We start from the raw sequence: 144,179 nt of genomic DNA, 5'->3' as shown, positions 1-144,179 counted from the left end.
TTTTCAACTCCTACCAGAGTTAATTTGATATATGTCCCAAATTTGAGACATTCTCTTCCATGTGTTGGGTAGCATTTATATGATTTCATTAGGTCACATGATAGTGGGTACCATGTGGCTTCACACTAAGCTTTTTTGAAAGGTGATTTTCCCCAAGTATAAGGCCAAGTTCTGGGGTGAATTTAAGCCATAGAGTAAATTGTATACTCTATTCTCATCATCTTTCATATTTTCTGAAGAAATTGGTTATAGAAGAGCAACGGATTTCAAATCCACTTTTCACCTCTATCCCCAGTTCTGGGCTCTTGTTGACCTGTATGGATGGTATGAATGGATTCCCTTGATCCCTGGATTCTGGTTAGGTTCTAAGAAGAAGATGCATCAGCAGATAGAGAGCAGTAGTAACAGGAGGCTGGGTTACATAATGACCCCTTTGGCTCTTTCTCCACAGGATTACTTCAAGTTAGCTGCATGCCTCTGGTGAAGGCCACAGTTACTGCCATACAGCACTCTAAACTGCTGTGTCCCTGTAGTACTCTCTCCTTTTGTTCCCAGGACAGTGCAAGATGCTTGCCAGTTTCCTTCCTCCCTGCTGATGCTTTTGTAGGTAGCCTGTCTGTCAAACCCTCCCAGCTACACAGTTTGAATGCATTGTCTGTCCAGGCAAGACCATAACTGTCAGAGCATAAATAAATAGTCCTTAAATAATTTGACTAATTAATTTAAATATTTACTTTAGCACAAAGATGGGTATGTTAAAAAGTACAGTGGAAATATGAATTTGTTGTTCTCTGCTAAAGGACATCTCTATGGAAAATTGCAGAGCACATTGGAAAATGTAATTCTTTTTCCTTAGGGAAGATTTATGATCACCATAACTCCATCAGAACTTCTGCATTACCACTTTTTCTAGTCTTTGACTTATAGTAAAAGAGAAAAAGGCAAGAAAAATGAAAAGAATTTCATAGTAGGAATTCACCTTTAAAAAAATATTTTCAAATTATGCCCTGAGCTTGAGGCCTGGGCAATCTAAGGGACCTATGAAAGTGGAACCAGGATGTATCCCTGGTGCACAAAAGGACTTTTGGAGCACATTCCCCATGGAGGGATACTCCCTTAACCTAGAGGCAGGAGGGAGGGCCTGGTCCCTACTCCAAATGACTTGACAGATTTTGTTGACCCCTCCTGTGGAGTGGGTGGGGGAAGGGATGGGAGGGGAGTCAGGGGGCATGGAAGGGAGGGAGAGGGAACTGGGATGGATATGTAAAATAAGGAAAAATAATAAATAAATGAAAAAGACTTAGAGTTCTTTTTAAAAGTCTGATATTCCCATCTATTATTTTATTTTATACATTTCTACCCAATAGAACAATTTTATAAATGTGATTATGTCCTTTTACATTCAGATTTTTGGTGCAGTCTTCTTTCTTCTTTTCCTGCTCAGTTTGGCCTCTCTTCCCCTTTCTTTCCATCCACTCTCCTATATCTATTCCCTTGCCAAATAAACCATAATAGCAATTTAGTTTCTATCTATCCATATTTTCTCCAAGCTAATATATGTATATGCATATATTGGTCATTGTTTAGGAAAGGTAAGATTATGTTATACATACTTTCTACATCTTGAAGTTCTTATTCTAAAACACCATCTGGAAGTTTCAAGCACACTAGTATACCTATCATTCATTTTTTTTAGCTGACTAAACATTATTCCAATTTGGGGTATGTGTTGTAATTTATTCACCCACCCTACCTTTGGTAACCATGTTCTATCAATACAAGCTCTCTCTTTTTGTCTCTGTCTATCTGTCTCTGTCTCTCTCAGTGCATGTGTGCATGTGTGTGTGCATGTGCGCATGTGTGTGTATGTGGGTCAGTGGCATGGGTATTTTTAGTTTTAATAGATGTTGCCAAATTGTCTTGCAAAAGGCTATAGTAGATCAAATTTCCTCCAGCAATGAATGAGAATGCCCCTTTCTCTGTATCTGATCAGCAACAACTGTAATAGAGCCTTTTAAATTTTAGGGAGGGAGGGAGGCAAAAGGAACTGGGATCAGCATGTAAAATAATAAATTAAATAAAAAAAATGCTTTGACTCCAAAATTTAAGTTCAAGGACAAGTTACTGGGGAAAAGGATTTCTATTTTTGTTTCCATAGAAAATGAAAAGCTGTGGATTCCTTCCAGACTAATGTGGTTTGATCAAGCCAGACTGCCTGAAACAGAGTACCAGGTGATCCTACATTCAAAACAGCTGGACAAAGCAGCCTTACAGACTACAGCCAGGATTTCTGCATCTTCTTAGAATCCCCCATGACAGCGCCCCTTACCACAAGGAAGTAGTTTGGAAAGAACGATGCCCAAATTCCCAAATATTATCCATAAATGTTTGTTTTCATTTAAATGGACTTGGTTATATAAAATAAATAAATAAAAATAAATAAATTAATTAAAAATAAATAAATAAAAATTAAAACTTAAAAAAATTAGACCTATTTTGTGGACAATATCTTATTTTATTTTCTATTTCCCTTTGCATCTGGATTTCCTATTTGGCCCATTTTTCTGTTTGCAGAAAAATTACATGTATAAAATAAAACACAGAAAGCTTAGGACATGTGAATGCATGGTTTTTCATATTTATTTTCTAAACACCTATTCTACAAAGAGTATTGTTGAAACACACAATTTATACGCTGATCTAGATTTTAAAATGGTTTCCATCTGTCCAATAAAAGCATCTGTCCCTTCAAATTTTAGGTTAATAAACTTTTTTCAAGAGTGAGTTTTAAAATGATTGACTCTTTAAATTCTTTGCCCATTTTTAGACTGAGTTATAAAGGTATTTCCAGATATCTTATTTATCTACTGTTGCCAATATATTCCAAATATACTGTTTGCCCATTAACTTTATAGACTTTCATGTTTTTATAAATAAAGTTATCTCAGCCCAGTTTTGGTCAAGAATGTCTAATCTATTTAGGCTTCTAACATGATGTTTTGTTGTGTTTATTATATTTAAGCATTTAATCCATCTTAAAGTTATTTTTATCTACAATAAACAAGACATGACGATAACATTTTTATTTTCTTTGAGGTGGGAACTTAGGAGATTTTAAAAACATTTTGCATTTAATTGATTAAATTTATTCTTTAACAATTTCACGTATCTCGTGTATTCTGTTTTACTCCCCCCCACACACTACACACTTTCATTTACCTTCCACATTTGTCTTTGCCCTGTCTTCCCCACAGACCCCTTCTCCACATTCATGCTGGTTTTGTTTTGTTGTGTTGTGCTTTGCTTTGCTTTGCTTTGCTTTGTGACCCATGGGTTTTAACCAGGACTGTCTGTGTGGCCATGGGATGGAGTCTTTTGATAAACTCACAGTTTAGTATACAACTGACTGTCCCTCCCTCAAACTGACTGCTAATGGTTCACCAGGGAGAGCAAGTGTGCCATTAGCCCCTCCCGATACATGATTGGCTGTTGACAGGTCAAGTGTTGTGCAGGGATAATGCAAGCAACTGCAGTTGCTATAAGATCATGTTTGCAATGGCTGTGTCATGTCCTGAATATAGCATTTCCCAGCCCTCTCCCTATCTTCTGGCTCTTACATTCTTTCCATTCCCTTTTCCACAATGTCCTCTGAGCCTTAGAGGATATTATGTAAATGTTACTCTAACCATCTTGAGTAGCCATGAATTTCTACATTCACTGCCATTCACTGCAAAGGGAAACTTCTCTGATTAAGTATGAAAGTTGCATCCTTACTGGATATAAACATTCTTATTAAACTACAGTTTGTTGCTTAGTCGGTTAGCTAAACAACAATATTGAGTTCCTCCTATGGCCTTATGTTCTTCCCAGCCATGGGTTTTTGACGCGTTTACAATTCCAAGCTTATATATGGAGTCCTCAAATTCAGTCAGAGTGCAGTTAGCAATCCTAGTAACAGTTGTGCCATTACTGCACATCTTGCCTGGAATTTTCAAATTATAGTTCACAGGATTCAGCTGGGTAACAATACTGGTGCACTGGTGCTTTGTCTCCCCGGGCAATCTGCACAGCACTCTTAGCATCATGAAAGCTACCCACTTAAGGAGAACGCTTCCAACTGAGTTCCACCTTGCTTACTCTATCTTGCAATCAAGATTTGTGCTGTCTTCAGCAACGTGGTTTTACCATTTATTTCCTTTGGGCAACTAAAAGCAATAACACTAGTCTATATTATATTGGGGGCCTCTGAGGATCCCTTATCAACCACTTATAACATGGTATCCTACTCTTGGCAGTAGGATTTCTCTTTTATAAACAATGGCTTATAGAAACAGCATTTTCCAGCTATGTGATATATCTGCCAACTATTTTTAGCACATTATATTTTTTCATATGGTATTTCCATAGGTCTTTCACTTTGGTTTATATCCCTGCCCCCATTCCCTCACTTCACCATCCCATTTGAAGTTTTCCATCCCATTTTCTTTTTCTCTGCCTTCATATTATCTCTGCATTCTCCTTCTCTATTTTCCTAACAAATATGTTCTACTAGTTCCCTTCCCTTGAAACATTCCCCTACTAATCCCTATCTGGTTCCCTGGCTTCTATAGGTACTGAAAGTTAAGCACTTAACATTAAGATTTGAAGCTAAGATCCACCTGTGAAAGAAAATAGTATTGCCACATGTTAAATGTAAATATTAATGTAATTCTGTTCAATATTTCCACATAAAGCCTACTGAGTAGACTGATCATATCCAGCCACCTGTACCCTTTCCAGTGCCTAGTATACTTCCAAATCAACTGTTTTTCTTGTTTCCACATGTGAAAACCAAGTGATATTAGACTTCCTGTGTCTGATCTATTTTTCTTAACATGATATCCATTTCCACCTATTTTCCCATAAATGTCATGATTTCATTCTAATTTATGGCTGAATAATGTTCCACTATGACTGTAAAACACATTTATTTTCTTTATCCATTCTTCCTCTGACAAGCACCTAAACTGATCTTAGCTATTGTGAATAGCACTGAAATAAACATGGATCCTCCGGGATCTCTTTTTAAAGCTAATTTTGTTTCCTACACACATACACACACACTCGCAAATATGAACACACACACAGAGACACACACAGGAGTCGTATAGCTAGATAATGTGTTAGTTTTATTTTTAGTTTTTGTAAGCATAGATACTGTACTAGTTTGTATTCCTACCAATATACAATTTACCCACATGCTCACTAGCTTTTGTTTTTGTTACTTGGGGTAATAGCTACTCTAACTCAAATGAGATAATACCTCCTTACAGTTTGGATTTGCTAATATTAATTGAGCACTTTTTCAAATTTTTATTGGGCAGTTGTATTTCTGCTTTTGAAGAATGTCTATTCAGGTCATTTGACAATTTTAATTGGCTTGCTTGCATGCTTTATTGCTAAATTCTATAGTTCTTTATAGATTCTGAACATTAACCCTCTGCCATATGTATCTTTACTCAGTTGATTGTTTCCTTTGTTATGAAGGTGATTTTTATCTAATTTCAAATGCACAGGCCACTGAAGTCAGACCCATATATCTAATAACCTGTCTTTCTCTCACACATCTGTTTTATTTTCTAATACTATTCTCAAAGATCCATGCCCCTCCCAGAATCCCTTGTCATGTATTAAATTCTTAAATATATTTTAGTCTTTATCCAAACTCTCTATTCTGTTCTGTTGACCTATTAGCCTATTTTTGTTTAATCACCCCATTATTGGGCTTTATAATTTGTTCGTTAATACGATAAAATACATTGTCCAGGCAGGTGTGGTATTACACACCTATAATACCTACACTCAGGAGGCAGAGGCAGGTACATTTATGTGAGTTCAAGGCCAACCTGATCTGCCTACAAAAGGCATTCCAGGACAGCCAGGGCTACCCAGAAAAACACATTGTCCTTCTGATATGAGTGTGGCAGAACAGGCCTATAATCCCAATCACTTGGAGAACTAGGGTAGAAAAATTGTCATGAATCAGGGGCAGTCTGGGTTATAAAGGGAGACCTTGCCTTCAAAAAATAAGTTAATAGCACAGACATTGGCTGTTCTATTTCCTTTTTTAATTTGATTTTTTCTTGGACAGTTTACCTCCCAAGGAAAAGTATAACTTACATTCGGTTTCTTTAAAAAAGATATATCAACTACTGGCATTACAAATAGAATTAATTGAATCAATATATACTAATATATTAATTAGAAAGACTCACAGTTTTTAAATTGCCTTCCTTCCCAAGATTTAGAGTGTCTTTCTATTTGGTCAGATCACATTTTTGAAACCTTTACACTTTCTTTCTTACTGTCCTCCAAATCATATGTATATTGTTGTATTTCATCCTCCTTTATAAATGTGTGAATGCCCAAAGACACACATCAAGACTTTAGAAATGTTCATGGGCTGATATTTCTAGCCAAGGTTTGACATTTATATAGGCTCATATAAAAAAAAACTCTCTCAAAATTAATTTAATATTGAAGGAAACACAGTCAAAGTGGCTTTTGAACATACTACAAGGTTTAACTGCAAACATTATGTAGAAACTGGCCTCGGATATGTATAGTGTACATAGCAGTGTTCTTATGAAGAAACTATCCTAGGAGACGGTCCTTTAGCCCAAGTGAAGTCTTCAGATGATAGCTGCTCTAGCTGATTTCTTGATACCAAGCTCAGATCAAGAGGCAGATCTTCCCTAACAGACTGAAAATTGCTGATCCACAGACAAAGATAACAGACATTTTGTTTGTTGTTGTTGTTGTTGCTACAAAGTGCTAATTTTGAGGTAATTTGTTATGCATCAAGAGATGACTGATGAATAAGAAACTATATAAATCTTGTCCATGATGCTTCTCTGGCTATATATTTTATTTTGTTTCTCAGACCACACTGCTTTCTACCACTATTCCTATTGTCTGCTAACTCTTGCCACAGTGGCAGTTTTATTTAAAGAAAAGGTTAATAAAACACAGGAAGCAGAAAAGGTAGCCAGGAAACAAATGTCAATTTAATGAGAATATCTAGAACTTTCCCACTCACAATCATGTCTTCCAAAACAGTAGTGGATCGGGCTCTTTCATAGCTCAATACTGTATTGCTTAACAAAAGTCAATTTCTGTTCTGTGTAATTTTATTCTCATCAGCATGATCTCCTGATAAACAGAATAGTTTCTAGGTATACCGGGAAGGGAGTGCCTTGGAGAGAAGACTTTCCGATTCACTAGAAAAGTCTATACCCCTCTATAAATAAATAAAAGTTTCATTCTGCTTCACAAGCAGGACACCTATAAATTTTATTTTATGGTTTTCTGAGACTTGATTGCTTCCCAGAGCAGGAGGAAATAAACTAATTTGTTGTTTCTTTTCTCTCTCATGGCATATTCAAAAGGAAAATCAATACACTAACGTTAAAAGCACTTTAAATATCTTGACAAATATTACAGGGAAGCCTGAATTGCAGAACACTGGTAGTAAAACAGTTTGTTTAATATTATATATACAAGAATCCAACCAGATAACAGACCTTTCATAAATAGGAAACTGAACTTGCTTCAGTTAGAAGACAATATATACTGAATCAGCTAAACCCACTTGATGAGAACTTTTTCTTTTAGTGCTGGAGACTGAACCCAGGGCTTCTCACAAAACAGACATACAGTTCTATCACTGAACGACATCCTATCCCAATAATGAACCACTACACTAATACAAGAAATTCTTAGCCCATGGTAAACTAACTTACATTGCAAGGACAGTCTCACATATAACCTGCTATAGCATTCTTTCTATTTCTTTCCAGAAATACTGGGTTTTAACTTGATCAGGATAACAAGATAGATTTCAACAACAATAACAACAAAGCTCTCATATGCATGACTGGTTTAGTCAATAAAAACTACTACACCAGCAAGCTTTCATCTGTGGCTACATTCCCACCTACTCAGAATGCTGAAGCATGAGGATCACTTGATCTCATAAGTTCAAGACCAGACTGGGTGACATAAATATACCTTATCTCAAAAAAGGAACAAGATACTAGAATAGAAGATGGAATAGTAAGTTGGCACCCTTTCCTCCCTGGCTTTTTTCTTTCTACTGCAACTGGCTTCCCACATGTGACAGAAAATACAAATAATGATAGGGTTGAAGACACAACTGCTCCAAAATAAGGCACCTTGGCATTCAAGCAAACCACAGAAGCAGGAAGGACACTTTCTGACCTTATTATGCCTCTCTCTTCTTAAACAGGTCACAAAAATCTAAGAAGTATTCAGTTACCTTCCTCTGAAGTAAGTCATAAATCCTCATTTAAAGAGGTACCCTCAGCCAAGTGTAGTGGTGAACATCTTTAATCCCTGTATTCAGGACACAGAGGCAGGTGGATCTCCGTGAGTTCAAGGACAGCCTGGTCTATAGCATGAGTTCCAGAATAGCCAAGACTGTTACACAGAGAAACCCTGTCTCAAAAATATAAACAAAAAAAAAAGAATAAGAGGTGTCCCCCACGTACCTATAAGGAGCTTTTATCCCTTAAAAGACAAGTATAGAGACAGGGAGCATATAATCCCATACTCAGGAGGCAGAAGCAAGAGAATAGAGTCTACCCTGGGCTGCATGGTGAGATCCAGGCCAGCCTGGGTTATGTAGAAAGACCTTGTCCCCACCATCAACCAATAAACACAAGGACATGAACCTTGGAAAACAGGCCTTGTTAAGACTCTCCCTCAAGATTATTATTATTGGATGATAGTTTTTTCATCCAATAATCTTCTTCAGGATAACCCACTTGTTCCTCAAACCTAGCATGAAAATACACATGTTTATCCATATCTTTGGTTTCATGTACTTATGGATGTTCCTGTATCACATAAAACTTATATTAAATATATGTGTATACTTTCCTCTAGTCAGTCCATCTTGTGTCATAGGGTGCTCAACCATGAACCCAGCAATAGGTAAAGGAGAACTTTCTTTCTCTACACTAACAACTGCTTCTGGATTTTATGCTGTACTTTTCGAGCCTCTGGGGAAAAATGGCCCTAGCTTTTCTTCCCAGTTCTAAATATCAAGTCTAGTCTCTCAATGGCCTGACTTGGGTCAAGTGACCATGTATCTGCTAACTGACCTGACACAGCAGGAATGGCTGTGCAAACATTGTCATATTCATGATTTTACCAAGTGTCTGAAAAGGCAGTTATATGATATAAAACAGTAAGCAGACAATCCAAAGTCTTTGTGCTGTCTTTTGTATGGTTAGTTTATTATAAATTCCATCAAATGCTCATGGGAAATTTTAGAAACCCATAAAATAGACCTCAGTGTTTATAAACATCTGTCTTACTGTAGCTTATGTTCTTAAACACTCTCTCAACCCAGATGAGATAAGATATACTCTCTTCAATATATCCTGATTTTTTTTTTTGAGACAGGGTATTGCTATGGATTGCAAGCTAGCTTTAAATTGCCAATGTTCTTCTCAAGTACTGGGATTACAATCATGTGTCACAATGCCTCAATTCTTCTCATACCTTACTTTTCCTAAATATTTTATGGCATAAATACAAAGAAGATTCCCACAAGTTATAAGATAATTGAGTCTAAACCAACAGCTTTGTCATACCAGAGAGCTCATAGTCAATCTCCCTATAGAGTGTAATTGTTATCCTAGTTTTACATTACCATCCTTTTTACTATAATTGGAGTCATCAATTCATGCTTAGAAAAGCATCATTACTTGTATGATGGTTCTGGAGTCAGGAGCTGATACAGAGACCATGGAGGGATACTGCTTACTGGCATGCTCCTCGTGGCTTGCTCAGCCTGATTTCTTATAGAACCCAGGACTGCCTAGGGATGGCACCACCCACATGGGATGGGCCCTCACCCATCAATCACTAATTAAGAAAATACCCTAGAGGCTTGCCTGCAGCTGGATCTTATGGAGACATTTGCTTAATTGAGGTTTCCTCCTCTCAGATGACTTTAGCTCATGTCAAATTATCATAAAACTGTCTAGCACATTACCTGTGTGATCTTTAATGAATATCTGACCATGATAGTCCCAAGAATCGAGTCACATGAAGAAAATGCCAAAAAGACCTCTCAACCTACCAAAGTTGTACACTGATGTATCTCTATATTCAGGGCCTACTACTCCCTTGCCCTGGTACCACCATGCCAAAAAGAAAGGCTGGAGGGTATGCTAAAGGAGATAAAGCCAAGGTGAAGGACAAGCCACAGAGGGTTTTCTTTACCAGATCCTCAAAGTCAGAGTCTAAAGCTGAACAATGCCCCTGCAAACAAGTGAGAGAAGGTGCCCAAAGGGCAAAAGGGAGATTATATTATTAAGGATGGGAATAATCCTAAAGAAAGTAGAGACACCCAAATAACCAGGCACAGAGAGCTGCCAAGTGCATGCATTTTTTATAACTGTGTACTTCTATTGACTACATAATTTAAAATACCATTTTATCAATTTTAGGAAATGTAGAATTTTGTTTTACTTATGAAAACAGAACACTTCACTGTTTGGGGTATAGGGGCATGTGTCACTAACAAAATGTTTCTGGAGCTGAATTAACGGGAAAACACCTTCCATGCTAATCACGAATGGTTCATCTTTTCTTCAGGAGGGATTCCTGATATTCTCACACATGGGGCCCTTGGCACCAAATACCTATGGCATAGGAAAACTTTAAGTTCATTTTTAAATTCTCCTCCCTCTCAACATAGACTTAACTCACTTAAAACCAGAGACCTGTTGGGATCTAATCCCCTACAATTGGTTTGACCAGTATGTTGAGTGATCTGTACCTTACAGTGACATCACCAAGATGGTGTTCCTCAAAAGAGCAGTGGATTCTTTTCTAAAAGACTTCGGCTCGATATGCAGTGGCGGTGTATACCTTAGCACTCGGGAGGCAGAGACAGGTGGACCTCTGTGTGTTCAAGACTAGCCTGGTCTACAAGACTAGTTCCAGGAAGACTTTGACTTTGGCACTTCAGACTGATAATTCTACCATTTTTTTTTCCTAAAAGCCAGGGTTGGCTTGTGGGAGTTATTAAACAACATCCTTAGGTGAAAGGTCAACTCTCACTCCAAAACTGGATTTCTTAATGGCTTTCTAACCTTGGTAGCCCATGTAAGAAGGAACTTGGAAACTCTTGCATACCATTAATGACTATTGCCCTTCCTTAAACACCTGATGGTTTATAAAAAGTATCATTAGTAAAGCTGGATAGGTTCAGCTTGAAAATCAAAATGAGATAAAATGTAACAAGTTTGAGGCAACCTAGGCTACATAACAAGGTCCTATCTCAAAATATCTTTAAAAAGATTGAAAGAAATGAAATATAAACGATTGGAGACTAAGAAAGTTCATAAGAGAAGCTCCTTCCCTCATGCTTACTATTAATATATTTAATAGCTGATGTTTTTCCTAATATCTTCTCCCTAGATTTTTTTTATGAGGTAACAAATTTCAAAAACCACAATTATGGCCACCCTATCTATCCAGTAGTATGCAGCTCACATGAGTAATTAATAAACTTGGCTCACAGGAAAAAGCTACTTTTGTTTGTATCAACCTATATCTATGACTAAAGAACTTTCAAATTATATTAATTCATATCATATATGCCTTCAGCAACTGATGAAGGATTACCTTACAATCCAGATGGATTTGTTCAATTTAATGTTCTTTTTTCTTTTTTTTTCCTTTTTTTAAATTTAAATTTGAAACAAGTTTGTTTTACATGTCAATCCCAGTTCCCTCACCCTCCCATCCTCCCCTATCACTACCACCAAACCCCAGCAGGGTGAGGCCTTCCATGGGGAGTCTTCAAATTCTGTAATATCATTTGGAGCAGGGCCTACTACCCCTCCCATGTGTCTAGGCTGAGAAAGTATCCCACTATATGGGGGATGGGCTCCAAAAGTCCATTCATATACTAGGGATAAACACTGCCCAGTCTGCCTAATTAACACCCACATTCAGGGATCTGGGTCAGTCCTATGCTGGTTTCCCAGCTATCAGACTGGGGTCCATGAGCTCCCCACTTGTTCAGGTCAGCTGTTTATGTGGGTTTCTCCAGCCTGGTCTTGACCCCTTTGCTCATCACTCCTCCCTGTCTGCAACTGGATTCCAGGAGTTCGGCTCAGAGCTTAACTGTGGGTGTCTGCTTCTGCTTCCATAAGCTACTGGATGGAGGCTCAATGATGGCATATAAGCTAGTCATCAATTTCATTGTAGAGGAAGGACATGTAAAGTAGCCTCTCCACTATTACTTAAGATTGTTAGTTGGGGTCATCCTTGTAGATCTCAGGGCATTTTCCTAGTACCAGATTTCTCCTTAACTATATAATGGCTCCAGCTATTACAGTATCTCTTTTCTTGTTCGCCTCTATTCTTTCCCTGTCTCGATCTTCCTGTTCCCTCATTTCTCCCCTCCTCTTCTCCCCTTCTCTTTTTCCCAATTCTCTCTCCCCTCACTCCATGCTCCCTGTTTGGGAGATCTTGTCCATTTCCCCTTCTCCAAGGGACCATGTATGTCTCTCTTAGGGTCTTCCTTGTTTCCTAGCTTTTCTGGTGGTGTGAATTGTAGGCTGGTGATCCTTTGCTCTATGTCTAAAATCCATAAAATCCATATGAGTGAGTACATACCATGTTCCTCTTTTTTGTGACTGTGTTACCTCACTCAGGATGATTTCTTCTAGTTCCATCCATTTCCCTGCGAATTTCAGGATTCCACTGTGTTTTTCTGCTGAGTACTACTCCATTGTGTAAATGTCCCACATTTTCTCTACCCATTCTTCAGTTGAGAGGCATCTAGTTTGCTTCCAGGTTCTTGCTATTACAAATAATGCTGCTATGAACATAGTTGAACAGATATCCTTGTATGGATGTGCATCTTTTGGGTATATGCCTAAGAGTGGAATTGCTGTATCTTGAGGCAGATTGATTTCCATTTTTCTGAAGAACCACTGTACTGATTTCCAAAATGGCTAACAAGTTTGCACTCCCACCATCAGTGGAGGAGTGTTCCCCTTTCTCCACATCCTCTCCAGCATAAGTTGTCATTGGTGTTTCTTATTTTAGCCATTCTGACAAGAGTTGTTTTGATTTTCATTTCCCTGATGACTAAGGATGTTGAGCACTAAGTGTCTTTCAGCCATTTTAGATTCCTCTATTGAGAATTCTCTATTTATTTCTGCTCCCCACTTTTTAATTAGATTGTCTGGTACTTTGGTGACTAGTTTATTGAGTTCTTTGCATATTCTGGAAATCCGCCCTCAGTCAGATGTGGGGTTGGTGAATATATTTTCCCAATCTGTGGGCTGCCATTTTGTCTTGTTGACTGTGTCCTTTGCCTTACAGAAGCTTCTCAGTTTCAGGAGGTCCCATTTATAAATTGTTATTCTCAGTGTCTGTGCTACTGGAGTTATGTTCAGAAAGTGGTCTCCTGTACCAATTCATTCAAGGGTACCTCCCACTTTCTCTTCTAAGTTCAGGGTGGCTGGGTTTATGTTGAGGTCTTTGATCCATTTGGACTTAAGTTTTGTGCATGTCAACAGATATGAAAATTCAATGTTCTAATTACATCTCAAAAATGGGGAGCTTTAAGCATGTGTTTAAACAATCAAGATATATTTAAAAAACAAAAACTCTCATCAAGGAGTTGAGTCTACTCACTAAAACATTATCAACTTGTTAATCCTATAATAATGTAAACAAAGTGAATATGAAAACAGGAATCCAGTTCCAAACTACACACACACAGAAAGAGAGAGAGAGAGAGAGAGCAAGAGAGAGAGAGAGAAAGATAACAAATGCATATATACATACATAGAGTATAGAGTAGGAAAAGGGTATTAAGCAAACTGTATTTTGGACCTGGCTTTATCCACATTCTATTTTTGTACCCTTGGTTTATGACCTCTGCACATGACCTGAGCCAACCTTCAATTATAACATTCTAAAATGTTATTTCTATCTGTTAGAATTAGAAGTATTTGGTAGCAAATAAAATGGACCCAAGTAATAGTAGTTTAACAAGATAAAAATTACCTCTGCCTGTGGGTGACAGTAGTGTGGCATGGCCTGTTTGTGGGGCCCTGGCAGTGGGACCAGGATCTAATCCTGGTGAGTGAGCTGACTTTTTGGATCCCATTCCCTATGGTGGAATTCAATGCAGGGCAGAGGGGCATGATCCTGCCTCAATTTGATGTGCCAGGCTTTGTTGACTACCCATAGGAGGCTTTGCCCTTTCTAAAGAATGGATGGGAAAGAAGTAGGGGGAAGTTGGAGAAAGTGAGAGGAAGGGAGGAAGGAGAACTGTGGTTGTTATATAAAATGAATAAAAATTTAAAATAAGAAAATAAAAAATGAGAAGTAAGCAATGTAGCCTTTATCTTTATAATCTAAAATAGTGGTTAGAGAACCACTCATCACTTCCATGCTTTAGACAAGAAATGCAAAAAAACCAAATAATATAAGAACTAAAATGTACACACCAATTATCTTATAGCAAAATCCTGAAGATTGACATCCATGATTTCTTTCAATATCCTGTTGACCACACAGTTTCAATTGAAAATACAAAGTATAGACTTCATTTGTGTTGGTCATTTTTTCCAACTGAAGATGGAATGAATGGTTATTGGGAACACCCTGATGTATACTGGGAGGCTAGTGAAATGTCACAGTGGGTAAAGGCTTTTGCTGCCAATTCTAACAAATTGAGTTTAATTCCCAGAATCCTCATGATAGAAAGAGAGACCCAACTGCTGCAAGTTGTCTTCAAGTCTATTGTGGCACATGTACACGTACACACTCACACACACACACACACACACACACACGTACACATGTGCATACACATGCATGTATACACACTGGTGTTAAGTGCTATACATAATTAAAACAAGGGAAGGGATAAGAATAATGGATGATGCCAGGTATGGAAACAAATGCCTATAATCCCAGCACTCTGGGGGTAGGGGGAGTGTAAGACAGGAAGATCATAAGTTCAAAGCCAGCCTAGAATACATAATGAGATCCTATATCAATAAAAGAAAACAAAGTAACAAAATCCAATGGATGTGATAGTTATTATTTTTAATAAAGTAGTCTTTGCTCTCCTGTAGGAAATGGAGTCTATTATATCCGATGGACAAACTGCCAAGCGCTGCAAATTATGTATGCAAAGCTCCTAAAAACAAAGAATAGGCCTATGAGGAGAAAGGTCTCTATTCCCACTCAAGCCACTACTTTGTTTATATATAAATGCTGATATTTTATGAACATCTCGAAACCATAGCAGATAAGCCAGAAGTACAAACCAATTCTCTGAGAATTGTGGGTCAAATCTATGGGATCTGAGTTCAATCCTCCCCCGAATCCATGTGGTGGAAGGGACATGCTGACTCCCACAGGAGGTCCTCTGACTTCCATGTGCATGTGAGTGTGTGCACCTGCAAACCCACACAAATAAAAAATCAGATGTAAAGTGGGATCTCAATGACAATGTCATCAACTAATTAATCTTTCGAACTCCTTATTCCCTTGTGCTCTTGTATTTAAAAGAAAAATGAATGCTCCTAATTCTTAAGCTACTTCTAGATAGGTATTCAGCTCTCTGCAGTTCAGAAAAAAAAGAACAGTTGAGAAACCTTACTTGGTATAATACAAAAGAGTGATACTTTTGCTTGATTTTACATTAGCTTTTTTGCACTTCTCTAAAAGCTTAACCTCCAAGATAAAACGATGAATAGAAATGGAGAATTTTTTTCTACAAAATAACTGAGAGAGAGAAAGGTTATTCCTCTTCAGTCAAATGTATTTGGGCAGATAACAATGACATCAATGGTCTTGAATTATTTAATACATTCTTCCACAATGTCACTTATGAGTAATGTCTTTTTCAGGTCAAGATAATAAGAAACTTTGCTTTGCACTAAATTTGTTTTTTTTTAATCATATATTTTTGCCTTGGTACTTGTGCTTTTCAATTAATTAAATTCAAAACACCACAAGATATATACAAAAGCAGAGAATATCAGTTAAGTAAGCAATCACTCCATATAAATAATCTCCAATCTAAATTACTAAGCTGGCTATACAGAATTTAAAAAGTTCAAAGAACCAAAAATGACCAGCAAAGTATAGCATTAAAATGTAGAAAAGTTCTATTACATGAAAAAAGTATTTAAAGAGTATTTCTAAGGTAAAGCTGTTGTGACATTAATGGACTTGGGGAGTAAGTTTAGATTCTAAGTTGAAATGAGCTTGAAAAGGTACCAGGAAAGAACATAGTTCAATAGCAAGAGAAATATAGGAAGAAAAATGGAAAAATAAGAAGAATAAATAAAAAGAAGCTAAGGAAGAGGATAAGATTATTAGGAAAGCAGCCTACTTAAGGCTAAGATCTCAGTTCTGTGTAATTAAATGAAAACTTTCCATTGTATTTACATAGATCCAAACTTTGTACGTATGTTCCCCAAATTGCTACCTGGCCATTATATAGAAGATAGCTCAGGGACTCTTATTGAATTAATGAGAATTCATTAACATATATATATATATATATATATATATATATTAGCTATATGTGTTGCATGAACATTTTAGGCAGTGTTATTTAAATTCACCTCAGTAGTTTCCAACATTTCTAATTAAGCACTAAAAATTTAATAACCACTTAAAGAACATTTTATAATATAGGCTTAAGTGAATGAATTATGTTGCATTACTTCCAAAGGAACTTAGCAATGACCTATCTAAAACCATTGTTGGTACTGTTTTAATGTTAGTTTTAATTCCCTTAAATGGAAATAAATATTGACCTGGTTACTTATTCATTCACTCAACATCTATCAGCATGGTTTTCAGTGAAGTCCTGTAACAGGTCATGTAAAAAATATTCAAGTGAATCAGGCAGCAACTATATCCCTTCTGATTCCATAGTTAGTTTGGAAAGATAAAATATACACACAAGACTATAAAATGAAGCCAACATGAAGTCAGGAGTGGTAAATGCTACAAGAGACAATGTATTAGTCACTTTCACATAGCTATTCCAAATGCATAAAAAGAGGAAATCTTTGTTTCAGTTTAATTTCAGAGGTCTCAGTCCACTATGATGACAGGAAAGCAGTTAGATTGTAGAGCCAAGCAATTGATGTCACAGCAGACAGAAAGCAGAATAAAAATGACTACAGGATGAGGCCAACTGTGGTGATATTTAGTTTATGATCTAATAAAGCTTGCCTTAAGATTGGAGTGCAAAGCTAGCCACACTAGCCATAGAGGCCAGGCACCTTTTTATTTTCTTATTTTACATATCGATCCCAGGTCCCTCTCTCTCTCCCTCCTAACCTCCCTCCCTCCCTCCCATCCCCCCTCGACAACCCTCCCATCCCATTCCCCCCACACTCCACAGGGAGGGTGAAGCCTTCCAGGAGGGATCAACAAAATCTGTCAAGTCATTTGGAGTAGAGACTAGGCCCTCTCTCCTGCATCTAGGTTAAGGGAGTATCCCTCCATGGGGAATGTGCTCCAAAAGTCCTTTCGTGCACCAGGGATACATCCTGGTTCCACTGTCACAGGTCCCTTAGACTACCCAGGCCTTCTAACTGAGACCCATGTTCAGGGGGTCTGAGTCAGTCCAATGCTGGTTTCCCAGCTATCTTTCTGGGGATCCATTAGCTCCCACTTGTTCAGGTCAGCTGTCTCTGTGGGTTTCAATAGCCTGGTCTTGTCCCCATTTTCTTATCATTCCTCCCTCTCTGCATCAGGGAAGTGCAAATCAAAATGACTCTGAGATACCTATCAGAATGGCTAAGATCAAAAATACTGAGGACAGCTTATGTTGGAGAGGATATGGAGTAAGGGGAACACTCATCCACTGCTAGTGGGAATGCAAACTTTGAACATCTGTATGGCAGTTTCTAAGAAAATTGGGAATCAATGTACCTCAAGACCCAGCAATAGCATTCTTGGACATATACCCAAAGGATGCTCAATCATACCACAAGGGCATTTGCTCAACAATGTTCATAGCAGCATTATTCATAATAGCCAAAACCTAGAAACAGCCTAGATGCCCCTCAACTGAAGAATAGATAAGGAAAATGTGGTACATTTACACAATGGAGTGCTACTCAGTTGGGAAAAAATTATGACCTCGAGTAATTTGCAGGCAAATAGATGGAACTAGAAAAAAAAAATCCTGAGTGAGGTATGAGGTAACCCAGACTCGGAAAGACAAACACAGCCTGTATCCCCTCATAAGTAGATAATAAGATTATAATCCACACCTCCAGAGAAGCTAGTTAACAAGGAAGACCCTGAGAGAGACACATGGATTGCCCTGAGAAGGAAAATTAGATGAGATCTAATGGGTAAACTGGGAGGGGTGGTAAGGGGAAGGGGAGGAGGAGTGATAACTTGAGGGAATGGAAGGGTCAAGGTAGGGAGGGATGCAGTGGAAGAGCAATAATAGGGATATCTTAATAGAGAGAGCCACTATGGGGTAGGATGAAACCTGGTGCTAGGGTAACTCCCAAGAATCCACAAGGAAGACCCCAGTTAAGACTCCTAGCAATAGTGGAGAGGGTGCCTGAATTGATCTACACTTTTAATCAGATTGGTGAATACCCCAACTATCATCATAGATCCTTCATCCTGCAATTGATGGAACCAGACACAGAGATCCACAACCAAGAACCAGGCCTAGCTCTGGGAATCCAGTTAAAGAGAGGGAGTAGGAAACATATGAGTAAGGGAGATGAAGAACATGTTGGAGAAATCTACAGAAAAAGCTGAACCAAGCTTGTGGAAACTCATGAACTCTAGACCAACAGCTGTGAGGATCCAGGGGACCAAATTAGGCCCTCTGTATATGGTTGACAATTGTGAAGCTTGGATTATCAGAGGGGCCTCTGGCAGTAGGACTATGATACAAACCTGGTACATGAGCTAGTTTGTTAGAGCCCACTCCCCATGGTGGGATGCCATGCTCAGATTTACTGCATGGAAGAGGGGCCTGGCCCTGCCCCAACCTATACTACCAGACTATGTTGACTCTTCATGGGAGCCCTTACCCGTGAGGAGGTGTGGACTGGGGTTTGTCTAGGGGGAAGGAGAGACAGAGGGTAGGAGGGACAGGAGGAGGGGTGGGAGGGAGAACTGTGGTTGGAATGTAAAATGAAAGAAAAAAAATTTTAAAAATGGAAAAATCATGTATTTGGCCTAAAATATCATAAAATGGAAATTTGGGCTGAATTCAGCTGGAAATTTATTTGGCTCTTTTGTAGATCCACTGATGCCTCTGCAATTAGCTGTCCAGACATTGGCTGGACACTCTCACTATCTCTATTTCATGTGCTCTTTCTTCCCTGAATATTTCTGTGTGTTCATGTAGATTTTGAGAAAGAATGCAAAGGTGTACAATATTAATGTGGCTCAAACTTAAACCAGTACATATTGCATCCCCTGATAAATTGGCTAAAGGTAGTCATCAGATTGTCCTGGGTTCAAATAGCAGAAAATTAACTCTGCCTTGATGGGACAAACTGAAGTCATGCAGCAAAGTGGCATGGTGTTGTGTGGCAAAACTTCCTGGGGAGATTAAACACACACATCTATTCACCCCAAATAGGTACCCATGACAGACCAAACTATGAATACCACCAAAGTCCAACTTGGCGAACCAATGAGATTAATTGGAGTTACTTAAAAGAATATAGGTGAGGAGTTACTTATGGAAACATAAATGACTCAAAGAGAGCTGCATCACCAAAGCCCATGCATGACAGCTCACTAAAGCAGGGAAACTGGAGCACACTGCACAGCCTGTAGGCAGCTAACAGTACTTTTCAAGGAACCTCAGTGGTCCAAACCTCTTCCAGGCAGCTGGTCTGGTCTCAGAAATTTCTTTGTAACTATTCTCCTCTGAGAGTCTTCTTTGAAACTGTGCTTTTTATTGTTCATTCTGGAAGGGAGGGGCCTAGTGAATCTGGTCAGTTTCAGGGAGTTCTTAAAACTGTTTTTTAATTGTCTACCTCCCGGCTTAAGGAGCTCCTGCAGGATGGAATGTCTTAATGTCAGAGGAGACTGTTATACAACACATGAATATAAGCTTAATTTGTGATTTGCAATCTACCATATGATCCAGGATATAACCATGGATCTGCATACTCATGTTTGTAAAACATTATTCATGATAACCAAAAGAAGCAACCCATTTCCCATTGATGAGTGAATTAATAAAATAAACAGCCTGTGTATTATAAACAATATTAAAAATCACAACTGGTCAAAGTTCAGAGAAAAACCATCTAGAATGCCCAGGCACCAATGGGACATTTCTATTACATCCCCCCTAAGTGGGGAGCTATTGACAAGTTGATGACTCTGAGGGAAGGGGAGTTCATTTTCTTTAAGGGTATGGCCTCTAATAGTCAACCATGTTCCGATGTATGGCCTCAGACCCATGAGTATATAAGCAGCACAAATTGAAATCAGTAGGCTGTAAAACACACACAAACACACAAAGTCAAGAGAGAATGGGGTGGGTATTAGAAGAGTCATAGGAAGGAGTAGGGGTGAATAATATCAAAGCACATTGCCTGTGTATTAAATATCACAAGTTAATAAGATAATATATCTTAAAAGAATATTACAAAGGATATGGACAAATATTCAAATTTAAAAGTCCATAGGAAAAGATTCAGAGGGGCCTTGATTGTGGGGAGCTTATATCCCTGTAAAATCTGGATGCATTAGCCTCCTGGCACAGGAATGTGTTCGTCAACCTGGAAACTCTCCAAACCCCACAGCTTAGGAAATTTTAATGCCTGCTTCATCATATAGGCATGATTAGTTATTAACTCAGTCTCCCATCCTTTCTTCTCACTGGAGCATGATAGGGATGAAAGCTCCAAGCTTCTAATCATATTCAGAGTCCACCAAAGTCACCTTATCACCACTCACAAAATTACAAGTTTTAGGATCTCTGTGAGGAATTAGTGGCAGAAACCTTGTGTGTGTGTGTGTGTGTGTGTGTGTGTGTGTGTGTTTGTGTGTGTGAGAGAGAGTGTGTGTGGGTGTGCGCAGGTGTGCGTGCATGTGTTGTTGTTGTTGTATATCATACAATGGAATATTATTCAGCCTTAAAAGAAGGAAATTCTATTATATGCTGCAGCATGGATAAACCTCGAGGGCATGGTGCTAAGTGAAACAAGCCAATCATAAAAGAAAAGGCAAATAATATATTTGTTACCTAATTTGTCTAAAGTAGACAAATTTTCAGAGACAGAGGGTTGCATGATAGCAACAGGGGCCCAAGGTAAGGGGAAAATAGGGAGTTGTTGTCTACTGGGTATAGAGTTTCGAGCTTTACAAGATAAAAAAAAAATATTCTGGAGATTATTTGTGCAGCAATGTGAATGACTTAAGGTTACTGACTGAACTGTGAACTTAAAATGAATAAGGTTGTAAATTTTGTATGACATATTTTTGCCACAAAAATAAAATATTACAAAGATATACTTTGTGAAAGACTTAAATTTGGGGGAAAAAGGAAAGAAATGAAAAAAGAAAAGAAAGGAAATAAATATTTTTTGCTATGTCTGAAACTAATGGAGAAGCCATCACTGTGAGATAAAGGGCTTAAAATTTATCCTTTGCCCACAGGAGTTAAATGGATGCCAGGTCATCTGGCCCTCATCTCTCCAGGCTAGGGTTCACACCATCTATCCTATTTTCCAGATTTATAATATCTGGTGGAAACTCCCAACCCAGATACACATTTTTTCTCCTTTCTCTTAAATCCATGTATGTGAAAATGCCAAATATTTTTAAATCTTGATTTATGGAAAAGCATTGTGGATTTTAAGGAATTAGATGGGGTTTTCATTAAGAATGCATCCTTTGGCCATAGGTCAGAGCTAGTGAGAAATGCTTTAACAGGCAGGCCAAAGATAGTGAGGGCCGAGCCTTCAGAAGCAGTGGCAGAGAGAGAAGGTAAGAGTGAGGGAGGCAGAGGGGGGGGAGGGAGGGAGAGAGTAAGGAAGGGAGGGACAGAAAGAAAGAAGAGAGAACACATAGATCAGAATGTAGAGTTACAGTCTAGGTGTGTAATGATACTGGGAGTGGAAGATGAATGAAAGAAGAACACACCCCTTCCTTTCTTTCCCCACACAACCTAAACACACATACTCACCCTGACCTATCATTTCTAACTTGTTAAACTAAGTAAATAGTGATACCACAAACCACTAGAAATTGAGGAAGAGAAGAAAATTATTTTTAAATGAAAAATTAAACCTATCCAAAGATGGACCTCACCTATAGAAGGAAAGATTTAATTTTAGATTGGTCTAATAATAGTGCTATATCATATGAGAGAAAATATTTTCTCTTAACATTTTCCAGATTTCAGCGATCTATAAAGAAAAGTCAGGATTATGTTGCCTTTAACCTGAAAAAATCAAATTGAGGCTATATTTCTGATCCATTTAAAAATGTATTGCAAATTCCTCTTTATTGTTATTTTCTGTTGTTACTTGAAGACATAAACATGCTATTTGAGAAAATCTTAAGTTGTACATGTAATGCTTTCCGAAGTAAAGATGTTTTGCAAGTACATGAGCAAAAATTGTCTCCATGCTTTTATTAATCAACTAGGGCTACTATAACGAAGTACCACTACCTGGATAGCTTTAATGGTCAATTTTTAAAACACACATACAAGTAACATTAAGCAGACTGAGAATTTTGCATATATGTATATAACAACAGTTAATGAAAAAGGAGGCCATGAATTTGAAAGAGCAAGGAGAGATATATGTGAGGGTTTGGAGGGAAGAAAGGGAAGGAGGAACTGATGTAATTATATTATAATGTCAAAAAGAAAAAAAAAAGAATTCCAGCCCCTGCCCACCCTCCATTCAGGAGACTGAGGCTAAATGATAATGAGCCTAAGGCCAGTGAAGGCTAGCTATTGAGCTTTAGTATAGCCTTGGCTAAGCACAAATGCTCTGTCTAAAAAAGGAAAGGAGGAGAGAAAAGAAAGGGAGGAAGGGAGGGGAGGACGGGAGGAGGAAGGTAGGGAGGGGGCAAGGGATCATCGTACAGTTGTAAAGCCTAGAACTGTGAGATTAGGGCAGCCCAAATAACTCCCTCTGAAACCTGTAGGTAACCCTTCTAAGCCCCCACCCCCTTAGCTTCTGATGATTTGTTAACCACCTTTGACATTCCTTGGCTGGCAGGTGTACCACTTCAATCTTCCTTTGTTACAAAGCATTCCCCCTGTGTCTCTGTTCATAGAGCAAATTCTGTTTAAGGACATCAGTTATACTGGATTAGGGGCCCACCCTATTAAAGTATTGGCTCATTTTTTTATTCATTACACCTGTAAAGACAGTATTACCAAATAAAGTCACATTCTAAAGTAATAGGGACTACGAATTCAGTATCTTTCCATAGGGTAGCATAATTCAACCCTTAACAACTGTCTAAAGACCTATAGGACAGTTTTTTCATTATTATGCTTTCAAAATTCCTGTTTTTTCCCTTCCTTCCTTCCTCCCCTCCCTCCTTCCTTCCTTTCTTCCTTTTATTGTACTGGAAATGAAACAAAGGACCTCTCACATACCAGGAAAATATTTCACCACTAATCTGTATTATATATATATATATATATATATATATATATATATATATATATATATATTTGGTTTTTAGAGACAGGGTTCTCTGTGTAGCTTTGGAGCCTATCCTGGAACTAGCTCTTGTAGACCAGCCTGGTGTCAAATTCACAGAGATCTGCCTGCCTCTGCCTCCCAAGTGCTGGGATTAAAGGCATGTGCTACCACCACCAGGCCATCAAAAATATTATATTGCTCTTTGGAAATAGTAAAATATTTTCTGTTTTTTTAAATAGCATTTCACAAAAACTCTTGCACAAACAATTTAAATGTGGGATTTAAACAGTTTTATTAAGTGGGATTAATTACATTTTCAAATAAAGGTATTTAATCTATAGTTTTGCTCCTTACTTGGTAAGCCATTTTAAGTTATGTTCCGGTTTCGTAAAGAACTTTTTTGGGGGATCTATACTCCCAAGATATTTTTTTTCTTAGCCCTTATCCTTTTAAATAAATTACTGAAATCATAGTCAATTTGTTATGTGATGAAACTATACTTAATTCAAAAATGGCATAATTAAATCAATCACCAGTTTTTCCAGCAGCAGTACTGCCTCACATACACAGTTTTTGTGATTTAAATTGCATTTTCCCAAGTATAGAGATTTGGAATTTGGTAAGTAACCACAGAGTAGAGTTCCATTTAATTCCATGGTGTCACTTCCTGTTGAGCACAAAAAAAAAAAAAGTTTCTTAGTTATCTTTCTAATTTGCAAACTCAAATCCACATTCCAGAGAGCAAACACAAACTTTAAAATAACTACAGTAACAGCCACATTCTAAAACAATAGTTTCATAATGTTTAGGCATTTTGTTTTCTTTTCATTTTTTATTTCCTTTTTTTTTTTTTTATTTTATTTTTTTCATGATGATGAATAGGAACCGGTGGTCCTTGGGGTTTTGCTTCAAAATGGTTTGTGAACTAAAAAAAAAAAATAATGAGAACCACTGTTCTAACCAAGCACAGTAAATTGATAGTTATAAAACAGAAATGCTGGCCTCTGAAGGAATGCATTATGCTGTGATTTTTGCTTAATGTTAAAGCAGCCGTTTTTAATATTGGCTTGAAAATTAAATTTGAATGTATTATCTCCCTCTTATGAATTAATGTTTATAAACAAGAACATTTTGAGGGTCTTTTCTGCTCTAGTCAAAAACTGGAGGGGAACAGTGGCTTATTAATGCTCCAATAATGGCTTCTCAGTTCCTTGTCAAGTCTCAAAGCCTCATAATTCTTTCCCTTCAAACGACTCTAAAAACAGAATGACACCTCCATGGATTAAACATTTTGGAAACCAATAAAAGAAAACATTAAAGCATGCCTGACACAGACTCCATATTTCCCTGTTCCTCCTGTGTTCCCCCCGTAAGTATGAGTCAGGTACTGTTAATTTTGAATCAGACATTTGTTAGTTCTTTTGAGCATTCTATAAACAGGTTTTGATCATAGCCCATGAGGCAACTGACCTGTAATCATTTGCATTTCAACACACGCTGCATGAAACACAAAACAGCCAGTTACCCTACATTCTCTTTTATTTGAATTCCACAGGAAGTTACTCACATTTCGTGTGTGTGTGTGTGTGTGTGTGTGTGTGTGTGTGTGTGTGTGTGTGTGTGTTAGGAATGCCCTAAAGAAATAGTACTACAACAAAATGCTCTCTCAACAAATGGAAAGCAATAAGTCTCAAGAGTTACATTATGTATTTGGGAACACTCCCTTTCTAAAATGGGTAACAAAAGCTCCATTTATTGAAGGCTTTCTAATGACAATGTACTAAATGCTTTCTAGACATGATTCCCATTGAATCTCCTGCCAACCATCCAATGAGACAACTACTATTATTCTCATTTCCGATGAGGAAATCACAGTATATTTTGTAAATACCCACAGAGGAACTATTATATGTCAATCCCTATTCTAAAAATAAAAAAATAAATAAATAAATGAAGCTTAGAGAGATAAACAAATCTGAAATTGGATATACTCTTATCATGACCCCCATCCTACCTTCATGGAAATAATGATGAAGAAAATGTTACATGGGCTGGAAAAATGGCACAGTGAGCAAAACACTTGCTGTACAAGCATGAGGACCTGAGTTTGAATTCCACGATCCTATGGAAGCTCACAGGCCAGATAGAGTGGTACACACAAGTTGTGAAGAACAAGGAAGAGACCCTTCCTCAAACAAGGTAAAAAAGGTGGGGACCCACAAACACAGAAATTGTCTTCTCACACACATACACACACACACACACACACACTCCTAAAAAGGACACATTTCATGTATGTGTATTGTAGAATGCCTCTCCCTGTAGGAGAATATTATTTTAAGGTGTGTGACTTTTGTTTATGGTGTATTTGTTTAACTCTGTGAAGCTGTGTTACTTTGCCTATCTAAAACACCTGATGGTCTAATAAACAGCTGAATGACCAATAGCAAAGCAGGAACAAGGACAGGCAGGACTGGCAGGCAGAGAGAATAAACAGAAGGATAAAGGAGGAAGATGAGGAGCAACAAGAGGACAAGAGAAGGAGGATATCAGGAGCCAGCCACCCAGCCAAACAGCCATGGAGTAAGAAGGAAAGTAAGATATACAGAAGAAAGATAAAGGCACAGAGGGAAAAGGTAGACAAGTTAATTTAAATTAAGAAAAACTGGTTAGAAACAAACCAAGATAAGGCCAGGCATTGATGACAAAGAATAAGTCTATGTGTATTTATTTGGGAGCTGGGCGGTGGAACCCACAAACGGCCAAAGAGTAATAAGAGCAAAAATAACACACTATATTTCCCCTTGTTCCTTACAGATTTTCCTAATACCTTCCTCATCGTGCCATTGAACTCGCTATCTGAAGAGGAACCCAGGGAAAGTTTTATATTTCCAAATATTTAAAATTTCTCAAATAATATATTCAAATAGATCTTTCTTAAAGGTTTCTATTGTGATATTTTTTCATTTAACACAGGGTCTCACTATATATCCCTGGCTGGCCCTAATTCACTATGTAGACCAGGCTGGCCTCAAAATCACAGATAGTCACAGCCACCACACCTGGACTTGATGATTTTTTTTTCAGAAGTTTCAAAGAAAATCATATACAGGAAAGGTACACTACTACCATGCATTTTATTAAGCTCTTGTCTTGTGTGATACAAGATATGAGCCTAAATCATATCATTTCTTCTGTAAAGAAGAATGTATCTAGTGTTTACTTACCATTTCCTTTGTGAAAATAGATATGCTTCAAATAATATAAAAAGAAAAGCCCTTTCCTACAGGTGACAATGATATGCTTTGTGAGTTTTCTATGCTAGTGGCAGGTCTATATGTATAGAACTGTGAATTTTGAATGTATGTGAGATGGCAATCTCACCAAGAGCCAGTTAGTCATGTTGCAACTTTTCCGGACTGAGGTAACTCCATTTTTTGACAAATGTTATTTTGTCAAATGAGTGCCCATTTAAACTTGTATACAAAGGTTATAATTATAGCAGGAAATTGCTGGGGGCAGAGGAGGTTAAAGCCAGTTGTCCTGTCATATATTAGGAATCATTTCTTGGAACCCTAGTTTGGATTTTCTACTGAGGTTTGCCATTTCCTCAGCTGTTGTTTCAAGTAATAACTTTCCAGCTTTTTGGTTCTGGAGACATAGGATAGGGAGATTAGGAGATAAATAAATCAATCCTTTCTGCTGATTTTGCACAGAGAAGCAGAATACGAAGCTATGAATTTAAGGTTATAGGACCTGTAGGCATTCATAAAAGGGGCAATGTTAAAAGATAATTCTAGAGCAGTGCTGTCCTATAGAACTGTAGTGTGAAGCTTAACAAGAAATGACATATGTAAGAACTAGTCTACAGATTTTAAAAGATAAAATCAAAAGCCAGGTGTAGGGGTGGATGTATACCTGCAATCTCAGTATTCAGGAAACAAAAGCAGGTCAGCCTAGGGTAGGTAGTGAGATTCTGTCACAAGGCAAATCAAAAGTGAACTTAATATAATCAAAGTTTATTTAACATAAGAGTCATAGTATCATCGTTTCAATATGCAATCAATACAAAAATATTGGTGAGATACTTTATATTCTTTTCTTAAGACACAGCACACTAGTGCATCCAGGCTAGTCTGGAACTCTGGAACTCAGAGATCTGCCAGCTTCTGCCTCCTGAGTGCTAGTGTTAAAGACATTAGACACCACGCCCAATTGATACTATACATCTCAATTTGGATCAGAATATCTCATTTTAAGGCTCAGTAGCCACATAAGGCTGCTGCCATCTTTGCAGGTTTGGAGGTAGGAGGCAACTATTCTTTGAATAGCAAGATTTAAGAGTTCTTTGTTAGGAAAAAAAAAGTAATATCTTGTTCTGGGCAGCATCCTATACTCTCCCTGTTCTCTGTATCTTGGCACCTGCTGGAAACAAGACTTCTAAAACCTAAATACGTCTGAAAAGCTGTTGATGCAAGGCCTTGTTTGCTGGCTGTAAGCAAGGTCTCCAGAAACAAAGAGAACATGTGACTCTTCTTTAAATGGAAGGTGTTTATATCTGTGATGAAACAGAATTCTAGTCAGTGTAGAAAGCAAAACAAACAAACAAAAAACACAGTAATTTCTGGAGGCAAATTGAACAAAGCCAGAAAACTGAACAAAGCTGGAGTATTTTGGAGAAAGGTAACCTGGGACCATGGAAACAGTAGCATGGTTCATGCCAAATTCCAAAGCAACCTTCCTACTAAGATCATTGGACACAGAAAATATGTAATGCTGTAGCCCTCCTGGATTTACTCTAATGAAAAGCAAATAAATAAAAGTGTATGTGGGTGGGGGTAGTCTTGTACTCTTAGTTGATTTTCTCCAAGTTACCCAAGCAAAAAGGATGGTTGCACTACTCTTTGATATGATAAAAATAAATAAATGGGGGAAACACCCCCGCATCATTTTCTTTTCTTTGGAGGCAAAAAGTAAGGAGAATTGTATTTTTCTATATCAGTTTAAGTTAATCATATGTGCAAGAAGACATATTTGGTAGTAGTGTTTTAACCCATTAGTAGCAATTAATTGAATGTTCAATTCCTATAATTATGACCATTGCTTACATTACTCTTACAAATAAGTTAACCTGGTTTTAAATGTTATTACAGGCTGGGCCTGATGGCACTGGTTTGTAATTCCAGCTATTTAGTAGTCTGAGACAGGAGAATAACAAGATTTAAATTTCACTGAGAAACTTATACCTTGACTCAAAACAAAGCAAACAAATAAACAAACAAAAAGGGTTTGGGGATATAATCGAGTGCCAGAGTGCTTGCCTACCTCGTAGGAGGCCCCAAGGTCAATCCAGAGTTCTGGAAAAAAACAAAACAAAACAAAACAAGATTGAAATAAATTATTCTGGTTTGTTTTCAAGGTAAACAGAAATCAGTAAATGTTGGTCTTGGAAATCACACAAATATGCTTTGTGTTTTTTTATTACATTGATTTATTATATGTGTGTGTGTGTGTGTGTGTGCCCATGTGCACACCAGCTTGGGAGAAATCACAGGGCAACTTCTGGGAGTCGGTTCTTTCCTTTCACCATTTTTGCCTTGGGGCCCAAACTCAGATTGTCAGGTTTAGCTGCAAGTGTCTTTACCCACTAAAGCCTCTCAGTGGCTCAAAATGCTTTGTTTTATATCGTTTCTGTGGGGGTAATTAGTGCCAGAGAGTTTGGACACATAACTTAGGCATTCTGTTTTAAGTGCAAAATAATACATATTTCCTATCTTCACACTTCCATGAGCATGTTTTCGCATCAAGAAGGTGCTGCCAACTAACGTGAGTTAGGGCCCAGGTTGGACTTAACAGCACCGGAATCAAATATGGTGGGTGACAAACGTCTCCCTCTGTCCCTCTCCCACAGATGACTCTAAGCCTGCCTAGTTGTTGTTCAATGTGAGCTGCCCAAGCCTGAGTGAGAGGGCTCTCAGCAAGAATTTCCGGCTGCCTTTCCTAAACAGTTGGAGCTTTCATCAGATGAGGCTCCCAGGCATGGAGGGGCACCCTGCAGATGGCAGTAAAAAGACCTAACACCTGTCTCTGGCGGGCCAGGAAAGAAACCTTGCACAGACTGCACAGACCAGGCCAGCTGGGCGTGGGTCTCTAAGGTCATTCTCACACCTGCGAAAGGGAGGGCAATGAGCACTCTCCAGGTGTCTGGAAACCCAGGATGATTAAAGGAAACTGTTAAAAGGCGTGCAGGGAGAGCTCAGCGGAGGGACGCGCTGTGGTAGCCAAGCGTGGGAGGCTAGGGCTGTCTCCCTCCGGGCCTTGGGGACTGAAGAAACAAGCTGGCCAGAGATTTCCCTGTGCTTTTTTTTTCCTTCCCGTTCCCGATGCAGGACGATTAGCCAGGGCCTGCAGTAGCTTTCCACTCAACCCAGCGACTTTTACACATTTCTGCCCAGGCATACAAGTGCCTAAGCTACAGGAACGATGAACCCAGGATGGGTGAACCGAACCCTTCATGGGACCCACGCTGAGTGCCCCGGCCTTAATTCTCAAACTCTCAGAATTCTGCGGCTACGATGCCGACTGTGCATTGGGTTCCCTTAACCCAGGGCTTCCTCTTCTTGGACAGGAGGAGGAGTCACAAACCCCCCTTTCTCCTCCGCCTACGACCAGCTTGATTAAAAAACATCTAATCTTTTATTTAAAGTCAACGGAGGAGCAGGAACCCCGCGCTCCTGCCTACAAGATATTTTTACTAACTCCTTAATCTCTGCCAAGAAGGGCAACCTTAAGGAACCTCTGTTTTCTCTTTGAAGATTTAGGTAGCCAGGGAAGGGTGTGCCAGTCTGGGCTGAAACTCGAGGGCTCTATGCACTTGGGAAGGGCTATTGGGACAGAGATAGGGTGGGACGAAAAAAATCCCAAATACTAACAATTTAACACGAGAATCAACTTGAAAAGCTCTGAATCAAACTAGGAGCCGAACCAACAAGCGACTGGCTCCCAGGCACGAAGCCTCTGGAGTCCGTGACCAGGAGGAGGAAAGGGGTCAGGTGAATACTCAGCATGTGATCCTGAAGAGGGAGAGTCTTGGGCCAGGAGGGGCTGTGCCCATAGCCTAGGCGCGCCCACACGCACCCCTGGAGGAGAAAGGCCGAAAAGACATCTCCCGCCTCCGCCCCCGGGCTGCTTGCACGAGACTGCGCCCCCAGCGCCCTGCCTAGCATCTCTGGCTGAGCGCGAACCGCTCTCCTATTCTCAATGAGCCCCCAACCTACTTGGACTCGTGGCAGTTAAAGTGACCCAGCCTCTTGTCCTCCCTGCATTGCCCATTTCTCAACCCCCACCCCCATCTCCCGCCAACGCCCCCAAATCTCTTGGGCTCGCCCTTCCTGAAAGTAGGCGAGGCCCAGAAGCTGAAGCTGGGGAGGAGGAGGAGGAGGGAGGGGTGGGGGTGGGAAAGGGGAGGAGCCGAGCACAGCGGCCCGTGGGCGTGTCCTGCACTCGCCACGCCCCTGGGTGCGCGCGGTGGTGGTGGCGGTGGCCCAGCCTCGCTCTTGAGAGACAGGTATCGCTTAGACGCCATGTTGTGAGCGGAAGTGGGGGAGCGCGCGGCGGTCGCTGTTCTGCTGGGAGCGGGCGCGGGAACCGGCGGGGAGGGGAGGTGGGGGGCGGAGCCCTAGTCCGGGCGGCGGAAGGAGGAGAGGAAGAAAGGGGCGAGCCCTGGTGCCTGGCGGCGGCGCGAGGTTCTCGCTCGGAGTGCGGGCGGCTGCGGCCAGGCGCTGGGCGTTCGGCGGTCAGTGTCAGCGTCGAGCTAGCCCTCGGGAGCCGCCGCTGTTCTGCGGCGGCTTCTCGACTCTGCCTCGCGCTCGAGCGGCGAAGGAGCCGGGCCGGCCGTGGGGCGGGTGGGGAGGGAGGAGGTGGTAAAGGCGGCGGGCCGGGGAGGGGGGGAAGATGCCGCTGGCGCAGCTGGCGGACCCGTGGCAGAAGATGGCTGTGGAGAGCCCTTCCGACAGCGCTGAGGTGAGTGCAGCCGGGCAGGCGCGCCCCTTCCCCACGCCCCCGCCGCTCGCTCTCTTTCCCCGGAGCTGCCCCTTTGACCACCTTCTTCGGCTCACATCTTGTCCCGGGTGCGGGGTTCTGCTTTAGGTCTTTTGGGTTTGCCCATCTGTCCATTCCTCCCTCCCTCACCCTCACCTCTCCCTGGCTTTTTTTTGGGGGGGGGGGACTGCCGGTGTGGCAGCGCGTGGGGTTTGGAGTGGGCGCTGAGGCTTTGCGAGAAGCCGGTTTTAATCAACTTTGCGTGGGGGAAGCTGGAGGCTGAGCGGGAGCCAGCGGGGAGTTGGGAAGTTTGTCCCTGCCGGCTCTGGGGGCTTCTCCGGAATCTTAGCGACTTTGGGGTAATGGGTTCTGTTCACCCTGGAGCCAAGACTTCAGTCTGGCCGAGGGAGGGGGGTGCTGCAGAGAGACAGGCATACGCACGCAGGGCAGGGTGTTGAGCCATGAGGGTTTTGAGTAAGGGGTATCGGACTGAGGTTAACCCCCCCCCCATCTGCAGCAGCGCTTTCTGCTGCTGCACAAGAAAATCAGGACGCCTCCGGTCCCCTACTTCCCGGGTTTTGAGGTCACTGAGTTGTAAGACCCCGAGTATAACTTTGTTTCCTGTCGGTGGAGGTGAGCGGGTGAAATTCAAGGAGATCAGCGGTCGCTGTAAAAGGGCTTTTTGGTTTTCCTCGCCCGGGATCTGGTGACTCCCTGAGACACCCAACCCAGTGTCAAAAAGTCCAAACAATATACCCAAACAAGGCAAAACAGAATTTCTGAGAACACATCCCAGCACTGAGCATTTCGCAGCCGCCCTGTCCCAGAATCAACTCGAGATCTCAGAAAATAATACAGACAAGATCCATTCCAGGGTATCAGCGCTCATCTCCAAAGTGGAAAAATCAGTTCCTGATGGTGGCGCGTCTGTGCTTCTTCTTTCTTGACTTTTTGCTGCCTTCTATCCTCGCCCCGGACTTTAGGGGATTACAGGATGATAGGCAGGGTGTGTGTAATAGTTACTGAGCGAGTGACCCCATTTCTGGAAAGCATGACTGAAACGCGGGGGTGGAATGGGGCAGGCTCTGATGAGTGGTGTACTTGGCGGCAGCCGCTGCCCCTGCCGGCCTACGCAGTGTGAGAGGTAGATAGGGTTACTGGTTACGTCAGTAAAACTCAGGATCAGTTTGGTGTGAGATGCGGGACACTTAATATTCTCCTGGAGGGGGAAGGGGAGGAGGAGAGGAATCTAATCAAATCGTTTTGCAGATTTTCTCCCTAGTCACTCCTCTGCCATATAAAAAATATTTATTTGGTCTTCCTAACTGCAGGAAGAGTTGTAATAACGCATATGAGCTCATACTTTTATATCTTGCTACTAGATAGTGCCTTTAATGTATAAATGCTACTCAAAAATATAAAAGACATAGATATATGTTGCCATGTTTTTTTAAAGGACAGGCTGGTGTAAAAAAAAAAAAGAAAAATTGTGTTTTTAAGACTAACAGAAATACAAGAATTTTATTTAAATTTGAGATCCGATATGATTCTATAAGTCTTTAGTAACAAAGTTAAATTTAGAATGTTTAATCGTCATTTGAATAGATATTGTGAAAAACAGTATGGCAAGGAAGCCTCTTCGTTTTTCTTCAGAAAAAAAATGCATTTAAAAATAGTTATCAGGGTGGTTAAAATGTTCCCAAAGTACTACACCTGTCAACGAAATTGTATATACTTAGAAACTGCTTTTTAATTTAGTTTTGTGGAATTTTTTTAAGTTGTTGAGATAACCCAGGCTCATGTAGAGCAGACTGGCAGAGATCTGCTTAGCTCTGCCTCCCAAGCATGGGGGTTAAAGGCATATGCCTCCATGCCCAGGTATGAGTCTGCTTTTTAAATACACACAGTAACAATACAATTCAAAATGAATCCAATAGTATGTTTAAAATGATTTGTTAAATCTATACCTCAACAAATTGCCTTTAGATAGTTTGTTTCCTTTGCTTGTTAAATTGTTAATCCACATTTTTCCTTGGCACATGTCAATATGCAGAGAGAAATCATTTAAAATTCTTCTTTATCATTTTAATGTATATAGTATGCATTTAGATAAAGTACAAGCCTATTTAGCATCTATTATATATGCAAAGGTACTGGACTGTACCTATTGTTTCATTATATCTTTCCTGTAACTCAGCAGAGATTTGTGGTCTCCATTGTTACAAGTTAGGAAACTAAATTCCGTAGTTAAGAGCACAAAGATTATAATGAATAAATCACAGAGCCATATTTGAAGCCAGGTAGATACAATTTGCATGCTTTGCTTTATGTTAGACTAGGTGCTTCATATCATTTGTGAAAAGAGTCAAGGCATGAACATGATAATAATTAGAGATCATGCATTCTTCATAAGCAAATATACGATCTAATTTGGAAAGCTATATATATATGCATATATATGTATACGTATATAGTGTGTGCATGTGCATACTCCCACATTCATGGGTCAGTGTCATGTTTTCCAAAGCCTGGTGGATAAGATTCTACAAATTGTAATTTCTAAAATTTTTACTATTCTGGCATAAAGTATGTCAGAGCCAGGTGTTGCCTAAGTTTTTTTAAAAGTAGACTTCAACAAATGCTTTAGATACTCTGTTTCCTTTGGTTGTTAAGCTATTGCAAGTAAATTCTGATATGATTTTAAAATATTGAAACCAATAAAAGCAGAGTTGGGAGTTTTCATGAAGAGCTAATATTGATACCCATTATTATGCCATCTCCTCACCAATAGTCTCACATCAGGGAATGATTGTATTTTACCAGAGAAATATCAGGGTTTCTAAAGGAATATTTATTTGAGGAAATGCATCAGAAATTTCCCTTCCATGGTAAAAGATTTTAAGGTGGGTCTACATAGAATTACATTTATGGTCTCATTGCTAGACAGACTGAGCTCTTGAAAACAAACTCTTTTTTTCTTTCTCTAAATCCTCAGCAATTAACACAATGCCTGACACATACATATTATGAACTCAATAAATGTCTGCTAAGAGACCCATGAAGGTAGGGAATAAGGTGCTTATGACTCTTATCTACGTTTTTATCATTTTAATTCCTCATTGAAATGTGAATAATTTTAGAAGACCTGTGTGCCTCTAAAAACACAGTTTCTTCATTCCTTCACACCAGCCTTCATGCTTTAAGACCTCACACAAGTCTCATGGTATTCAAAACAAAACCCCTTGTGGTTGAACTCAAACATGGGTCATAATGTGATAGATCAAAACTAGGCCAAATGTTCAAGGCAAATTTAGGATATTGAAGTACTATGTAAGCCAATCAAGTTATTAGAAGATAAAAAATCAAAACCACTTCCTAAATAGATAATTAGAAGTCCTGAATGGATTACTTAAAGTTGTGTAAGTACATTTTTTTTTTTTTTTTTTTTTTTTTTTGATATTTGACTGCTAAGGGGGATGGATATCAAAGAATTGTGGTTCTTCTACAAATCCATTGCCACTGCTGTCAGGGACAAATTTAACGCTAGATGACAAGCCTAACTTAAAGTATATGGTTTTCCTTTGTTGCACTGGAATTGGGGCAAATGCTAATCTAAATAGAAAACAATGTGCAAGTAGTAAAATGAAGGTTATTTTTGCTCTCTAAAAATAGTAACAATGTAATATATGTATATAATATTAACAATGTTTTTAAACAATGTGTTGCATGAAAATAGCCACCTTGACTTCCCTTAAATAACAAATACCTAGCAGGCATTGAAAAATACTATATTTGATAACAAAAAAATGAGAACTTTATGTTGTAGATCTTCAGTGAACATGCACACATTTTTAATCTCAAAATTATATAGTAACCCTTACTATAACATAGCATAAGATTTCTACAGTGTTACAAATATGTATTATTATATAGGTTTCTTTAGTTTAATCTGTTGGGAAAGCATTTTATTCACCTATGATTATTGACTTTGAAAAAATGTTTTATTGAGTTCTTTTCTGTTTCCTGTTTTCAGTTTTACTACTTTTCAGGTTTTTTTTATTTCCCCCAAGTGAAGATCTGAGGTGAGGACAGGTATTGCTCCATGTCAACCGTCAAATAACTATGACACATACTGAATACTTCATTGTTTTCAGTGATTCTGTTACAGGACAATATTTAAAAAAAATATAGAAACCTGCTTTATTTTGGCAGTTGGATCCTGTGTCAGTACAGTGTATCCAAAACGTGAAACTTCCTGTGTTCCTTTGAACTTTAAGATAATGAGGTAAAAGTGTTTATTCAAAGAAGCAAGTATAGGCACACTTGCCTTTAACTACATTTCTGGAAATCAAAATAAAATGACATAATTTAGATGTGCACTCCTGAACCAAGGATTTGACTTGGTAAGTTGTGAAATAAATAGAAGTGTAACGTATTATTTATCCAGAATTATGAATTGCCGAATTGTTCTTAAAGTTTTCCTTTAATTATCATCCCCTAAAAAATTCATACCATGATCACAGTTTATAAGATTTGCTCTATCCTTCCATGCTCAATAACATGTATACCAGGATATAAGTGATGAGTGAAGTCAGAGTGGCCTAATTCATTCATTGCACATTGGATGCTTTGGGCCTAGTGCCTTAGATTGTAATGGAAGATAATGTTTACTTGTCTCTCTAATAAGTAAATAGTGTTCAATTGATAATGTGTTTTGGTGAAAAGTACATTTTTAAGCATTGAATTACAGTTGCACAATTGCATGTACGTGCGTGTATATGTGTATTTACATCCCATTCTCTAAATTTATATCATAGGAAAATTAAGCGATTACGTTTTAATACATGGTATTAACACATTCTCATACTCACCAGTCTGTTGTTTAGATTTAATACAGTGACTAGTTATATCATGAATTTGGAATAAACACCAACTGCTCAGTCTTATTTATCAGTTTAATACCAAAAATCATAACACAAAGGAAAATATAAATAATGTATCTTACTTGCTAAGTAAAATGTGTCAAGATTCAACTAAATAAGTACACTATTAACATAAAACAAGTTCAGAAGACAATATGCTCACATAACATGTAGTAATTATTTAGTACATTTGATCTAGGTGAATTAACTAGCTACTATTTATGGTTAAGAATTTCAGCTTTATCGCCTTGAAATTTAGAATGAACTTTGTCAGATTGTTTGCTTCCTGCCAAAGTTTTTGTTAAAAAAAAAATAGAGCTATAAAGGCCTGTGTCTTGGCCTTATCTCTGAATTACTTTCTAACCATGTCAAGGTTATTTGCTATGTCTACACTTGAGAATTAAATGAAATCATAATGTATGTAAAATAATTTTTAATCTATGATTTGTGTTTATTAAATAATACTTATAAATGATTTGCTCAGAGAACTGTCTTCTTGGGTATTTTTTCCAGAAATAAGTAAAGCAGGTAAAATTACTCATTTGCTTGGATCATTTTAAACAGAATCATTGCAATATCTGAATATACCTATAAGGGTAAGATAAACAGAAATCTCTTCAATCTTGTCCTTTTGTGTTCTTTCCAGATATTATCTTGAAAGGATATAAACCAAAAAAGAGCATCACAAGGGACATGGTAGGAAAAGGAGGTCAGAGAAGTGTGTTTCCACTTCTTAAAATTGTACAAACCAGAAGGTGTGTCATAAACTGTCAGACCAGTATTTTTTCTTAATGATAAATAAAATGATAGTAGACCTTACGCATGATACTTTTTTATGATCAATGAAATACAGGATGGCCTGTACGTTGATCTCTTGAAGGTAATGTATTTGTAAAGAAATGGTTCAAGTAAATATATAGCATCAATAGAAACAATTTTGATTTTCTAAAGTTTATCAAAACAAGGAATACACATATTTTCATAATTTAGGGTTAATCAGTTCTTGTTCGTTTTACTTTTAAGGAAATTAATATAACACATCTCCCTTCCCATTACTATAAGTACATTTATTTTGATTATTGAATGGGCCATGAATAAATAGGATTTCCTGTCTAGAAATCTAAACATTTGGATTTTGTCTGTTGTGAGGTGTTAATACTATAGAGTATTTTACAGAGAAAACTCTAGAGACACTCAAAGTCTCCAAAGGCTTTAGAGTTGTTATTAAAATATATGTGACCCAGCAATCAACTTCCCCCCTAAAAATTGAGAGCATATGACATAAGTAAGTTTAAAAATGTGGAGTTAAATGATATCTTTGCTGCATAACTGCTGCAAAATGGTATTTGAACAAGGGTACATAGTGAGACCCTGTCTTTATAAAACACAACAAGCAAAACAACAAAAATTGTATTTGGGACTTGAAGTCAGAACCCTGTTTTCACAAAGCACCTATTGGAAACTTAAACAACACAAGTGTTTACAGAATAGTTTCAGAAAGTTCAGTACCTTGTAACTTGATTCATTATTGCCCAGAGAAGAGCTCCTATTTTTAATTGACTATATTGAAGCTTTTGCCTTTGTCAAGAAAAATTCATTTCTTTTTTTAATTAAAATCTATGTTGTACAATGAATTTCCAACTCAGTAGTGAACTCAAATTTAAATAGAAGTTGTCTCAGTAGGTAAAGATGCTTACTCACCAAAGCTGATGACCTGAATTCAGTCCTGGGACCCACATACCAGAAGGGGATGTACATACATAATAAATACATAAATACATACATACATACATGCATACATACATACTCACATAAATTGTCATCTGAGCTTCACACATGTATGCCATGGTACATGTGCACTGTAACATGATTGTGCCCCACACCCAGCAAATAAATGTTAACAAATTTTTATTAAAATTTTTTATTTGATTTTTTAATCATCCTCAGTTTTATAGTTCTTTAATATCAAGACTTTACTAAATTACCTCTACATTAACTTCCTCTAATTTTTATCAGGTGTTCATAGTTTTTAATTTTTGCCTTTTTATTTTCAGATAAGGTCTCAGTGTGATCCAGGCTGGCATCAAATTTGCTGTGTGACTGAGGCCAACCTAAAACTGCTGACCCTCTAGCCTCAGTTCTCCAAGTGCTGTGATCATATGTGTGCACAACCATGCTCAAATTTTTTAAAAAGGGGGTTTTGTTTTTCTGTATGCCTCTTTATTCTTCTGACAATTTCCCTGCCACCTAACATTCTGCTTTTTAGAAATTAACTGCCTTTAACTTACAGTTAGTAGAGGGTAGAAAGCTAGGGTTAATAAGATAGAGCCATTTTTAACATGGGAGTATTTTGATTTCAGTTTTTAGATTCACCAAATAATGTAAAAGAGCATCCTCAAACTTTTAGATTCTGCCCACTATGTAGAACAGGGGTGTCCAACTTTTTATATTGCAGTTTGACATTATTATAGCTAATTCATACTTATCTAGGGACTTATGTAAGCTGTGGGTTAGTCTAGACATATCTAGAGAATCAGGTATTTACTATGCTACCTAATAGTAAATGTTAATTCTGTGTTTTGGCATAACATAACAAAATTGCCCTTTCTTAAAGATGTCAGCTATAACAGGTGGTGGTGGTGCACACCTTTAGTTCCAGCATTCAGAAGGCAGAGACAGGCAGATCTCTGAATTTGAGACATGCCTGGTCTACAGAGTGAGTTCCAGGACAGGCACCAAAGCTACAGAGAAACCCTGTCTCAAAAAAAAAAAAAAAAAAAAAAAAAAAAAGTCAGCCACAAAGTACAATGTGAATGAAGTAACAACCAGGCAGCTGTGAAGTGGAAAGCTAGCCTGTCTCACTACCTGTAATCAGGTTTTCACACTATGGGTCCAGTTTTGTTCTTGAGAGATTTTTCTGGTTTCCCAAATATTAGATATTCTAAACTTAGATAGGAATCCAAAAGCACTTTTAGATTTTTCTTTCTTCTCCATAGTAGAAGTAGTGTTATAGCCAAAGTACATTAAAGAGAATTTCTCCATCTTAGCTAATATGGTGTCTTAACACACTTTAGGTGTTGATTATGTTTTGTTGACTATATAAATTGATTTTTATATCATCATCTTACATATGATTATCTTCAAATATGACCTGGCCATCTAGGTTTCTGAGTGCTTAGCTCTAGTCCTTTGGTTCACAAAACTTGTTATAGGAAACTTAGTTCAGTCATACAATATGTGTTAGATGCAGATGTCAAACGATAGCCTAAAGCCAAGAGACCATTTTGTCACTAACATGCTGAATTGAGTCTTAACATGCAGTAGTTGGGACACAAATCATTGTTCTAGAGATCTTATAAAACCTACAGTATAAAAAAAAAAAAAATTTAGCCGGGCATTGGTGGCGCATGCCTTTAATCCCAGCACTCTGGTATCAGAGGCAGGTGGATCTCTGAGTTCAAGGTCAGTGTGGTCTACAGTGTGAGTTCCAGGACAACTTCCAAAGCAATACAGAGAAACCCTGTCTCGAAAAACAAAAACCTACAGTAAAATCTTCAACATTAGAATGTTATTTATTTGTTTCTTCACATTTGGGAACAGAGATGGCTATTTTTACTTTTTTTCTGAAAACAATATAAAATAATGAAGATTTACTTTTAAAAAGAACTGTTAGCTGGGCATAGTGGAACATGCATGTAATACTAGTGTGTGGGAGGTGAAGGCCTGAGGGTGAGCTATATGAGACTTCATCCCAACTGGAGAAAAAATGGATCTGGGGAGATGGTTTGGTAAATAAAAACAGTTACCATATAAACATGAAGACCTGAGTTTGAATTTGCAGAACTCGTACAAAAGCCAGATTTGTAACATGAACATTTGTATGTATTTCCATCACTCCTACTGGGAAGTGAAAGGCAGATAGTGAATTCCCTGAAACTGAAGGGCCAGATGGCCTGGCTTGTACAGGGGAAAAACAACAGAGACCCCCCCCAACCCATCTCAAATATGGTAGAAGGGAAGCACCTTCAGAGTTTGTCTTCTGATTTTCACATGTGCACTTTGGCCAGTACATATCCACACTTCACACATGCATGTGCATACACAGAGGCTGAGGGCTGGGGAGATGGCTGAGCAGGTAAGAGTGCCTGCTGTTCTTCCGGGGGACTGAACTTCAGTGTCAAGCACCCATGTCCTTCTGGGGACCTAAACACCTGTAACTCCAACTTCAGGGTATCTGCCACCCTCTTCTGGCTTCTGTGGGCATCTGAATACACTGGAACCTCCCAGGCTCATATGAATAAACAAAAAATATATAAAATTAAAACTTATAGCTCAGCACCATTCAATACAGTATTAATAGTGAGTTATTAAGCATTTGAAATATATAGTTGGTGTGACTGAAGAATAATTCTGGGGATGTAACACAGGACTTCACATACACAAGGGCCTATCACTAAGCTACATCCCAGCCTTGAATTTTTAGTTATCGTCACCTGTGTTTATTATCTACTATATAGATCAATGCAGTCATAGATGATAGAATTTGTATGAATAGTACTCCCATTCCCTTGTAGTTCTATGTTCAGTGTTCTATTCTTCTACTTATTTGTTTTTAAGTGAATAGACTAAGACATTTTTTTTCTAAATGAAACTATGTCTAGTACATATTTTTCACAGTTATTCCTTTCCTATCCTGATGATATTTATAAGTCTCCTTAAGTGATGTATACTCAAAATTCACCATTCTGCTCTCAATAGTTTTTCTGGTGGCATTTCCTGTTGAAGCAATGAGAATATTTAGCTATCAAAATGTTGAAATTATAAGCTTCCTCTATGGACTGAGCTTGTGGACAAAAGTATTAAACAATAAAAACGGGGCATATTCTGTGTTAAAATGAAAAAATGCTGCATGATAACTTAAATATTGTATTCTGTACATTCTACTGTGCTAAAAACTAGAAGTAGGCTTAAGTTTCTTGGAAATTGGAACATTTTTTGAGAAAGGGTTTTTCTGTGTAGCTTTGTCACCTTTCCTGGCACTCACTCTGTAGACCAGGCTGGCCTCAAATTCAGAGATCCGCCTGCCTCTGCCTCCTGAGTGCTGGGATTAAGGGCATGTGCCACCACTGTCCATTGGAAATTGAAATTTTATTTTAATTTAGTATAGGATTTTGGAACTAAGAAAAATTTAGCCCTATTCTGTTTGTTAATTTTACCTTTGTTTGCTTTGTCAGAATCTTAAAATCAATTTGCCTTAACTTTAGTTTGTAAATTAGGAAAATTCAGGTAGTTCTTAGAGTAACAAACAACTTGGGAACAGCCCTGCCTGGAATCAAATAGTATGGAGTGTGTCAAGGTCACTACTCTTTCTCTCCTAGATGAATGGGGACATTCACATTTACTGAATGCCAATTTGATTGGGTACTCAGTATGTTCTAACTGGAATGAGGTATATAGTTATTCTTATCTGTGGAAATTGAAGCCCAGAGGGAAATAAACTGCTCATAAGATTGCACAACTAGTAAACAGGAACAAAGATTCAAACCCAAGTCTCACAGATTTCAAATTGCAAAGATGTTCCACTGAGTTAGCCTGCTTGAATTGAGAACATCCAGATGAGTGATTCCATCTAGATGAAGTCACCTACAATGCAGAAAGTATCCAGGCGGTTTGCATAAGAGGCTGTATTTGTGAGAATGTAAGGAGGTTAATGACCTAGAAAGATAGGCACCTTATCGTGTATGTGAAGCCCTTTCAAGGAGGCTGATGGAGAATGTGATCCTGGTATAAATTAGGAATGCTGTTCACAATATAGACAGTGTTTATGTATTAGAAAAGTCAGTAAAAATTAATACTGCTTTGCACATACAGCTTTTTTTAACTAGCCAGAGTAAAAACATTTCACATATATGGAAAATACATTCAGATTTATAACGTTAATGTTACCAGTGAAACAAAGTATCTTGTATTTGAAGTGGGGAAGAAGGAAGCTGTCTAAACATTACTTACCAGCTGCCCTTATAGAAGCCCTTAGGTAGGAATTTATTTGAGTAAATGTGGCTTGTTACTTGGAGTTTTTAAATAAATCATTACCTGTTGACATTTGACTCCTTTCAGAAAAGCCTTAAGATATGCCTTTAAAGTGCCCGGAAGTAGGATCTGCTTCAACTCAAAACACAAAAAAGTAGCAATTGAAAAAAAAAGGCTATATTGCTGTAGTGTAAGAAAGGAAACATTTTAAATTATGCAATCAGTGAATTCTTTCATTAGACTTTTTCTTTTAGTTTTTTTTTTTTTTTTTTTTTTTTTTTTTTTTTTTTTGAAACAGGGCTTTGGAGGCTGCCTTTCATTAGACTTTTAAATAACTCAAGTATCCTTAATTTTTGAAAAAGAAATTACAGATTTACTACAAGATTGACCTTTATAAAGTAGGTGTCCTAATTTGTTTTCTGTTGTCATAAAACATTACCAAAACCAACTTGGGGAAGAAACAGTTTATTTGGCTCACATATCCTGATAATTGAGGGAAGTCCTGGTCATTGAGGGAAGTTTGGATCATTGAGGGAAGTTGAAGCAGGAACTCAGGCAAGAACCGAACCAGATAGAGGAACATGGCTTACTCACTTGGCTCTCTATGGCTTGCTCAGCTTGCTTGCTTATACCCAGGACCTCCTACCCAGGGATGGCCCAGCCCACAGTTGGCTGTACCCTCCCACATCAATCATGAATCAAGAAAATACCCTCTGCCATGAAGTGGTGCCAAGTGCCTTTAATCCTAGCACTCAGGAGGCAGAGGTAGGCGGATCTCTGTGAGTTCCAAGACCTATCCTGGTCTACAGGATAGGCTCCAAAACTATAGAGTAACCTGTCTCAAAAAACAAACAAACAAAAGCAAAAATAAAGGCACAGACAAATCTGTTAGAAACAATTCCTCAATTGAGGTCACCTCATCCCAGTTAACTCTAGTTTGTATCTAGTTGACAAAAAAATAAAAATAAACAACAACAACAATAAGAAAAAAATAACCAACACAGACAGTGACTTGCACTTACCATAGTCACAAGATTTTGTATCCATTACCTGTCTGATTCTGGAACATTGCCATTACTTCAAGAAGAAATGACCTACTCATTAACAGTTACGTTTTTCCCACACTCTGACAAGCATTGATCTATTTTCTATCTTTACAGAGTTACCTATTTGATCCTACAATATATAGCCTTTGTTTATGTTGTCTTATGATGTTTTCAGGGATCATTCAGGGACCATTCATGTTATGTAGAATGTATCAGTGCTTCATTTTTTTCCACACACTGTATGAGTATGCCATATTTTGTGTACTCACTAACTGATGGAAATTGGCTTATTTCAAAAGTCTTCCTTTTGATTATTATGAATAATAATATTATGAATGTTTGAGTAAAGGCTTTGTGTGAATATATATTTTAAGTTATTTTATATATTAGAAATTTTTGAGAAATTACCTATTTTCCAACTCATTTTTACCATTTTCCATTGTTCTTAATAGTGTTTTTCCACATTCTCCCCAACATGTGTTACGTTTCTTTATTGAAACTTTTGTAGTTAGTATGAAGTATCTCATTGTTTTGATTTGCATTTTCCTAGTAACTAATGATATTAAGGATCATTCATTTCCTTTTGTCCTAATTTCTGTGCTTGTTACTGATTTAGGCATTTAAATAGTGTTTTGCTCTAGAGAAAAGGAAAGTGCCCTATATGTTTATATTCTCAAAAATTTCACTTTCCCTAGAACAGTGGTTTTTCATTTGGATTCATAAAGGCATAGGTTCTATGAATGATCTTTAGTTTACCTCATCACCTAGTAAAGTTTATCTAAGCAGGAACAGAGTTCCTTGAAAAACACAACATGGAGCTATATAGATTGGTTTTTCAAAGCTACAGGTAGAACTTGAAGATAAAGGCAGGGAATAGTCCCCTTGGCCTTAGTAACTCAATAGATTTTTTTTTAAAGCACAAGTATAGGAATTTGTTGATAATCAGAACTGTCTTTAAAAAAAATCTCCAAAGTTAATTAAATTAAGTCAATACATTAAATGAATTCTTTTCAAGAATCCATCTCAGCCAGATGGTGGTGCCACCTTTAATCCCAGCACTTGGGAGACTGAGACAGGTGGACCTCTATAAATTCAAGGCCAGCCTGGTCGACAGAGTGAGTTCCAGAACAGCTAGGGCTGTTACACAGAGAAACTCTGTCTCAAACATACAAAAACAAACACACAAACAAAAACAACCACAACAAAAAGAATCCATCTCAGTTACCCCCACCCTTACTTACCTTTTCTTCAAGTTCCTGCTAGCAAATGGTATAATTCAAGAGAATAGTAATCACAGTGGATGTTGGTATCAGTAAAAGAGAAGGTTGCTTAAAGAAAATAGTGTAGGCAAGTTAAAAATAAGATATGCCTTGGATCAATAACAAGAATGTGAAAATTAGTTTTAAAATGTTCTTCTTGGCTCCCTTTAGTGTGTGAAATATAGTACTAGGTGATAATGAATTAAGTGGATTTCTTTCCTTTGGATTATTATAGTCTAAAAGTGCCCAATTGTCTGGACAGACAACCAGAATAGCATAAAACAAGCTAAATTGATCAGGAATACAAACAGATATAATTGGATATTTAGAGGGAAATTATATTCTTGTAATCTTAACAACTTTCCATAGTAGAGTTTCAATGATAATGTGAAAACTAGAAAACAAATGCCATTTTTAATACGAATATCACTTGGAAGAAACTTCTGGTTCTGCCAAGGTGGACGAACCCTATAGCAGGACTTCCCTACTTACTGAAACTAAACAAATAGGACCAGGACCAGTAGAGCTGTGGAAAAAGAAAGTAACACATGTAATGTGGTATCTGGGTTTTCTTACTGATTCCCATATATCATAGACAAGATGCTATAGCACTAGCAAGCGAGCGCACGCGCCGCACACACACCAATAAATAAATAAATAAATATATAAAAAACCCTCAAAACTTGGTTCTCTTTAGCTATACAGTTGAGGAAAGGGTGGTTCAGTAAGATGAAACCTTGCCAGTTCTCATTCTAATCTACCTAATTACTGATAGGAATAGGGAACAAGTGGCAGTGTTCTGCCTCTCCAGCCCAAGGGTGTTGGCTAGGGGAAATGAGCATTAATTACCCATTCCTTGCTTGGGGAGGGGGGAGGGCAGGACGAACAGTGCTTTGGTTCCCTCTGCTGGGTTACTTTTGCAGACTGTTCAGGAAGCTGGTTTTTCACCATCCTACCCTTGTAAAAGGAAGTTGGTTCTTCTCCGTGTACAGTCAGCAATAAGTTGAGCCTTCACCACAAACCCAAAATAAGACTTAAAGTAGTTCGAGAGGCAGAGATAGTACACTCTGAGCTTCTTACCATACCCTCCCACCCCCCTACCCCCACGTCAGACAGGCAGAAGAAGATAGCTAGAGACAAGAGCACTGGATTGTTTCTCACCCCTGCTGATGTCAATGAGGCTAAGCAGGCAACTGAGCCTTTACTTATCTGGCAGAAGGTGAAACTGATTAGCCATCCTCTTCTGTTCCTCCCTTTTGTTAGCTCTCCTTGAACTCATTGAGAAGATAGGCTTTTTGTTCTTGATTCCCCAGAGCAGAGGTGAACTCATAATCCTAACCATAAGCAACAAGGTGTATAGAGGTTGGTGGTTCACTCTCTGAAACCAAGCATATAGATGAATACATACATCTGTAATGAGTATTTGAGACATTGTTCCACTATTGCTTTCATAGTCTTTGTAGTGTCCAGAGAATGAATGAATGAATGAATGAATGAATGAATGAATGAATGAGAGAGATATGTATGTATGTATGTATATGTGTATGTTTGTATATGTGTATATATATATCATATATGTATATGTATATATATATTTTTTGTTTTGTTTTGTTTTTTAAGCAAATACTTCCAGGCAGTGGTGGCTTACGCCTTTAATTCCAGCACTCAGGAGGCAGAGGCAGCTGGATTTCTGAGAGTTTGAAGCCAGTCTGGTCTACAGAATGAGTTCCAGAACAGCCAAGGCTACACAGAGAAACCCTGTCTTGAGGGGAGAAAATACTGAAAAAATAAAATACTGAGGAAGAGCTCTGGCTTTAAATATCTCAGGTGAAATCCAAGAAGGAAAAGATGTCACTTTTTAAAAACAATTTAAATTCCTTTTTAAATGAATTTTGAAAAAAATAAGAATGTGTTTGAAAAATGAATTCTAGATTAATTCAGTTGTGTATGGGGGTACATTTTTGGTAAATCTACAAAATAAAGTGATTTTATGGAAACATTTAGAAAAAAATCTAATGATCATATAGTAATAATGTAAAAATAGAGGTCCAGATGATTTTTCCATGACCACACCAAAATAAAAGTTTGGCCTTTGAAGCCAGCGTATTTTTAATTTGAACCCAAATGAATTACTCAATCCAAACAATACATAAGTTATCCAATTATATATTTTTAGCTCTGAAAATGGGAAGGAACTCCTCTAAAGCTCCTCATGTGCTCCTCAGTTGAAATTTACTGAATATCCTATAGAGTTATACTGACTTTATCATAGCTTCTGGCGAATTGAGTTATCTGAGTTTGGATTGGAAAGCTGAAGTAAATCACTTGTCCAAAGACACCTGTAATAAAGGGCAAGCCAGGTTTTGCAACTTGATATGGCAGTCATCACAGCTCATGATCTTCTCTACTACACTGGTTTCCTGGAGTTGTGTGATCACAAGGAAATCTGATTTTGTTTCTGTGAAAAGGAAGTCCAAATAATTTTTTTTTTAATTTTGTATTGTGTTTGTGTTACTGAAACTGAGTACAGGGCCTCATGGGCGCCAGGCAAGCACTCTAAGAGTACTACTATATGTTAACAGAAAACTCAAATAATTCTGGTCATTGTACAGGCATTGGATACATACCATCTATTAAAAAGAAGTAGGATTTGGGACACAGGAATAGAATTAGGAATCTACATAGCAGTTATTTAAAAAGTTGGCACTAGACCAGTTTCTGATAGTAAAATACTGTAATATTGGATTGTAGAAATTAAAAGATTCCTTATTCTATAAAAAAAAACATTTTATTTTTCTTTTAGGACACAACAGCTGTTCTATCCATTCTTTGGCATTATCTTTTCTTACACTAGGGAGCAAAATGTATCACTGAAAGATATGGATAAAACTGTTCTGTATACAAATGAAATAATTACACTTAGAAATATAAAATGCCTGTAAGCACAGAATTGGAAATTTTCTCAAGTGAAATACAAAACAAAATCTTAAATAATCTTAATCTAAAACTTAAATTTTTTAAATCAAAGATGTATTTTCAAGCTGAGGGAGCTCTCAGACTTAGGGACTTTTACCCACAGCCTGTGGCAGACTCTCAGTCTAAACTGACCAAAATTCCACAGAGCACTCTAAGGATTACAGGTAACTACTCCCTCCCCCCCCCCAGTGACCTTTCCTAGGTCACACTGCTTTTTGAGAATGGACAAGAAATCATATTTACTTTTAATTTCTTCCTTTACCTACTTTGTGTGTTATCTTCCTCTTTTCATGGCCCTATTAAGAATAGATTATAAAAAACTTCTCAGGAAATATCAGCCAATAAAATGTTAGGAAAAATGAACCATACCCTTATTAGAATAATGTGTTTATAAGGTGATTATTTTCAAAATATGTTACGTGAAAGAACCACACTTTATAATAAAAGTTTTATATTATGCAAAGAGTTAAATAAGCATACCTGGATGTCAGTTCTAACTGTGTTACAACAATGATATTTCTAAATGTGCTTAGTGGGTACTTTACATTTTGACTTTGGTTCACTTATTTACAAAATGTAGCTGAGATCATGAACAAAATACTCTCAACCTCCCTTCATCTCTAACTATATTGTCATAGCTCATGGTTTATTAGTAATTGCAAATAAATTACAGAATATGTGGCTTAGATAGTACTACAACTTAAAAAATAAGCAGAAGCAGTGAATAAGTAATAGTTGCTACTGTTTATTTCTTTAGCCAGTGGTTATTTAACAGCAAATTAATTTCTGGGTGATTGCTATAGTTTATTTTCTTGTTTAATTTATCTTAATCAGGGGAAATACATGATTCTTGCTTTTGGTAGTTTTAGATTTAGGACCCTTGAGATGACTCACTGGGTAACAGTGCTCATCACAAGCCTAGCAACCTAAGTTTGATCCTGAGGCCGACATGGTGGAAGGAGCAACTGAATTCCCACAGGTTGTCCTTTGATCTCCATGCATGTGCTGTGGCATGTTCACACACACAGAATTTTAGAGGCTACATTTGGCTTAGAGGACCCAAGTTAATTTCCCAGCACCCATTGTTAGTGTGCCCACAAGCTCCTGTAACTCTAGCTCATATATAAGTAATTTCAAATAAAAAATAGATATTAAATATTTTTCACATTTATTTTATGGCTTAGAAAAAATCAGTTTTTAATAGATACATGAGTCCTTAATCTTTTATAATTTCGTTTATTCTGAAATGTAGTATTTACCTATCTTAGTATAAATTATAACAATTTGTCCTTATTCTATTTTTATGTTAGTTGCTACTCATGTTAAAGTTTTCAAATCTCCCTTGTTTCCATTTATTTCATGTTATAGTCCTAATACATCTGCTTTTGTGTTATGGTCTGTTTAGTCTGTGGCTAAATGTTCAGAACTTTTACATATTTACTGTTTGATTATTTTTGTGTCTAAAATATCACATGCTAATTATTTAAAACCTGAAAAATAAACATACACAGAAGGAATAATATATATCTAATCGTGCTATAATGAAGCATTATTAAAATATTAGTTAAAGAATAGAGGATTAGATTTAGATTTTATTCTAAATGTGGGCCCTACTTTTTATCCTTGGAAAGATTATTGAAATTTTTCATGTGTTCACCAAATATTTATTGAGCATGTATTATGTGCCAGGCATTTTGCTGAGACTACACTAAAAATATTTACAAATCCATCTTGGCTTAATTTTTCACTTGTAAATTGATATAATGTCTTTTGAAGTGGGTAGAAGCATCAGAGATAACTTAGTATTTGCCTAGTGGTCAAGAGCTCAGTAATTGATAGCAACCATTATTACTGTGGATTCAGTACTGGTGTCTTTAGTCCATAGTACTTCTGTGATCACCTTAAAGGGTCTTTGTTATAGATTTTATGTTCAGTATTAATATTAAAAACACTTTCCTCTATTTTTATTTAAAAATGTAAATTAATTGTAAAACAATTGGAGATGATATAATTAAATGTTAAAACACTTGCCTACCGTGAGGGAAGCCCTGGGTTCAATTCCTGGAACTGCAAAAGTTAGTTACATGCTTTCTCTTTCTATATGGTTTTCTACAATTACCTCTTTTCTTTGACAGTAAATAATGGATTTTTTTTATCCTTCTTATATGTAAGCCTACTGAAAGTTGTTAGTATGAAGCATTTTACACACAGAACAGTGAATGTAGCCTGAACAAGCACCATTTTCTAAGAATACAGCCCACTCTTATTACTGCTGCTTCCCCTTCCACACACTGTCATACCCCATCTCCAGTGAATTATTTTGAAGCTAATTAATCCTAAGTGAGCCAACTCCATTGTAAATATTTGCATCGTATTCCTTCAAAAATAAAGACTTAAAACACTTAACTGTCAAACTATTCTCACACAAGAGAATAACTCTGGGGCTGATGGTTCAACCCTATAGCTTGCTCGAGATGTAGGATGGGTTCAAATCCCAGGCCGGCAACTTAGTGAGACCCTGTCTCCAAACAGAAGAGAACTACATATATAACCTAGTGGTAGAATATTTGTCTAGCTTGCGTGAGGTCCTGGCTACAGCCTCTAGCAGTTCAAACAAAAGGCTCCAATAGCATCAAGTACTAGACACTTTAAATAGACACTTGACATTTCTTTTATCACCTTTAAAACGGTTACTATCATTTTGTGTTATTTCCTTGAGAAATTTTTCTTCTGCCATATGGAATACTTTCTTTGAGACAGTTGTGAAAGATAGAAGAAAGACTTACTAATCTGAAAAGAACTGGGTTTGAGTTCTGTTTCTGCCATTCACTAATTTACTTAACAAGCTTTGGTTTCTTCAGCTGTGAAATATGGGTAATTAATACCTCATAGTCTTAAGGTTGAATATAATGTTAACATGAAGGACTATCAGGTGTATCACCCACATAGCACATTCTTTAGTGATATCTATTTTTATAATTGTGTGGTATTTCAAAATGTTGCAAAACCTACTAGATACAAAGTAAAAATAATGGTTGTTAAATATACTTTTAGGAAGGGTGGAGGATTTTTTCTTCTCCTGCTACCTCTTTTGAGTCCATATTAATTTAGTCCAAGGTTATAAATCTCAACTCTGTAAGATAATTTTTCTTTTAAATTTTTTATATACTTAGAGCAATATTTATTCAATTTTCCACATTATCCTTTAGTGGGATTAAATTAGTCATTTATTCCTGAATATTAACTTGGTGTCTGTAGACGTTACTTCTCCTATTCTTGAGCTTTTTATCCTCCGGATGGTTTTCTAGAGTATGCCTTTACAGTTTCTTTTTAAAAGATGCTACCAAGATGGTGACATTTTATAAGACTTTTGCAGAAGTAAGAATAATTTTCTATGGCCTTTGGACTTGAAAAACTAGGGTGAGGTATGAAATCCTTAGATTTTAACTGTTTCCTTTTAACTCTCTGTAGGTGATTACTTCATCGTCTTCTGGCATTTTATTGTAAGGAAAAAATCTGAGGTCAATTTGATTTTAGTGCCTTTGAAATAACCTATTTTTTCTGCTTGTATGCTTATAGGATTATATCTTTATCCTTGAAATTTAAAAACATTTGCCAGGACATGTCTTGGTGTTGATGATCTCTGTTGAACCTTCTCAGTCTGCAGTCTCAGGTATTTTTTTCAGAACTGGAAAGTTTTCTTATACTTTTGATTGATTAATCTGCTCTGTTTTTTTTTCTTAGGAACATTTGTTATTCATAGATTATTTCTGTCTGTCTTCCATAGTTTTTAAATTCTTTTTTTTTTTTCATTTATTCAAGTTTGTCCTTTGTGGCATGGATTCTGTTTTCTGCAGTGTATGTTCTGATACTTGCTATTCACAATACAGACTTAATTTTCGCTACTGTGTTTCCATTTCTTTACTCCCAACATAACTTGTTTCATAAACAGAATTTCCCTTAGGGGTACACTTCAAAAACATGAGGTGGATCTATGCCTAAACCTTGTTTTCTGAGGCCACAACTACAGAACCAAGAAAAAAACAACTAAATAAAAACTTAAGAAAGAGCCCTCATAAACTTAAAAGTGTAGATACATGCCAGAGGTTATACCAACCCAGTCTAGAAAATACAGCAGTCCTGGGTACCAGCAAGTTTTAGGTAGCAAGAAAGCTAATAAAGCAGGCATAATGGCACTGTAACTAGAAGATAAACCAATTTTTCTAATTACATTCATCGATTTTTCTCTTTAAAATATACATAATAAATGCATATAATTTTGGGGAAAAAAACAGTACCAAGAAGAAAATTCTATGGCCCAGGTAACCGCTGATAAGATTTTATGTTTTGCTAGTTACATGCTCCCATGTTGGGAGGGAGGGGTACAGATTTGGGATCATACTTACAGCTTTATATCCTTTTAAATGTAATATATTTCAGGCATATTTGCATCATTAATTTTTCATTAGGCCCTGATTTTAACCATTGCATAGTGTTCCTACATATGAATAGATGTATTGTGATTTATTTAACTAGTCCCCTGTTGGTCATTTAGATTGTTTTCTATTTTAAAGTATATTGAATATCACTGTACATAAGTCTTTATGCACATCTCTGATATTTCCTTAGGATAAATGAGGAGCTGATTCTTAATCCTGTCACATTGGTAAGGATTATATACATTCCTTATTAAGAATATAAAATGCTTGTTTCTTATTGTTTCAGTGTGATTGCATAGAAGCTTCTTTGGATTCTGAACAGTACAATGGTATTTTGACCAAAGTTGGAAAGAGGTTTCTGCTGCCTCATGCACAGCACCTTTATGATGAAACTTCTGCTACATTACACTTTCAACAGGAAAACCACTGCTAGGATCAGGGAGTTTGGAAGGCAGATATGCTTGTGGAAATGTGAGGGTGTTTTGTTTTGGGGTTGTTGTTTTCTTAAGTGTAGTCCTTTCTCCTTCCTGCAACTTGGGTCTCTGTATTCATATACTATGGCTTCAGACCCTTTTCTTCTTCCTTTCTTATTACTTTAGACTGTTATTCGCTATGAGTAATCCTATTCTCCCAGTGTTCTTAATGTGCATTTCATCTCTAGGTGAGAGCGTGTAAGTAGTTGGTATGTCCTACAAAGGTAAAGGTCAAATTTCATCCATCACAGATCACTTCTTAGTCCTAATACACTTCTTCCAGATGATATTCTGTTAGAAAGTCAAATAATTTTTAAAAACTTAGCTTATGTTTTTTTTTTTTTTCCAAAGAGACCAGACAATACCCTGGGAATATATGGTATACCATGAACTGCAGCACAATAATCTCCATAATTGGGTTGCTGAGAGTGAAACATTTTTAACTAAGAAAAGTCTTATTTTTAACATGTCAGCATTTCCCTTAAAATACTTTGGAATACTTTACAAGTATTGAAACTTCCGTTTAGAATTACTGTTTGAATTGTTCCTCATGGCACCTCAAAGACAATCTCTAGTGATCCCTGTGTATATAGCATTGAAAGTTGTTTTGAAAACAACCCCTGCTGAAACTGAAGCGAACAGTCTCCTTTATCTGATTTGTTCTGATCAGCCCCATATTGTAGGTTAATCCAATTTGTGACTTTTTACACATTTCAAAGTAACAAAGTAAAGCATGATTAGCATTTCCTACCCTTTTCCAGTATTTCACATTGTATTTGCATATGTACAATCTGCCAAGCTCTACAGTTTTTAGACTGGCAGGCATTTTGGTAGGATGAGAGAGGATAAATACATTTGCCTCACTTTAAAACTATTTTTCATACTTACTCTTCAACCACATTATACAGAAAAATAGCACACACATGAATGATTTCTTCTATCCTGCTTGGCAGGAAATTGTCTGCCATGAGTGGTGAGAAAGGCATCTCTCCTGTTATTCATGGCAAGACATCTTTAGAACTTATCTACAGAAATGGAAACATTTCCCGATCATTTGAGACAAAAGAGAAAATCTGTAGCATGGATTGCCCTTTTATGGACCCTTCTAATTCAATATCCTGCGAGGTTGGCATTATATTATATTATACATCTTATAAGCAGAGAAACTGCAGCTTAAATATTTTATGAAATTACCCAAAGTATGTCACATGGCTAGGATTTAAAAATGATACTGACCAACTTTAGTTTACACTTTTATAATTGTCTTAAAATTAAGAGAAATTCATTTTCTTGTTTAGTAGATCCTATCCCCCTAACTTTAAAAACTATAGAAAGTGCAGCATTGAATCAGACTAGTCATCTGTTTATCCTAGTCTCTAGTAATGATCAAAGGTCAGTTTTCAAATGGGAAATAAACTTTTTAACTTCAAACATAACATATTCATTTCTAATCATGCTTGAATCCTTGTTTGATGACTAATACCAAAGGTTGATTTTACTAGAGAAAAATGTCTCTAAAAGTTGGTATGTAGGATAACTTTGGCTTTCCTATTTTCCAACTTTAATAATGAAGTATAAAGTTTACTCTTCCCTAAATTTAGCAAGAAATGGATTATTTGCCTACACTAGAGAATAGGATACCTTTGGGATCATGCTTCACTTCAGTTGTTTCTTAGAATGTATACTGTCAGTGTTAGTCAAATATTTCAGAAAAGATAATGTATTGTCAGTTTGTGAGTGACACAAAGCTGAAAATAGTGAAGTGGTTTACAGATTTTCTGTTCCAATAAATAGAAACTGTAGCAATAAGATTATAGATGAGAAGAGATGAATCAAAGTTTTTTTTTATTTTGTTTTGTTTTTAATTAAGGCTTTTTCTGTGGAAAAAAGTAACAACAGGTTCAAGATGAAAGATGCATTATCTTGGGTATGCCCCAATATATTGCTGGCACATAAGTTGTACTGTAAGTAAAAACGTCGAAGCGGGCTCTAGATGGTTCTTCACATAAAAGTAGCTTGGAAGCTTGATAACCTTAGTTCAATCCCTTAGCCATTCCCTCAGGTTGCCTCTGATCTTCATACACATACTATGGCATATGTAACCACCACTGCCAAAAGCAAACTAAATAAATATTGGTAACAGAGAACTAGATCAGTAGTTAGAGGACTTTTTCTTACAGAGGACTCAAATTCACTTCATAGCACCCATATTAGGTGGCTCACAACTATCTGTAATTCCAGTGGATGCAACACTTCTAGCCTCCATTGGCACCTGCATATACCTACACATACCTACTAAAAAATATTTTTTAAAAAGACAAGGACTAAATCAACAGAAAAGTTAGAATGTGTCAACAAAATGTTGAGGCATTCCCAAATTTTGTGAATGTGAACAGCATCAATGAAAGTTTATTATGTAGGAAAGGGAAGTGATGTGCCTACATTTCTTCTTTTTTAAAACCAGAGTTGGAATGTTAATTGCATATGTTTTAATATACTGTTCTTTAAGATGAATCAAGAATATGCTCAGAAAATAGGATCACAAGTCTCATCAGTCTTAAATATTCGGAGAAACTTGAATTATCTGTAAAAGATAAGACTTGGGCACATTATAAGCATGGATATAGATTTGCTTCCAATGGCTTTGCAGGAATGTAAAGGCAAATTAGTCTTCATTTATCAGTATCTTCTTCAAGTGGAATTTGTGAGTGAGGAAAGTTACTGTACAATGAGGAATTGTGTCTAACAGGCAGTATTTTTTTCAGAGGCAGTCTAGTATTGGTCTACCTGATAAGCCTACATAATTATCCTGATAGCATTTGAACAGAGGTAAAAACAGGGTAGATAGAATTTAAATAAATTGTATGATGCAGTTGAAACAGAAGACTTTTGAGATGTCTTACTGATTGTCAACAGGATTTTATGTTGTATCATTTTATCCTTATGAAACTGTTTTATCTTAATAATAGTTTACATTGGTACAGTTAACTAACAAAGTGCTTTCTTATGAATCATCTCAATTTTGAGCTGATAATAAACTTTTGAGTAGATAGTGAAAATAATCCCAATTTTAACAGAGAAATTGATACGTTAAGAGAAAGTCCACTTTCCCCAAATCTTGAGACTTATGAGTGCCAGTTATCTATGTCAGTACTGCTGGTCTACCAATTCCAAGTTCAGTGCTGTTCCTGTTGTACCAGCTGTCTTAAAACTAAAAATCGAATTGTGATGTTTGTTCTGCATGCATTGAAATTTACAAGGAGCTGATGGCTCTAAAAATCTATTTCTATTGAAAATATAAATGTTACCACCAGTTAGAGCATGTGTTCTAAACCCAAATAACAGTGAAAGGTACATACAATTAGATGGTGACGTTCACTAAGAGAGTAGTTGCAGGAAAAGTAATAGGTTGGTTAGCCACAGATGAGATGATTGCATCTGGACATAATAAAAAATAACTAATCTGATTGTTTACTAAACGCCAAATACTCAGATTAGGTTTTCATGTATTTATCTTTCATCTTCACAGTCCTCTGAATAATACTCTCTAAATTGTTAATTTCTGTGTACATAAACTAAATTTTATGTAGTTTAAGTAACTTACCCAATGCTTCATCATTGCTAGTATGAGAACAGGATTTTGAATCTACATGCTTGACTCCAACTCAGTATTCTTAAAAACTAGTTTAAGGTTTCCTTGGATTAGATTAAAACAATAAGAAGTCAGTCAAATAAAAAGTTATACCTTTTAGAGGAAAGGCATGTCTTAAAGATAGTTTGGATGCCCTTACCACAGAAACGGGGGTATTGTAGCCTTTGAAAGTATGTCAGGGAATTAAGATTTTATTTTCCATATGCTCCCTACCCACTCCTTCCTGCATTTTGCCACCAGTTTTGTCCTTTGTGTAATTGTATAGACAGCCTCCATCATAGGAATGTAGGTGCCCTTTGTTTAAGTCCATAGACATTTTAGGATAGAAGACATGTTTACATTTATCTCTAAGCCAGCACCTAGAACATAGCATAAATAAATGAACAAACAAACGAATGAATGAATGAATGAATGAATGAATGAATGAATGAATGAATGAAAACTAGAGCTGGGGAGAGCAGACAGACAGGAATTTAAATTCTGAGCATGTGTCTTATGTGATACTGTGGACTGCCTTTTATTACTTCCCCATTTATAATGCTCTAAAAATGGTTAACTTAGATCCTGGTACATTTGTTGAATCTAACAAGGAGTTAGAGGGCTTTTGTCCACTGAGGGAATAAAAGAAGTCCCTTTATATTCCTAAGTTCCAATGTTTTAAGTTTTGTTTTGTTTCTTTGAGATATGGGCTTGCTGTATAGCTCAGGCTGGCCTCAAATTTACAGACCTCCTGCCTCAAGATCCTAGGTTCTGAGACTATAAACATGGGTCACCATTCCCTACTATTTTATTTCTTAGTTACACAAATAATACATATTTATTGTAGATACTATAGATACATTACAAAATTCAAATAAGCAAAATCAAAGTTGAAGTCATCTGAAATTCTGCCTTTTAGAGATATAGCCACTGTTAACATTTTGATGTATATCCTTCCAGAGTGTTTTCCCATACAAATATATACATTAGGACATGTATATATTTGTTTTAAATGGGTTTGTTATAATCCACATTGTTTTGTAAACTGCTTTTTCACTTATTCTATGTGATTGTCTTTCCATGTCAATAAATTTACATTTTTATCATTTAATGACCACATAGTATTCCGTTATATGGATGCATCATACTATATTTAACTAGTTCTCTATTGTTAGGAATTTAGGTTTCCAATTTGGAGTACTTTTTGGAAAAAATAATTATGGTGAGCATCTTGTATATACATCTTTGTACACTTGTCTATTTTAAAAAGTAGAATGAATGAGAAACTAAAATTTTATGTGTGATATTTGTTTGTTTTCAATAGACTCAAATTGTCTTCCTGAAAGAGTGCTGATTTCCACTTCTCCACCAGTAAACCCAGAATGCTTTTTTCCCCATGCCCACTGAGTGTTAGTTTCAGGTTTTTTTTTTTAAGCTATTAATAATTTGGAAAGCAAAGGTATCTTTGTGTTAAATACATTTCTGTGACTGGCACTAAGGCTGAATTCTTTTTTCCCTTATTGCTCATTTCTGTTGAGGTTCATCGTTTTTTTCTTACAGGTTTGTAAAACAAAGATCTTTATGTATCAAGGATACCAACTCTTTGTCATGTTGCTTTAGTTTTTTTTGTTTTTGTTTTTTTGTTTTTTATATATATATATATATAATCAGTTTGTCTTTTGTAATCCTTTGTGTCTGGTAGAATAACTTATGGATGCAAGTGTCACTTTTTTCTTTATGATTTCTATTCTTATCTTGTAACTATTGCTCACCCATATTCTAATACTTACTTAGTTTTATTTTTTTTAACATTTAAATGTTTAGTCCATCTGAAACTTACTTTGATGTAGAGATTGAGCTTAGTTTTCCCTATAATAATTAATCAGCTTCTCTGATTAATTATTAATGACATTGGAGTTTAGAATCTGTTTTGCTGTACAAAGTATTATAAATGATGTTAGGTGAGGCTTGAATAAGACCATTCATAATGCATTTACCTATGAAGCATAAGAGCTCATCTGGAAAGGTATTCATCGTTTATTAGTTCCATGGGAAATACTCAGCTAATTTCAAATAATTAAATTACCTCTGAACTTCTGAAACACAACTTATTACAAAGTTGTCCCTGCATTCTTAGATGGTGATTCTACTTCACTGAAGCCCTTTAGGGATATTGATATTCTAGATGATGGGTTGGTAGTTTTGTTGGTTTACTTTATTTTTGTCTGTCTTTATATAATTCTGATGTAAAATCTGTTTTGGTAACTTGTCTACTTGATGTGCTTTTCACAGAATGGACAGCAAATTATGGATGAACCTATGGGAGAGGAGGAGATTAATCCACAAACAGTAAGTAAAATAAGTGTCACAAAGGACAGGGATAAACCAGATGTTATAAAATTATTCTTAATTTTAAACTAAGTAAAGCAATCATTTTACAATATAAGGCATTCCTGGATGCTTTCACATTTGTTTTTCCCAAAATATGCTGATGTGTTTATCTAATTATTTTTTATAAATAAAACCTTGAGAGTCAGATATCTGGGTAAGAACCTAAATGATCAAAGAAGTGGCAGAGAAGCAACCAGTGACCTCCTATGTCTTTCGGTGACCTCCTATCTCTTTCTTTCCTCTATCCAAAAGGGCCAAGATCTTCTCTCAGCCCTGACTTACTACTTTCTGTATCTATTTGTTCTCCGTCCTCCAAAACCTTTATGGTTAATTTTGGTCATCTAGTAGCTAGCTCTGCCCTCTGATTCAAAACAAACTTTATTGTCAGTCTTCAGGAGTGTCAGAATGCAATCAAATTATCACACTAAATACTGTTTAAGGTTTGCTTTAAAAGAATGACAACACTGGTTCTGGTGGCACAGGCCTATAATAAGTTCTCAGGAAATTGATACACTAGAATCACTTGTCTGATACCAGCTGGTTTAGTAATAAGTTCAGGCCAGCTTAGGCTACATAGACTGAGTGTGTGTGTGTGTATGCCTGTGTGTCTGTGTGTGACCAGGACTACAAAGAGAATCCCTGTCTTTTAAAAAATCTAAAACAAACAAAAAATCCATAAATTATCTTACTTATACACTTATTAATAAGTGTATAAAAACTGTATGTAAAAAGCCATAAAGTTGTCAGGCGGTAGTGGTGCATGCCTTTAATCCCAGCACTCAGGAGGCAGAGGCAGAGGCAGAGGCAGGTGGATATCTGAGTTTGAAGCCACACTGGTCTACAGAGCTAAAGATACCCTGTCTTGAAAAACCAAAACAACAACCACAAAAGGCCATAAAGTTTGAGAAAAGATCTATAAGAATTTTGGAGTAAGTGAATATGCTGAGATGTGAAAACTAAATTTTTTAAAAATATTTTTATTATGTTAACCTATAAATTTGTCAAGGCTATCCTGAAACTCCGTAGACCAGGCTAGCCTTGAATTCACAGAGATATTCCTGCTGAATACTGGAATCAAAGGCACACGCTGCCAGGTATTTTATAATTCTTTTATTATTTTGTTTTTTACCCCTCTGAAGTGAGTCTAGACCTTACTGCATAGCCTAGAATGGTCTCAAACTGGTAGTTCGTTTACCTCAGCTTCAAGTACTAATATTAAAAGGCTATCATACCTTGTTTTAATTTTTTATTGTAAATGGGATATTTTTTTTTTTTTACTGTCTTCCATCTAGTTACTGCTAATATGTGTATCTTTGGCAGAGGAGTGGTTTTGAGAAAGGGTAAATGTAGCTACCTCAGTCTGTCTAGGAAGCCAAGAATGTCCTTGAATTCCTGATCCTCTTGCTTTTACCTTACAAGTGATGGAATTATAGACATGCACCATCATGAGTGCCTAGTTATATGTTTCTATTGCCTTTTTCAAACATATTTAACATATTGCAAAAGTTAATTTCTCAGAAACCAAACAAATAGTTGAATATAATATGAGTTATAGAAGAATTTTACTCTTCTGCTTAAAGCATTTCAGTAGTTCTATGATTTCTTTAAATAAAGGCTAAACTCTGCAATCTGACCTATAGTATCCTGTATAATAATAAATAAGGCCTTTTCCTACTTGTCTTCACATCCTCTTTGGCCACACTACTCTGTCCTCTATTCAGAGTCCACCCATTCAAATATGTTGTCAGCTTCTCTTTTGCGTCTTCACTTTCATGGGTATTTCTTTTCCTGTGCTTCTTAACTACCCACACCTTTCCATTTAACCTAATCATTTCTGAGGTTCAGAGGTTTAGATACCATTTTAACTGAGATATCTCCCTGTCTCAAACTAGCACTTTGACTTCCATTCTGAGTAAAGCTTGTTCCTTTATCCAGCCATAATAGTCTACATATCTTAATGCAAATGCTACACCAGATCCCATTATTTATTTACTTTCCATATTCCCCATTAAAGTGTAAACTTCATGAATTAGTGGCTGAATATGGCTTATTCATTGTTTTATAGTACCCCATTGGTGTCAAGTAAGTATTTGTTTATTCATTTGTATGCATGGATTAAATTTTACCTGTGCAGAAACCCACACATAAAGCCTAGTTCTGGGACTATCATCAGATTTTGTATAGATTCCCACCCCCTCAAACCATTTGAGGAATTTTTCATCATGGTCTATAATATATATTGACACATAAATATATACAAAAATGATCAGTGTTAGCATTGAGCCTGTTTTGCTTTGTGTAATAATTCTTTTAGAAAGAAAACCTCCATTTTCTACTTTCTGTAGTCTAAAAAGTATATGATGTCATATGGCTTGTACTTTTGCTTATGGCACTCCTAATACTTCATCTAGGAGCTGCATTATAGAGACAGGTTGGAGAAGTGTAGATCTATGATATTACCAGCAGTGTGAATGATCAGTCTAGTGAATATAGAATTAGGCTCAATTATCACATGCAAATAGTATTTCTCTATTATAATTAAATCCAAAAGACTATCCACCTAATGAGATGGCTCAGTGGGTAAAATGTTTGCTGTGCTAACATGAAGGCCGGAGTTTAGATCCCTGGGAGCCACATGAAGTCCAGGTGCATGGTGACACAAGCCAGTAACTCTAGCACTGGGGGGGGGGGGGTGCAGAGACAAGTGTATTCTTGGTTAGGGGCTTGCTGGCCTTGCAGTCTAGCTGAAACAGTGAGCTTCTGGTTCAGTGAGAGACACTGTTATTGCGGTAAATAAGGATCAGGATAAACAAATAGGCCGAATAGATGTTTATTCAGGGAGAAATAACTTACAACCTAGACAGATGAACACCAGGAAATTCAACCCGATCCTCTCCTGTCCGAGTCATGCCAGAAAGAGAGCGCCTTCCTGGCCCCCTCCGACCTCCTTCTACAGGTCACTTCCGCCCATGGCTCCACCCCCCAATGGGCGTGGTCAGTGCTACAGAAGGACTATCTCACTACACACTGTCTTAAAAACAAAGGTGGAATGCAATAAAGGAAGTCATGCTTGATCAGTCCTTGTCCCTCAGATGCACATCCATGTGCATACATACTTATTTACATTTGTGCATTCACATGCAAATACTTCATATAAATAAATCTAAAAAGATTACCAAAATTTGTATTAACCTCATACTAGAAAAGTACTTATTTTAAAATACAATTAAAACTTACTTTTTGTCAGCTACTAATGATTTACATGGTGAAGGTCAAAATGCTATATTAATCAGTTACAGTTTCTGTAGGCCAACAGTCTGGACACAGCATAGCCTAACCTTTGAGTTTCAGAGACTGCAGTCAGATTGTTAGACCCAGATAGAGTATCATCTGAAATTTGACTAGGCAAGGATCTCCTTCTAAACTCTCATGGCAGCTGGCTCAGATTCCTAGCCCACAGGAACTGTAAGATAATTTATGTATGAAGATTATTAACCAGTAGGCATTTTTGTAGGTTGATTAACCCCTTTACCATGGTCTGGGATACAGAGTTATGATAAGCCAGTTTTCACCAAGACAATATAAAGGAGAGCAAAGAATCACCAGCCTATAATTCACACCACCAGAGGATCCAAGATACAAGGAGGAACCTAAGAGTTTCATACAAGGTCCCTCAGAAGGGAAAAGAACAAGATCTCCTGAGCATATTGAGAGTGGGTGGGGCAGTGAGTGGAGAGGGAGCTAGGAGAAAGAGAAGGGAAGGAGAGGAAAGCATGTGAGACTAGGAAGACTGAGTCAGGGGAGGAATAGATACGAGAAAAAGAGAGAGAGAGATGCCATAAAAGAGGTAACCATTATAGGTTTGAAGAGAAAACTGACTCTAGAGAAATGTCCAGAGACCTACAAGGATGACCCCAACTAACAATCTGAGCAATGGTGGAGAGGCTACCTTGAATGCCCTTCCCTGATAATGAGATTAATGACTAACTTATCTACCATCATGGAGCCCTCATCTAGTGGCTGATGGAAGCAGAAGCAAACACCCACAGCTAAACACTGAGCTGAACTGGAATCCAGATGCAGAGAGGGAGGAGTGATAAGAAAAGGGGGCAAGACCAGGCTACAGAAACCCACAGAGACAGCTGACCTGAACAAGGGGGAGCTCATGGACCCCCAGACTGATAGCCGGGAAACCAGCATTGGACAGTCTAAGGAACCTCTGACAGTGGAACCAGGATGTATCCTTGGTGCACAAAAGGACTTTGGGGGCACATTCCCCATGGAGGGATACTCCCTTAACCTAGAGGCAGGAGGGAGGGCCTAGTCCCTTACTCCAAATGACTTGACAGATTTTGTTGATCCCTTCTGGGAGGTTGATCAGGGGGCATGGGAGGGAAGGAAGAGGGAGGGAGGGAGGGAGGGAGGGAGGGAGGGAGGGAGGGAGGGAGGGAGGGAGGGAGGGGGAATTGAGATCAATATGTAAAATGAGAAAAAGAAAGAAAGAATCCTATTACATGATAAAAGAAAAAGAACAATGTCTTTAAAAGGCATAGTGAAAATTATTTTCAGCCAATATATTTTCAGACATTATCTATTGTTATCATAAAGCACAAGAGGAACCTTGACAGATTCCATAGTGAGCAAGTTTGACCAAGGTGGGGAACAAACATGCCAGGCAGATAGAGCTTTGTGAGAAGTTTTGTTAGAAAGAGAAAGAGAGAAGGAAAGAGAAAAGAGGTAAAGAGACACTGAGACAGAGGGGACAGAAGAGAAGAGGGAGACAGGAAAAGTCCTGTCTGGCCCAGGGCAACAGCGAGAAAGAGCATAAGTGGGGGGAAGGGGGTCTGTCTTTTAAAGGGTCTTTTGCCCCTGCGTCCAGACTAGTAGTCATGGAACCCTGGGCTGACCAGAGTACTCTCTGAGTGCATTCTGCCAGGTGACAGGGGCAGGCCAGCATAATGCCTGAATCCTTACACCTATTGGAAGAAGTTTGTTGATGAAGAAAAAGAGGCATGGTACATGGTACACAGGACACAAAGTATTCAGTACTACAATCCTGCTGTAGAAAGGGCCTTCCCATCATGATAAATAAATGAATATTCAGAAAGCTAGTTTATTCAGTAGGCTTAACGAATACTGAATCCAGACTAAGACACACAGTTCCAGGAATGCTGCCCACAGAGAGGATAGGGAAGCCGCCAACAGTATAAAAGTGATGAATTCTCCAATAGGTGTGAGTGTTAAAAATTCACTTGAGAAGCTGTTGCGGAGCAGAAAGAATTTGAAATAGATACAAGGAAAGCAAGTTTTAAAACAAAGCCACCATAATATAAGCTTAACAAAACAAAAACAAAAACAAAAAAAAAATGCAGCTAGAATACTAGGAAATTAACAATTTCTACATAGTCACAGTAGTTATAAACAATAAATAATTTTACATAAATTAATGGTATGATTGCTGAGTTATAAAATTAGGATGTCTAATGATGTCAGAAACTGATAGCATTAGATGACAAGTCAAGGAAGCCAAACATAGTGACACTCATACCCTTAATCCCAACACTGAAGCAGGTAGGTTCAAAGTAAACATGGGCTACATATGGAATACCAGGCCAGCCTGAGCTAGAGTAGGACTCTGACCAAAAAGAAAGAAAGAAAGAAAGAAAGATAGATCAGAAGGAATGATGAAAAACCTGAAAGGGTGCCAAGAACTGCTGCTTTTTTGTTATAATCCTGGCAGCAATTTTTAACCCTTTCACCTATAATTTAAAAATTGAGCAATTTTTAAAGTAGCTGTATCATGTAGTTAGATTTTTAAAATGTAAATTTTAGAATATGCCAAATGGGGGTTGAAGACCAGATACAGGATTTTGAAAAGTACATGTTAATTTGGGGATGAAAATTTTTCATAGGAAAATGGTATAAAGAAAAGACAAGGAAGGGAAGGTGAGATGTGTGATGGTTAAATCCATTTGCCTAAGATGATATCCATAAAGAAGAGCCTAAGTTCTCCTGAATATGAAACATCTCCACTCAGACCTTGTTGATACAGTTAGTCCTAGTGTGTATCTTAAGCATATCATTCTATTTGTGAGAAAGCCATTTCCTTTTGGCCTGGATTTTTCTTTTTTTCACTCATTAATTCCTTTCCCATTTTTTTTCCTGTAGTCTGCCTCCCAGTCATGTCTTAGATCCTTTTCTATCTTCTCTAAGTTTTAATGCTATTATTCATCCTAAAGTGTCAATCCTTACGTGTCTTAACTCACCTAAATTTCCTTATTTACTTTGTACATCTCAAGTCATATTAAGAAAATTTGCCGGATTTAAAATAAATTGCTCATAGCAGAAGATCAACTAATAGCATCTCCCTCCCCAGATATGTTGGTTTGTCAAGTTCATATTTATGCAAATTAATTTATTTCACAATTTACTCCAGCCAGTATCTTTTCTTTTGTCTTCTCTGGTGATAAGAATAGGTTACTTTTTATCTTTCATTTTTGCAGGAATTAGAGGAGAAACTGCCTTCATAGCAGAATATAGAACATCCCCAAAATAAGATAGCTTCCTAGACTTCAGTCTTTTCTGTCATTTCTCAGCTGGCCAGAGAACTCCATGTTTTTCATGATCCATGCTGAAAAATTGGCAAGTCTTGACTGTCAAGATGGTCATTAAAGAAAAATATAAAGCAGTTTTCTGTTTAGTGGGGAATTGATTCTTGTAGTAGTTCTTATAATACTATGCAAAGGTCCTTCTAAGGATTGAGACTCAAAGGAGAGAAGTAATTCCTAGCACAAAGTAAGAGCCTAGGAAGTATTAATTTTCCTGTCTTACGCCTTCTGGAGACTGCTCTTGTTTTTTCATATTGTTTGCCAGAGATAAAGTATATTCCAAAGGAATAGTGTTGTAGCCAGTATTTATTTGTTTGTTATTTTGCTGAAAGTAGGTCTGGCATCAGACAGAATTATGAAATTATTTCACCTTTCTTTAGTTTAGTCTTTTGACCTTTCTGTTCCATCTGCCATTCATTTGTTCATTTATAAATAAGAAAATAAGACAAGAATTGTACTCTGTCATCCAGCTTCAAACATACATGAATTGCTTACAACATCACCTTTGTAAATAACATATTGCTACAAAACAAAACATTTATTAACCCGGTCTCCATAGCTTTTGTATTATAGTATGCATATAATTGTTAAGAAGTGAAGAAAGTTAGTTAAAACTAATACATCCAAAGTACTCCAAAATCCAGAACTTTTGAAGGCATGCACATGATGGTGCAAGTCAAAAATTCCACACCTGCGCTGATATGATAGATTGTACTAAAAAATGCAAACTCATGAAAAATACTAGATAAAATTATCTTCTGACTGTGTATGTAAGGTGGATATGAAACGTACATGATCTCTATGTTTAGACTTGGGTCCCATTCCCAAAATACCCTACTTAATTAGGCATTTGAACATACTCTGAAGGTGTTTTGTTTTGTTTTGTTTTGTTTTGCCATGCTTAGGATTGAACCCCCCAGGCTTTGCACATTCCAGGTTCCTTTATGAAAGACACAGCAGTGATTAACCTTCTCTTTTCAGATATTTAGAAGTTATACTGGGGCACTAGGAGTTAGCAATAATTTCTATCTTCCACTTTCACTATTATTTTAGCTAATTCTTATTTTATAACCATGAGGCTCCAATGGTGTGCCTAATCCCCTTCAAGGAATTTCACTTACTCATTTAGTCTCCCTCCAACTGCCTTAAAACTTGAATTCGAGTATCCCAAATAATAATACTCAAAGCCCTTAGTTCAGCACACCATTAGCAGTCATGGTTAAAGCACAAAATAATCTACAGAAAGAATCTTGAACAAAGTAGACAATAGGCAATGAGGTACTCAAAACAGGAAAGTACAATTGGGTACTCATTGGCAGGAAAATGCATGTGTGGTACAATAACACTTACTGACTAATTTTGCCAATTATTGTCTGTCATTCTAACTCATTGACTGAGAAGTGTAGTTCAGCACTCAGAGCTTGGGATAAAAGTACTCTAATTGATCTAAATAAATGCCACTTAGGGGAAATACTTGTGAGATAAATAGGCTTATAATTAACATGGCATGGCAGCATTAAATAGGATATGTGTACGCTAGACAAACTTTCCAAGCTTATAAACATTCCCTTTGCTGATTTTTGGCATTCTTTCAGAATTGTTTTGTTTTGTTTTTACTTCCTAGAGACCCTTTTCTCTATCCCTTAAAACACCTCTTCACAAGAACTTGAAACTACTTTTCCTTTTATCACAGCTTGCCATTGGTATGGCTTGCCTCTGGTACAGTGCCTCCTCTGATTTAAAGATAATTCCTTGCTCTAGTGTATTCATCACAAAACAGTATCCATTCTTTCAGGTTGAATGATGCTGTCCATATTTGGAAGAAAAGCAAATGATTTAACTCAGTAATATTCAAATATGTATGATTGAGTGAGTCAAACTAAAATATTGACAAATAGAAAGCTATGGCCCCTTTATCTAATTGAATATTTTAAGCTATTTCATACAGACATAACCAAGACTATCTTAAGCTAACTATTTCATACAGACATAACAAAGACCTTTAAGAGTAAGCAGAAAAAGCTGTATAGACAGAGAGGAGATGATAGGTTCCTACCTTGAACACTGGTGCTGTTTCCTCTCTTCTGGCCCATGGGAAGGACAAGTACAACATAGCATGCTTGACAAGTACAACATAGCATGCTTGCTTTCCATCTAGACAAGGCCTAAGAAGCAAGTTCTCACAGTCACCAGGAGTCCACTACCATTTAGTTCAAGTCAATTATCTCTGTAAAACTTGTATCCTGTCTCTGATTTCAAAACCTTAGATTTTAGCTCTTATAGTAGCAGCTATAGATCAATGTCCGCTAAAACTCATACTTTGAGGAAAATACTTAGATACAAAATCCTTAAATATCTGATAAACTTTTACTATACAAAAATATATGCTTAAAAATCCGTTAAGAATATGATGATTTTATGTGGTTAGCATACAAATTTCGATGGGTTTTTTGTGCGCGCATGCATGTGTGTGTGCGTGTGTGAAGACAGAGTTGCATATATTCCAGGCTGTCCTCAAATTTCCTATGCTGTGGAAGATAAGCTTGAGCATCTTACCTTCCTGCCTCCACCTTCAGAAATACTGTGATTATAGGTTTGTGTCACAATACCTGGTTTATACCTGACTGATAATAACTCCAGGGCTTCGTGCATACTAAGCAAACACTCTACCAACTGAGCTGCATCCCCACTTGCACAAATTGTTTTGCCTTGTTTTCCAACTGTTATAGGATCATGAATATGGCTGATAATTGTGTTTAACCGTATTTATGGTTCTGTCTTAGACCATCTACTGAGCTATCTTCCTTCAGAGTCTTATCAGAAAGTTTAGCAACTTCCTGGTTTTGTTTGTTTTTACCTATGTCAGCTATTAGATTCTCAAACTGTGGGTCTCAACTCCTTTAGGGGTTTGAACAGCCTTTTCACAGGGTAAAAGCTAGGTGTGACTGCATGTGCCTGAAACACAGAGGTTCTCAACCAGTGGGTCATGACCCCTTGGGGTAGGTAGAACAACCTTTTCACAGAGATTGCCTAAGATCATTGGAAATGCTTGGTATTTATATTACAATTCATAACAATAGCAAAATTACAGCAATGAAATAATTTTATGGTTGGGGGTCACCACAACATGAATAACTGTATTAAAATGTCACAGCATTAGGAAGGTTGAGAAACACTGCACTAGTTACTTCACATATATTCTCCATTCTTCATTGAACTGCTTTATTATGCTGCCACCAACATCCCTTCACTGCCATCTTCAAACTGTATAGACTTGAACAGCAGGTTATTTAATGTTCTCTCTAAGCCTCAGCTCCTTTGTCTGTAGTACAGATATCATACTTAAAAATGAGGTAAGTGGTAAGAATTGTCTGAGATAATTCCATGTAAACAGTAGTGGCTAGGATAGAGTACTATCTTAAATACTATTGTTACAACTATACCGGCAAGAGAACTATATCAACAAATAGGAGAATTGAAATAAAAACAACTCGATATTCACTTAACAAAGAAAAAAGTAAACCAATAAAAAGTAAGAAAAGGGAATTCAATATAAATTCAAAGTCAGTGAAATAGAAATGGGTGGTGCAAATGTACAACACCAGGAAAGCAAGCAAAACAGGCTATAACCACAGATAGGAAAGAGATTCAGGGATTATTTAAAAGTAATTGCATGATTAAGTGGAAATGAATATATGAAACAAATTCATGAGCTGAAAATTATTAAAGCTGGCCTGAAGATGTAACTCAGTTGGTAGAATACTTGCCTAGCATACAGGAAACCCTAAGTTCTATTACACCACGTAAAAACAAGGTGTGATGGTGTAGACCTGTAATCCCAGAACTTTGTAAGTGAAGTTAAGAGGACCAGAAGTTCAAGGTACACTCTTCAACTACATCCTGAGCTTGAGGGTCAGCCTGGCTACATGAAATTTCCTGCTTTAAAAAAAAGAGGGGGGGCTGGAGAAATGGCATACTGGAGGCCCTGAGTTCAATTCCCATCCACATGTGGCTCACAACCATCTATAACGGAATCTGATACAAATATCTTTAAAAAAATCTACATATTAAGTTCAGAATTACATTAAGACAATTACCTGTAAAATACAAGTGTAGGTAAGTATTAAGAAACTTTTTATATACTTTATCAAATTAGTAAATCAAAGGAAGAAACACTGCATTTATCACTTTAAAGATTTAAAGAAAAAAATTTATCATAGGTTTAAAACTAAATGTTTATGTCTTAGTGCTTTAGTGGCTGTGTTCACAAAGTCACGATCCAAGTAACATTTGGTATTGCTTACTTGTCATTCCATTGATGGAGAAATTCAGTTTTGTTCTATGATTGCAAGCCAGTGAAGAATTTTGGTTAGGGCCATAACCTGTTTATGTTTGGTTTGTGTTTTGGGTTGTTGGTTATTTTTTCAAAGTTAGGATATAGTATAAAGCTGTGAATAAATTAAGTCTTTAGTTGTGTGTATCCATATTCCTATTTGAGATAGGGTGTCTCTCATTGTATAGATTAGACTACGCTTAAACTCCAGATCCTCTAGCTTCTTCCTCCCTAGTATTGGAATTATAAGCCTGTACTATCACACCAGGCTATGATTTGTACTTTAGGATTATTCTGCCTACCGTAAAGAAAAAAGGAATGCACAGGAAAAATTGCAAACAGGAAAACAATACTCGAAGCACTACTTTGAAAAATTAGTTCTTTATAAGTATGAAATTACTAAGTATGAAATGTACATTAAAGATGGGGATACCAAAATGGCACAGGAAATTAAATGCCCCAAAGTAGATTTGTATTGTAGTTCTGTTGGTATTCACTAATAATACATTTAAGGTTTATTAGACCTGGGGTCAGTAGATTATACCTAATGGTCACCTATTTTTGTAAATGAAGTTTAATTGAAACAGCCTCACCTATTCCTTTCCCATTGCATTGGCAAGATAGAAGACTTCTATCCTACAAAGCTGAAAATGTTTGCTCTCTGGGACTTTACTGAAAACTTGGTAATATATTTAGTGTGGTCCAAATGTCTATGTATATATATACAGAAAAACAATAAAGAAAATTTCCAGAGTAAAATATTTTATTTCCAGAATAAAATAGAGAACTGTTCTGAACAGAGGCACTGTTTCCATAACTGGTTGTGAATAAGCATGGTGCTTGCTTTAGCTCAGTATAGTCCAATGAAGTTCCTCATGTTCAGACTACATTAGGTGGATGTCCTAACTCTGCTGCACTGTTGGAGCTTCTTAAGAAGACTTAAGTGATCTATTTTGAAATATGGGTGAATGCTGTTCTTATGAAAAGCTTACAGGTGCTTTCCTTACTAAAAAGCAGTCATACATTTTAAACTGAGGCTAGTGTGCAGTCATCTGAATATGATTCAAAGATCTACTTATTTTTTACTTGATTTCTAATGTATTTGGTGGAGTAGCATTTTTTAATTACTCTCCATTTACTAGATGCCCTTGCCATGAAAATTTGATGTACCAAGAAGAGCCCTGGCTTTTTATTTAGCACATGATGGGCACTATAATATATTGTCAATCAGTAAGTACTCAGTTGAGCTCCAACTAGAGATCAACTCTGTCACCAAAAGTGTACCTACCCCTGCCAGTTTCTTCGTCTAGAAAGTTAGCATATTCTTACTGTTTCTCCTTCCACTTCCCTTCCACTTTCCATGTACTGAGGATTGAAGCCTGGGTTTTACACATGCTACACAAAACGATCACTGATCTACAATGCACCCTAAGGCCCATATTCTGGATGTTTTTAGAGTCTCTTTGGGTTTGAACTTTCAGTGATATTTATTAAATTTTATAAGCTATGTAAATTAGCACTTGAGGTTTTTCTTGGGTCCACATATATTAAATTTACATTAGATCACATCTTGCATCTGCTAATCCTTTGGTTATTTTAAGTGCCACTTCAGTAATATTCTGAGTGTTGGTCTAATTTAAAAATATTTTTCAAAGCAAAAATGCCAGTAAGTGAAATGAGGAAGGGCTTATATGAAAACCATTCTCCACCTTCCTTTCCAGCTTAGTTTTGTAGGAATTTGTTTTTGCTCACTAATAAAATCAGTGGTTGGACTTTTTAATTTAGATTTTATCAGCCAGGAATTGAATTTTAGTTACTAGAGCCAAGCCTTTTTTTTTTTAATTTATTTTTTTTTATTTTACATATCGATCCCAGTTCCCTCTCCCTCCCTCTCTTCCTCCCTCTTTCCTTCTCTCCCCCTCACATGCACCCTGACCACCCTCTCCTCCCACCCCACCCCAACTCCACATGTAGAGTGATGCCATCCAGGAAGGGTCATGTAAGTCTGTCAAGTCATTTGAAGTAGGGACTAGGACTTCTCTCATGTCTCTAGGTTAATGGAGTATCCCTCCATCGGGGATGTGCCCACAAGGTCCTTTTGTGCACCAGGAATACATCCTGGTTCCACTGTCTGAAGGCCCTTAGACTGCTCAGGCCTTCTAGCTGAGACCCAAGTACAGGGGGTCTGAGTCAGTCCCATGCTGGATTCCCAGTTATCAGTCTGGTGGCCCGTTAGCTCCTCCTTGTACAGGTCAGCTGTCCCTGTGGTTTTCTGCAGTGTGGTCTTGTCCTCCCTCTCTGCATCTGGGTTCTGGTTCGTAGAGCCTTGCCTTTTTTAACTCAGTACATGAGTGATGATTATAACACATGTAAATTTTAAGTTCCATTTACATTCATTTAAGATGGGTAGACTTTATCCTTCAGTCTAAAAGGTTGTTTTGTTTTTGCGTGTAGTCTTTGTTTTCTAACCATAGTTATGGAACTCTTCCTTACTGACAGGGAACACCCATGGCATGGCTATATATAACTTTAAAGTCATCTTGAGGCCATGTCTTGTACATGGGTATAAACATTATAAAGGGTAAATTCCCACACGTGTATCAGCAACTTTTATTATTTTAATGGTAGTACTAGTTTCCCTTGCTTTTAAGAGTCATAGTTTAATACTGCTGTTTCTCAGTATTCTAAAATGGCATTCATTTTCCTGGTTTAAAAAAATGGTTATGGCTGCTGGAAATCAGGAGGAAAAAGAAAAAGCACTTCAACAGGATTTGGTTATCAGCAAATCTGTTGCAGTTTCCTGTTCTGGGCTCCCTACCTATCAGCTACAAGAAAGCCTCTGTAGGCAGGTTTCTCCTTTCTTTTACCACAGGAAAACTGTCCAGCCTCTTTTTCTAGCATTTTCAGGGCCCGCCTGACAGGAAATTTTCTAATTGCCGGAACAGCTGGTAGGAGAAAACTTTGCAGGGGCTTGGCCTCCTCTTTCTAACTCAAGTTTTACCGTCAAGAATTCTTTATCTTCAGCATGGTTTCGTAGCCATGTTTAAATTTTTGTCTTTTCGTGTTCGCTCTGTACAGGTAAGCTTTGTTCAACTTCTTTTTTAAAAATAGGATGTTTTATTGAGCACAAATGTTAGTCATTCAGTTTTATAGGTTCTTTTAAGGAACTTTTAAAATTTAGAATAAGTTTTGAACTAACATTTAAAGAAACTATTTTACTAAACATAAGCTAGTTGGTTGTATTAGATTATTTCAACATTCATTTTGTTTATTTATTTTTATATTGGATTATTTCTGCTAGAATAATTTTATCATGCTTGTATTCATAATTTTATATAATAGAGCAAATTACTTTAATTCTCAGAATTAAACTAGTTATGATCAGAATTGCAAAAAATTCTGTTAAAATACTAGGAGGTTATTATGTAAGTAATACTTATTTTAGCATATAGGATAATATTATTTTTAAATAGTCAAACACTTAGGTTTTTGTTGAAACTGGTTCCTGTAAAGACTCAAGCAGCTCTACATTTAAGTAACTGTAAGCAAGTATAGGCACAATTTTCAAAGAATTATTTTTGTCACAGTAGATTTAGTGGATGATAATTTGCATTATATTTAATATAAAATCCTGCCAAAATTAACTTCATGCGTTGCCATGAGAATTGTTCAGTAACACTCTCTTTAAAGAGTTACATTTGCTGATTGAGACTCTAGGCAGGGGTGAGGGTGGGGCACAGTGTTGAAAATGTTGGTCTGGAGAACTAGCATTTTTTTAAACATGGGAGAAGTTGGCTCATGATAGTCTCATAAAGAATTTTGTTAAGTAAAAATGTTGAATTCATTTATTTTAATTACAAGTGAAATAAATTGAATTTAATCAAATTATGTTCTAGAATAAATTAAAAATAGTTTACCATGGTTTAGATAACCATACAAATTAACCATACTAATTGTTTGCCACACCAAATAATTTATAAAGTCTAAATCATGTTAAAAACAAAAGTTAAAAACTCCTTTCAAATTAACTGTTACAGTGCTATAGGAATCTCTGTACAAAGTGATTATTCAATAAAGTACCCTTAAAGGACAAGCTATGTGTACAAATAGGTCCGTAGTTAAAAACTTTTTATGGTCTTGTACTAAGGAGCATTTAAATATTTTTCTTCGAGTTTTAAAAATGTTTTCTGACATTCAAAACAATTTGGAAAATACAAATGCCTCAAGAACAGATTTCCTGACTCAAGGGAGGAGAGGAAAAAGGAAGTTATGTATACAAGGTAGGGCATAATGCCAAAGGTTGAATCATTCTTTAAACTCAGTTAATATCACCCAGTGTTAGCATGTTACAACACTAGGTTTTTAATAACTCAAAAAGACAGTTTTCTTTAATTCTTTTTTACATTTTTGAGTCAAGATTACATTTTCCTCTCGTGGCTTGAAAGGAATTTTTTCTGAGGCAGGGTTTCCCTGTATAGCCCTGGCTGTCCTAGAACTTACATCATAGACAAGGCTTTGTATACTTGCTTTGTAGATCTATCTGCCTCTGCCTCCCAATGCTGAGATTAAAGGCGTGACCACCATGCATGCCTTAGAAAGGAAATAATAAGTTAACCTTTTTCCCACTTTAAGGATTAGCTTTAAAGACTAAGTATGAACCTGGTGGCCTTTAATACTAGTATGAGGTATTCAGTACCCCTAAGCTATGGGTGACAAATGTCAGGGAAATTTAAAAGAATGATGTAGAATTGTATTGTAGATTTCATTTCTTATTTTGCCTATCATAAAACTTTTGCTTAACAGACTTCATAAAAAATATTAGAGAATTTATAACAGTTTTAGGTGCACAACATAATGATATTTGTAGTGACAAAAGTACTCATGTATCACATAAAACAATGCATACTATGATAGGCTACCACGTGAAACTAGATGTAATGGTGCTCAGCAGTAATCCCAGCAATGGAAAGTGCATATAGGAGCATTAGTTCAAGATCAAGGTCTACTTGGGCTACAAAGTGAGCCTTTTATCTCAGGAAATAATTCAAGCCAGGCATTGGTGGCTTACACCTTTAATCCCAGCACTTGGGAGGCAGAGGCAGGTGGAACTATGAGTCCAAGTCCAGCCTGGTCTACAGAGTGTGTCCCAAGACATCCAGAGCTACACAGAGAAATCCTGTCTCAAAAAATTTCAATATAAAAGTGGGAAGATAGTCAAGAAAATTTCTCAGAAAGTACAGACATAAGAGATTAATAAGTATATATAATTCCAAACCCATCCCAAAGGGAAGGTGAAAAAATAGAAGTCCTGAAAAACTGGAATAAAATTATTAAATATTAGTTCCCCATAGAGATAAATAATCCATAGATGATAAAATTATCTAAGCACCAATATTCTGAAAGTAGATTTTGACTTAGTTCATTAGTGTGGAGTGTCAAAATAATAAAGCCAGACAAGGTTATATATGTCTCAAAAGTATAGATTAGTAAATAATAAAGGGCAGCAAGAAGCCTCAGTGGGTAAAGGAATTTGTTTACAATCCTGGCTAACTGAATTCAGTCCCAAGAGCCACATAGTAGGTGATAACTCACTCTACAAAGTTGCCCCCCACCCTGCATGCGCTCTCTCTCTCTCTCTCTCTCTCTCTCTCTCTCTCTCTCTGTTTCTCTCCCTCTCTCTCTCCCTCCCTCCTTCTCTCCCTCCCTCCACACTACCACTACCACCTATATGTTAAATACATAAAATAATATGTAAGGCAGAAGAGATGGCTCAGTATTTATGAGAATTGGCTCCTCTTCCAGAGAATTCGGGTTTGATTCCTGGTACCCACATGGTGTCTCTCAGACATCTGTATCTCAATTTCCATGGTGCCCATGGTGCTCAGACACACATGAAAAGAACATGCTTATACACATAAAATTTTTTTAAAAAACAGCACAGAGAAGAAGTAAACAAAAATTCCCATCCTCAGCCAAAAAGCTATTCATAATCCATATGGGAAAGGGAAAATCATTTTTCCCTATTGGAATGTCATCACTAGGTATATCAACCATCCAGGGCAGGCCCCATGCCCAGGAATAGTTGACCAACACAAAATAAGCTCAACTATTTTATTTTTGCTTTTATTTCATTTTCTGTTTTTTGTCATGTTGGTGTTGGTTGGTTGGTTGGTTGGTCTTGGCCTTTGCCTTTTGTTTTCTCTTTTTAAAGATTTATTTATTGGGGGTGTTGATAGTACATGCCTTTAATACCAGCACTTCAGAGGCAGAGGCAGGTGGATCTCTGTGAATTCAAGGTCAAGGCCAGCTGGTCTGCAGAGCTAGTTCCAGGACAGGCTCCAAAACAATACAGAGAAACCTGTCTCAAGAAAGAGAGAGAGAGAGAGAGAGAGAGAGAGAGAGAGAGAGAGAGAGAGAGAGAGAGAGAGAGAGATTTATTATGTAAATATCATTCTGCTTCCATGTACACCTACATGACAGAAGATGGCGCCAGATCTCATTACAGATGGTTGCGAGCCACCATGTAGTTGCTGGGAACTGAACTCAGAACCTCTGGAAGAACAGCCAGTTCTCTTAACCTCTGAGCTATCTCGCCAGCCCCTGATTTTTGCTTTGTTTTATTTTGAGCAAGAGAAAGAACATGAAGTTGGTGGATAGGGAGGTGAGGAAGAACTTGAAAAAAATGGAAGAAGGGATATGGAACCAAAATATATTGTATGTAAAAAAAAATATTTTAAAAGGTGATCTGCAAAGTATGCCTAGGTTAAACCCATCTTATAAGCAGTGCAGGTGCTAGAAGGCAGTGGACAAATGACATTGAATTTTTGAGACAAAATTGTTAGCCAAACTTTAAAAATTATGAAGACAACATAAAGACATTTACAGATTTATACAGTTCAGAAAAGTTTCTTCCAGAAGGGCATAGCACTGTACTTGTAAGCACTCTGAAGGCTGAGGTAGGAGAATTGTAAATTTGAGACCATCCTACACTGATAGAATAGCAAGACCTGTCTTATGAAGTTGATTTTTTTTTCTTTCATTTAATCTTTCCTAGAAACTATAATGGATAATCTCAAAAGACAGAGAAATAAATTAAAAAAAAAAAAAAACAGAAAATAGTAGATTGAACCAGGAACTCAAGTCTCCTTGAGTTGGCTTGGGAATCATTGCTAGGGACCTGTATAAAAGGAAACCTACTATATTGCCTAGCATGCACTTCATAATTCACTGCTGTTGTATAAGCATTTAACTTAGTCAGGATCAGGCTATAGATAGTGTTTGTTAAATTGCAAAACAGAAAACAGAGCATGGTATTTTCGCAGCATACAAACATCAGAGTGCGCGCACACACACACACACACACACACACACACACACACACACACACACACACACACACACACACCCTTACCCTTGACTCAGGCTAACTTTGCAGTCCTTCTCCTTGTACCTCAGCCTCCCTAGAGCTGAGATTATAAGCATGTTTCAGCACACCTGGTACAGAGCATTAGTTTTCTTATTGGGATGAACAATGTAAAAATAAGCTACCAACAGGCAAGGGAAAGTTAAAGAAAGAATATGTGGGCACTATTGACTTTTACAAAGTGAGGAGTTAAGATTCTATTCAAAAACAGTAAAAGAAAAGGTTTAAATAAAATAATATAATTATAAAACAGGGAATATGTAGTAAACATAATAATTGAGCAGAGTAAGTGCAAAATTAATTACTTCTAAAAATCTGGTAACACACACCTTTAATCCCATGACTAAGGATACAGAGGCAGGCACATCTCTTGAGTTTGGGCCATCCTGGTCTACATAATGAGTTCCAGGACAGTCAGTGCTACAAAAAGGGGCTCTGTCTCATATGTAAATAAATATAAAAATCTAGATAACCAAATGAAAATTGATTTGTTTTTCACCATAAGCTATTCTGATTTGTTATTCATTGCACTTATCACTTTGATTTAGAAATAAAAATTTTGTGGAATAAGAAATATATCTGGGGCTAGAGACAATGACTCAGCAGTTAAGTGTATTTGCTGTTCTTGCAGAGGTTTGAAGTTTGATTCTCAGCACCCACATCAGGTGCTTCTCAACTGCCTGAAACTCCTGCTGTTGGAGCCTCCATGAACACCTACATACTTGCTTATTTACATACAGAGAGTCACATGTATACATAGAGATTCTTAAAAATTGAAAAGTATTTCAGGCTGACAAAGGCAATTATATAATAAAGGTTGAAGCCAAATTGCAAAGGGACTCAAATACCAGCATGAAGCAGTGCATTGAATTTGGGAGAACTTTAAGAGGTGTTTGAGTAACCTGGTCGTATAACTGGAGCTAAATACTGTTCAGAAAATGTATCAAGAAAGATGAACTAGACATAGGCAGGGTAAGGTTTTATGTGGAACCATATCCGCTTAATTTTCTACATGAAAGATTAAATGGTTACATCAGCATGATGCCATTGGAATCGAAGAACGAAGGATGAAAGGTTTTCTAAGCACTGTACTTGATATCTAGCTGGTATTTCAGTATATATTTGTTGAGTGAAGAGATCAAAGAGAGCCTGCATTTTTGTGGCCTAATTGACATGAGGGGAAAGGAATAGTAGTCATCAAAGATGAGAATAGTAATGGATATTTATTTTGAGATCCATTCCCTGATTATAGCCTACACTGTAACAATAAGCCTTGATCCTCTTTGCTTGCTATAGTCTGCTGAATGCTTACAGGAACTGCTCATCCTTGCTTATATTGCATCCTTGTGAAAGGCATCAATGTAAGCATTTGCTATGGAATATAAGTTGTAAAAATATTATAGCTGAGTTGAATCACATCCCACTTACCCAAGAAAAAGAAATGATAAAATGTAGACGATTACAGAATATAATTCTTCCTGGCCATGTGATTTAAGGATATAAATAGTATATGCTAGAATCTGAGCAATGAACTTGGCTCCATGAGTCAAGTTTACAGCCTATTAGTCTTTAAAATACAATGTGGTGACACTTTGGGTGTAGAAAAGAAAGAACTTCATTTATGTGTTTCTAATTTATGAACCACTAAGCATACAAATACTGGTTCTATGACAATCATTTTACTGCTAAGGATGTGCTACTGAGGTAACTGAAGCAAGAGATAGATGACTAGTTACAGCCAAGCATAGTGGCTCATGCCTGTAATTGCAGAATTTAGGAGGTTGAGACAAAGAGATTTACCAGAAGTTCAAGGCCACCTTAAACTGATAATGATACCCTATGTCAAAAACAAAGACCACAAACCATAGGGGCATAAATCTGCAGGTTCCTCTCATTGTTCTTGGGTAGAAAACCACCAAGAACATCTTCCAGCCTCAGAGTAGTGTTAACTGTATGGGTCTTGTTTGGAAGTTAGAAAACTGGAATTGAGTCCTGAGTCTGCAGCATACTGTCTATACGCTTTGCCCTCATTTAGTCTCTTTAAACTTTAGACTTCAGAGTATTCAAAGCCTTTTGCCTTTAAGAGATCTATTAAATTTCTCAGGGTGAATGGAGTCAGGGGGATCACATTAGAAATCTGAACCTAAAAGAGGGAGCCATTATTGGTTTGTAGAGAAAACTGAACCTAAAGAAAGGTCTAGAGACCTACAAGACTAACAATTTGAGCAACCATGAAAAAGCTACCATAAATGTCCTTCCCGGATAGTGAGATCAACAACTAGCTTATCCACCATCATGGAGCCCTCATCTAGTACCTGTTGGAAACAGAAGCAAACACCCATACCTAAACACTGAGTCGAACTAGAATCCAGATGGAGAGGGAGAGGACAAGACCAGGTTGCAGAAACACATAGAGACAGCTGACCAAACAAGGAGGAGCTAACAGGCCCCCAGATTGATAGCTGGGAATCCAGCATAGGACTGACTCAGGCCCCCCTGAATATAGGTCTCAGCTAGAAGGACTGATCAGTCTAAGGGATCTCAAACAGTGGAACCAGGATGTATTCCTGGTGCACAAAAGGACCTTGCGGACACATCCCACATCGAGGGATACTGCCTTAACCTAGAGACAGGAGAGAAGTCCTAGTCCCTACATCAAATGACTTGACAGATTTACATGGCCCCACCTGGATGGCATTGCCCTACATGTGGAATTGGGGTGGGGGGATGGAAAGGCAGGGGGGTCAGGGTGCATGTGAGAGGGCAGAGAGGAAGGGAGGGAGAGAGGGATCGACATGTAAAATAAAAAATAAATAATTTTTAAAAATTTTAAAAAAACATCACAAATACCTTATATTTTGTTACCAAATCTGTAAATGAAGTTCTTTAGACGTGAAAACAAAATCTATTACTGCCAAAATGTTCAGAGAAAATAAAAATTTTGTGTCCTTGAAAAAAAAATAAAGAATTCTGAAATGCTTGTGTCTGATCTGGGAATTTACTCTGTATTGTATTGTCATCAGCCCTCAAAGCATTAATAAAAAAAAATGAAAGGTTTTTCATGTAACATAAATACAGGGTGTAAGGTAAAGTAAAAAAAAGGCAACTAATACATGCTTGATACAAGATAGATAAGTATTTGCTAGACTTTCATCTAAATCTTATTTATAACTCTTCATATGCATTCTTCTTTAGAAAAATTGTTATTTGGTAGTTTACTTCCCAATTTTCTTACTGTAACTGCTCAGTCTCATTCAGAGAGACGTGTGCTCAGGAAGAGGTAGTACCTGAGACTCAGCTGATGTGATACATCACATACAGAGTTGTCAGGAGAATTAAGGAAATAATGCTTTTGAAATTACAAAATACATGACAATATTGGGAGACACTTTTTGTCATTGTGGTTAAAATTTTAAGACAGTCCAAAATGAGTAAGCTCCTGAAGTAGTAGGCTAGCCTATGAACAATACACAGCCTCTGCCTTGGAAACTAAAATGGTATATTCCTTTATATATTCTACCTGGAGATTCTTTTCACTTTCAGAAATTACTGTAGGGTGTCTTGTAGTATCTTTTTGAGATACAGCATAATTCTTGTTTGGTAGTTTGTTAGTTGGTTGGTTTTTATGGTGCTGGGATTGAACCTGGGCCTACCCACAAGTGTCCTACCACTGAACTTTTGCCAGCCTTTAAGGGGATATGAGAAAATGCTAACCAAGTATGGTGGCACATGCCTATAATATTAGTGCTCTGGAGTCTGAGGATCAGGAGGATCATGGCCAGCTTGGATTACACAATGAGGCCCTACCTCCAAAAACAAAAGTTATGTAGGACACTTTTAAATTCTTCTACCAATATTTATTCATCTGGATAAAAACAGCATTCATAGTCAGCAAAATAGAAATGACATTTTTTATTTAACAGGCTTGTACCTCTGGTTTTGCTAAATTGTGTTTTATTGTTGCTTTTTTGTCTATAACATACAGTATTGCCTTGATTAACCTATTCATCTCAACACAAATAGGTAATTGAAATCTTATGTACACATTATATATTTTCTAGTATCCACTTTGGGCTTTAAAGATACTTCCTTAAGATGAATGTGTTGTTGCATGCCCATAATCCCATCACTAGGGAAAAGTTGGAGACCAGCCTCATCTACATAATAAGACACTATCTCAAAACATCTTTTCTTGGCCCAAAGATTTTTTTCAGTTTTATTATATAGAACAGTCATCTTTTCCTTACATGTTTAATCCCTCGAACCAAATTTTTAATCTTTTCTGACTTTGACTTTTAGAGTTAATAGCTCTTTCTCTCCTTTGAGAATGGGAAGTAACTTAGGTATTTCAAACATAAACATTCACTCTACTTTTTCCTCCTCCTCTTTAGTATGCTTTCTCAGACAGCTGTGCTAAGGATGGAAATGTGTGTTTACCCTAGAACAGTTTTCAGTACCCCTCTACAACAAATAGTGCATACATAACATTTATTCCACCTGATATAGTCGCATGCCAGACACAGTTTAGTAAGTACTCCAATCTGCTATTTGCAAATGTTCTCACACACCTTTTTCTCCTCAAAATTATTCTAATTATCTCTGATAGAAAGAATAAAGATTTTTAAATAATTACTGCTAATATTTTATAGAAGCTAATATGGTTTAACATCCTCTAATATTTAACTTGAAAGTATAGTTACAGGGATGGATAGATGGCTCAGTGGGTAAGAATACTGCCTGCTCTTCCAAAGGTCCTGAATTCAATTTCTAGCAACCACATGGTGGCTCACAACCACCTGTAATGAGATCTGGTGCTCTCTTCTTGTCTGCAGGCATACATGCAGACAGAACACTATATATGTAATAAATAAATGTTTTAAATAAAGTATAATTACTTGATATGTATTTTCTATTAACTTGGTAAGTCAGTAAAGAGTAGCTTTGTATATGAATTTGAGAGTTTCTAATATGCTATACTAAATTAAGATTATCTGATTTTGGCTAACAATATGTTTTGTCTCTATTTATTTCAACAGGAAGAAGGCAGTATCAAAGAAATTGCAATCACACATCATGTGAAGGAAGGACATGAAAAGGCAGATCCTTCCCAGTTTGAGCTTTTGAAAGTATTAGGGCAGGGATCATTTGGAAAGGTAAAGTCATAATTGTATGCTCTAAACAAAGTTTATACAAATTCTGTAAACATAGAAAGTAGAATGCTAATCACACAAAGCTTGGAATAGAGGGAGGCTAGATATTGGGTACCAAAATTAGACATAGAAGTTATGGGATCAAATGTTCTATAGCATAGCATGACTATAGCTAACAACAATTTATTATATATTTTATTAAGAACTAGAAGAGAGGTTTGGAGCTTCTCAGTACAAGGAAAGTTAACATCTTTGGGAATATAAAATCTTACTATGTAGCTTAGGCAGGCTACACAGCCCTCATGCCTCAGACTCCTGATTCTTAGGATTATAGACATGTGCCACCACAACTGGCTATAAATGTTTAAAGATGAAAAAATACTAATTACTCAGATGTGGTCATTATTCATTGCATAGATTTATCAAATTGTCATATTATTCCCCATAAATATGAATAGTTACATATCTACTAAAATATACATAGATGGGCCTGGAGACATCTCTTAAGTTATTAAGAATGCTTGTTGCACTTTCAGAAGATAAGACTTCGGTTCCCAGCACCCACATAGGGCAGCTTACAAGTAGCTGTAACTCCAACTAGCTTCAAGAGTTCTGACAGACTCTTCCCACCTCTATGGGTACATTCACATCTATAGATACAGACATAAATACATGTAAATTCAAAAAGTAAAAATAAGTATTTTATAAATACTTTATATACATATGTAACCTATAGAAAGAGATAGGTTGTAAGGTTTAGATTAAAAAATTATAAAGAGGTTTGGCATAGTGATAATCCCAGCAGTCAGGCAGATCTCTGTAACTTTGAGGCCAACTTTGTCTAAATAGTGAGTTCCAGAACAGCTAAGACTACATAGGGAGACTGTCTTAAAAAAAAAAAAAGTACAAGGAAATGTTACCCAATGACACAGCCCTTAAAGGATAGAGACAGAAGAGTCATAGAGAATTTGAGGTCAGCCTAAGCTGCATAAAACTCTATCTCAAAAAAAAAGTTAAAATGAATGAAAGATAAATTTAAATATCTTCAAATTTAATAGGAATTAATACCTTGGGCTTGTGATCCCAGCATTTGGGGGATGATTGCCATGAGTTTGAAGCCAGCCTAGGCCAACCTAGATTGGAGTGAGAACATGAATGTTTTATCCTAGCTCTCATGCTTCTTAAATGATGAAAACTCACAAGCTAACCCCTTCATATACTCTCTTCTTTTTGTTACTCTATCATTACAGTTATTTAAGACAGGGTTTCCATCTAGCCCACACTAGCCTCAAACTCACAACAGTCCTCTGGCTTCTACTTACCAAGCTGCTACTACTTGATTTTTCTAGACAGATTCATTCTCAAAAAGAAAAATATTCTGAGATTGTACATGACTTCCTTACCACTTCTCTATAAGAAAACATTGGAAGGTGTCATGCTCTGTAAGCATCAAAATGGATCAGTGGATCTAACTTGTGTATTTTATTTAGTAAGGCTGTTTAGCAGCTCTTTGCTAATACAGATAATTTGTTATAGTTGTTTAACCACTTTGAAACACAGAACATACTTTTAATCCAAATGTAGACTCACTAGCTAGCAGAGCATAATGGTTATAAGTTTTAAATTCTTCCCCCCCCCAAAAAAATAAGTTTAAACCGTAGATCAGCCAGACTGAACTCATTTTTTTCTACTTATCATTGTTACTTACTTAATCTCTTAGAGAGCTCTGTTTCCTTATTCTAGCATGTCATTAAATATGGAAGTTACTTGAGGTTTGATTCTAAACTGCCAATTTATACATCTCACTAATTGATTTTCTCTATGCCCCTGTGTTATTCACATGCCGCTGACTTCACAGATTATATTTCCGAATTCTGAACTCACTCTGTGGCTACTCCTCACCCCCATTAATATCTCAAAGGTATTTTATTTTGTCCTTGGTATGTCTATAACCAAACTCAATCTTTCCCATCTGCAAACCTATCCTATTTCATTTTTTTCTGTCACTGTTAATAGCATCCAGTTAAACAAGTCAGAAACTGGGGAGGCATGCCTAACATCTTTATTTAGATCTGCTCCATCCTCTCTTCCCTTTAACCCTCACCTTGCTACATACCACTCCAGCCAATATGATCTGTCACCAAATCCTTTTCATTTAGTAAATAATTTTGAAATCATAAGAATCCTATCCTACATTGCTACTATCTTTCCCTGATCTATTGAAAGAGTCTTATAAGAGTATCTTCCCAACTTATTTTCTTAATCTCAATTATTTACATGAGAACCTGATAAGAACAAATTCTTAATATTGCAGAGGAGCCTCTGAGTTTGACTTCCTCACCACCTCTAAAACAACAACTTATATATTATCCAACACTGTGTTCTGATCCCATTGACCTTTTTTGCTCCTAAGCTTTCTTCAGCTTGTTAGCTCTTCTTGTGCCTGTGATCTTAGAGACGACTTCCCTGCTACCCTACTTGTCACACCCGTTAGTTATAACCGCATAGGAACATCATATACCTCTACTTTATGGCACTCACTGCAGTTGCAGATCCTCATTTATAAAATTGCTTATTGGCTGTCTGTCTCACTAGACTAGAGGTTCCATGAGTAGCATTGTATGTACTTAGCATGTAGTTTTGAAAAATATTAATGAGTCATATGTTGACCTCATAGGATAGTAGTGAGAATTAAATGATACAAGGCCAAACACATATCTGACATTTACTGTATTACCTACTCTTCAACAAACCCAAATAGAGGAGTTTATTTTTATACATTGGATTCCAGGGAACACAATATTTAAGTTTCAAGGAATTCGAATGCTTCTCCGTTTGTGTCTTTAAAAGTACTTTAAGTGCCTCACTATAAATAGCAAACATTAAAATAGGGTGTCTTCTATCTTAGTCATCTTTAAAGGCCAGTGTAAGCCAAGGAAACAGAGATGACCTGTCAGAGCCTAGAATAGCTGCGTGGGCAAATGAGGACTCCTGCTGCTGTCACCCTGCTAGGCAGCTCACTGGCTTAAACAAACAGTTAAAGAATGCCATGAGCAGGGCCCCAGCACTGGGTATATGACCCGGATCTTGTCCCACTGTGATGACCTGATTTGGGCAGCTGTAAAACTGGCACTGTTTAGTAAGTCTGCATCCTCAGATTGTCATAATGTTACATTGTAAATACTTCCGAAGGCACTGTGAAAGAAGTGCTGAAAGTTATTAAGAGGGTGCTTTCAAAGAACTGAAACAAGTTTAGAAGCCATACAAATTTTCCTTTTACAATTGGATAATGGCATTGATAGGGCAATCTCCTAATTACCTCTACCCACTGAGAAATTCTTTCTGTTCATCATAATTATTACTAATACCTGACTGCCTTTAACATTTGAACAGTAATTCACCTTAGAACCATGCTTATTAACAATACTTTGCTTGGGTGGTGATGGTACATACCTTTAATCCCAGCATTTGAGAGGCACAGGCAGGCAGATCTCTGTGAGTTAGAGGCCATCCTGATCTATAAAGTGAATTCTAGAACAGGACTTTTATGCAGAGAAACCCTATCTCAGAAAACCAAAAAAAAAAAAAAAAAAATTAAGCCAGGCAGTGGTGGCATATGCCTTTAATCACAGCATTTGGGAGGCAGAGGCAGGCAGATCTCTGTGAATGTGAGTCCATCCTGGTATACAGAGTAAGTTGTAGGACAGGCTCCAAAGCTACATAGAGACACCCTGTCTTGAAATATTTAAAAAAAAAAAAAAAGTGTTTCTCCTTCTCGGGTCAACTCCCCATAATTGACTAAAAGAGCTACTGAATGGGGCTTAATGCTGGCACTGAAAACACATCCTGCCTCCGGGGGCCAATATGAGATGTGATGCTTTTCATTTCTACCATTTCTCAAAACAATAAAATTCTGAGAATCAATTGACAACTGTTTTGAGATTTGGATTAAGTGTATAAGTCATATAATTGAAACAGACCCTACGCTTAAATCTTGGTTGTAATTTGCTTCCCTTCTTCCCACCCATAGCAGCTTAAGACATGGCTTTCCTTCAGACATGGTGGCTTACATCTATAATTCTCAGCAGTTAGGAGGCAGAGTCAGGCAAATTATAGTGAGTTCCATACAGAATAAGACCCAGTCTCAAAAATCAAAAGAAAAAGCAGGGGTGGGGTACTGTTTGATTTGAAAGAGTAGGTAAGAGGAATGGTTAAAATACATGTCCAGAAGCTAGAGACATGACTTGCTAAGTAAGAGCACCTAAGTTCAAATCCAAAGCACCAGTGTATAAAGCCAAACATGACCCTGAGCACCTGTGAGCCCAGCACTGTGAAGGGCAGAGACAGAAAAAATTGATAGGGCTTGCTGGCTACCAGAATAGCTCCAGGTTCAGAGAGTCTTATCTCAAAGGAATGAAGTATAGAGTGATAAAGCAGGACACCCAACATCCTTCTCTAACACACATGCACACATACAACAAATTCAGGTCTATTTAGCAGGTCTTTTTAAGGCTTGGTGGCAATGGTCTATAATGTAATTGTCAAAATGAATATGATGTATTGATAGTCAGCCATATTACAACACAACTATGAATTAAAGTATATCTTATATATTTTGCCTAAACCCAACACTCTTCATAAGATACCAAAATATATAAAAATTGAAGATGCTAAATAATAATCTTGGACCTTGTGTTCTTGTGGGCAAAATGTGTTTAGAATACATACATACATACATACATACGGGTCTTGCTGTAATAAAGGAATATTAAACGTTTATGATTCTCTGTAACGTTTATTTTCTGTCATTTCAATATAGGTTTTCTTAGTTAAAAAAATCTCAGGCTCTGATGCTAGACAGCTTTATGCCATGAAGGTATTAAAGAAGGCCACACTGAAAGGTAAGTGCTGCCGTTATTTGCCATGTTCACGTAGTCTAAACAAACCAAAGGTCTTCAGAAGAGCTCACGTGATCCTGAGGCCGCTTGAATTCTAAATTAGCTCCTGTTACCAGCTTTAAATTTGGATTGACTTCCAGTGACTTTCCTACTAGGCTAAGATTCATATGATTTAAGAACAGGACTTGCCATGTAAGAAAAGAAGTATGATCAAATCATCTCAGTCTTTAGGCACATAGAAGTTAATGAGGTTAAAACTGGTTGGATTCATCTTCAAATTCCTTGAATATTTTGGAAAATGTACTAGTCACCTAGATGCACAATAGCTTTAATTCTTTAGTCATCTTGACTTCTGGCCTCCAAACATGGTTCTGAGTCTGTGATTTAAAAAAAATGTAATGCCTACTTTGAGTCTGATAAGTAACAAGATGTTTAGATGGTCTATATATACAGTTTTAAATACTTAAATTTTTCTTTTATTTAATAATATTGCTTATTTTACCACATCTGTAAATTTTAGATAGTTTAGGTATTGATTGCCATGTAAATGTGTATGTAATTTGCAAAGCATTAAAATATCCAAGAGAATATTTGTATTGATCATTATTATTTCAGGTTTTCCTGGTTATTCAGTGTGGACATTATCACCAGCTAAGAAATTTCACCATGTTCTACCAAAAAAATATCCTTCTTTGCTTTCATTTTCTTACTCCATTTCCTGAGTACCTTTTATGTTCTGTGGCAGTAGCACTTGATTCTTTCTAGAACTGGTGAACTAAAGTTTTTCTTCAGCACCTACCTTTTTAATCACTGCATTTTTAAAGTTTATACTCCTGAATCCCATGTTATAAAGTCACATAATGGTTTCACAAGTTGTTTAGCTACTTGAAAAACAACTAGTCTTGTCTATAACAAATTTCATCCTATCTGTATTTCCTAATTTTTTTTAATGTCAAAAGACCTCAGAAGGAGATTTGCAAATTTCAACAAGCAATTGACAATAAAAACTTATAGGTGGGGCAGAGAAAACTTGATGATTAAGACCAGTGGCTACTCTTGAAAGGATCTGGGTTCTGTTTCTACCACCCACATGGTGGCTCACAAAGCTGTTGTAACTCCACTCCTAGGGAATCTAATGCCCTTTTCTGGCCTCCTCAGATATCAGACACACATACAGTTCCTAGATATAGATGCAAAGTTTTATTGTATACATAAGTTAACTTTTCATACAATGTAAAATAGTTTGAATAGGGAACAGAAAAATGTATGCCTCAAATGTTGTATTAATGTAAGAAGTTGGAGGAATGGAGAGATGGTTTAGTTTGTAAGCACTTGCTGGGGAAAGTATAGGCACCAAGTTGGGATCACAACACCCACACAAAAGCCCAGTGTAGCCACATGCATGTTGTCGAGTATTTCAAGAGATCTACGTTCAATTCCAAGTATCCACAAGGCAGATCATTATGGTTTGTAAATGTAATTCCAGGGTATCCTATTGCCCTCTTCTGGCCTTTAGAGGAACTGCATGAACGAAACAGGCATAACAGGCTTATGTACAGGCAAGCCAAGCATACACCTGAAATGAAAATTAATGTGTTTAATATGATTATAGAAATAAATGAAAATATAACATACTTACCTATTACAAGTATATAATATATAAATTATATATAAATAATATATATTATATAAATATATAAATAAATAATATAATAAATAAATAATATAAAATTATATACTATATACTGTGAGCTATGGAAGGATACTTAAATGTGTGCAAGCATCAGAGTTATAGAATTGTAGGCTTCTAGATAATTTTGGATGTGTTCTCAAATATGGATTTTGTTTTTATCAAAGTTTTGTCATCTAAGACAGCTGTACTTTACTCTATCTCCCTGCCTATTCTAATTTTTGACCCTTCCACAGTCACTGACTTGCTTCTTTTCACATTTACTTTCACATTTCAAAGTTGTCTTTGCAATTCTTTGGTTGTTTTCATTTGGAGCCATAATCTGTTTACTTCCTAACATCAAAGATTTTAGGATTCAGTTGCTTTATACTGATATCTACACAGTTCTCATGTCTACATTTTCCCAGCAATGTTCTCATTATTTCTACTTTCTAAAACTTGATCATAACTGGATGAAATAGTACAGGGGAATATATATCCTTCACATCTTTGCTATATTTCCTTTTTCTGGATTCCTTACCTACCTTTTACTTAGTATACCTTCCAGTTTGGGTTGTATGTGATCTTTTAATGGCTACTACAGAAAAGGCAACTACATGGTAAAATTTGTGTCATCTAGCATGTCTGAAAATATATTCCACCTCCTTGCTGAATATATAACTTGATCAGGTTTACAATTCTAGGTCCCAAATAAGTTTCCCTCGGATATTGGAAAGTACTGCTTCCATTGTCTTCTTGTTTCTGTGTTCCAGTGATGAAGGTCATTGCCATTCTCTTTGCCATTCCTGTGTGTGTTAGCAACTTTTCCTCTCCGGAAGTCTATAGATAAAATATTTATCTTTGTGTCCTGAAATTTATGAAGTAATATCTTTGAGTGCATGGTGTAAAATTTCACCATACCAAATATCGGGTGGTCCCATTGAATCTATGGACTCATATTTTTAAGTTTTGTTGAAGTTTGTCATGAATTACAAAATGTCAAGTGTTACAAAACGTATGTTCCCCGTGTTTTAGGTACCCATGAAGAGTTAAAACATGGCCCTTGCAGATAGGGCTTGCTACTATCATTTTTCTATTAATGACTTTTTAGTGGGGTTTTAGAAATAATTCACAGAATGCCCATGTTTACCCTGAAGTCATTCCATTTCAATGTTCCTCCTAATACACTGAGTGGGGTCAACTAGAAGGTAATGACATTAGACCAGTTTAATGGGGAATTTTGTGTTCTGTCAGCCTAAAAGACTTCATGCATCATTACTTAAAACAATTTTCTATATATAGTCTTAGAAACACAAACATTTCTTCATACTCACTCTTCTATTCAAAGGAGGACTTACTAGAACTTGTTCTCTTCATCAGCCATGGATCCCCATGATCAAAATCAGGTCATCAGGCTTAGCAGTTAAGCACCTTTGCCCACTGAGCCATCTCTCACTGGTGTTAGTTTTGTAGAAACCTTATTTCTATGTTTTAAATATCTGGCTCCCTTGAATTAAAAATGAAACCAACAACCAACTCAAGTTCCCTCCTCTAACACCCCATCTTCCTTTTTGACCTAATCACTAACATAAACATTGAATGTTTTTGTTCTTGATTTGGTTCAGTTTGGTTTTTTGATACAGTCTGATGTAACTTAGGCTGGTCTTAAGCTCACCACATAGCTGAGAATACCTTTGAACATCTAATGTTCCTGCCTCCACCATTATAGGCTCTGCTCAGGAAATGTTTGTTTCTAGAAAAGAGTTTTGCCACAAACCCAGATTCTTCCCAGCATTTCAACTTACCATAAATCTGGATCATTTATATGCCATCTTCCCTATAATGAACCTCTGTTTCCACACTGATACGGCTCCTTCCAAGTCATCATTTATGCCCTGTGTCTGTTCAGATGTTGATAGTCCATACCTGGTATCTTTTAGAACCTGTCTTTCCCATCCTACTGGAAAATCTTCCTAGGATTAGCTTCTATCCTACCTCTACTTCTTCTTCTAGACTTCTAGTCTTCTTATACAAGAAAAATTGATCTTAACTTTTTCTGAACTTCAGTAATACAGGTAATAAACTACCCATTAACCATATTCACACTACTGATTTTGAGATAATAATGATAGTCCAATACTTGAATACCTTTCGCACACAGGCTTTGGATATTAACTTTATCCAAGTATTCACAAATTCTTCAAAGGTATAGTAGGAATACTCAGTTTTAAACCTGAAAGGTGAGGTTCCAAAGAGTTTAAATAAGATTTATACAAATTAGAATCAATATCTTTTTCATAAAAAAAGCAAAACAAAACCTTTGGCTCTTTCAGCTGTACATTTCCAATCTACCAATCCCTTTTTCCCCTACCTCAAAATAGACCAATTGGGATATATCTATTCTTTACCATGTCTGCCACATTTTATCTATCCTTTACCAAGTCTGACATATTTTATAGATACTCTATAAACATTTGTTGAGTTGATAAGGTTAAAGTTTGAAACCTATTTCAAGTTATTGTTTTCATATTTTATGACATGCCTTGTTTTTTAAAAAATTCCATGCTTTTTGCCATTTTCCACAACTTCAACTAAAATGCTTCTAAACCCGATACCTAATATATTTTATATATTTTTAACTTAGAGCAGAGTTTATAAACACACATAGTTGTTTTGAATTATGAAATGTAGTAAAAGTTATTTTTATAGATTTTAAAGACTCAGTGGGAATAAAAATTCATGTTTCATGCACATAAGCAAACTTTAAAAGGCAATCTAAAAAGAATTTGTTTTAATATGACCTTTGGAAAAAGCTTGCATTGTGTCATGTGTGCATTCCTTTACAGTTCGAGACCGTGTTCGGACAAAAATGGAGCGTGATATCTTGGTAGAAGTCAATCATCCTTTCATTGTCAAATTGCATTATGGTAAGTTTTGAACTACCTCTCACCTTCTCCCTTTAACTCAACTCCCTCACCCTATGAGTATATTCAGAAATACTAAAATAAATAGAGATAGATAACACTGCACCACAACTTTATACTCCTTATGTGTTAGTCCAAACTGATGACAAGAAAGAGGCCCAATATCAGCATCATTAATCTTTTATCACCTACCTTTCTTATTCTCTGAAAGCCAAGTGTTATTTCTAAGTGTGTAAAAAACATAGAATCCTTATACTATGTCATTAAATTTAACTAACACACTCCTGTGGCATAGTTTTATATCATAATTCATGGTTAAAGAAATCTTTCTGGTGTAAGTTTTTCTTACTGATCACGTTTAGAATGATAGATTCTTGGGGGCTGAAGAGATGGCTCAGCAGTTAAGAGTGTTGACTGCTTTTCCAGAGGACTCAGGTTCAGTTCCCTGCATCCACATGGCAGCTCACAACTCTTTGTAACTCCATTTCCAGGGGGTCTGATACTTTCACCAGTGCACATAAAGTTAAATAATTTAAAAAAAGAACGATAGCATTCTTGAGGAAATTCTTGCCTATAGAAAATTTTGTTCCCTGATAAGACATCCTTTATTTGACATTTCCTCATGGAAATATCATCAATCTTCTATGTAGAAATAAGTTTAGATTTCTAATATCACTTATTTGCTAAAAATAATAGTTCATTTATAAAGGAACTGACTTAATATAAGTTTAAAAATTAAACTACAATGACTTAAACAAAAATTTTGTTTCTTCATTCAGCTTTTCAAACTGAAGGGAAGTTGTATCTTATTTTGGATTTTCTCAGGGGAGGAGATTTGTTTACACGCTTATCCAAAGAGGTATATAATTAATGTCTATTTTATTTCTACTCATCCTGTTTCAATTAAAGCTTTGTTAGTTCAATGTTGCATGTATCATACTCATACACAAAATTCTTCCATCTAAGAAACTGAGTCAAAAAGTTTATTTTCCTATCTTTTGAATTTATACTGAAAGCAGCACTTTGCATGGAAGAGTTGTCTTAACACCCCTGCTTTCATAGTATTTTCAGAATGATTATATATCAATAAATGTCCTTTAATATTTATTCTCAAGATCATTTTCCATTTCTAAAATGTTTCTTGGCTGATTAGATCATTTTGCAAATTTATTTTATGAGTAAATTATAACTAAATCTATACCTGATTAACATATTTACAAATTGAATATTTAAAGTCTTAGATGGAACTTCACATAAAAATCTATAGACATAAAAAGAAAATAAAGGTAGGAATGTTACTTTGTTTTAGGTGATGTTCACAGAAGAAGATGTCAAATTCTACTTGGCTGAACTTGCACTTGCTTTAGACCATCTGCATAGCCTGGGAATCATCTATAGAGACTTAAAACCAGAAAAGTAAGAAGCCATGCTATTACATTAAATTCAGTGTGATACAGCTGTGTAGGAGGTCATAAAATGTAGTAACTTCCTAGATCTCCAAAGTGCTTCATTATAGTATTGGGCTTCACATGTCTGCTAATACTCGATGATATTAAACTTGTAAAATCTTTGTTAAACAACACTGTTAACCTATTTTCATTTACTTTGCTTGTTTATTTTGAGAAAGGGTCCCTTTATGTATCCCTGTCTATCCTGGTGAGATGGCTGGGCACAGACAAGAGAACGAGTTTCTGTTTCTTCTCACTTATACCCTTTCTCTGCCCAACCATGTCACTTCCTCTCTGTCCAGCCATCTTACTTCCTGTTTCTGCCCAGCATTCTCACTTCCTGTCTGTCTGTATAGACCTCCAGACTTCTTTGGTTAGCTAATGGCAAGCTCCATTCTCTGGTCCTCAGACAGGCTTTATTTGTATAAGTAAGATATCACCACACACTCTGTAGAAAAAGGCTGGCCTCAAACTCAGATTGACATGTCTCTACATCCCAAGTGCTGGGATTAAAGATGTGCACGACTACAGCTGGCTTTCTTGGTTTTTATTTAGATTCTCTGATATTTAATGAGGTTGGAATCTATTGATTGGCAATTTGTATTAGGTTTCTATTCATTGCCTTGATTCATTTTTCTTTTGGAATGTCATTTTTCACATTGATTTAAAAGAGAACTTTACAAATTAAACAGCATTAATTACCTTCAATACTTTATTGTGTGTGGATGTACACATACACACCATGGCATATATTGCAAATCAGAGGACAACCCATAACAGTTTTCCCCCTTCTCCCATGCATGTCCTGGGGATCGAACTCAGGTTGGTGACAAGTACCTTTATTCACTGAGTCATATCACCCCCAAACTAAGAATTCTAACAATTTATCCAAGAACAGTTAAACATTCATATAGTCATATCTCTTGGAGAAATTTAGGCAGGGGGATTACTTAGGCACAGATATGAAGCCAGTCTAGTCAATGTATTGAGACCCCTATACCCCTATCACAAAAAGCAGAGGGAGAGAGAACTTTAATCATTTCACATGTATTACAAATCTTTTCATTAAAAAAATTATGTTGTGCTGGGCATTGGTGGCACACTCCTTTAATCCCAGCACTGGGGAGGCAGAGGCAGGCGCATCTTTGTAAGTTCAAGGTCAGCCTGGTCTACAGAGCTAGTTCCAGGATAGGCTCCAAAGCAATACAGAGAAACCCTGCCTCGAAAAACCAAAACAAAACAAAAAAAAAGTTGTTTTAATCCCCACACATTTTTTGTGTCATTGGGCCAACTAATCTTTTGTGATTTCTCCAAAGACTTATTTGTAACATGAAAAATAATAACACAGAGATAGATGTTGGGGTTCAAGCTGAAGATAAGAAAAAGCAGCTAGCCACTAGCTCTTATCTCTGCCTCAGACTGAAAGGGCTGTCCTGTCTTCAGTGTGGCTGACTTTGCTTCTTTCTTTTATACCTCTCAAATCCTGGGATTAAAGGTATGTGATCCCAAGTGCTGAGATCACCTTTATGTGAGCTGTTTCTCTTTAAGACTGGATCAATTTTGTGTAGATCAGTGTGGCCTTGAACTAATAGATCCATCTGCTTGTCCTCTGAGTCCTGGGATTAAAGGTGTATGCTACTGCCTGACCTCTATGGCTTGTGGATAGCTTTGCTTTCCGATATTTCAGGCAAGGTTTAATAAATTATAAATAACGTATCACCACAGTTACTGGTAGAAGAGTTTTTCACAGTCTCATGATATTTTCTTCTAATTGTACTGTTTCTCCTTTTACTTAGCTCTATGAAGAATGGTAAAGAGCTAAACCTTTCTCCAAAATACCATTTATTGATGCATACCTTTATTCCCAGCACTTGGGAGAAACAGCAAGGTGAATCTCAAAGGCCAGCCTGGTCTGCAGGATGGCAGGACTGCATATAATATACATACTGGCGTTGTTTTGTTTTTATTTTTCCAAGCATATAAGCAGGAGCCTTGCTCTATAAAGAATATTTTTAAACAGCTTTACTGAGGTGAGATCCATGTCTATAATAGGTCACAGAAAGCTAAGATGAGAATATCACTTGAGTTCATGACCTGCCTATACAACATAGCCAAGACCCATCTCAAAAAATAAAGCATGTTTGACTAGAGAGTTGGTTCTGCAGTTGAAAGCATACAAGTGCTCTTCTAGAGGACCTAGGTTTGATTCCCAGCACCCACATGGAGGCTCACAACCATCTGTAACTCCAGTCCCAGGGCATTCAGTGGCCTCTTCTAGTCTCTATGGGTACCAGACATGTTCAGGCAAAATATCCATATACATAAAATAATATAATAAATAAAAAATTGGAAAAAAACACACAATTCATTGTTTCTGGCATATGAAACAATCATCATTACCAATTTTTTGTTACTATTTGACCTTTTTTTCTCAGTCTTAACCCAGGCTAGCCTTGAACTGACTATGTAGCCAAAACTGGGTGTGAACTCTTAATACACCTTCCCAAGTGTTCTGATTGTAGTTTTATGTCACCACACCTGAATTTTACTGAGTATTTTGAATATTACTTACTTCAAGGTGTTACAATTATGTATTGTGACAGAAAATAAAGGACATGCTCCTATGAAAGCATATAAAAGTATCATTTAGGAATTATCATGCTTTTTTACATTTTATATATTTTTTATACAGTTTGGTTTTTATTTTCACAAAAGATTATTGCATTCGACTTGCCTCTGCCTCCCAAGTATTGGGATAAAAGTCTTATGTCACTATCCCCATCAGCTTTCTAGATTCACTTAAACAAAAACTGTTATAATAAAATGTTTATAATATTCATTAATAGCAGAGATTAACTGAGTATGTCTTTCAAAGAAGATATTGCTATCTTTAGAAATTAATTTGTATACTAACCTCAAAAAAATCTTTTTAAAAATATATTTTGTCTGGAAAGTATAAGTAATACATTTTTTTCCAGATTTTCTTTTCTTTCAAAATTACTAAGAATAGGATTGATAATTGTTTTGTTTTTAGAACAATTTAATAGAAAGGGCCATATTTCACCATCCAGTTAGTGTCTTGATTATTTAGTAATTCTGTGTCTTTGTCAGTGTCTGTGTCTGCATGTAAGTGTGTAAGCATGCATGTTCCACAACACTTGTATAGAGATCAGAAGACAACTTCATTTAGGACTCGGATCTGTCCTTCTACTGTAGGTTCTCAAACCTACAGTAGGCTGGGCATCAAACTTAGACTACCAGGCTTGCATAGCAAGCACTTTTACTCAGTGAGCTATCTCACTGGCCCTTATTAGTGTCTTTTATGTCCTCAAAATATACTGGACTGCTTCATAAATAAGCATAATTAAAATTATTTTTCCTGTTTTACTAGCTTGTTATGAAAGTAACGTGAAAAAATATGTCCCTTCTAAATTATTCTCATTGCTAAACTTCGGTTTACTTATGTTTGAAAATTATGTTAAGAAAGTTGGTGACTAACTTGGACAGGAGAAAGCCCAAGAGGCCTCAACTCTACACAAAGAACTGCAGGAAACTAAAGAATGCTGATAGTAAGAGAAATAGTCTTCTCCAGGGAAGATCATGCCAACTTGTTATTCAAAAACCAAATTATCAGCTCTGAAAATATGTATGCAAGTAACATTATACATACTGAAGAGGTTAGTTATGTTAGGAGTGTATACACAAGCATACATACGTGTGTGTGTGTGTGTATGTGTGTGTGTGTGTGTGTGTGTGTGTGCACGCGCGCACGTGTGCATGTGTGCAGTGATAATTAATGAAAAAAGAGGCCATGAATTTGGAAGAGGGGGTATATGGGAAGTTTGGGGGTAGGGAACAAAGGCAAGGGGGAAATTATATAATTATAGTCTCAAATAAAATAAATAATTAAAAATTAATTTTTGTTCTGGTAAAGTTTTATTATAATAAAATTTGATTTGCTTTTAGTTCATATTAAAAGTAAGAAATGCCTATATTATAGAATAGCTTATTATTTATCTTTGCAAGTTAGTGTACTAGCTTGCAAATTACAAGTATGGATTTATAGCTTAGTATTTAGTCCTCCCTGTGACTCCATAATTTTACATTGCCTGTCCTCCAAAAGTTATCTGCTCAAAGATGCAGAGACCCATAGCCAAATATTAGACACTGTGTGAGTATAGATTGTAAAATCCAAAGGTACCAAGACACCACAAGAAAATGACCCACAGAATCAACTAACCTAGGCTCATAGGGGCTCACAGAGACTGAATCTACAATTGGGAAGCCTGTGTAGATCTGGCCTAGGTCCTCTGTATATGTTATGATTGTGTAGCTTGATGTTGTTATGGAACTCTTAACAATGGGAGCAGCAGCTGTCTCTGACTTTTTTGGCCTGCTTTTGGGACCCTGTTCCTCCTACTGAGTTGCTTTGTACAGCCTTAATATGAGGAGGTATGCCTAGTTTTACTATAACTTTATATGCCATTTTCTGAAGTAAAAGAAGGAAGAGTGGATCTAGGGGAGAAGGGATGTAATGGGGGGTGCTGGAAGGGGAGGAGGGAGGGGAAACTATGATAGGGATATTATATATGAGATAAAGAAGGAATGATCAAAAAAATAGCTCTCTAAACTAGATAGTGTCCTTTTCCAGATGTTCCTCATGATTACCCAAAGAACTCACTAAATAGCCATATGTTCGCTTCCACTGTGCATATACATCCTTTTACTAAGAAAAAGCAAGGATTAGTGGAAATGCTTTTTAAACCCCCTGTAGACTGACTTCATTCATTCAACAAATATTTTTAGATTTATTTTTTAATATTTTTCTTTTATTTTTGAGATTATAATTACACGCGATCCCAGCATTTGGAAGGCTGAAGCAGGAAAAAGGCCTTGAGATCAAATGTGATCCTATATCAAAAAAAGGAGAATTTAAATTGAAAATCTATTTCATATGTCAAGTATGTATGGACAAGAAGATTTAGACAGGTCATCTCAATAGAAGAGCACTAGAGAGAGCATCTTGGAAAAGTATAGCTTGTTTAATTGTTTTCTTAATCATTACTTGTGGCCTAATGTAACCCTTTAGAGTAAATGTGGTCAGTTGATGGTTGAGTAATTTCAGTTTCAGCCTCTGTATTTCTCTGTGTAGAGTGATTTAAAGACATTTTTCTGACTTTTTTTGTCAGCATACTTCTTGATGAAGAAGGTCACATCAAGTTAACAGGTAAAAATCCTCATTTTATGAAATTATTCTTCCCTGTATTTCTTTAAAGGTTGTTTATGCTAAAAAAAATGTTAAGTATTTAACTGTTAGAATTTTATGTAAATTTATGTAAAAGACTTTGTATATTTATTAATTCAATAAATATTTTGGCAGATTTTGGCCTAAGTAAGGAGTCTATTGACCATGAGAAGAAGGCTTATTCTTTTTGTGGAACTGTGGAATATATGGCTCCAGAAGTAGTCAATCGGAGAGGTCATACTCAGAGTGCTGACTGGTGGTCTTTTGGTGTGTTGATGGTAAGATATAACTCCTAATTATTAGTGGTGAAAATTCTTTTGTTTTTTAAGTGAGACTTGGCAGGACATATTATGAGAGGAAATAAAGCTAGTGCTTTGATTTTCAAAATGTTTTTATTTTTAATACCAAGTAACCAAATACAATGATTGCTTGAAGGGTAAGATCAGAAAACCTATTGGTTGCTTCTATCTCATCTTAATTTGAAAAGGCAAAAATATATTTCCTTTTATTTTTCTACATTGTGTGTTCAACTTGCACTCCATGAACTGCTTGTACCCTTAAATATGTGTGAATACAGCCCAATGCAAAATCATAAACTTATCTAAAACATTAGGAGAATGGGAGTTTGGGGGTGCCACTTGTTAGCTTGATTTGATACTTCTCAAACATGAACTTTGTAAATGACAACTTTGTGTTACAGTGTCTTTGGGTTAGACAAACCCAAAAGCATTAGTAGTGTTTGTTCTTTACAAAAGCTTCTTGGAGAAATCTGTTGGTAATAACCCTTTAAAAAGCTTAATAGGAAATTGGAAGGCTATTAGACTAGTCAGACTAGTCATGTATTTACACTTTTAAAATGCCATTTAAAATATGATTGGTTTCTTCAGAATTAGTTTGGTTATTTATGTTTTATGAATGATCAAGAAATTCAGTAGTAAATATAGTATAAGCATAAATATTTTTTTTAAAAAAAAAAACTGTATTTAGGGGGCTGGAGAGATGTCTCAGAGGTTAAGAGCACTGGCTGCTTTTCCAGAGGTCTTAAGTTCAATTCCCAGCAACCACATGGTGGCCCCCAACCATCTATAATGAGACCTGGTGCCCTCTTCTGGTATACAGACATACTTGCAGGCAAAACATTGTATACATAATTTAAAAAAACTGTATTTAATGTATTAAGTACAGCTCGCATATTAAGTAACACTATAATAGAATTTGATGAGGTTTTAAACAAGAGAAAATGGGGAAGTGACTTTCTATAGATAGCAATTTTAGAAGATTTACTTATGATTAAGATGATGATTTTTGCTTTTAAACTTTTGGCCTTGAAACTTTATACTCATTAGCAAATATGCCTGTTTTACCTTTCTGTAGTTTGAAATGCTCACTGGTACACTACCTTTCCAAGGAAAAGATCGTAAAGAAACAATGACTATGATTCTTAAGTAAGTATTTCCAAATGAACATGTTTTAGAGAGGTTTCAAAATAAATGCTTCAAACTAAAGACAAATCATGTATGCATGCCTTTTTCTGTTTATCCCATTCCTAGACATGCATTTATTGCTTATGTGTCAGGGTACTCAAGAAATAAGTGCAAAGATGTTCAAAATGGTATTGATAATAGTAAAAATTATATCAGTAACAATAGAGTGGATTTATGATAATGGTATATTAATGCAGTTTAATCTTTATTACTTTGCTCTTCATTATATTTGTTTATCCAACACTATTCAAACATAAAACAATTGTGTTTTCATTTGTGTTTTGAGACAAGGTCTCACTGTGTAACCCAGCCTCCTCATACTGAGATTATAGGCATGTACCATCATGCCTGACTAAAACAAGTCTTGATTCGGGAGTCATACAAAAGCTGGTCTAGGCAGGCCTTTATATGAACATAGTATGCGCTGTAGCAAAAAAGAGGAGGACATGTCACAATTCCATGCAAGAATTTGTATTAAGTCTTACCAGGAAGTTAAATAAGTAAAGCTTAGACACAAAAGACTGCTTCTGTGATTATTTTTATAAAGTTTATAAACTAGCAAAACTCAAGCATATTTTAAGGTCTGTATTCAGATGGTAAAAGCAGAGACAAAAATAAGAAAAATTTTATTACGTTGGGTGGAAGTTTCTGGCACTGCTATCGTTCTTGGCCAGACAGCTATTTATTGAGATGTGTACTTTGGGTGAGCATTTGTTTTTACAGTTTTTTGGCATGTTATTTTACACAAGAAAAAGTTTAAAAAATACTTATTACAAGCCAGATGTGGTGGTGCATACCTTTAATACCAGCGCTTGGGAGACAGAGGCAGGTGAATCTCTATGTGTTTGATGACAGTTTGGCCTACACAGTGAGTTCCAGGACATCCAAAGGTACACAGATAAACCCTGTCTCAAAAAAAAATTTTAAAAATACATATTACATGAATGAATGTTCACTGAACTTTAACTAGCAAACTTTCATTGCCCATCCCAAGATTTCAACTAATGCTTTCTAGTGTTTTGTTTGTTTGTTTGTTTGTTTTTTAAGCCAAGGCCTTTCTTTGACCTGGCTTTCCTTTACAATTAACGTCATCATCTTTCATTCTTTCAACACAAAGTCTCTTTAAGTGTAGTCTGTGATTTTTGTTACTATTTTTCAGCTTTTTTTATTCCACAACCTATTTTTTTCACCCCGAGCACTCTACTAAAACTGCTCTCCATTTGATTGTCAGTGACCTTCTAGTTGCTACAGGTTGTCAGAAAGGTAATCCAATTGTTCATTCATATGATTCATTCAACAAGTAATAGAATTCTTGCTACAATCCTGGGACTGCAATATGAAGAATGCTGTAAAGACCTTCAGTGTCTCATAGTCCTTATGCTCTAGTGGGGGAAGTATAACATTAACATTTAAATAAATATGATAATTTCATATGTTGTGGAATGATATCCTAGGGTATACTTAATTTGTTAGTGACCAGTATGAAAGGAAACATGAGATATTTTAGAAGAGAGAAATAAGGCAAGTTTCTCCAAGGAGTGTTTAATACTCTTGGCTGCTGTTGCTGCTGCTACTGCTGCTACTGCTGCTGCTACTACTACTACTACTACTACTACTACTACTACTACTACTACTACTACTACTACTCTCTCACAGAGAGAGAGAGAGAAAGAGAGAGTCTTAATTATTTCCAACTCTTATCTGCTTGTCTTACCTTTCTAACCATGCTCTTTTGCTCTAATTTTGTTTTGGGTTGTTATTTGTTATTTTGGTTTTTTTGGTTTTTTTTTTTTTTTTTTGTGTGTGTGTGTGTGTGTGTGTGTGTGTGTGTGTGTTTAGCTTTTGTTTTTCAAACAAGGTTCTCTTTATAGCCCTGGCTGTCCTGAAACTAGCCCTATAAAAGATGCTGACCTTGAACTCTGCCTCCTGAGTATATAGTACCTACCTTCTCTTTCCATTCTAGAGTGTTCTCTTCTACCCTTGGAGTTGTCTTCTTGAAAATAAGTCTGTTCATGCTAGACCACCGTTCCAAGACTTCTGCTATATTCCTGTTAATGAATACAACAGTGCTTTTCCAGTTTTTCTAACAAAGGCCTAATTCTATAACAGCTATCTTCTCAAAAGGGAGTGCTGGGTATAAATATTTAGAAAATAATGATTTATTTACTCTAGATTTCTTAGCCTTTTATTTGTAATATACTTCCTTTTATGTCTTCAACATGAAGGATGTTAAAAAAAAATCATAATACACAAGCTCACTGAATCATACATAGAACAGTCCTTATTGTTGTTGCCAAGTATCTGGGGGCATAATATTATTTAATAACACTTTTGGCAACACTAACCCAGTGAGTAAATTCAATCTAAATTCAACCTTTAAATTCATTGGAAGGGGTATTAAAGAAATGGCTCAGCTGACTAATAGCACTTGTTTTTACAGATGACCCCTGTCTGATTCCTAATACCTACATGGCAGCACACAACCATTTGTAACTCTAGTTCCAGGGGATCCAATACCCTCCTCTGCCCTCCTTGGGCACTACATGCGTGTGGTGCGCAGACATGCTTGCAGGCAAAACATTCACACAAAATTTTTAAAAATTAAAAAAATATATTTGAAGGTCCTTCACCATGCCCCATGGTAAATTGGGCACCCACTACTGTTCCCTTAGCATTCATTTCAAATGCCTTTCTGGGTTTGTCTTTTGGTTAATTGGATGGTTTGGGGTTTGCTTTTCTGAGACTGAATTTCACTGTATAAACCAGGCTGACCTCAAACTTGAGATCCTCCTGCCTTAGTACCAGTGCTTTGATTACAGGTGTGCAGCACCATTCCCAACTATGGATTCACCACCTAATGTACTATGGTTATCTATATTAATATTCCATAGACTGAAGCGAGGATACTATCTTTGTAGACAGAGCACTAAGCAATATCTGGCACATAACAAGCAATCTAGTAACAATTCAATAATAACCAGCTCTATCTCTGAAAAGGAATTTCTGTGCTAGCTGTTTTCTCCAGGTCTGTTGTTATTGTCATACTTACAGGACCTTTAGTTTCTTTACATTGTTTACATTGGGGAAAAGAATGCAATTCTACATTGTAGCTGAAACAGACCATAAGGTCATCCAGCCTTGCAGTATTCAGCCAGTGTGCCATAGGATCTCCAATGTTTCATAAACTCCTTTCCCATCAGTTTCCCTTCAGTAGCGGGCTGTTAAAGGAATTGAAGCACTGGGAAGCGGCATATAAATCATGTATTTTCTCTGCAGTAGTAGGTTTCTTAAAGTCTGTTTGGAAAAGGGTTCTAGGGCTGTATTTGAAAACAATTGATCTAGAATCCAATCCCTTTGCTTATAAAGAAGCACTAACAGGCAGAAGAATAATAGCCATAAGTAAGACTGAGATGACCTTATTCTCATAGTGGTGATTTTTATAAATTATGCTTACTCAAAAACCTGTACATGTGTGTTTGTAGCAGCTGTATTCATAACCATCCAAACTGAACACAATTAAGATATCATTCAGAAGGTAAATAGATGAATGAACTAGTGCATCCATGTAGGAGATTATTCATACACATGAGAGTATTGCATAAAACTAAAACTACACAAACACATAAGTGCAAATAAAGCTGGAGCCATCTGAATGATATCAGTAGATTATTTCAGAGGCAAGCTCCCTGTTTTGTATTGCATTATAGTTCCATAACATATTGCCATTGAAGGAATTGCAGAATGATATAGAGATCGCTATTATTTCTTATAACTTAGTATGAATCTATACATACTTCAAAATGAAAAGTGTAATGTTTGAAGATGAAAAATGCCTTCAAAATTTAAATGTTTTTAAATGGATTTATATTTAGAGCCAAACTCGGGATGCCACAGTTTCTGAGTCCTGAAGCCCAGAGTCTTTTACGAATGCTTTTCAAACGGAATCCTGCAAACAGATTAGGTAAAGACATTGAATTAATTAGTTTCCTTCATAAATTTATGCTGTTTTTTTCCAGTAGAAGGTGGATATTTATTTTTTGAAGTGGGGCTATTAACATATTCATACAAATATTCAAAACAAAAACTGTGAACAGTTGTGCACATTTATCCTCAAAATAGAACTATTAACCAATCAATTTCTAATAGGTGCTGGACCAGATGGAGTTGAAGAAATTAAAAGACATTCATTTTTCTCAACAATAGACTGGAATGTAAGTACAGGCTGAAGACACACTTGAGGGAATTAAGGGGACATTTACAAGGCTCTGGGTTCTCAACTACTTTAAATAAAAAAGAAAGTTTGAACTGTTTTTAAGAATTAACACATGGATAGTGGTGGCACATACTCTTAGTCCCTGCACTTGGAAGGCAAAGGTTGATGGATCTCTGAGTTCAAGACCATCCTGGTCTACAGACTACAGACTAAGTTCCAGGACAGCCAGGACTATATGTGAAACCCTGTCTCAAAATAAATAAATAAATAAATAAATAAATAAATAACCCAACCCGTGTCTAAACCTTTCTTGTTTCCAACAGAAACTGTATAGAAGAGAAATTCACCCACCTTTTAAGCCTGCAACTGGCAGGCCTGAAGATACATTTTATTTTGATCCTGAGTTTACTGCAAAAACTCCCAAAGGTAAAGAGAAAACATGAAAAATTCAAATGTAACACAGTGACTGTCTCTTTCTTTCTGGTTTAGTCATATAATCGCTTCCTTGAATCTCCTAAATTTGCTGTATATCAACTTTGCATTCCTCCAATAAACATGAACCATATTATTGATAGATCATCTTGTAAGGCTGTGATGTCTACTATGAGAATCATGTGTGGCTGATTGAATTTAATTATAATTTAGTTTCCTTTTTTCTCATTTTTAAAATTTAAGTTAGAAACAATCTTTCCCTTGTTCTAAGAAAATGAACGGCATGACACTAATTTCAAATACCATTAACCCAATAATTCATTGATTTAATATGTTCTTTGAACATTAACTATTTTTAGGCTCTGAGAGTAGATTAGTAAGTAGGCTGATGATGGTTGCAATAGGTAATCAGGACAGATTTAATGAACTGCCTCACTGAGATATCCTAGACAGCAAAATATGTGATATACATGTACACATACCAGGTAAATAAGAACTCCAGAATAAGAGAGAAAATTCAAAATGTCAACTCTTTTTTCCTTCAATGCTTTCCAAGGGCTCATTTTAGTAATTCCTCATTCTTTTTAGATTCACCTGGCATTCCACCTAGTGCTAATGCACACCAGCTTTTTCGGGGGTTTAGTTTTGTTGCTATTACCTCAGATGATGAAAGCCAGGCTATGCAGACAGTTGGTGTGCATTCAATTGTTCAGGTAAGTAGTGTCTCCATAACTTAAAATTTGAAATGTTAAGATGTATTTTAGTATGTGAATAGTAAAGGTTAGATTTTATGTGCTGACTTTAAGTGAATACCCTAACATATTTTAGATCATTTACATCACCGAAATTCTTTTCATATATCATCAACTAAAATCCTATGTTATTTGAAAGTGAGATTCTAAGAGAATTGAGGTACACATTATTTTGTTGCCCCCTCATCTATATCTCAAAATGTTTATTATTAGGCCTAGTATATTTCATCCCTTGTCTCTGTCAGGTCGTCGATAATATATTCCAGGTCCATGCTTCCTGCCTAGCAGACTTCATTAAAATTAGGAGGCTTTGTCAACTATTCTCACAGTTACTTAATATTGCTGTTGTTACAAAAAAAAGCAGCCATGGTGCTGTTTGTACCTGGGTAATCCCAGTATTCATGGGGCTGCAGCAGGAGGATCACTTTCAGTGTTAGTAGGGACTGCAGAGTTAGATCAAGGCCAGCCTTGGCTGCTTAGCAAGATCAAATAAAAATAATAAAACTAGCAAAAAAAAATAAAGCCATAGATAATTCATGTACAAATGTACATTGTTGGGTACCAGCAAAACGTTTTTTTATAAAAACAAGCAGTAAATAAACTCAAAGCAGGAACCTGGAGAGAAAAGTAAATTGCTTTTAGGGTATCATCAGTGTTTGAGTTTGTTGAATGTGCTTGATGAATAAGTTGCTTTTTAAAATTGTTTTTGTTTTATGATGCCATGTATGGTGTGGTGTGGTGTAATGCTGGGAACTGAACCCAAGTCCTCAAGCAACGATAGGCAATCTGTCTCTCTGAATCACACCCTCAGTCCTACTCTGAACTGTTATGTTTTTTTAGTTATCTTTCCATTTTCTAGAAAGGCAATTTAAACACCATGTTTCAAATAAAATTTAGGTTGTAGTAGTTTGTCTCTTTTATTTTGTAAAGCCATGAATGCATGGTAGTTTTATTTGTTTGTTTATTTGGTTTTTCGAGACAGGGTTTCTCTGTATTTCTTTGGAGCCTGTCCTAGAACTAGCTCCGTAGACCAGGCTGGCCTCGAACTCACAGAGATGCCCTGCCTCTGCCTCCCAAGTGCTGGGATGAAAGGCATGCACCACCAATGCCCCGTAGCAATTTTAATATAACAAATACCTAGTGTAAAAACTACAAAAAAAATACTACAAACTTCAATATCCTACAAAATTTAAGTTGTACCCTATACAAACTCTTCAGTCTGAAGGGTCTCATTTCAGCATAATCAAGAGCAGCACAAGTTCCCGCTGCCTGCTTAGGAAAATATTAATTTTCTGTTTACCATTTACCAGCATTAGCCCATAACTCATTAAATAGCTTCTTTAGTCAAACATATATAACATATGGCTTGAAGGTGAAGAAAGGAAGGCATAGCTACTAAAAGAAAATCACAGAAAACAATCCCAATTTCTAATTCTGAATCCTTCTAAATATTTTCTTATGGCCCAGAGGCCTCAGATTTCCATTCATTTTTAAAAGTATTTCTAAAAGACTGTAGGTGTTTGGGGAGTGAAAGAGCATTTGAGGTAGAGGTATCATAACAATTTCCCATTCTTCCAAAGAACTTGAGTTTAAGTCCCATTGTCCACATTAGGCAGTTCACAGCCATCTATCTGTAACTTCAGCTCCACTGGCTTCTATGGGCATGACCACACATGTAACTTACAGACACATATAAATAAATTACACACACACACACACACACACACACAAAAGCACAAGCTCGAGCCAAACAAAATCCTACCATGTGTAGGAAGTAGACACAAAGTCCCACCCCTACCCAAGAACCTATTTGCAATTCATACCTGCTGGAAAAAGGAAAGTTTGTTTTTTTTTTCAGTGGAGTAACACGGAGGACAAGCATTATGCTTAGGAGTGGTTGGCCAAGATTTCATGGAGGAGTATGTGTGTATGTGCTTGTGCATGTATGTATGTATGTATGTGTGTTCCTGTTGATTTTCGTCTTGTTTTCTTTGGTTTATATTTTAAGAGAGAGAAAGAACATGAAATTGAGTAATGGGGGAGTCTGGTAGGAATTTGGGGAGAGGAAAGAATATATTGTATGATAGTCTCAAAAATAAGAGACAAAAAACAAGAGACAAATCAAAGATAAGGGTATAGGTAGACTATCAATTATTTCTGTTTTTATGTTCTACATATTAATTTCTCTTGATAAGTACCCTCAAAGGGCCTATTACATATACTATGAATAATATTTTTATTTATATTCATTATTAATATTTGTATTAGTGAATAACAATAATAGGTGTTCAGTGAAATATTCCTTGATTATAAAATGCATTACCAACCTATGATTTTGTTTATAGCAATTACACAGGAACAGTATTCAATTCACTGATGGATATGAAGTTAAAGAGGATATTGGTGTTGGCTCATACTCCGTTTGTAAGAGATGTATACATAAAGCCACAAACATGGAGTTTGCAGTGAAGGTAAATATTTTCAGATTTAAAATGCAACTCATAGCAGTTCTTAATCATACATGTCATGTATGGGTTAATATTTACACTCTTCAACCCAGGTGCATGTGCAGTGGTACCTGACTACAATCTAACTATTCAGGAGGTTGAGGCAGGAGAATCATGAGTTAAAAGTTAACCTAGCCAGTATGACAAGACCCTCCCTAAAATAAATTACATTCTTCCCTTTGGCAAAAGTGCCTTTTGTTATAAAGTAAGTTGAAGGTAAATTTAACTATCTGGGTTAGTGATCTTCAAAGATCACTGGTATCATGGATTCCCATTCTGCTGACATAAACAGTAAGATGGCTATATAGCCAGTTAGGCCAGAGCAGTGCCAGTTTATAACTCTCATGATTTTTAATAGGACTCCCTGTACTCTGAATAGTTCCTACTTTATGATCAGTGTGTCAGGGAATTCCTGAAAGCTATATGCAAATTTTATATTATGTCTGTTGAAAATGTTCATAGCTTTGTTTATATCTAAAATGAATCTTTGAACTGTTAAAAGAATGAGAACCATGATCATTTCTTATCATTAGTAATTTTAATTTCATGTGATATCTTAAGACAAAAGTATCCAAGCCAAAAACTGAGCATCTAGTTTTGTGATAGTTTGAATTTTAAACTTCTAGCTATGGATGAACAAACTAATGTTTCACTGTTTTTTTTTTATTATTATTATTACTATTATTATTATTATTATTATTATTATTATTATTATTGGTTTTTCAAGACAGAGTTTCTCTGTCTCATAAAACAAAGCCCAAATTGTTTTTACAAATATAGTACCTAGGGCTGGAGAGCAAGGGTTAAGAGCACATACCACTCTTGCAGAAGACTGGAATTTGTTTCCCAGCATCCACATAGTGGCTCACAATAGTCTATAACTCCAGTTCCAGAGGATCCAATACCCACTTCTGATCTTTGAGGGCTCCTGCACACACCTAGTACACATATAAAATAAAATCATGTTTAAAAGGTAGCACTCACTGCTCTTCCAGCAGACCTAGGTTTGAGTCCTAGAACCCTCATAGGAGTTCACAATCATCTGTAATTCCAATTTTAGAGGCTCCAACACCCTTTCTGGCCTCAGTGGTCACCAGACCTGTATGTGGTATACAAATAGATATACACATACAGGAAAAACACCTACACACATAAATTTAAAAAAAAAAAATATGTGTGTATAGTACCTGAACATACTAAAACATGCAGAAAAAAAAATTAAGCAACTGACATAATAGAGTTAAAAACAGCTCTATTATAATAAATATAGTGAACTAATATTCTAGGTGTGGTCTTATACAGAGATTTGTAAGTAGCTTCCAGCTAATGTAATAATCCATTAAAATACTTAATTAAAAGAACTCAGCTGGATGGTGATGGCACATGCCTTTGATCCCAGCACATGGGAGGCAGAGGCAGGTGTTCTGTGTTCAAGGCCACTCTGATCCAAAGAGGTAGTTTCAGGACAACCAGGGCTACACAGAGAAACCCTGACTTGACAAAAAAAAAAAGAAGTAAATTCCATTCAATAAGCAGATGATAATGGTAGTATTACAGACAAAATTATCTCTTAGTTTTCTGTATTGATAGGCGATTGGAAGTTAATTTCTCAAATGGTTGAGGAATTCAAGGATGAAGTAACTTTGTTTTGGATAACTTTTCTTGAGGCTTTTGAGTTTTAATAAGTGCCAAATTTACTACAAACTTACCTTGAAGTGACCTAGTAGGAATGTGTCACATGGTTAGCCTTATATAGCCATATGTGTGGAGAATGTTCTAATGAAACATTCTGGCTAAGTAGTTAACTACAACTGATTGGTAAATGGTTTGTGTGTACAGTGTTTATATGTGATGATACCTAAGGCCTATAACTAAACATTTAAGGTTCATGTTCATAAAATTTTATAATAAATATCTGCATTTTAGATTATTGATAAAAGCAAGAGAGACCCAACAGAAGAGATTGAAATTCTTCTTCGTTATGGACAGCATCCAAACATCATTACTCTAAAGGATGTAAGTAGATTCTTTAACAAAGATCACTTAAAGCAGTTGCAAAGCTCATATTTGAGATATTTTTCAAATATTATGTGGTAGAGAAAGACTACTTCAGAATAGTCATCTTAGAAAGTAAATTTGAATGGATGAAAGTGGAAATTATTATCATAAGCAAAGTATACCAGACTTTGAATGACGAATACTGTATAGTCCTTCTCAGATGAGGATCCTAGATTTTTTTTAGTGTGTGTGTACACAAGTGGGGGGGGTTATGGGTCATGAAATTAGAAAGGTGACCTTGAGAAGTGATAAAGGTATCTTAAGGATGTTTGGGACAGGGATATGACTTGTAGTAGGCAGGAGGGGACCAGCAGGACAAAGACAGAGGGTTAGAATGGAATATACTGGCAGAAGAGGATTGATTAAAAAACAAAACAGTATTTATGAAAGTCCCATAATGAAACCCATTACTTAATATATTAACTTAAAAATAAATATAAAAATACATTTGAGAAAATTATTAGAGAGACAGCTCAGTGTTTAAGAGCACTTGTTGCTTCTCAACAAGGACCTAAGTCCGATTCCTATCACCCACATCAGGTGGCTTATAACCAACCACCTGTACATGATTCCACCACCATAGCATATGATGATTCTGGCCTCCATAGGCACTAACACATTCATATGTGCACACACATATGCACTCATACATACATACACATTTAAAAATAAATCTTAAAAATTAATAATAAAACTTTAAAAAATATGTAGTTGTCTGCTTTTTCTTTAAAAACTATTTTAACATTATTGCTTATAGTATGTGAATTTGAACATATAAATATTAATATTTAAGATTGATTAGTCTTCCTGAAGACTCCCTAAATTATCCTCCTACCTGCCTTCTTCCATAGCACTTTTCATGCTTTTTTATAAATACACCCTATGTTCTGGCCATGCTTTATATGGGATTTAGTCTTTTTAAAGCATGCATACCTCATTTTGTTCAAGTGTTCTTTGAATGGGTAAATCCTTAAGTGGGAATATCATTTCCCTTTTTTACCTGGTTGACTGCCACAACTAAGACTCTGCTTTAGGTTGTTTCCTTCCAGGAAGCTTTTCTTGTCCATTACTACCACCAGGACAAGTGAGGTATCCTTTATCTGGGATGTCCTGATACCTCTATCTTCTGTGGCTTTTATAACTGGGTTTTGGCAAAAATATCTCTGTCTCAAGTAAGTAGTCAGCTCTCTTGCTTGCTGGTGCTCACATAGGCTCAAAGGCTATCTCTCTAGATATTGTCAAAACTGTTTTTTTTCTCAGAATAATTTACCTTAGATAAATAATGTTGACTAAGTCTTATTAAATGTGAAACTATTCACTGTAAATGACTCTTTAACACAATCTCCAGAAAACCTGTATTGGTTTTTCACAAGTAAAATTTTTCTTGAATAGTAATTTTTTGTATCTTTTAATAAATTTACTTAAGCTTTAGTGTGTTTAAGTAGTAATTTCGAGACATATATAAAGCTACAAATATTTTTTTGTTTTTATTTTAAATTTTGTAGGTGTATGATGATGGAAAATATGTGTATGTAGTAACAGAACTTATGAAAGGAGGAGAATTGCTGGATAAAATTCTTAGACAGAAGTTTTTCTCAGAGCGAGAGGCCAGTGCTGTCCTGTTTACTATAACCAAAACTGTTGAGTATCTTCATGCACAAGGAGTAAGTCTTTTGAATATAATTTATGTATGTATGTACTTATATATGCACACCCTTTTTTAGTACTCAAACTAAAATTAAAAATATAAAAGTAATGAAAACTGTAATGAGCTTCATTATCCTGCTGCTTTTCCTTTATGAGCCTGAAGTACTTTGAACTCTTAGCATGCTTATATTGAGTTGTTATGCTCTTTGCCCTTAAAAGCTAACAAGTGGAATGTGCTAGATCTATAGCTCTCTGGTTGTGGGCTAGTCAAGATCTGCCTAGTATTGTACTTTGAAGTTGAAGTTGATAGAAGACAATATTTGCTGAACAAGTGATAGCTTATAGTTATCTAAGTCTTCTGTGTTCTTTTACCCATGGTTTATCAGTTAATTAAGAAAATAACATTAATGTTCTCGATGTTAGGAACTAAAACTAAGGTGATTAGACTTGAAATTTGGTGGTTGAAAAGTGAATCATATATAAACTTTTAAAAAAGAGAATGATTTTGTGATTGTGACATCTTGAGTTTTTTTTTAAATAGTATTTTGTTTCTTTTTTATTCTAAGATTTATCTATTTGTTTATTTACTTATTTATTTAACACATTGTCCTGCCAGAACTTCTGCAGGCCAGAAGAGGATACCAAATATCATAGATGATTGTGGGCCACCATGTGGTTGCTGGGAATTGAACTTAGGAGCTCTGGAAGAGCAGCCAATGCTCTTAACCACTGAGCCATCTCTCCAACCCATGACAAAGTGATTTGTACATTGAATAAATGATACTTTATTTGGGTTTGGATTTGATTTATTTTTTGCTGTTGTTTTGTTTTTTGTTTTTTCGAGACAGGGTTTCTCTGTGTAGCTTTGGATCCTATTCTGGGCACTTTTTCTGTAGACCAGGCTGGCCTTGAACTCTGAGATCCGCCTGCTTCTGCCTCCCAAGTGCTGGGATCAATAGCATGTACCACCAATTCCCAGTTGGATTTGAATTTTTAAAATTACTAATGTTCTGTCTGCATGTATGCCTGCACACCAGAAGAGGGCACTAGATCTTATTACAGATGATTCTGAGCCACCATGTGGTTTCTGGGAATGGAACTCAGAACCTCTAGAAGAGCAGCCAGTGCCCTTAACCTCTGAGCCATCTCTTCAGCCCTTGTTTTTACTCTTTAACATGCTAGTTTGTGTATTTATTGTTTTCCTGCCTTGTTATATGCTATTCCCTCACTTTTGAATAGCTTTTTCTCACAGTTTTCATGGCTGTTTAAAATGTCTACTTTAGGTTTTAGGTCATATATTATTTACTCTCAAAACTGCCCCCATTCTTTAAAATGGCTTATCTGAACCTGTCTGTTTTATTCCTTTCCACTATGTTGCAAGCGCCTAGCATGAAAATGCCAGGATCTTTGGGTCTTATTTACAGTGTCTACAGCTCTTTTAACACACTGGCACATGAAAGAGACTGGATAACTGTTATGAAATGAATTATCTGGAGATAGATATAGTTGCTATTTGTACTTCTCCTTTACCCAATTGTGCAATTGAACAAGAGGGAATAGGTAACTAATATTGTTTCTTCCCCCTCCTTATGCCCAAGTTAGTCAGTGTTAGACAGCTACGCTTATGTTAACAGCATTTTATAATGTTGGGATAATGCATTTGTCAGCTTCTTGGGTGCATTATTTGGCAGTATGAGAATAAAGAAATTTCAATGGGGAAATGTATTATGTTAACATAAATCTCTGGTTGTATTTCAACTAGGTGGTTCACAGAGACTTGAAACCTAGCAACATTCTTTATGTGGATGAATCTGGTAATCCAGAATCTATTCGAATTTGTGATTTTGGCTTTGCAAAACAGCTGAGAGCAGAAAATGGTCTTCTCATGACTCCTTGTTATACTGCAAATTTTGTTGCACCAGAGGTAATTGTGAGAAAGTGTGTTTGTTGTGTTTGAATATATTGAAGAACTCATTTTCTATCTTTAATATGGAATAGTTAATTATTGTTTAATTGAAGAGGCGCTGAACTGATCATTGAAATAAAATGCCAGTCCTTTTTTTCCTTGTCTAATGCTTCAATGACATCAGATTGCCTACAGGAAAAAAAAATCTAAATTCCTTAGTAAGATATTACAAAAGCTCTTCAGTTTCTCTAGTATCCTCTTCCTGAAGTTCTAGCTACCTACTTTGAACCATTTTGCCTATCATTAACACTGTTCTGTCCTCTGGTTTTGTTCTGAGACAGAGTCTCAATTCTGAACCCAGCCTGGCCTTGAACTTGCAATGATCCATTTCAGCCTCCCAAGTTCTGAGATTACAGATGTGAGCCACCACACAGTTTTGCCCTTTGCTTCTGCTTTTGACTGCCCTCTACCTTCTCTATTTGCCTACAGACATCTTACTTCTAGTTCTAGTGCAAACTAGCTAACTCTCTCCCCATATCAAGAATTAATTGGAGCTAAAATTATACCTCAGTGATGGGCTGCTTTCCTAACTATAGTAAGCCCTAGATTTTATTCCAAGCTCCACAAAAATGAATAAATCAGAGTCTTCATTAACATGATTTTGTTATAATGCTTATATTGAATTGTTAACTATATGTTCATTTCCTCTGCTAGATTCTATTTTTTAAGAAAAATTTTCAAAATTTGTCATAATTCATGCCTGATAATAATCAGTGATGATGATTAAATGTTTGAGTGAATCAAATTATATACAGATTAGTAGTTTTAGCACTGTATCATTTGTATGCATTCTTAAAAGTATTGTTATTTGCCAGGTATAAGAGGCATGCCTATCATTCTAATACTAGGGAAACTCAGTATACAATCAAGAGTACACAACCTTCCCTGACATCATAGGAAGTTTGAGGCTAGCCTGGGCTATTGAGTGAAACTCTTGTCTCAAAAAGTATTGTTTATAGTAATTTCTATAGCCCCATTCAGAAGAGAAATTCATTAAGAAACTTGTCAGGTGTGGTAGCACAGACACCTTTAATCTCAGCACTAAGGCAGAGACAGGTGGATCTCTCTAAGTTCTAGGCCAGCCTGGTCTACATAGTGAATTCCAGGCCAGCAAGAGCTATATAGTAAAATTATGTCTCAAGAAGAAATAGGTAGGGGTTGGGGACTTAGCTCAATGGTAGAGCATTTGCCTAGCAAGCACAAGGCTCTAAGTTTAGTCCTCAGCTCTCAAGGAAAAAAAGGAAAAAGAAATATGTCAACAAAATTTAACTTTGATTTGTCCTGTATCCTTCTGTACCCACAGCAGTACATAATAAATGTTCAATACCAATGTTAAATTCACATATACATTTATAAATTATATATACTTATACATTGTGGATTTATATATGCATTCATGAATGTATGTATGAATTTAATATATATATATAAGTGTATATAAGATGAATGTTCTAATATTTGATTACTATATGGTCTTATTTGTTAATCATGTTTTATTAAAGTTCTTAGGTATATTAATTTGGAAAATACAATTTCATTTAATATCCAAATATATGTAAAAAACAGTGTGGAGAAGTTGGAAAGATGACACCAGCTAAGAGCACTTGCTGTTCTTGGAAAGGATCAGCAGCTCATTTGTAACTCCAGTTCCATGAGATCAGACTTGTTTCCTGGCCTTTGTGGTGCACATAATGATGGAGTCCACAAGATCACACAATAGATTATAGCTGATATTTAGAAGGCCAACCCACCAGAGATACACATATCTGTTGGAGGACAAAACTCACGAGGGATGGCCTGTGAGGAATATTGTCTTTTCAATAGCTGGCTGCTTCTAACTGCAATTCTCTTGTGTGGTAACATGCCCTCCCCCTCCAATACAACTTTGGGACTTGTCCTACAACCTTAGCAGTCTATTCCTCATTTGTTGGGCACAATTCTTCCTGTGTACTGACAAAAGGATGATTTCTCCCTTCACTGTGCAATTCTGGTGAAAAAAAAAATAAGTCACAGTCAAACATTTGTTCCACATTATGATAAGAAACTTAAAAGCCTAATTATCTCACTGACAAGTCAATTTGGTAAGATGAGGTGTCTTTGTGGATAGAACTAGTGGAACTTTCACAGATAATACTCAAGAACAGAATTGCAGTGCATCTGGATTTGTTAAATCAAAGCACTCGGAGATTAAAAGATCAGAGTTGTCCTGAACTCAACCCACCTGCCTTTTTAGAAATTGCAGCACTTCCCTGCTTTGTCCCCAAAGGCTATTAACACTTTGTATACACTTTATACAAAGTTAATTGATACAAGATTTTAAGCTTAGGAGAGTAACTTTATGGTTAAGCCCTGAGATTTGTATAATTAACAGAAAGAGACTGTTAACCCATTAACCATCTCCAGAGGGAGATAGCTTTCTCGCACAGTTGCTGTTGAAAGTGAACATGCAGATGGCCAGAGCGGCTGGGGGGTGTCAGTCTCTAACCTTGTACAAAATAGTTGCAGGTCCCCTCTTTGTTCTAACCTTGTACAAAATAGTTGCAGGTCCCCTCTTTGTTCTAGTCACATAGGGCAGAAGATATATTTTCAGGTTTGAAAGGATTTTTATTGCCAGTTAATATTTGGCAAATATGCCTATGCGAATCAGCACTGTAAGTTTCCCCCTTCCCATATGCAGGTTGCCATGGTTATGCACTAACATGGCTTCTGAAGCACAGCTACATTCTCTGCATTGGGAGATAAGGGCATTTTGCTTTTTCACATTTTACCGGTCATAAAATTTTAGCTTATAAATTTAGTTATACTTCTTAAGAAATGTAGAATAGTTTAGGAATTCTTTGCTTTCTCCTTAGATTTTTCTTTGGTTTAGTTTTTCCCCTTTGTGACCCCTTTCCCTTTAAGAGATAGCCAAAACCTTTATATCCACAGCTGCGGCAAGCCATAAAAAAAGCTGGCAACTTAATTGTTGTATATATTGCTTATCTATCTGAAAGGAATGCTTTATGACCCTGAAAATTAGCCTTGTTACCTTTCTATTGCCAAAGAATTGTTGTAGTATGTGTATATAAACTGCAAAGGTTTGAAGGACCTGAACAGATTGTGTACATATTTATTATAGGAAACTTTCAATCCTTGCTCTGGAGAAGCCTTCTCTGAGTTACCCTTGGTAGTGGCCTAGAAGCTGAACTTGCAGACCACTAAACCATACAGACAAGCTGGCATATTCACAAATATATAAATAATATTTTTAAAAAGATACTAGTATGGGTCTTTTTGCATTCATAAACGTGATGATTGGGAATTCACTCCACTGCATGATGTATGCCACCCATTAAACCCTGTTGCGATGTCAGCACATTACCCATTTAAAAAAGATTAGTGTGGTAATTATCATCTTTTATTTTTTTCAAGGTTTTGAAACGACAAGGTTATGATGCTGCCTGTGATATATGGAGTCTTGGTGTCCTCCTTTATACAATGCTTACTGGGTAAGTGAGTACCATAAGCGTTTATTCATCAATATTTTATTTAAATGATATAGGCTTTTAAATCCCTGTATTATAATATCTTTCCATGTTTCTCATACTAATATATATCCCTATAGTTATATCATATTTATGGCTATATCTTTTTTAATTAACTTTCCTTTTTTTGTTTTGTTTTGATTTTGAGACAGGGTCTCACTTGTGTTGTCTGGCTGGCCTCAGACTCACAGAGATCTGCTTGCTTCTGCCTCTCCAGTGCTGGGATTAAATGGGTACCACCATACCTGGCTATATCTGTGGCTTAATATCTATGTTCTTAAATTAATTTTTCCATACTTTTATTCTGATTATGTAATAGTCATATGCTGTTTTATGTATTATTCTAGACTATCATAACTTAAAATACATATATTATATATTAAGCCTTTCTAAGAGTTTTATTGCTGTGAAAAAAATACCATGACCATGATAACCCCTATAATGGAAACATTTAACTGGGACTGGCTTACAGTTCAGAAGTTTATAGTTCATTATTATCATTGTAGGGATTCAGGTAATATGCCAGCCTGCCCCTGTCATCTGGCAGAATGTACTCAGGCAGTACCCCGGTCAGCCCAGGTGCAAAGGACCCATTTAAAAGAAAGACCTCCACCCACTTACACTCTCTTTCTGGCTTCTGTATTTCCAACTGTTTATTCTTGCTCCTCTCTTTCCCACTGTTCCCCTGGTGCAGACAAGACTTTTACTATCTCTCTTCTCTCTTGTCCTCTCTCTGTCTCCGTGTCTCTTTATGCCTTTTCTCTTTTCTTCTTGCTCCCTTCCCTTTCTAATAAAACTTTTCAATAAGCTCTGTCTGCCTGGCATGTTTGTCCCTCCACCTAGGTCACCCTCGCCTGCTATAGAATTCTCCAATGTTTACCACACTTTATCATAACAATCATGGTGGCAAAAACAGTGGCATGCAGGCAGACATTGTGTCAGCAAAGGTAGCTGAGAGTTCTACATCTTGATTCATAGGCAGCAGGAAGAGAATGAGACGCACTGGGCCTGGCTTGAGCTTCTGAGACTTCAAAACCTACCCCTGTGACACACCTCCTCCAATATGGCCACACCTACTTCAACAACACCACACCTCCCAGTTGTGCCAGTCCCTATGAGCCTGTCAAGCCATTTTCATTCAAACTACCACAAAGTCTAATAATGTAACTATTATTTGGCCTATTTTACTATATTTACTTTTATAGACTCCAATAAAATATTGCATTAACTGAACTACTCAAAATATTTTTAGAAATTGTAAGTAAATGTAAACATTACTAACTACAAGATAAATTTTATTCATTGACATTTTAACTCTATTATAATCTAGTTACACTCCATTTGCAAATGGTCCTGATGATACTCCAGAAGAAATATTGGCACGAATAGGAAGCGGGAAATTCTCACTCAGTGGTGGTTACTGGAATTCTGTTTCAGATACAGCAAAGGTACGTGTGACTTCTATTATAGGATATTTGATCACACTGTGAAACTCCATGACTATAAATAAAATTAACCTTGGATCAGAGGGTGGAGCCAGTGATTAGTTGACAGAAATTAACCATAGAGAGATGGAGGAGCAAGAAATACAGAGAGAGAGTCACTCAGGAAGGAGTAGGGAGGTACTTAGAGATTTGTGGGGTTTTTTGGTTTGAGACTAGTAGAGACACTTCTCTTACTGTCTGCAGCCAAAAAGAAAGATCAGCTGGTTACTTTTTTGGCTTTTCTGATATAGTAAGTTTTCACTGCAACATCTGACTCCTGAGTTTTTATTGGTAAATAGAAAAAACAGACTTAGTTAAAACCTACATTTGGCAGCCAAGGTTGAGCCTGTGCCAGCAGACCAGAAATCCCACCAGGATTCAGGCTGAGCAGCAGGGGGCCCTGGGACACAGAGGATAGTTAAAATATGCATAGATTCAGGTGTGGCCACTGAGCTGACAGAAACCAACAGACTAACAATTACATGGTTGTTTACTTTTGTTTTCTTATTGGGGCTAGGAATTGAACCCAGGACAACATATATGCTAAGCACACATTCCACCGCTAAACTATTATACACTCAGCCATATTATAGACATTTTATCAGGGGAACAGGGTATTGGATGTGTGTGCATGTTTGTCAGTGAGCAGATGGATGTGTGTGCAAAAGGATGTGAAATACAAAGGAAAATTCTGGGTGTCTTTTCTATAGTGGCCATGCAATTTGAGTTAAGGGATATTGTTTTCTTGCTTGCTTACTTGCTTACTTTGAGATGGATTCTCTTGGTGGTCTAGGGCTCACATTGAACCCCAGAGATCTTCCTGTCTCTTGCCTCCCCAACTCTGAGACAATGTATACAGCAATGCTTGCTACAGACCACAGGTTTATACAGGGCAATCTCAGTTGACAAAATCATGAGGCTGACCTGCCAGGATCATCACTCATTTTGCTAGAGGAAACCTAATTTGTAGAACTTTGGGGATACCTGCTTTTTGAATAGTCACTGTCATTTCTGTAAAACCCTTGTGAACACATAGGGCTCCCTTTACAATAGTGGGATTCATCCCCAAAAACCTCAGTAGTGTATTAATTATTGGGCATAATTCCTTCTTGTACCGGTAAACTGAATGACCTTACCCCACACTGTGGAGCCCTGGTGTGAAAGTTTTTACTCAGTCTAAGAAATCTTTGTTCTCGTATTCAAATCTACATAACTTAGAAGTTAGCTCCTACAATTATCTTTTATGGCAGTACATCCAACAAGGAGAGGAGACTAGCAAATATACCACATTTGGAGCCTCAAAGACAGGCATTGAGTAGGAGACACAGCATGCCTGCCTAAGCAGGACTAGGAAGCCCTGATTTCTTTAAGCACCAACTCAGGAGAGAGTAGCCTACTGTCCCTTGTTCTACCCTAACAAGCTATTAATATTGTGTATTTACCATCACCCCAGTTTTATTGATACAAGATCTTAAGCTAGGAAATTAACTGTTTGTGCCTTTACCCTTAGAGATATAGGAAAAAGCTTTGGATCATTTAACCAGCCCCAGAGAAAAGGATTCCCTTTCACTGGGGCATCAGCAGTATGCCCGCTTAGTTCAGGGATGGAAGTGGCAGCTTCCAGATATTACATAGCCTTTCCCTTTGATGTAGTGCTGGAAGATTTCACTAATATTTGCTAAAAATACTAATATAGCCTTTTCTTTGGGTACTGGGGGATCAAACTCAGGACCTCATGCTTATACAGTGTTCTAGTTTGTTGTCTGTTGCTATGATAAACAATATAACCAAATCAACCTGGAGAGGAAAGAGTTTATTTGACTTAACATTTTTTGATCACAGTCTATGATTGAGGGAAGTCATGGAAGGAAGTTGAGTCAAAAACCGAGGCAAAGTCCATGGAGGAATGGTATTTACTGGCTTTCTCTCCATGGCTTGCTCAGCCTGCTTTTTTATATAACCCAAGACCACTTGCCCATAGACGGCACCTCTCACAGTAGTCTGTGCCCTTCCATACCAATCATTAATCACGAAGATGTGGTTGGAGAGATAGATCAATGGTTGAGAGCACTTTGTTGCTTAGAAGACCTGGGTTCCATTCCCAGCACCCACATGACAGCTCACAATCATCTATAACTCCAGTTATAGGAGACCCAATGCTTTCCCCTACCTCTGGAGGCCTCAGGCATGCATGTGGTGTACATACATACATGCAGGCAAAACACCCATACACATAAAGTAAATCTAAAAATTATTATTAAAAATGTTCTTTTTTTAATGAAACACACAAATAAGAATAAATAACCACCTCAGTCTTCCTGCTATAGAAGATGCAGTCTCTGCCCTTCCGATGCTCTCCCCAACCTAAGAAATTGTGAGCCAGTCCTTCCTATATCTTATAATGGGTCATGTCTGAAACCACGCCCAAAGGGTGTGACCATCACTACAAGTTCACTGGCAACACAAGATGCCACTACATTGGTTTGTGGAAGGAAGTTCCTCTTTTCCTTGTCCACATCACTGTGTAGGTGGCACAGCGAAAGCCCACTCATATCTGTCAATGATAACAGCATCACAGGAATGGAACCACACATTCTTTAGACAGGCCTACAGGCCAGTTTAATGGAGGCAAATCCTTGCTTAAGGTTCCATCTTATGGCCAGGCGGTGATGGTTTATGCCTTTAATGCAGGAAGCAGAGGCAAGCATATCTCTGAGTTCAAGGCCAGCCTGGTCTACAGAGCAAGTTCAGTAAGCAGAGGCAGGCAGATCTCTGAGTTCAAGGCCAGCCTGGTCTACAGAGCAAGTTCCAAGACAGCCAGAGCTGTTACACAGAGAAACCCTGTCTCAAAAAACAAAAGAAGAAAAAAGGTATTTGTCACAATCCATGATTAGAAGAAATACTAACAGAGGCTGTTTATTTTAATTAATTAATTTTTACTTAAATTAAAAACAATCTTATTTTACATATTATCCCAGTTCCCTCTCCCTCAGGTCCTCTCATTCCCCCTACCAACTCCCCATCCCACCCCCTCATCCACTCCTCAGGGAGGGTAAGGCCTCCCGTGGGGGATCATCAAAGTCTGTCACATCATTTGTAGTAGGACCTAGGCCCTCCCCTGTGTATCCAGTCTGAGAGTATCCCTCCATAGGGAATGGGCTCCCAAAGCCCATTTGTGTACCAGGGATAAATAATGGTTCCACTGCCAGAGGCCCAATAGACTGCCCAGGCCCCACAACTTACACCCAGGGGACCTGTTTCCCTCCTATGCTGGTTCCCCAACTGTCAGTCTGGGGTCGGTGAGCTCCCACTTGCTCAGGTCAGCTGTTTATATGGGTTTCTCCAGCATGGTCCTGACCCCTTTGCTCATTACTCCTCCCTGTCTTCAACTGGATTCCAGGAGTTCAGTTCAGTGCTCAGCTGTGAATCTCTGTTTCTCCATCAGTTAATGGATGAAGGCTCTAGGATGGCATTTAAGGTAGTCATCAATCTCATTATAGGGGAAGGGCATTTAAGGTAGCCTCTTACTATTGCTTAGACTCTCAGTTTGGGTCACTCTTGTGTGTCCCTAGAGATTTCCCTAGTGCCAGATTTCTCGTTAAGCCCATAATGGCTCCCTCTATTAAGGTATCTCTTTCCTTGCTGTCTTTCTCTATTCTTCCCCCAACTTGACCTTCCTGATCCCTTATGTTCTTCTCCCTCCTCCCATTTTCCCCTCCTCTTTCTTCTACCTCCCTCCACTCCCCCTGTGCTCCCAATTTACTTAGGAGGTGTTGTCCGTTTCCCCTTATCCTGGGGGAACATATATGTCTCTCTTAGGTTCCTCCTTGTTTCCTAGCTTCTCTGGGGTTGTAGATTGTAGGCTGGTGATCATGTACTCTATGTCTAATATTCACTTATGAGAGTACATGCCATGTTTGTCTTTCTGTGTCTAGGTTACCAGACTCAGGTAGGTTTGTTCTAGTTTCATCTATTTTCCTGCAAATTTCAAGATACCATTGTGTTGTTTTGTTTTTCCGCTGAGTAGTACGTGATTGTGTAAATGTATGGGTGGAGGGATAGCTCAGCCATTAAAGGCTTGGCTCACAACCAAAAATATAAGAGGTTTTTGCTTATAAAGTAATATGTTGAAGCAATATTACTAAATATCTTCAACTACAAAAGGACTATTTATCATGTATCTTTTCTAAAGGATATTAGATTGGCCTTATTATCTGTACATATTATAAATTTTTGTCTTATAAGCATGACGAATAATAATGATGGTAATCTTTATGACTTGTCTGTCTACTGTGTGCCTCACATTGCACTTGACCTCATAAGTACCTTGTAAAATAGATGGTAATATCGTCATTTCACAGAATGAAAGCAAGGAGTAGAGTTTTAGTATAAATTTGTCTATACACAAGGTACATCTGAACACTTGAAACTCTCACTGCAGAGTACTTATTCCCTAAAAAATTACACTATTCCTCATTTTGATTGATTATGAAGAACAGGGACTCATCTCTATCATAATCCATAAAAATCTGGTTTATACCCTGCTTGCTGGAAACCATTCAGAAACCCTTGGTCTAAAGATGCCATTCTTAGACTAACACTACTTTCTCTTACTTTAGGGAAAGTTCTTAAAAAAAAAAAAGGAGTAGCTATGCATTGGTGGCACTCACCTTTAATCCCAGCACTTGGGAGGCAGAGGCAGGTGGGTCTCTGTGAGTTCGAGGCCAGCCTGGTCTACAAAAGCTAGTTCCAGTACAGCTTCCAAAAGCCACAGAGAAGCCCTTTTTTGAAGAAAAAAAAAGTAAACTTCCACATCAAATGAGAAAAATACAAAAGAGACTGAAGAAACATTGGTAACACTGTTCACTGACTTTCCTTAGAAAAACATGAGTTCAGGTTATTATAGAGTACATCCAAAAAGTTCATAGGTTCTTTTGATGCGGAGCAGTAAATTCAGTTTAGCCAGTTGAATTGATGTTTAGATACATGGCTTTTAGTTATGTTTAAAATTAACATGTTAGACTAAGTATATGGCTCAGCAGTGGAGCATGTGGTCAGCACCATGAGGCCCTGGGTGAGATTTCCCCAGCACCAAAAATAAAAAAAAATAATAATGTTAGCCTTTGTTTTTCTAACAGTAAAATTTTTCAAGGCAGATACTTTATTTTTGTGGGTACCTGATCGCTCCCTGAGCACCTGTAATATGCCTAATAATTAGAATGTTTGAAGAGAAAAGATATAGCAAAGATAAAATTCTTCATCTCCAAGAGCTCACAGACTGGTAAGGAGTGAGCCCAAAGTGTGCAGTATAGGATTGACTGTATTAGTGCAGTTTTTGTGCTAAAGAAGATTTCAGATGATACTGGACAAAGAAAGCAATAGGAGAGGTTTCCAGGCAGATGAGGAGGACATTACAAAAGGTTGCATTCTGTCTCACACTGCGTTTGCTCAGTACATGCCGGTTAGGTGGTGATGGGAGCATGATAACAGCAAGTGCCTCCAGACTGGTCATTTGATATGACTCCTACATCATCCACAAGCAAAGGTACCTGATGAACCTGAATTGTAGTTTTGTGGCTCACACTTAGGATTATTGGCTTACTCTGGGTAGAAAAGTTAAAAAAAAAAAAAAAACTACCAAACTAGCCAAGCATGATAGTTAGTATACACGCTTTTAATACCAGCACTTGAGAGGCAGGCATATCTCTGAGTTTGCAGCCTGATCTACAGAGAGAGCTCCAGAACAGCTAGGGCTACATAGAGAAACCATCTCAGAAAAAAAAGGAAGAGAAATACTGAGCTGTGTGTAGTGATCAGATTTTCCATTTTGTACTCCATGGGACAGTCATTTTCATCCATGGAGTCTGCCACAAACTGCCGAGATCACATGTGAGGTATATGAAGAAATGTTACCCATAACCAGAGTATCAGAACTTACACATCACATGCTTTTCTGGTCAGTTAAAACTAGTTAAAGTTATTTCTATTCCTTTGCATGTGTTTGCAATCCAGAATGCTTTTATAGTGAAAGATGAGGATGGAGACACAAATATAGAGCAAAAAAACATATCAAACTCAAGTCTGTTTTATAAATTCCATGCCATTATCGTAACATTTGTTCCTATATATAGCTTCTAGTCCTAATTATAAGCATCATGTAATACTATCATTACTCACAAAATGGTTATATTAATATAGGTGTGTCCCTTCAAGAACAAGTTGCTTATGTGAACATTGTCAGTAGTTTGGGTGACATATGGCTATGAGAAGAGAACAGTTCCGCAATTGCCCTTTAGTGAGTATTTATTTGCAAAGGGCTTTGTTAATTGTTTGGTTTGCACTGTTTTACTCACTGCTCACTGACCTAAGGTTAAGGGGTATTACTTGTAAAGTTTTATACATTTCAGGTCATGAAACTTGAAGACCAAAATTATAGCAGCTGCAATGGAAGCTGAGTCAAATGAAAGGAAAATTTAGAAGGTAGAACAGACTTTATAGCTTATTAAACATAAGTAAGAAGCAGCTATCAAGCATGCAGTCCACAATGCTACCTCAGGCAAATGTAAGAGAATGTATTTCACCAAGTGTTTGGATACATAAGAAGCTTTGAGATTGGCAGTAGTTGAAGATTTGGACATAATGAATTTTAAATGGTTATATACTATAATATAATTATTTGATGTTTGGCCATTAGGCAACTGACCATATGGCTGTAGGTCTTAGAAGTCTATGATGGAGTTTCAAGGAGTTGACATCATTTATAGTAGCTAAAATAATGATTATGAGCCAGGTGGTAGTGGTTCATGCCTTTAATCCCAACACTCTGGAGACAGAGACAGGTGGATCTCTTGTGTTTGAGGCCAGCCTGGTCTACAAGAGCTAGTTCCAGGAGAGCTTCCAAAGATACACAGAGAAACTTGACTACCTTACCATCTTGCTTTAGTGCTTTATTATTCTAGTAAATCCATATTTGTTAATATAACTTGCAAAGACCTTTCTCATCTGTCTTTTCTCAACCTCTTCCACTTTACTACCATGTCCTCCTTGACAAATCTCTACTGTAGCCACATTGCATTCTAATCAGCTTCTCAACTGTGACATTGTATTAGTTACTTCCTAACTAATACTCTAATACTGTGATAAAGCCCCATGGCCAAGGTAACTTTGAAAGTCTCTAATTGGGTTTACAGTTTCAGAGAGGTAGAGTCCATGATGGAGCAAAGGCATGGTGGCAGGATCAATAGCTCACATCTCAATCTACAAGCAGGAGGCAGAGTGCTAAATTGAAATGGCAAATATCTTCTGAAACCTTAAAGCCTGTCCCCAGTGGCATACTTTCTCCAACAAGACCATACCCCCTAATTCTTTGCACACAGTTCCACCAACTGGGGACCAAATACTGATACATAGGGGCCTATGGAGGCCATTATCTTTCAAATCACCAAAGACATGTTCTCTTGTGCCTTAGGACTTTCCTCCAGATCCACTCTTTTTTTTTTCTTTTTGAGACAGGGTTTCTCTGTATTGCTTTGGAGGCTGTCCAGGAACTCGCTCTGTAGACCAGGCTGGCCTTGAACTCATAGAGATCCACCTGCCTCTGAGTGCTGGGAATAAAGGCATGCACCAGCAACACCCCGCAAGATCCACTTCCTTTTATCTTCCTGATATATTCTGCTTCCTCCATACCTTCTCAAATCCAGCTCTTTCCTATTGTTCAGGTCTCACCTTCCTCTTAATCAGTGGTTCTCAATCTGTGAGTCATGACCCCTTTTGGGTTGCATATCAGATATTTACATTATGATTCATAACAATAATTGTGAAGTAGCAATGTAATAATTTTATGGTTGGGGATCACCACAACATGAAGAACTGTATTAAAGGGTCACAGCATTAGGAAGGTTGAGAACCACTGCTCTTAAGAGTTATTTTTCCAAGCCAGGCATTGGTGGTGCATTCCTTTAGTCCCAGCACTTGGGAGGCAGATGCAGGCAGATCTCTATGAGTTTGAGAGCAGCCTCGTCTACAGAGAAAGTTCCAGGGCAGGCTCCAAAGCAATACACAGAAACCCTGTCTCGAAAAACCAAAAAATAAATAAAAAGAGAGAGAGTCATTTTTTTCCCAGCACTCAGGAGACTGAGACAGAAGGATTGCCACAAGTTTGAGACTAGACTGAGCTACATAAAGAGTACCAGACTAATTGGGGGTACATGGCAACACTCCCTCTCAAAAAAAGTAACAATTAAAAGTGACATTTTTGAAGTCATCTTCCAGTTCAGATCAGGTATCTATGTTCTAGCTGCTCTTGTCACTTGCTCGTCTCATCAGAGACTTTACCTGGCTTTGTAATTGATTCTTTGTATCTTCCTTGCTGAACTTAAAGTTTTGCAAGGCCAGATCTCTCTGGATATTATAAACTTCTAGAATTAGAGCAAAGCTAAGATAAGCTAGAATAAACTGATCTTTTGCACTATAACAAAACTGTGGTGCTTGGGGAAGAGAAAGGAGAGATTATTTTTTCTCAACAAACATATTCTAAAATTTGCATTGTGACAAAAGGAAATATAGCATCATGAAAGCTGAAGAAGAATGCTGACAATATCAAGCATCATAGAAATAAAAGAAAAAAATGAGAGTTAACTTTTTCTTATTCTTCTCCTTCACCTGATAGGACCTAGTATCAAAGATGCTTCATGTAGATCCTCATCAGAGACTGACCGCGGCTCTTGTGCTCAGACATCCTTGGATTGTGCACTGGGACCAACTGCCACAATATCAACTAAACCGACAGGATGCACCACATCTTGTCAAGGTAAGCAGCTCTATGTGCAGTCATTGCTTTCTGTGTGACCTCTGGGATGGGATAAAGCCAGCTGAGCCTCCAAGAAGCCTGTCTCCATGTCCCAAGCTACTTTCCTTTCCCTCTTATTTACAAGTTCTAGTATGGGATTCTTGTACATGGGTGCCTAATTGTTTGGGGTCATGGTGACACAAGGCATACCAGAATGTCAGTAATTAAGTTAGCTTAAGGGAAACTTTTGCATTTCTGTCATTCTGTATACATAATTGTTCACTATCGGTAAGACAGAATTTATGAATTTTTCTAAATGAAAGATAATGGTTTACAGCCTCAAATATTATGGAGTTATAACGACCCTAATTAAATGACCCTAAGAAAAATGAGGAGTGCTGTATTTGAGCCCCTCCTTGTACTTTCTCATACAGAAGTTCAACCTTTCACATTGGCCTTAGTTTTAGTTAAATCTGAAAAATTGACCAGAGGTTATTCTCATTATGAGACTGATAAAAATCAATATTCATTACACATGAATATCCCTGGAGGGGGCCTTTATTTTATATTTGTATACGTGTCATTTTTGTTGTAACTTTTCTTTGCTTTTCTCAGGGTGCCATGGCAGCTACATACTCTGCTTTAAACCGCAATCAGTCACCAGTTTTGGAACCAGTAGGCCGCTCTACTCTTGCTCAGCGGAGAGGTATTAAAAAAATCACCTCAACAGCCCTGTGAAGTGACCTCAGTGAGATATTTGGTACCATTATGTAAGCTGATAGCACAAGTTCTGGCGACAGGTAGCACATACCTGAGAGACACCTGCAAGCACACATTGTCCCAGCTGGTACCCATAATGCTGCTGCTCCTGCTGCTCCTGCTTTCGTCTCTTCTCGCTTTAATTGATTGTTAGCAAGTTAGATTTTCCTGGAGCTTCGAAATGAAAATGGAAACATGATGAAGATATAATCACTGAATCAACAAGAAAAATAATGAACACATGAATACCACCTAAAATACACTGAATAAAAGTACTCTACACCATATAGCATTATTTTTATAGGAAATATTTCATGTCCCCTAAATATTCTTTGTTAGTTATAGGGATGGACAGTTTATGTTAAGCACTTAGCTTAAACAATCCGTTTATATTAGCACTGTATCCCTTGTGCCATCCAACATTTTGTATGTTTTTGTAAACAGTTCATATACAGTACATTTCTGTACTGCTTTCTTTAATGTATACATGCCTTGTTTAACTTGGAGTCTATTAATCAATTGACTATTAAATCTGGATAAATAGTTCACATGGATTAACAGTATTGTTGGGAAACCTTAAAGATGGCCAGATTGATTGAACAGCTGTTGAATGTAATTCTTTCAAATTGTACATATCTTCCCTTGTCTGTTTCACTGGTTTGTTCATTTGTTTCTTCAAGTCAGGTGCTCTGTCAGACTAACCTAAAGAGCTGTTAATGGTAGAGAAAGTTGTGTGTGTGGCATGAAATCAAGGATACACCTATGAAGTTAGTCCATATACTTTGTGATTTCTTAGGGTTTCTATCCTTAATTAAGGAAGTAATCCTGGAACTTTTAACCTTACATGATCCTCATACATAGTATTTGGCATATTGTTTGAAAATCTTACCAACATACATTGAAGGCCTTTAAATGAATCATAGTAAAGAAATAGTAAAGAAAAGGCAAATTTAGAAACTGGTAATTAAAGCCTTACTGGATATTTCATGTTTAAACAGATATTCTATACTAAACACTAATTTGAATGTAATAAAGGCCACAGGCCTCCATATGAAATTGGATTTAAACTTTCTTATTCTAGATAATAAAATATTCTTGGCCAAACAGTATCTGTTCTAACCTGAAGTCATAACTGAGGCAGACTCAATGACTGATCAGCACTGACTGTTTTCTGAATCCCTGCTGATGTTTTATAGCCATATGATGTTTCCTTTGACTTCAGTAATAACCAGATTTCATAATGACCCCTGGCTGTGCTTCAAGTGCAGTATTCAGTATCTATATCTAACTTGCTAGTTTCCAGTTCTATTGACAAAAGAAACTTTTATACCATTTTACTACCCATATCTGTGTCACACTACCCAGTGTACATTAATATGTGATGTGAAAAACATGAGCAAAGAAAAATGGGAGTTAACTTACCTCATCAGTAGATGTGAGTCATTTACTGAGCCATTTACATCAGAAGTCTCACTTAGAGTACTAATCCAAGAGTGGGCTTTTTGCAATTCATAAAAGACACTTGTCATGTCTTATCTTCTTTGCTACTGAAGAGAAAGAGAAAATCTCTAATACTGCCTTTGCCCAAGCAACACAAAATGATAATTGCATAAAAACAAAATTAAGTTTATCTTCTAAGTGAAAAATACATATATGAGGGGGATGCCAGAAGTTCTACGTACCAACTACTGAAGTCCTTGTGTATATGGATGGTAAATATTCGAAGTTGCTTTCCATTACCTTGCAAGAAAGCCTTTTCCCCCTCTTCTATCCAGTGTGTCAGATTCTTCCATTTATCTCAATTCTAGTTTTTTTTTTCTCATAACACCATGCTGGTTTTTTTTCATATTATCACCAAAAGAAGCTAAAGTCAAAATCATGTATTTTTAGGGCAGTCCTCTACTATATTATGATGCCAAATTTATTTACTTTAAGAATTGCCTTCTTTGTCTAGTCAAACTGCCAGTTTTACTGGAGAAAAGCAAGTCGTAGTTTCACAAAACTGAAGGCTTCCTACTGACAAAACAGGTTAGGAGTATAAATTACTTCATCTGTAATTCTAGTGTTCACATTGTCTTAGGGCAAACAGCCAACAATGTAGTTCTTGTGCTTGGTTAGCCCTTCCATTCGTTTCACAAAGTCCACTTCCTACAGGCCACCATACTTAAGGGATTAAGGCTCCTGAAGTCTTCTGCCTTTCACCCATTACTGCCAGTCTTTGAGGCTTATCCCAGAGTTGTCAGCCCTGCTTTTAAGTTTCACTGAAAGAAGGAACTAAACTGACAGGACTCTTCTTACAGACATCTCTTGGTTTGTGATGCGAAATAACATCCCAAACAATAGAAATGCATTTAACATAGCCAAGCACATAACTGGAGACTATGAATTACAAAACTGTGTTTTGCATCTTCCCTTTGAAGTGATGATAATTATTAAATTAAGGTAAGTTTTTTTGTTGTTTTTTGTTTGTTTTGTTTTGCTTTTTATGAATCTTTTCAACTCCTCTTTAAAAGGGTATCTTTTAAGTGCATTAATCCCTTGAATTTAACAGATGTAATGTAAATCTGTTTTTCATAAGCAACCCCAAAACTCTAAAAATAATTTTGGCAAGACCCAAAGTCAAGATGCTGTGAAGCTGGCATATGGAAGAGTAAGTTCTGAGTGTCTGGAGAGAGGATGTAGGGTATGTGTGGTAGTTCCCACATTTTACATGCATTGCACTCCAAAGAACAAGTTGGGAGGATAAACCATTTTCCATCTGTTCTCTAGATGTGATTCCTGTTGGGATCAGAAGACATCAAGAGAAGGGGGGGTGTCCTTAAAGCTGTGCCCATACCCTCAGTCAGGGAAAGATTTGAACAGAGAATAGGTGCAGAGGCTTCAAGAGAAGGCCTGTAGTTGATAGGAAAAGGACCAGAGTAGACTTCATCCTGGGATGATAGTTAGCCAAAGGCTTTCTAGACTTTGGGACCTCAGTATAGATATTCACTGGGGAGGCCAGTAACATACATCTCAACATAACTTTATGATAGTCTCCAGTCCCTTTTATGAATCACCTATAATATTTCAGGCTGTTTTTCTCTATTTTATAAAATGAGTTTTATCTTAGTGTGGTGATGAGAATATGAGACTTGTGAAATTATTCAGAAAGCTCTGGAATGTAAAGGATCAAAAAAAAAAAAAGTTCAATTTTCTGTGACTTACAAAAACAATGGATTCCATGGCTAATCTTGGTGCTTAAACCAGAATGGTCCAGTCTAACTCTGTATCTGTTCCTCCACAAGATCCAACTCCCTGTGTCTAAACTGGATGTATACTCTTAGCCTTATTTAATTCACAGATAAGTTGACTTAATTCAATGTTTTTATTTCAATTAATGAAAGTAGTCCTCTTTTCAACCCCAGGTTGCTTACATTTTGCTGATCTCCCCAAGTGACCATTGGTGGAGACCAATTAATGAAGGAATGAATTCAGTTTCTTGAGACTGTGGTATTCTACAGAGCCACACCTAACCACTTTTTCCACTGAAGAATCTACACAGTGATAATACCCAAATATGGATGGCCAAGAAGAACTTTTATCTACAATGTGCTTTGTGTGTTTTTGACACTGTTGTGTTCTGTGTTGCCAAGTGACTTGTAACTGGTTCCAAAGTGACAGTTGTCTAAAAATTCTAGTAATTAAGTCAACTTAATTTTCTTAAACCTGGTGTCACCTATCTCACTTTTATTCCACTTTTATTCCAGTGTTTTACCTGTTCATAATGGGCATAGCAAGGGTTGGGATGAGAGCCTACTTCCTACCTCTTAAGGCACTTTCCTCATTGTTTTGCCATATAACCTTGAACTGCATGATAAACTGTTGAAATATCATGACTTTCCCCAGAGCAACTAGCAAGGTGTATGATGTTTTGACTAGTGATTAGTGGAAAGGAAAACATAGAGATTTAAGTCCAGATGTATGATCCTCAAGAAAATGTCTTCTAGCACATACCACTTAAGTACAGTATATGGAAATGTATTTGAGAAGAGAGTCACTATAGTAGTTCTCTCTAAGTAGATTAGTTCAATGTCCAATGAAAGTGAACACCTTTATTCCTATATTACTATATAGTACTGGATGAACTGTATACTGAGTTTTTCAAACAAGTATTTAAAGTAGAACTTTTAAGTACAAAGCAAGGGCATGAGAATAAAGACTTGGGTTGTGTTTCTGTTAGTGTAGTTGGTCATATAAAGCTTTGTTTTTTTAATTTAAAAAGGGTTTGCCATTCATTAGCATCCTTAATGATTATGAGTGATGAGTGTGTAACTCAAAATCATATACATGTATTAGTTTATCTTAACTTTTGCCCTAAATAAAAGGGAAGGTAAACACCTAAAAGATGTAATTATTTTGCCTTTTTTGCCATGGGCGGGGATGTGGTGGGTATCTACTTTAGCAGTTTTTAAAAAAGAAAAAAATCACAAATATTTTTCTACTGTTATATATGATCTTTCTTTATACTAGTTTATCTCTAGTAAGGCAAGCCAGAAGCCCAAGCAAGGTACCATATCAAGGGTTTTTGTGTTGTACCTTTTATTTGTGGGTAAATTGCATAGATGCTTGGCCCTGCTGCCATAGTTATGAAATGCTTGTGAGGATCATATTTCACTGAATACTTTGTTGTTTTACTTAAGAGTCTAATCCGGTAGGTTTGCAAATCATACTATTAATGTGTAATCTAAGCTCTTTCCAATGTATCCACGAATAATCCTGGAACAATATTGCTTGTATTCCTGTCAAAGAACAGGTTTTGTAATCTTTAAAAGAAATGGAAATTTATATAATAAAGTTTCAAGTAAAGCATGTATGTGCCTTTTATCAATTAGTTATATGACTAGAACTTTATAACGTAAAAATTTCTCAATTGGAAGCTGGGCGGTAGCACACACCTTTAATCCCAGCACTCAGGAAGCAGAGGCAGTCGGATCTCTGTGAGTTCCATGAAAGGCTCCAAAAAGCAGGAAGGGAGAGAGGGAGGGAGGGAAGGAGGGGGGAGAGAGAAAAAGAGAAAGAAAATTCTTTCGGAGAAGTCCAAAACTACCAGACTTGGCTCAAAAACTTCTCTTTTCTCACCTTAATTCTCCTTTGGATTTCCTTTGCTATCCATCATGAAACTTGTAACCTCAGAGTTGATCACCCAAACTTCTCTCAGAGGCATCCTTCCTTTTGCACTGTACCCGTTGAGCAAAACTCCAGCATTTGCTATTTGGTTAATTGTAGTTATACATTTCTGGATGCTGTATGAAATCATACAATTATGCAAGTGGTACTGCAAGTTCCTGTTTTCTAATTGCACTTAAATCCTTATAGTATTTGTCTATAATTTTTCTTTACTGAAATCCATTCTCCCGTTATTTTTTATCTTTTTTATATATTTATTTTTTTCTTATTTTACATTATCAATCCCAGTTTCCTCTTCCTCCCTCCCTCCCATTCCCCCCTCCACTCCATAGGGAGGGTGATGCCTTCCAGGAGGAATTATCAAAATCTGTCAAGTCATTTAGAGGAGAGACTAGGCCCTCCCCGCTGCCTCTAGGTTAAGGGAGTATCTCTTCATGGGGAATATGCTCCCAAAGTCCTTTCCTGCACCGGGGATACATCCTGGTTCCACTGTCAGAGGTCCCTTAACTGAGAACCACATTCAAGGAGTCTAAGTTGGTCCAGTGCTAGTTTCCCAGCTATTGGTCTGGGGGGTCCAAGAGCTCCCCCTTGTTCAGGTCAGCTGTCTCTGTGGGTTTCTGTAGCCTGATCTTGACCCCTTTTCTTATCACTCCTCCCTCTCTGCAACTGGATTCCAGGAGTCTGGTTCAGCATTTAGCTGTGGGTGTCTGATTGTTTCCCTCAGCTACTAGATGAGGGCTAGATAAGTTAGTTATCAATCTCATCAGGAAAGGGCATTTATGGTAGCCTTTCCACTGTTACTCAGATTGTTAGTTGGGGTCATCCTTGTAGGTCTCTGAACTTTTTTATAGAGTCAGGTTTCTCTTCAAACCTATAATGGCTCCCTCTATTATTCTCTCTCTCTCTCTCTCTCTCTCTCTCTGTCTCTGTCTCTCTCTGTTTTTGTTTTGTTTTGCTCTTATCTATTCATCCCCCGACTCAATCTTCCTACTCCCACATGTTCTCCTCTCCTAGGCTCAGAACCAAAACTACTTTTTATCTGTTAAGGAAAAAAAAAGGACATGTTAGGGAGGGTTAGAGGTGTTTTAGTTTACTTTGGTTTTGTATTTTAGAAACAAAATATCATTCTGTGACTTTGGATTGTCTACAACTAAATTGTTCTCAAATTTGTGGCAGTGGCCCTGCTGCCACTTCTGAAGTACTGGCATTATAGGCATGTACCACCAAACTCTGCTCCCATTTCTTTTCAAAAAATTGTTTGAGATACGAGGATTAAGACAGGGTATCTCTGAAACAGACCTGGCTGTCCTGGAACTCACTCTGTAGACCAATCTGGCCTTGAACTCACAGAGATCTGCCTGCCTCTGCCTCCTGAGTGCTGGGAGTAAAGGCGTTCACCACCGCCGCCTGGCCCACACAGCCATTCTTAAAACAATATTTAAAACCTATTAAGTGTTCCAAGTGATCTGGTTTCCTTACCTCTCTAATCTTGGTCTTCTCTCCCAAACTGCTCCCTGGCTTGCTGGATTCTTTATCATACCAACTGTTCTAGCTTGCTATCTCTTATGATAAATGTCATGACCAAAAGCAACTTGGGGAGGGAAGGGTTTATTTGGCTTAAATGTACTTGTCACAGTCACCATAGAAGGGAGTCGGGGCAGGAACTGAAGCCAAGACCATGCAAGAATACTGCTTACTGGCTTGCTCAGCTTCTTATAAGTCCAAGATCACCTGCCCAAGTGGCACAACCCACAGTGAGCTATATCGTCCCACATCAATCATTGATCAAAAGATCACACAAACATGCCCATAGGCCAGTCTGATGAAGGTAATTCCTCAGTTAAGATTATCCCCTCCCTGGTAGCCAACTTATACCCAGTTGACAAAGACTAAGCAGCATACTTCTTGACCAGAGCAAGTATAGATACTACAATGGGGCCCTTGCTTTTCCTGTTTTCTCTGCCTACATATTTCTGACCAGATGTTCACATGATTGACCTCTTCCTCAGTGACTTTGATGATGAGATGTAGGAAACTTGCTAAAGGAATAAAAAAACTGGTCGTCTAGGAGGCTTTACAAGAAGTACTTGACTTTTAAACATGTAGCTATACAATTGGGGTCTGATTATTTGCTTACTAGGCATAATTGCTAAACTAATATATTGCATTAATGTCTGTGATGAGAAAACAGGCTTACAAAGATGATGTAACTAAGATCACAGAATAAGTTTTGTAGAATCACATATAACTCAAGTCTCTATACCAGAGCCCAGTCTTAGAATCTTTTAGATTTTCAGCCATGCATGGTAGATCATTACTGCAATCTTAGTGCCATAGAGATGGAGGAAGCCTGGATGATGTAACCCAGTCTCAAAAAATAAGTTGCAACAAACTGCAAATGAAAAGAGAAAATCAGAACTTTTACTCCCTGTTGTTTTTTTCTCTTTTCTTTTTTCTTTTGAGATTGGGTTTGGTTTCACTGTATATGTAGATCAGGATGGTCTTAAACTCAGAGGTTCCTGCAACCTGTGTGCTGGGATTAAAGGTGTGTACTAGTATTCCCATGTTTTGTTTTATTTTGTTTCATTTGAGACAGGGTTTCTCTGTGTAACAGCCCTAACTGTTCTGGTACTTATTCTGTAGAACCCGCTGGCCTCAAACTCAGAGATTCTCCTGCCTCTGCCTCCCAGAGTGCTGGGATTAAAGGTGTGCGCCACTACCACCCTGTCACTTTTAATACTACTCTGAGAACTACATCTGTTTAGTTTCTCAGCCTCACTTCTATTCTTTTTTTTTTTTTTTTTTTTTTTTTTTTTCCTAATTGGATAATCCTTCACTGAGGGCAGGAGTTCCAGAACGTCTAACAATATTTCTGGTCTCAGTTGTCAACATCATCGATTCCTTCCTCCACTTTTGACAGGCAACCAGAACTGTCTACAGACACTATCAAATGTCCACAGTAGAGTGAAATACTGTATAATCTACTTTTAGATGATTATACCTCATTTATCTGTCATTAAGTCTCCTTCCCTATAGAAAGTGAAAATGCCAATGTTTCCCAAAAGGTTATTTAAAATAAACATATTTTAAATTTTTAAATATTATTACTGGAATGGGGGGTATGAGTGGTAATTAGAGGATACATATGTGTAGTTCTCTCCTCCCACCCTTATATGGGTTTCAGGGACTGAACTCATGTTGCCAAGCTTTCGTGGTAATTGCTCTTACCTACTGAGCCATCTTCCTAGCCTGAATAAGCCTGTTTTTAAGTGAAAGGATTTGCTCTGACTAGCTATGCAGTTATTCCTTTGCTGGGACTGCCAGAACAAAGAACCCGAGAATGGGTAATGGGCTGTTTAAACATCAGAAATGTACTTTCTCTTGGTTGTGTTGTTTTGTAATCAGGATCTCACTACATAGTCCAGGCTGTCCTGGAACTATGTATCCCAGCTTTAACCCAAACTTGCAGCAATCTTCCTGCCTCAGCCTCACATGTGCTAGAATTATAGATATGAACTACCAGGCTGCTACTTTTACTCGGTTTGGAAAGCTCCAACTCTAACATTAAAGTAGAGACTAGTCTGGTTTTTAATGAGGTCTCCATGGCTTACAGGTGGTTAGTGACTCCGGAAGTGTTCTTTAAGCCTCCTAATGCCTAGGTGCTAATTGCCTTCGGTTTTGTACTTGTTTTTGAGATAGGGTCTCACTCTGTAGCCCTGGCTAGCCTTTAAACTTCCTCTGTCTCCTCAAGCTGGGATTAAAGGCCTGTGTCACTATGCCTGACTTAATGTCATTTTCCAAGTCATACTGACTTGGTTTCAAGTCTAAGGATCTCATTTCAATATAGTCACTTCTTTAAAGACCTTACCCCCAAAAGCAGTCATATACAAAGGTATACTAAGTTAGAACTTTAGCGTGAATTTTGGGAGATCCAACCCCTAATATCAACTTTCTTCCATCCTTTTGTCCTGTATATGCTGAGCAACCTACTACTTGCAAACTTTCTGTTAAGTGTCGGCAATAAACAACAGACCTGGCTACAGTAAGTTAGGGAGGGCAGATTTATTTTTAAAGTACTACCAAAGTATCCTATTAAAGTTTGGAAAGGGAGGGCAGAAGGCTTTCCCCCCCCTTCCCCTCAGACTTTCCAGTGGCTGGGCCGATGAACAGGCCACATTAAAACTCAGCTAACTCTGAGGTTAATGAGTCAGCAGCTTGTCAAGCTAGGAACAGCAGATGGTGGGTAAGCCAGCATCCCTCACTATCTCAATTTCCCCTCCGCTCCTCCACTGTGACGCAGAGACCCAGCTGGCCCTTTCCGGACTCCAGAGCCTCGCTCCACCCACTGAGTGCCCTCCCCTGTCAGTGAGCCCCTCCCAAAAAGGCTTCTCCCTTGGCTCCCACCAGAAAGAAGGCTTCCTTTCAGCCACGCCTGCGCCATAGAGCTGAGGGAGGACGGGAGGCGGGCCCGGCGGGCGGGGGAGGAGGAGGGCGGAGAAAAGCACCGCCCGCAGCCGCGACGCCATTTGCCACTGGCAAGCGTGGGCGCAGGCGGCTTTCGGAAGCACCGGTGACCAACCTCTTCCGAGCACGCTTCTCGGCCTCCCGCACAGCCTTCGTCCCGCGCGTTTCTCAGCGTCGCCCCTCGGAGTCACCGCCGTTCCTGCTGCCATCCGGAGCACGGTCGCACACTCTGCCAGCTTGCCGCCATGCCCAAGAATAAAGGTAATGACGCCGGGACCGCGGCTTCGCTCCCCGCCGGCGCGTCTCTGGTCCAGCTCGCGGCCTCGAGGTCAGCCCAGGCCATACTGACCTTCCTGCCATCTTTCCTTGCCTCTTGTCTGGCAGCATTCTCTGCGTCCTACTTGGAGCTCGGCAGAAGCGCAAGGAAGTTACTCCTGGTTCCCAGTTTGGCCACATTGGGGTGGAGCCGACGCCATTTTTTGTAGGGCCTCCTGTGTAAGAATGTGGGCTTGTGCCCCTGATTCGCGCCACATTGACCGCGGCGCCAAAGGGACCCCTGGGAACACCTGCCTCGGGCTTCTTGGGCTTCTGGCACGTGGGGAGTTAAGCCCTGGGAGCGACTCTGAACTTTGAAAAGGAGTAATCCCTGCTTGCTTTCGTGCCCATCTGGCACCGCCTGCAAAGGCTTCTTTATGGACACTTACTTGATACTGTTGAAGCTGCTCCCAAGTAGCCAGTAGCCAGTAGCCAATACTTAGATGCATTTTTTTTTTCCGAGACAGTCTTATTGTAACAGCCTTGGCTGTCCTGGGACTCACTCTGTAGACCCAGGCTGGCCTTGAACGATATTCACACCTGCCTCTGCCTCCTAAGTGCTGGGATTAAAGCTGTGCGCCACCTCCTCCTATCTACTTTGATGCTTTTTAAAAGTTATCTCGAGAAAATTATTTTACTCCGTGGCTTTACGCGGCTTAACCCTACTTAGCCAAGTTTTCCACTTTTGCTTCAGATCATGTATTTGTTTTCATGGAAAAAAAATTAAATCCCATTCTGGGAACAATGTTCTTAAATAATCAGTCACGAGGTTACTTTTAATTTGGGATCTCCAAGATGAGGAGCCTAATCTAAGTAGAAGTACAGCATTCCTTAGGTCATTCTCATTTTTATAGTTACAGTATTTTGTGGTAATGTGTTTTTTGTAGGAACACATCTATCCTTAGCAGGACTCTGTCCCTGGGCTGAACTGGAGCTTACTCTACAACAGCCCAGACTAACATTGAACTTGGGATCCTCCTGTTTCAGCTTCCCAAGCTGCTGGAATTACAGGCTTGCCATACTTATTGTCCTTATAATTTCTCAAACATTGTGCAAGTAAAAATAGTAAAATACTCGTATTTCCTACAGAGGAGGAACACATTACCCAGTCCTTGGGCCAGTCAATGGTAGCTCATGCCTTTAATCCCAGAACTCAGGGGACTTTAGGGGGGCTGGTAGTATCTCTTGTGTTCCAGGACAGCCAAGGCTACACAAAGAAACCTGCCTCCAAAAGCCAAAATTATAAGATAAAATGAAGTTTTCCTTGTGCAGAAGAGATGTCTTCCTGGGAAAATTAGGTTCCCACACCCACATAGGGCAATTCATGACTGCCTGTAACTTCAGCTCTAGGAGATCCAGTGCCCTCTTCTGGCCCACTTGGGTACCCCAACATGCACACATGCAAGTCTTTGATAATTCATCCTTTGGGCCACCTCCCTTGAACCATGCCTGTTAGTGTTCTCTTTTCTAGAAGTTGGCTCCTGGGAGTCTACTTAATTACTCTTTGTACCTATCACTTCACATTAGCCCTCTGAATACTTGGTCACAGTTTTGTGAACAAACTGATTTGAGATAGACTTGCTATATGGCCCACTCTGACCTTGAATTCACTATCCCCACCCTGCTTCAGGGCCTCAAAAATCAAGGTTGCCAGGCTTTTTGTGCAGTGAGAATTTTTACTGATTGTCCTCAGAAAAGTATAATTATAGACACAATATATTCCAAGTTTTAAAATTCCTGTCCATAGACTTCCTTGTTCTGAAATGGCAACTGGATCATTTCAGTAGGTAAGGTATGTTATTCTCACCTTAATTCTAGTGACTAGATTTCCAGTTCCCCCATACTAGCTGTATGTGGGAAGGACAGGATTGGTGTCTGTCATAACCACATTGGCTTGATAGCACTTAGCCTAGAAGATGCTCAATAAATATTTGTTGAACTTACTCATCTCTCTTCTGGTGACTCCACCCATAGGTGAATAGTAGGTTCCCTTTGGTGCCAAGGAGACAAAACTTTCAGGCTAAATCACATCTAGTCACTAGCCTCGTATATTTGAGGAAAGCTCTTACCTGGGCTGTTTCTATGAAACACTTCTGTAGTTTTGAGAACTGTGCTTGAGCTTAGAAAGAAAGTGGGGTAAAAATAAAAGAATGGTTATTCAATTTATTGCTGTTTGGTCATATACTCAGGCTTGGTCTCACTCGTTTTCATTCGTTTTTGTTGTTTGTGACAGGGTCTCACTATGTACCTCTTAGCTGTCATGGAACTCACTATGTTGAACAGGCTGGCCTTGAACTCACAGAGATCCGCCTGCCTCTGCCTACCAAGTGCCAGTGTTAAAGATATGCACCAACATATCTGGCCTTCATTCTTTCAAAAGAGAATTTGAAGAGCATTTCATTTCATGGCAATAAAATAGAAAGAATGGCTGGGCAGTGGTGGTGGTGCACACACCTTTAATCCCAGTGCTCAGGAGGCAGAGGCTGGCAATCACTGAGTTCAAAGCCACCCTGATCTACAAGAACTAGTTCCAGAGCAGCCAGGGCTACACAGAGAAACCCTATCTCAAAACCGAAAGGTGGGGAGGAAGATTGTGATGCTTGAGATTACAGGCAAGCACCCATATACCTATCATACTGGTTTTATTTGCTGGGGAGGTTCAAGACAGGGTTTCTGTAATACAGCCCTGGCTGTCCTGGAACTAGTTCTGATAGCACACTATCTTTGAGATCACAGAGACCCATCCCCCTACCTCTGCCTTCTGAGTGCTAGGATTAAAAGTGTGGACCACCACACTTCTTTTTATTACTATATGATGTCCCGTTGCATAGTGCTACCATTTATATGCTTTCCCTTAAAAGATGTAGGGCTAGACAGGTGACTCATCACTAAGGGGTCTTCAGTTCAATTACCAGCAACCACATGGCAGCTTACAATTGTCTGCAACTCCATTTACAGGTCATCCAGTGCCCTTTTCCAGTGCCTCCTTTGGCACTGGACAGACTTGCCCGTGATGGACAGACATACATGCACATCAAACACCCATAAACATTAAATAAAATTTAAAGGAGGCTCTAGAGGCAATTAACACCTTGCTAAACTATCTCAGGTATGGTACATTTTAAAGACCAAGTTCAGAATCTTGAGCTGTCTTCTATCAGCATGAATCAATATGTTCTATTATAATAGCAATAACTTCATTTTTCTCTCTCGTGTCATCTTTTTACCAGGTCTTCTTTCGTAGGGGGGTCAGCTATGAGTAGGGCAAGGTGTTTTGGGGTTTTTTTTTTGTAATATTTATTAGGACCCAGTATGGTAGCTCACACTTGTAATACCAGCATTCAGGAGGCTGAGAGACATTATAAAGGTAGCCTAGACTATAGTGTGACACCCTATCCTTCTATCACAACTCCCCCCCCAAAAGGTTGGGGTCCATGTGGTTAAAATTTTGATGACAAAGTTCTCCAGAAGGGAGCCCTAATATGAGAGAGCTCTAGTAGGACAGAGAAGGATTAGGGCTGGATCTGGCACCCCAAGTTCATCAATTAAAATTTTGAGTGAGTTCTTTAACATCTGAACTTTAGTGAACTTACTGATCAACTGGGAATAAATGACTGTTAAATAGTAATCAAGTTGACTGTGACAAGTATGTGGGTGGCATTCTCAAATAGTAGTTACAGGCATGGTCATCTAACCATTCCTTAGGGCTGGTCCATGCCCAGCTGTAGATGGCCAACACAAAAGGAACTCAATGGCATCCTTGTCTTTGGAGGTTCTTTTATCAGATGTCCTGTCAGAGCTTTTTTGTTTGTTTGTTTGTGACAGGGTTTCTTTGTGTAGCTTTGTAGATCAGGGTGACCTCAACTCACAGAGATCCACCTGCCTCTGCCTCCCAAGTGCTGGATTAAAAGTGTATGCTACCACTGCCCGGCTCAGAGCTTTTGGTTTTTAAATACCTTACTCGACAGCTCCTTTGCTTATATAATATGGCTTCTGGTGTGGGTTTTTATGGGATTCCTGTGTGTGCGAATGATTCTGTGTCTCAGTGTCTATATGCATTTCTTTGGCTCTTGTTTGGCTTTGTCATTCCTATTTGTTTTTGATTTATCTGATTGTGTTTTATTATTCCTTAGATGCCTGTTCATTTTCTCATGAGACACAGAAAGGGGGTAGCTTCAGATAGGAGGGGAAGTGGGGAAGAACTGGGAGATGGGGGAGACCAGAATATATTAAACAATTTCAATAAAAGAAAAATGAGTATGTTATTTAAGGTGCAAGCTCCCCAAAGAAAATTCTGTGAGGATAAAGGAGGGTAACGTGGTAACATTATACACCTGAACATGGTAAGTTTTACATGACTGATCAGATTAGATGAATTTTTAAATTTAATTGACATTTAAAGATAGTTTTCTAAGGCTGTTAAAAGTGTATGTTTAACACTGTTGATGTTTTCTTTAACAACCCACTAGGAAAAGGAGGTAAAAACAGACGTAGAGGAAAGAATGAGAATGAATCTGAAAAGCGAGAGCTGGTGTTCAAAGAGGATGGACAAGGTAAGAGGCCAGATAAGTTGGGCTCTTGTTAGATTTTTCTATTTGTCTGTTTTCTTGTGTTGGGGACCAAACATTTTCTGACTTTCCAAGAATAATTCAGCAAGGATATCACTACCATTTAAAGTGATTGTACTGAAGATTCCATGAGATTGCTCTAAAGATTCAAAGAGAGAAATAAGGATACAAAACAGGTAAAGATCTCAGTGTGAGCTGTATGAGGTATACTGTACATACTAGGACATGGCACCTTTGATCTATAGGAGTAGTAGTCACCAGGGCAGTAGTCAGTCTGTCTCCTTACTGAAAACAAGTAGATAATTAAAACATGTAATAACAGACTCAGGTTGTTATATTACAAAGTATTATTTCTGGTTCAACCATTAACTAGCCAAGTGTTTAGCTCCCTTCTATTTATTTTATATTTGCTGTATGTATTTTTATCCCTAACTGGTGTAGCCACATGTTGTTGTCAATCTTCAATGGATATACAAAGTTGATTTCATCAAAAAAGCAGTATTTCATCTTTTTTTCTCCCCTACCTCATCCATGTAGAATATGCTCAGGTAATCAAAATGTTGGGAAATGGACGATTAGAAGCAATGTGTTTTGATGGTGTAAAGAGATTGTGCCACATCAGAGGGAAATTGAGGAAAAAGGTGAGTGTGTGGTCAGAACATTTATTTTATTCTACTATGAAAGTGTTAAGGAAGGTAGAGGAAATGTCTCTACCTGGGTGGATGTGTGTGTGTGTTTTGCAGGGAAGCCACCTCAGGGCCTTTTAGCAAGTTAAGCACAACCACACTAGCAAATATAATTTGAGGGACATTCTGAAAATGGATAACCCTGGCTTTAGAAAATGTTGATGTGACCAGTCGTTGGTGGCACACACATTTAATCCCAGCACTTGAGAGGCAGAGGCAGGCGGATCTCTGAGTTTGAGGCCAGCCTGGTCTATAGAGCAAGTTCCAGGACAGGCTCCAAAGCCACAAAGAAACCCTATCTCAAAAAATCAAAACAATAAAAAAAAAAAAAGAAAGAAAGAAAATGTTGATGTTGGGCTGGAGAGATGGTTCAGCGGTTAAGATCACTGGCTGCTCTTCCAGGGGACCTAGGTTCAGCTCCCAGCAACCACATGGCAGCTCACAGCTATCTGTAATTCCAGATCTAGGGGATCTGACACCTTCACACCAGTACACATAAAATAAAGTTTTAAAAAAAGGAAAAAAATGTTTATCTTATGAAAAAAAGAAAGGACTGGAAAAGTATTCCAGTTTTAAGGAGCACTAAAGGCTGGCAAATGGCCTTTTGGGTTCTGGGAAGTCCCAACTCTTGAGTGATAGTGGGGTTCGGGGTAAGAGTGTGTTTTAGTGATATCAATCCTTTACAAGGAAAATGGTTGTGAAAACTGTATACAT

The 144,179-nt window shown here is 37.3% G+C and overlaps 2 protein-coding genes and 1 non-coding gene across 9 annotated transcripts in view; all 3 read left to right on the top strand.

Annotated features, from left to right (window-relative positions):
- The first annotated feature begins 31,293 nt into the window (after positions 1 to 31,293).
- Positions 31,294 to 129,375, top strand: Rps6ka3 (ribosomal protein S6 kinase A3). 7 transcript variants are annotated; one of them, XM_051176669.1, is made up of 24 exons: positions 31,296 to 31,314; positions 51,600 to 51,693; positions 52,650 to 52,686; positions 58,856 to 58,912; positions 82,355 to 82,471; positions 87,288 to 87,369; positions 91,882 to 91,962; positions 92,739 to 92,818; positions 93,269 to 93,375; positions 98,597 to 98,634; positions 98,788 to 98,930; positions 100,027 to 100,097; positions 104,009 to 104,097; positions 104,283 to 104,347; positions 104,673 to 104,775; positions 105,370 to 105,494; positions 107,879 to 108,004; positions 109,967 to 110,056; positions 111,604 to 111,762; positions 113,508 to 113,669; positions 117,123 to 117,199; positions 118,566 to 118,683; positions 127,388 to 127,528; positions 128,123 to 129,375. In XM_051176669.1, the coding sequence occupies exons 4-24, from the start codon at positions 58,871 to 58,873 to the stop codon at positions 128,243 to 128,245; spliced, it is 2,139 nt and encodes a 712-aa protein (XP_051032626.1). In that variant the 5' UTR covers positions 31,296 to 31,314; positions 51,600 to 51,693; positions 52,650 to 52,686; positions 58,856 to 58,870; the 3' UTR covers positions 128,246 to 129,375. The 7 variants fall into 7 exon arrangements, with proteins under 7 accessions (XP_051032629.1, XP_051032626.1, XP_051032628.1 ...); XM_051176668.1 differs by lacking the exon at positions 31,296 to 31,314 and adding an exon at positions 31,675 to 31,769; XM_051176671.1 differs by lacking the exon at positions 52,650 to 52,686 and having other exon boundaries at positions 31,299 to 31,314.
- LOC127216120 (small nucleolar RNA U13) lies at positions 116,979 to 117,082 on the top strand. The gene has a single exon (XR_007834000.1). It is a non-coding gene; the product is annotated as a small nucleolar RNA U13 (small nucleolar RNA).
- Positions 129,376 to 137,933: 8,558 nt separating the features above from the next.
- LOC127216118 (eukaryotic translation initiation factor 1A, X-chromosomal) overlaps positions 137,934 to 144,179 on the top strand; it is a 13,105-nt gene continuing 6,859 nt past the window's right edge. The window contains exons 1-3 of the mRNA XM_051176665.1: positions 137,934 to 138,157; positions 142,681 to 142,764; positions 143,317 to 143,420. Coding sequence (XP_051032622.1) covers positions 138,142 to 138,157; positions 142,681 to 142,764; positions 143,317 to 143,420 — 204 coding nt within the window. The 5' untranslated portion in view covers positions 137,934 to 138,141. The remainder of the gene's footprint in view (positions 138,158 to 142,680; positions 142,765 to 143,316; positions 143,421 to 144,179) is intronic.

The sequence above is a fragment of the Phodopus roborovskii genome, unplaced genomic scaffold, assembly GCF_943737965.1.
Source record: "Phodopus roborovskii unplaced genomic scaffold, PHOROB, whole genome shotgun sequence".
NCBI classification, from domain to species: Eukaryota; Metazoa; Chordata; class Mammalia; order Rodentia; family Cricetidae; genus Phodopus; species Phodopus roborovskii.
The sequence above is the reverse complement of the archived record's forward strand: the minus strand, read 5'-3'. Positions and strand labels throughout refer to the sequence as shown.

Bases quoted from the DNA above. Each gene is read 5' to 3' on its own strand.
- Rps6ka3 (XM_051176667.1), top strand. From the start codon at position 31,701: ATGCCGCTGGCGCAGCTGGCGGACCCGTGGCAGAAGATGGCTGTGGAG. The intron at 93,376-98,596 runs GTAAGAAGCCAT...TTTTTTTGTCAG, and splicing joins AGAGACTTAAAACCAGAAAA to CATACTTCTTGATGAAGAAG. The intron at 98,931-100,026 runs GTAAGATATAAC...ACCTTTCTGTAG, and splicing joins GGTCTTTTGGTGTGTTGATG to TTTGAAATGCTCACTGGTAC.